Source organism: Hemitrygon akajei, chromosome 1 (genome assembly GCF_048418815.1).
Source record: "Hemitrygon akajei chromosome 1, sHemAka1.3, whole genome shotgun sequence".
NCBI lineage: Eukaryota > Metazoa > Chordata > Chondrichthyes > Myliobatiformes > Dasyatidae > Hemitrygon > Hemitrygon akajei.
This window is the reverse complement of record NC_133124.1, coordinates 66,051,819-66,195,997: the sequence shown is the minus strand read 5'-3', so window position 1 is coordinate 66,195,997 and position 144,179 is coordinate 66,051,819. Positions and strand designations below refer to the sequence as shown.

At 39.6% G+C, this 144,179-nt stretch overlaps 1 protein-coding gene across 13 annotated transcripts; it reads left to right on the top strand.

Annotated features, from left to right (window-relative positions):
- Nucleotides 1–36,895: 36,895 nt before the first annotated feature.
- Nucleotides 36,896–127,054, top strand: runx1t1 (RUNX1 partner transcriptional co-repressor 1). 13 transcript variants are annotated; one of them, XM_073044650.1, is made up of 12 exons: nt 36,896–37,208; nt 55,403–55,486; nt 63,029–63,166; nt 63,908–64,149; nt 89,433–89,522; nt 98,448–98,629; nt 99,243–99,493; nt 99,858–99,943; nt 100,307–100,505; nt 101,115–101,180; nt 109,172–109,383; nt 124,145–127,054. In XM_073044650.1, exons 3-12 carry the CDS (start codon nt 63,052–63,054, stop codon nt 124,418–124,420), a joined length of 1,719 nt encoding a protein of 572 aa, XP_072900751.1. In that variant the 5' UTR covers nt 36,896–37,208; nt 55,403–55,486; nt 63,029–63,051; the 3' UTR covers nt 124,421–127,054. The 13 variants fall into 13 exon arrangements, with proteins under 13 accessions (XP_072900751.1, XP_072900766.1, XP_072900733.1 ...); XM_073044632.1 differs by lacking the exon at nt 36,896–37,208 and adding an exon at nt 37,436–38,233 and having other exon boundaries at nt 100,307–100,442; XM_073044640.1 differs by lacking the exon at nt 36,896–37,208 and adding an exon at nt 37,440–38,233 and having other exon boundaries at nt 100,307–100,442; nt 109,190–109,383.
- Nucleotides 127,055–144,179: the final 17,125 nt, after the last annotated feature.

Here is a 144,179-nt window from a genome sequence, read left to right as displayed (position 1 = left end):
AGATCGTTGGGTGTATTTAAGGCAGAGATTGATAGGTTCTCAATTGGACACGGCATCAAAGGTTATGGGGAGAAGACCAAGAAATGGAGTTGAGGAGGAGGAGAAAAAAAGGAACATCCATGATTGAATGGCTGAATAGACTCAATGTGCCAGATGGCCTAATTCTGCTTCAATGTCTTATAGTCTTATCGTCTTATTACTTGCTCTATGCCGTTTGGGAATACGAGTTTACCTGCTACCCTCAATGTACCATCCTTGCCTTGAATGCATTTGACTGAGGGTTTATGACTAAGGGCCCCAAGTACTCACTTTAGATAACTAGAACATTGCAATGGCAGAACAATTTCCTATGGTCTAATAGTCTTATGAAAAGTCAAGGTAGGTGTGAAGAAGGGATTATTGGTGAAAAGGAGGGTGGAGGTTGTCCTGGCACAGTGCTGTGAGTGGTGAGATTTTAACTGAAAATGAACAACTTGGAGCCAATCCCCAGCACTGGACTCCACAGGCTGTAGTTTTTTTATTTTGTTGAAACAGATATTTTGCATGATTAGCTCATACGTTCTGCATGTTTGAATGAAGGCTATGGAAGAAATGTGCAGTTATCGACCTCACATATAAAATGACACTTCCCGTTCTCTGGCACCGCTATATCTTGGTGCATCAGACACAAATAAAACCTAAAGCAAAATCATGGAAAATCACAGTCCCTTATTTCAATTTAAAAATGCTTTGTTTTGTTATTCTAGCACATGTACATTTTGAGCACTAGAACAAAATTTATAGGAAATTGCCTTGTTAGACTCCTGTCCTTTGGGTAAAATATTGCACAGAAAATCTTTGTTTCCTATTCAGTGACTATCAAGGTTACAGGCACCTTCTTTCTTACCTCCCTCAATAACTTAGGCTAGAACCCATCAGGACCTCACAACCTAATCTCCTTAACATAATTTAAAAGACCCAATACCTCTTCTTGATATTAACATGCACTAAAATATCAGCATCTCCTTCCCTGAACTCAATATCATGCAGGCCCTTCTCCTTGGTGAATATAGATGTCAAGTACTCATTTACTACTTCATCAGCTTCTTCTGGCTCCAGGTGTAAATTCTCTCCTTTGTCCTTGAGTAGTTCTGCCTTTTCCCAAGCTACCCTTTTGTTTTTAAACTATGTATGAAGGGCTTTCAGATTTTCTTTAATCCTACTCACCAAGGACAATGGACGGCCTGTTATATCCTTTTTGTTTAGGTTCTCTCCTGTCACAATCAAAAGAAAATGTGCAGATGCTGGAAATCCAAGCAACGCACAGAAAGTGCTGGAGGAACTCGATAGGCCAGGCGGCATCTATGGTGAAGAATGCAATCTACATTTTATGGGTATTGCTGAGGTTCTTTCCTGCTTCCTTTATAGCCTTGTTTGATTTCATTCCTAAACATTGCAAATGCTTCCTCTTTTCAACTACATTTACAACATCTCTCATCATACAAGTTTGCCGAAATTTTGTGTTGCTACCTCACAAGAACATGCTTTGTTGAATTGTGAAGGGTCTTGTCCAAAACTGTCAACTATTCATTACTGAATTCTGATTAACTGGCTTTTGTGCAACTTCCACATGTCAAGTGTTAACGTAGCCAGTGACAGCTGTTCCCAATCCACTCTCCCGAATAGCTGTCTAATGCCGCTGTAATTAGACTTACCCAATTTAGCATTTTACCAAGGTCCAGTCTCATCCTTATCCAGAACTCCTTTAAAACTTGCATAGTTATAATTACTGTTCCCAAAATGGTCTCTCACTAGAATTCCAATTACATCAACAGGCTTATTTCTTATTTCCTTGGTTAGACTATTCGTTTCAAGAAACCTTCCTGAATGCACCTAGCAGGTTCATTGAAGCCTCTGACATGAAGTGGGAGTTGGGGGAGGCCCAGTCAATGTCGGGGAAATTAAAGTCACCCACTACAAAATCCCTGTTGGATTAACACGTTTCCATGATCTGCTTACGTATTTGCTCTTTTCTCTACCATTGGCTGTTGGATGGTTTATAGTCTAAGCATATCATAGTGATTGCTCCTTGCTTATTCCTGATATTACCCTATATGGCCTCACTGACTGAGGCCTCCAGGATGTTCTCTCAAAGTGTAGTTGTGATAGTCTCCCTGATAAGTGCAACTCTCCCACACCCTTTATCATGTTAGAAACATCTAAACCCTGGAACACTGAGCTGCCAGTATTTCCCTCTTTCAATCAAATCTCTATAATGGCTATAGTATCATTGTTTGATGTATTAATGCAGGTTCTAAGTTCATCTGCCATGTATTATCTCACATAGAAATAAATAAACTGCACACCATCAGTCTCATTTTCATTAACCTGACCTTGCCCATTCTTCCTTTCAGATTAAATGATTTAAATGACCTTCTCCTCAATCCCTCCACCTGCTGACCCACCACTCTGCTCCCCACTTCATTGCCATATTACTATAACCCTTCTTATTAACACTAGCAAATTGCCTGTGGGGATATTTGTACTCCTCCTGGTTGGATACAACGTAGAGGTTGCAACAGCCCTGGAGGAGAACCTAATGGTCCAAGTGTATGAAGTGCCCCCTCTTGCACCAGCTTGTTAGCCATGTATTCAACACTTGGCACAGGATGTAATCCAGATATTATATCCAGAAAACATCATATAAATTCATGAAGGAACACATTCCAAAGTAATTGAACTGTTGCAACATTTTCCAGCAGCATTAGACTATCAACTATCAATATTAGCATTAGGAGTGGACTAATGGCTATTAATATTGACTCTATTTCAATTTTTGTTTGGAAATATGATAAAACAATTAAAGCAAAAAAAAATTGTGAAGCAATAGCAGAACTTTACTCTGGGGCTAAATTTTTATTATTACCTTCCTCCTCAAGCACACTGAATTGGAGGATGGAAGTTTTTAAGTACATAAACTGGATATTGTTTTGCGAGTTGTGCTTGTTGGTCACTTTATGCAAGTTGCATATGTGTGATAATGCCTCTGAGTTTAAAACAAGGAAACGTCTTCCAGCTGCCAACACCTGAAGCCAAGAGAGCGGCATGGAAGATACAAACACTTATCAGTCTTTGCTTACATTACCTTGTATAGAAAATATAAAACATGATAATATGCCTCGCAAAAATCTGTTAACATTCTTCTCTTAAACAAATGAAATTTCTTAATAGCAAAGTTTTATGGATGAAGTGCAATTTTTGTTGCAAAATGCAGCCGATTAATGATAAATCCTTTTCTGAAAGTTATTTCCAAAATGCAGGATAAACAACAAGGGAACAGGCCCTCTGACTCACAAACCCATGCCAATCTTTATCCACCCATGTACAATATTACTTTGAGTCTGGAACATGTACAAGATTTTTATCTTGCTGCACATCCTGGCTGAACTACCATCCAAATGGAAAAAGAGGGAAGAGATATCATCTTAAAATGACTGTCTTAAAGCTTGAACTGTTTCAATTGGACCTGCAAAATCGCTGTTGAATTATCATTTCTTTGGGATTTGGTTTTCATTTCATTACAAATTAAAACTGATTTGTAAAAGAAATCATTCGTGCCATCTCAGCAGGAAATTCCTTGTCTCTGCACCACCCCAACCGAGTGTAAGAGCTGGTGTTTTCAGAAAAGTGGTCATTTGCTGCACGCCATACAGTACTATACAGGAGCTCTGGTTGTTAGTGCAAGCTGGAGAGGATGCATGCTCTTAGGATGCAGAGAAACAGGAGGAAGATGAAGTAATATGAGAGGAGTGGTGGACAGTACAGTCCTCATTAACTGGGATCTTCTCATCCTTGTTATTTCAGCTCTTCAACCACCTGTTATCTCGATACCAAAAGTGATCTCTCGTCAGTTTTACTAATGCAACCTGTTCTGCTGTACAGTTTGACATCTAGCACTAACTAGAGCCAATCCACACAAATGCGCACATCCTGGCCGTAGATGATCTACATCAAAAAAATGGCTAATAGCATCAAGAAATAATACTTACATTGGTCTGGGCAGAACCAAACAATTTAAACTTGTGTAAAACATCTTTGTGTAAATGTTTATGAACAATTATGTTCTCTACAATTATGTTCCTAACAGTCTTCGTAGCTTTATAAGAAGGTTGCTCAGATTTCCACATTCAAAGCTGATTTCTTCTGGGGTGGGTTGAAGTTTTCTATGCTTTGGAGCCAGTAGCACTCTGCTGAACTCACAAGGTGACAGGCAAAAGGGACTGGGGTGGTGGGAGTGGGATGACAATACAAAGTATAAGACATGGAAGTGTTTCATCGAACCACATGTCACTTTCAGCTCTCCCACAACTTACCTGCATTTTGATGTTGATCTGAGAAGCGTTGAGTGGTCTTGGTTGGGCATCATGGCATTCAAAATGTGCACAACTTCAGCGACAGACTGCACATAAATGATTCACACAACACACAGGTGGCCAGTCTTTCCACAGTCAAGACATTATTGTAAATACAAAAAATATCAAACCACTCGTCTTCAAAACAGGCTTCTCCCAGCTCTCTGCAAATACTCAGAATATGGCCGGGAGACTTGTCAACACATCTAAAATTCTTTGTTGCTGCTCAAGAAATATTCAAATGGTTAACAGCATTATTTGTGTCTAACTGAACAATTGATATTTTACATGAATATAGCTGACAAAGTCCACTTGAGTGTCTACTGGAAGACATAGAATTCTTTCACATATTGGCAAGATTTTTTTGCTCTCTTAAGGCTATAGGTTCACTCTGTCCAGGTATCTCCACTGCAGATGTGAAGTGCAAATTCCTGCAGACAAGAAAGAAAATAAGGAATTTATAAATGAGTGCAGTGAGCTGTACTGAAAGGGATAAATGGAGGATACGTACTAATGCAAATATGTGGTCGAATGTCAATAATGAATAGATTGATGGGGATGTTATTACATGGAGTGATATGTTAGTGCTGATGACACAGTCTTGTTGGAACAATTCATAACTTTATGTTGGTGAATATTCCAGTGTGCTATTTTTCCGGGTCTGATGAAGACATTATAGTATTTAGATGCGGGGAACTATATTATCACTGCTAATATCTGCTTTGGCTTTTAAGTGTCATTAGCAGGATTCTTCTAATCATTAGGAAATAAGATATGATTGTGCAGCATTCCAATCCCTAACATGACATTCACTGTGTCTTGGGAAGCAACTCAGAGTATCTGTGATCTTGCAGATGCAGCCAAAGTCTTGAATCTATTGGATGCCATGTTTGCAGTGTGCCCTTAAATAATGCAATTAAAACTGAATTGTCTGCTTTGTCACCACAATTTTCTAAGCGTAACTGATGGGTTATCAGGTGATGACGTCAATGCTTTGTCTGTATTAAAGCATCTCTGACAAACGCTCTGCAGGCTCTTTGGCTCTGCCAACTGTTGGCAGCCCCTTCCCCACCCCTAATGCATTGGTGGAATAGCATTCAGCCCAGACTGCTGCACAAACCAGGTTTTCCCAGAAACAGAAGCTTTATTAGCCATTCCCCTTTCAGTTCAGACTGGGAGAATTGGTTGATGTAAAGCAGAAGAGCACAAGCTTTTGGAATTGAGAGCAGGAGAAGGGAGGCAAGCAGCAACAATTCAGATGGTTTTCATTGGAAATTTCTCCTATCCTTGTTAAGATACTATATGTGAGACAGATGTACCGTAGATTCCGGATTTTAAGCCGCTACTTTTTTCCCACATTTTGAACAGCTTTGAACTTTGCGGCCTTTAATCCGGAGCGGCTAATACATGATTTTTTTCATGCCGCCTCGTAAACATTTTGCCTCATAACAGTAGACCAATAAAATTGATGAGTAGTTCACAGAGGTCCAATGAAATTGTACGATAAATCAAGCGCACTTTCACAATTAAATTATTGTAAATCAGTCATTCGTACTCACCCTCATCAACATGGAAAACACTCGAAGAAAAGCATTGTGCTGCCTTATAGCAGTTATTTAGTTTATAATATTTTCGCTTAGTAATTCATTTGTTAGTTAAAGTTAGAAGAGTTTTAACTATATTTGTTTTCTGTACTACATCGCGGGATGCTATGATGTCACACCCGGTTTCGCGGTGTCTTGTGGGAAAACGCCGGTTTGCGATAAACAGAAAGGAGGGGGGAGCGCATTACGCGAGCGGCTTTGGATCTGAGCGAACGCTGCTTTTAAGTTAAAGGCGATCAATAACTTTTCCTGGTAGGCTGCAGTATATATATTTTTTACCAGTCGTTAGGAGATATTGGAATGTTGTTCAGTAAAGAAGTATACGCAATGTATATTTAAAAGTAGCCGCGTTACGGGCACGGTTCGAAAAAAAGCATTTGCAATATGTATTTGTTTTTGTTACCATATGGATTTAATTAAAAGTTAAAAAATCCTCACGTGTAATATCTTTCTGTGTAAATATCTCATATTACAACGTGGGACACCTGCGGCCTAAAATCCGGTGCGGCCTAAAATCCGGTGCGGCCTAAAATCTGGTGCGGCCTTTACAATTAAAAAATTGATTTTATTTCTAAAATTAGAGCCAGCGGCTTTTAATCAGGTGCGCTCTGTAGTCCGGAATCTACGGTACTTCACTAAGAACATCCGCAATGACTCCTACCACTCCAGCCATTTGAGAGATACAGAGTAGATTTAGTCATGCAGGATAACTTTACCCATTGCTTTTCACTCATTATATTGGCCTCCTGCTGAACCCTCCAGTCATAGAATGGCAGTTAGCATTGGTTGTTATTTTGCATTTACTGAATGGGCAGGGGCTTCAACAGCCACCAGCCTCCCTGCACATTTTATAAGATTATCATTTCTCAACGTGCTCATTTTCAGAGCACCACAATGAAATGTCAACCAAGGCTTTTTGATGTTTTCACCACAACCTCTCACTCGGAAGTGAGAGTGTAAAGGAATTAACATTAGCCAACAGCAACACAAAAGTGAGAACATTTGGAACCAGCACATCTGTCTTTCTAGTGCTGACTGAGGACAAAGCGCAGAACTAATTCCCCTGACTCACCAGAGTACCTGCTTCCTCTGCCAGGATTGCCTATCATTCACTTCCCTTCCCTGCTCAGTTGACTTTTCCCCTTGTTGTTTCCTATGCCATTGTGATAGGCCCTTTAAGAGGGCAAAATCACGACACAGCTGAGCAGCACATTTGTGAGCTGCCTCACAATGTTTCTGGCTTGTATACCATGCTGGTTTTGATGTTATCTGTGTAGAATTTGTATCTTCTCTCTGTGACTGAGTGTGTTTTCTTAGCTGGAGGTTGGTAGGTTAAATTGCTCATCATGCATAGACAGGTGCTAGAAACTGAGGGTATATGAAGTAGAGTGAATCTATTGTGGGGAAAATGAATGGATGAATGGGAATGCTTGACAAACCAGCATTGTTTTGATGGACTGAATGTCCTCCTGCAAAGGAAGTCTGAAAGATACAGAAATCAGAAATTACAGTGATAAACTACGACATCATCCCTAGTCGTAATAATTACTTGCATTATGGTCCACCAGAAAAGAAACGTTTTAGATCGATGGGTTTACTATACACCATCAGGATAGATCTATGGAGTCTTTCAAAAGCAGAGGTGGAGGAGTATGCCTCATGATCAATTCTTCTTGGCACTCAAGAATTCTGCTCACCAGACCTGGAATATCTAGCAGTTAAGTGCCATCCTTTGAGCCTAGCACAGGAGTTCTCCAGGGTCATTTTGGTAGCAGGGTACATTCCACTTCAGGCCAATGTCAATCAGGCCTTAGATGATCTGAGCAATGGGATCAACATGCATGAAACAGCACATCCTAATGCCATTGTTTTGGGAGAGTTTAACCAGGCCAGTCTGAAAAAAATCACTAAGCAACTACCATCAATAGATCACTTGCAATGCCAGAGGAAACAACACACTAGACTATTGCTACAACACCATCAAGAATGGTGCTATTCCACGCCCTCACTTCAGAAAGTCTGATCACCTGGCTGTACTTCTGCTCCCTGAGTATAGGCAGAGACTGAAGACTGCAGCACCAATAGTGAGGACAAAGAAGGAAAAGACAAGGGAAGCACAGGAGCGTCTACAGTTCTGCTTTGAATCAGTGGACTAGATTGTATTCAGGCATTCACAATCCAACCTGGATGAGTATGCTCCAGTTGTTAACAACTTCATTAAAACCTGTGTGGATGAGTGTGTGTCTACGAAGACTTACTGTACATTCCCAAAACAAAAGCCATGGATGAACCAGGAGGTACGTCTTCTGCTGAAGGCTAGATCTGTGGCATTCAAGTCTGGTGACCCAGGCCTGTACCAAAACCAGGTATGATTTCCGGAGGGCTATTTCAAGGGCAAGGAGACAATTTTGAATGAGGTTGGAGGTGACATTAGATGCACAGCAATTCTGGTAGGGTTTGCAAGACATTTATTCCTACAAAGTGAAACCCAATAGCATGAATGGTAGCGATGCTTCACTACCAGATGAACTCAATGTCTTCTATGCATGCTTTGAAAGGGAGAACACAACTACAGCTGTGAAGATCCCTGCTGCACCTGATGACCCTGTGACCTCTGTCTCAGAGGACGATGTTAGGCTGTCTTTAAACAGAGTGAACCCTTGCAAGGCAGAAGGTCCTGATGGAGTACCTGGTAAGGCTCTGAAAACCTGTGCCAACCGACTAGCGGGTGTATTCAAGGACATTTTCAGCCTCTCACTGCTACAGGCAGAAATTCCCACTTACGTCAAAAAGGCAACAATTATTCCAGTGCCTAAGAAGAATAATGTGAGCTGCCTTAATGACTACCGCCCAGTAGCACTCACATTGACAGTGATGAGATGAAATGAAATGATTTGAGAGGTTGGTCATGACTAGATTGAACACCTGCCTCAGCAAGGACTTGGACCCACTGCAATTTGCCTATCAATAGGTCAATGGCAGATGCGATCTCAATGGCTCTCCATGTGGCTTTAGACCACCTGGACAACACAAACACCTATGTCAGGATGCTGTTCATCGACTATAGCTTTTAATACCATCATTCCCACAATCCTGATTGAGAAGTTGCAGAATCTGGGCCTCTGTACTTCCCACTGCAATTGGATCCTCGACTTCCTAACCAGAAGACCTCAATCTGTACAGATTGGTGATAGCACAGCCTCCTCACTGACAATCAACACTGCCACACCTCAGGGGTGTGCTTAGCCCACTGCTCTACTCTCTCTATACCCATGACTGTGTGGCTAGGCATAGCTGAACGCCATCTATAAATTTGTTGATGATACAACTATTGTTGGTAGGATCTCAGGTGGTGATGAGAGGGTGTACAGGAGTGAGATACACCAACTAGTGGAGTGGTGTCGCAGCAACAACCTTGCACTCAACATCAGTAAGATGAAAGAGCTGATTGTGGACTTCAGGAAGGGTAAGACAAAGGAACACATATCAATCCTCATAGAGGGATCAGAAGTGGAGAGAGTGAGCAGCTTTAAGTTCCTGGGTGTCATGGTCTCTGAGGATCTAACCTGGTCCCAACATATTGATGTAGTTATAAAGAAGGCAAGACAGCGGCTATACTCTATCAGGAGTTTGAAGAGATTTGGCATGTCAACAAATACATTCAAAAACTTCTATAGATGTACTGTGGAGAGCACTCTTACAGGCTACATCATTGTCTGGTACGGAGGGACTAGTGTACAGGACCGAAAGAAGCTGCAGAGAGTTGTAAATCTAGTCTGCTCCATCTTGAGTACTAGCTTACAAAGTACCCAGGACATCTTCAGGAAGCAGTGTCTCAGAAAGGCAGTGTCCATTATTAAGGATCACCAGCTCTCAGGGCATGTCCTTTTCTCATTGTTACCTTCAGGTAGGAAGTACAGAAGCCTGAAGGCACACACTCAGCAATTCAGGAACAGCTTCTTCCCCTCTGCCATCTGATTCCTCAATGGACTTTGAACCCTTGGACACTACCTCACTTTTTTAATATACGGTATTTCTGTTTCCTGCATGTTTTTAAAATCTATTCAATACAGTATACATATATTGTAATTGATCTACTTATTTACCTATCATTATTTTTTAATTTAATTTTTTTTCTCTTCTATACTATGTATTGCATTGAACTGCTGCTGCTAAGTTAAGAAATTTCTTGTCACGTGCCAGAGATAATAAATCTGATTCTGATTCTGAGCTATTGAGGCAAAATTTAAATCCATTGGCAACACAGACTGGGGAGATCAACAACCTATTTTCCATCTTCCATTTGTTCCTTTGCGGCTGAGTTTAGTGGCTGACAGGACCCTACTATATTATGGGTAAAGCAGATGGACTAATCACTTCAGCAGAGGTAACAAGCCATGGACTAGAATTTTTTATATCCTTAAAAAGATGTGCAAACTTGCACTTTTCAGGTAACTCCACTGCCACTTGCGCCCATTTTCCAATCATTTTCCAAACACAACAGTGCACAAGCATATTTAGCATACGGTGCATTGCTTTCCAAATGATTACACAGTAAACACTCATTAGTAAAGCAATATCGCAGGTAAGTGAAACCTTTATGATATCAAGACTACAGTTCTCAGACACTGGAGGACATTATGGCTAGAAGTCATTCACAAGCTTTGTGGCCTCATGACAGCAATATCTATTCAGCTGGACCACCAATACTTTTAAAGTTATTGACTGCAATATGCTGGCTAAAGTGGTGGAGAGGAGCAGGAAAACATTTTATCACAGGGATGCCGGGAGGCCTCACCACATAGAAATAAATTGGCACAGGGGATAGGGGGCTCAAAGGAGATAACAGCAGAACTGAGTGTTCAAGGGCAGGTTGAAAGAAATTTCTAAGTGTTCAAATTTGGTCCAGCCTAAAATGCAACATTGTAACATTGGCACTGCTGCAGCATTTAGAGACATACACTCAGTGGCCACTTTATTAGTTACACCTGTACACCCTCACTTATGCAAATAGCAGAATCAAATATCACTGTTATGATTGTACGCTCTAGTATCAATTGTTTGGTGACGATAAAAGTAAAGTAAAGTAAAAGTAAAAAAAATCTAATCAAGCAATTATGTGGTAACAACTCAATGCATAAAAGTATGTAGACATGGTCAAGAGATTCAGTTGTTATTCAAGCCAAATATCAGAATGGGGAGGAAATATGAGACTTTGACCGTTGAATGACTGTTGGTGGTTTGAGTATCTTAGAAACTGCTGATCTGGGATTTACATGCACAATATTTTCCGGAGTTTATAGAGAATAGTTCAAAAAACAAGATTCATTAAGTTATGGTTCTGCAGGTGAAAATGCCTTATTAATGAGAAAGGTCAGAGGAGATGGCCAGACTGGTTCAGGCTGATAACTTAAATAACCATGTGGTACAACAGTGTCAAGTCAAGTCAAGTCACCTTTTATTGTCATTTCGACCATAACTGCTGGTACAGTAGACAGTGAAAACAAGACAATGTTTTTACAGGACCATGGGTGCTACATGAAACAATACAAAAACTAGACTGAACTACGTAAAAAACAACACAGGGAAAAAAACTACACTAGACCAAGACTTACCCAGGACTGCATAAAGTGCACAAAACAGTGCAGGCATTACAATAAATAATAAACAAGACAATAGGCACAATAGAGAGCAGTAAGTTGGTGTCAGTCCAGGCTCTGGGTATTGAGGAGTCTGATAGCTTGGGGGAAGAAACTGTTACATAGTCTGGTTGTGAGCAGAAGAACATCTCCAAATGCAGGATATGTCGAACCTTGAAGTGAATGGGCTACAGCAGCAGATGATCACAAACATACACTCAGCAGTCACTTTATCAAGTACAGGAGTTTCTGAATAAAGCGGCCACTGAGTGTATTTATAGTCCTAATCTAACAGGCCATTCAGTTATACCATTAGAACTGAAAACAAATATAACCAGACCAACCACCCTGCATTGAATACAAACATCACAAAGTCAGTCTCAGTAAAATCACTAATGATTGTGGTTGTTGGCAATCATTCCTAAATGAGGACATCACTGCAGAAGTTCCTCAGAGCAGTTTAACCATTATTCTTTGCTCCTTCAGCGACTTGCCTTTCATCACAGATGAGGATATTTGCATCTAATATACAATTTTATCAACACTGAAGATACTGAGATTTATGAAGGCATCGATGTTCACCAGGTGATCCTAATCTGTTGTATTTGGGGCTTCTAAAGAATCTGGTACTGCTCTGACTTGCCTAAGTGTCATGAACAGAGAGAGTTGAGATTATACCATTTTAATGATATAATAATTTTACTAATTCAGATAACTAAAAGCTGATTCAAAGAGGAAATTTTAAGAGATCACCTTAAAAGGATAGAGAGAAATGGAGAGATGAAGCTGCTGAGAAAGGAAATTCAATTGGCATATCTGAAGTAAATCTCACTAATCATAGGGTAAATGAGACGCACAAGTGTTTTTTTTTAAATCGGAAGAAGCTACAAAGACAAGGAGAGGAAAGTAGTGAAAAGATGAGAACATGAAACAAGTGCAGAGGTAAACCAATCAGCCCCTTGAACCTGATTCACCATTCAATAAGATTACATTTGATCCAAACTTGCCCTCAACACAACTTTACCACTTACCCCACATACCTATTGTCTCCCTTCTGCTTCATGTGTTTGTCATTCTCCTCCTTTAATTCAATGACTCCACCTATAGAGCTCCCTGATGTAAAGAATTCCTGAAGGTCATAAACATCTGAGATAAGAAATTCTTCCTCTTAACACCAGAAGAACGAGACTTTCAAAATCAACAGATTGAGAGGCAATGTGGGTTGAGAAATAAAGAAAAGATGAACAGACATAGTAAATAGGTAATAGAGGTCTAGATTAATGCAATTTTCAGAGTGTGAAAGATACAAGACAAGAGGAGAATTATATTAATTGAGAAGTTATAGAACCTAAAGGTTCTAAACCTAAACCTAAACCTTTCTATCAACCAGATTATCTCAATTTCTGATATCTGGAGCTCAGAAAGCCTTAAACTGGAGATGTTTCGTCTTCAATGTTTGTCTGAATTCATACCTGCTGCTAAAAGTACACTTATCCTTCAGATGTTTTTTCACATTCACTGCCTGTATTACTATTCTTTCTATAAATGTATATCATTAGTGTTAAATCTCTCCTATTCTTTCTCACAAAAGAACCAACTAGTTCCCCTCCACCAACACACTCATCCATCTGGCAAACAATGCCTGCCTTTTCATTAGCTATGTAGCTATACATAATGCTATACATAATGGATGAATGAATCTTGACTATACTGCTTTCCTACATCTGCAAAAATGCCATCCCCATTTCTCAGTTCCTTCTTCTCCTTGCATTGTTTCTGAGGATGAAGCTTTCCTTTCCAGGACATCAGAGATATTCTCCTTCTTCAAAGAACTGAATTTCCCTTCCTCCACCATTGATGCTGCCTGCATCTCCATTTCCTGGACATCTGCACTCAATCCATCTTTCTGCCGTCTCAACAGGGATAGAGTTCCTCTTGTCCTAAACTACCACCCCAGGAGCCTCTGCATCCAACACATCACATGTTCTGCAACTTCTGCCATCTCCAAAGGGACTTTACCACCATATAACTTTACCTACATCCCACTCTTTGCTTTCCACGAGGATTGCTCCCTCTGTGATTTCCTAGTTCATTCATCTTCTCCCACCCCACTAATCTTCCTTCTTGTACTAGTCCCTGCAAATGGCCAAAGTGCTACAGCTGCCCATTCACCTCCTCCCTCACCTCCATTCAGGGCCCCAAAGAGACCTTCCGGGTGAGGTAACACTTCACCTGTGAATCTGTTGGGATGGTCTATTGCACCCAGTACTCCCGATGCAGCCTTCTCTACATTGGTGAGACCTTTCATAAATTGGGGAATTGCTTTGTTGAGCATCTCTGCTCCATTCACCCAAAGCAGAATTTCCTAATAGCTAATCATTTAAATTCCTATTCCTAGTCCTGTCCAACATGACAGGTTATGGCCTCCTCTTTTGCCATGATGAGGCCACTTTCAAGCTGGAGAAGAAATAGCTCACATTCCATCTGGGTAGCCTCCAACCTAATGACATGAACATTGATTTCTCTTTGGTATTTTTCCCCTACTCCCTTCCTCTTCTTCTATTCACCACTCTGGCCTCTTACCTCTTCTCATCTGCCTATCACATCCCCTTTGTGCCCTTCTTCTTCCATTTATCCCATATTCCATTCTCCTCTCCAATCGGATCCCTTCTCCCTTCATCTCCAGCCCTTTACCTTAACCATCCACCTTGTCTTCACCTATCACCTTTTATCTATCTTATTTCCCCTCCCTCCCATCTTTTATTCTGGCACCTTCCCTCATCCTTTCCAGTCCTGAAGAAGAGTCTCAGCATGAAGCATCAGATAGTTATCCATTGCCATAGATGATGCCTGACCTGCTGAGTTCCTCCATCACTTTGTGTGTGTTGTTTTAGATTTCAAACTTCTGCAGAACTTTTTATGTTTATAATCCTACATTAACCCTGTTTCATTTTTCTCACCACCACAACCCCACCACCCTTTCTCTAAATTCCATCTAGATTCTACCACTCAGTAACACACTTGTGCCAATCTACAGTGACCAATTAATCTGGCAACCAACACGTTCTTGGGATGTGGGCAGAAGCCAGCATAGCAAGAGGAAACTTGTGCAGTTTCAGACAGAATGTAGAAACTGCCCAGAGAGCAGCAGTAGAATGAATTTAACCCAGAACACTTGAGATTTGTGACAGCAGCTCTTCCAGTTTTCTACCTGCACCACACTAGCCTTTATCTGCTACTTACTCCCTCTATAATACACTACTTTCTTGTGAGCTCTACACATCCAATATGCAACTTCAATGAAAGTAGCACTGAAATCCAGCTCAAGTTTCAAAATAGAAAGTAAGATGGTACCAAGTTATATATTAGAGATTTGAGTGACAATTCAAGTCTAGGAGCTAAAATCTTCAATACACTTTGACCAATTGTAAGCTAATTTTGACAGTAAGAATCTATGGGGTGAATTTACTTACTACATTAGACTAACCACACATGCTGATTGTGAATAAAGGGATGATAATTTTGTGAGTTTGAGTTAATTGAATTGCGTTAACATTTGTCTGCACTCCTAAAATTTCTCCTGGGAATAAATATTTCTAATGTATTTTAACACTCAGACTGCATTAATGTTTTTTTTTTGCTTGCTAACTGCTTGTTAAGCAGCAATTAACATGGAATGTGCAAATTTGCTTACAATTTACGTAATTCCTACATTGCATTAATTTCTCATACTTATATCTGACATTAAAATATTGGAGAAAATTGGAAGATTTCCAGTGGTGCATAGAGGGAAATGTTATTTAAGTATTTTAATGAATTTGCAATATGGACACTGCATCATGTTTAACAATACAAGATGCTTTTATGGAGAGCTGCAAAGAAAGAAAACGAGGCACCACGGAGCAGGAAATCACAGACTGCAGAAGGGGAACTTGCATATCACTCAGTGGTGTGTGACTGATCAATGGATCCAAAGAACCTAACTCTTGAACTAACTTCACTTACTAGTAGGACATCTTCAGACACACCACCCCTGTCTGAAGTGAGTCCAACTGCATTGATGCCTCTGCGGTTTGTGCCAGACTAGAGTGCTGAATTGAGAGTATAGGACCAGTTTCCTCCTTTAGGACTCCTGATTTAAAAGACAACAGGATGAATGCATTGGATTTCATTACAAATAGTTACAATATGTCTGAATAATACAGAGAATAATTACATTATCTTTGCATATTTTCTGGCAATACATAATTCTTTTTCAAATGAGACTCAGTGTAATTGTTAGTGCCAAGGAAACCTAGGCCATATCAATGTTTTAGTTCTATTGACTTTCATTAGGAGCCTCTTATAGTAACAATGTGCCTTGGCTGAATGTAACCTCCAAAGTATATCAAGTATTTGGGAGCTGAGCAGAGAAAAGCAAAGGGTAGGTTCAACAATGTAAAATTGACAGACCTAACAGTATCACATCAAGGTAACACTGAGGTGGGAATTTTAGACTGGGGACTCTTCAGCAAACAGCTCTACTGTCAACAAATTTTCTTCATTGATACCATGTGTCTACCTTCAAAACTTTCAGTAAAATGTCTGAAGTGTCCTCCTTCCCTCTCATCTGCTTCACTTTCAGTAATTTGTTTTTGTCTTGTTGGCATATTCAATAAATCAATAACAGATTAATAACCATAATAGACTCAAGGAAAGACCGCACCAACACCGTTCATCCAGTGTGCAAAGGGAAACAAACTGTGCATCTACAAACAAGAAAGATATAAAAATAATAAAAGAATAAGCAAAAAATAACCAGGAACTTGAGATGAAGAGACCATGAAAGAGAGTCCATATGTTGCGGGAACATTTCAGTGATGGGGCAAGTGAAGTTAAGTGAAGTTATTCCCTTGGGTTCAAGAGCCCAAGGTTGAGGGGTAATAACTGTTCCTGAGCTTGGTGGTGTGAGTCCTGAGGCTTCTGTACCTTCGTTCCATCCTGATGATAGCTCACAAAAGAGAGCAGAACTTGGTGATGTGGGTGTCTGTTGATGGATGTGGCTTTCCTATGACAATGCTTTATGTAGATGTGCTGAATGGTGGATAGGGCTTTACCTGCATTGACTGGGCCGCATCCACTATTTTTTTGTAGGATTTTCCATTCAAGAGCATTGGTGTTTCCATACTGGGCTCTGATGCAGCCAGTCAATATACTCTCCACCACATATCAATAGATGTCATGCCGAATCTTTGCAAACTTCTAAGGAAGTAGAGGCTCTACCATGCTTTCTTTGTAATTGTTCTTACATGATGGGCCCAGGACAGGTCCTCTGAAATAACACCAAGGAATTTAAAGTTGCTGACCTCTGCACATCTGATCCTCCAGTGAAGAGGTTTCCTCCTCCTGTGTCTATAATAAGGTCCTTGGTCTTGCTGAGATTAAGTAAGAGATTGTTGTTATTGCACCATTCAGCCAGATTTTCAATCTCCCTTTCATTCCTCCCATTCATCGCCACCTTTGTTTCGGCCTACAACAGTGAAGTCTTCAGCAAACATGAATATGACATTGAAGCTGTGCTTAGCCATAAATGGAAAGTGAGTAGAGCAGGGGACTAAACACCGAGCTGTGGGGTGCACCTGTGCTGATGGAGGTTGTGGAGGAGATGTTGTTGTCCATCCTAACTGACTGGGGTCTGCAAATGAGGAAATCGAGGATCCAATTGTCCAAGGAGGTGTTGATGTGAAGGTCTGAAGCTATCCAAACAAATAATGCTGAATAACAATTTGCTTTGGCAGAAGTATTTATTAATCCGAAGTAACTATATATTACTCTGCAAAAGATTCATACGTTGCAATGCAAACTAATTGCTGAATCTAGGCGTAGATATTATCGCGGTCAAATGCAGTGTCTATATTGTTTATCTAGTTTTTCTTTCATATCAAACATATTTTTCCAACATGCATCAGTTCTCTTTGAGGGATCAGCAGTGGAAAGAGTGAGCAGTTTCAAGTTGCTGGGTGTAAGCATCTTGAAGGATCTGTCCTGGGCCCAATACATTGATACAATCACAAGGACAGCATGCCAGTGGCTCTACTTCATTGAGAGTTAAGGAGATTTGATATGTCACAAAATTCTCTTGGAAATTTTTAGAGATGTATGATGGAGAATATTCTGACTGTTTGCATCACCACTTGGTATGGAGATCCAACATGCAGGATTGAAAGAGGCTGCAGAGGGTTGTGGATTCACCTGTCTTCATCACAGACACAACCCTTCCTACTATCAACGAAATATTTGAGAGCTGTCGCCACAACACGGCAGTATTCCTCATTAAGGGCCCTCACCATTCAGGACATGCCTTCTTCTCATTACATCCACCAGTGAGGAGGTACAGGAGCCTGGAGATCTACACTCATTGCTTCTTCTCCACCACCATCAGATTTCTGAACAGTCCATGAACGCATGCACGCTATCTCATTAATCCTCTTTTGCAGTATTCATCAACTTTTGGTAATGTACAGAATTTTATGTCTAGCTCTATATTATTGCTACAAAGCAACCAACTTCACAGCATACTGTATGTCAATGACAATAAACTTGATTCTAAATTTTATCTGTTCCTTTAGTCAACTACACTGTGACAGCATTTACACCCAAAGGCAAGGCTTTATTCAAGTGAATTTAATATAAGAGGTGCAAAGGAACTCACTGCTTTGTTTTAAATAAATAACATTGTGCTCCAGAGTTGTTTGTATTTAGCATGATAGCCAATTAATCCTGAAACAATTTCAGCCATGGACATTAAAGAAGAAAATCCCATGTTAAGTGGCTGAATTGGTCTCTGCGCCGATTTAGGAAATAGTCTAACTGCAATCTTGACTAACAAAACAAATGGTTTAACAAGTTAGTTCCCAAAATTACTGACTGTACATTTACATTGTGCAATAAATACATTGGGAAAACCTTTGACTGAAGGATTGTTGGGGCAAATCAAGTTCACTGTTGCTGAAAATTCAAAAGACCCTGTTAGCTGCTTGAAGGTTAATTGTGTCCTAGACTTAAGAGGAGCGACTGTAAATCTGGGATGACCTGAATGACAGATGCCAACACATCTGCTCCATTGCTGATGCCATCTGGAGTCTGGTAATAGTATCTGAAGATATGGGGATTCCACAATAATATACTGGAGATCCATCTCCCTGATCCTAAAACCCACCAGACCAATTGGAGAATAAAATTCTGAAGTATTTGATTGGAGTTTCAAGACCTGAAGATTAGGAAGAAACAGATCAGTTATCTGTTTAATTGTTTCTAATTATTCATTTGAACTTCTAACTTTTAACAAATATAGAGGTTTGAATTTATATATGTTTGCTTTCTCAATTATTTAAAACATTTTCAATATGTATGTATATAAAGTTTCCCCACTTCGATAAAAGATGGATCTCTGTCCCTAGCTTTGTCTCCTGTCAAGAGCTGTCAGGCTGTCCTGGGAGGCCTCAGTGATTTACCAGCTGAGTCTTTGTTGATGCTGAAGCCATATTCCAGTTTACCCCTGGCTCTGGAAGCCCATAATGACTCCAGTCATAAGTAAAAATCAGAGCTTGAGTTGAGTCTGGGTGATAGGCTATCACAATTTGGCTCAATTCATAGATACCTGTAGTATTTATTACTTCTCTAGATCGTGCTGTAGTGGGTATTTAATATATTAAAGGTCTGATTTACAAAAGATAAATTACTATACATGAATTATGCAATCAAGCTCAACAGATAATCTACTGGTGATACCTAGTGGCTTAAGCAACATCTGCAGAAGGAAAGGAATTGTTGACACTTTGGGCCAAATTACTGGATATATTACTGAACAAAACCTCTTATAAAGCAATTTCTTTCTTTTCTTTTGGCAGTCCCATAGGTTTTAGGACTTCCATTCCAGTTCTCTGTATTCTGAGTTGACTGATTAGGCCAATATGTACTTAGATTGTCTCACAGTGGGAAGTGTAAGAGCAGCCTGACAGGTTGAGTCAGTGGGCAATTTGGGAGTCCGTGTGCTCCCTCCGCTGTTTACACCTGGCCTCTGTGTACCCTCAGTATATGGACTCATGGTTCTCAATGCCATCTCAAATGTCCTTTCTACATTCTGAGAGGTTTTTGATCAGGAATTTCCCTGAGTTAGTGAGAATGCTGCACTTTGAGAATATCTTCAAACAGTTTCTTCTGCCTGTCTAGTAATCCACTTCATTACAGAACTTGAAACAGAGTGTATTTCAGAAGTCTAGAGCTGGATATGTGAATGACATGGTCTGCCCATTGTGATACATGTGACATACACAAAATATGGTCTGTAACACACACACACACACACACACACACACACACACACACACACACACACACACACACACACACACACACACACACACACACACACACACACACACACACACACACACACACACACACACACCACCCCCTCATTGGAGCTGGCTGAGTTTAATTATAGCCTGAATGCTGGTGAGGTTGGTATGCTTATCCTTCCAGTGTATTTGGTGCAGCATTTCCTGAGCTTTGAAATGCCTGTAGTAGATAGTCTCTGAAGCAAACAGGAGGGTAGAGATCATTGCTACCTTGTGTATGCTGGGTTTGGGGCTCCTGATCTTTGAACAGTTCTTTCCTCAGATGGTCAGCAGCTGGGATGCTACACTGAAGGCAATAATGAATTTCATCATCAATATCTGTCTTGTAGGGGGAGGTTGCTCCTGAGACACAAGGTGTGGTCCACATTTGTCAGGGAGTTCTCACAGATTGTCAGAGGACAGTGTCGTGCAGTGGGGTAAAGCTAGTCAAGGACATATTTTGTTGCTTGATGACCTAGTTTCTTGTATCCTTCAGTGAATAAGTCAATGATGACTTCGAGCTCTCACTCTGAATGTGTATGTACTGTATGTACTGCACTTGGATGGGAGTTTGGGTGACATTTCTGAAGTTCAGGGACAATAGCTTGAACGGTTTCCTACTTGTTCTGTAAGTCAGCTCTACTCCGGGAAGCAACTTGATAGCAGGTGAGCTGCAAAAGTTTGACACGAAAGAGTGAGGAATGTGTTGGGTGAAGTTGCAGCCCTGTTTGAAATCAGTTGTTACTGGGTTTGGGTCTGTTGTGGGCATATTGGTTAAGATCATAGGCTGCAGGGAGCAGAATGAAGATGGAGCTAAATTTCTGAAGGCAGTCAAATTTGCTCCACGGTACCTCTTGAGTGACTCAGTCAAACATTACTAGGTCCATCTTCACTGCCACCTCAGGGTAACAAGTAGTCTACAAGGTTATATGCCAGTCAATAAACAACAAAGCTTCAGGAACAAATTATGCCCTGAAAATATGAAGAGAGAAACTACATTTACAACCTTATCTCCCACTTCTTGGAAGAGGAAAGCATATCAGAGAATTTGTTCAAGGATGGAGATAATTCTGGACAAGCTGCTGAGGGATACAACTGCTATCTCCACATGCAGTATTATTAATGTGATCTCCCACAAATGGCTCATCTCACGGGCCAAGGTGTTGCTCCCAAAACCACAGTATGGATTCCCTCCATTTGGAACACAATGGATGTGTGCTTCACCATGCAACAGCTCCAAGAGACATGCTGGCAGCAGAATGGCCTACTCTGTAGGGTCTTTCAGGACCTCACAATGGCATTCGGCTCCCTCAATCAACTAGTATTACTGACATCTAAAACAAAGCATTGAAACAAAAGTAATTTTATAACTTTCAAGGACAGTATAAATTGTCTTTTAATGTCTTTATTCAAGTTCTTCTTGAAATATCTCGCAAAAGCCTATGCACAGATTTAACATTGTATGCCCAAAGCAGAGGCCCAGACCTGAATTTGCATTATGCAATCTGAGTGCGTACAGTGCAATGTTTACTAGAATACATCAATGGAGTTCAGTCAACTGCACTGATGAAAAATAACCTTTCTTCCATCTAGCCTTATTTCAAATAATTTTGAACTAGCAAGAAAGCAGATTTCAAAAGCGTTATGGAATGCAAGATGAATGTTTCCCTGACAAAGAGGGTGCATTATTCAAAGAATATCCATGGCATTTTCATTTTAATAGAGATTGAGAAGAAAACCAACAGGTGTTCTAATTACACACCTGTGGCATTTTCTGTTACTTGTTTTTAGCTAAGTATTTTGAAAGAATGAAATCAGAGAAAGGATAAGTAATTAAATTTAGGTTTAGGTGGAATCTATGGAAGGTTATTTTTCAGGATGATAGTCTTCCATCCATTTTTTATGATATCTCAATTTTCAAAAATGAAGCTGAATTTTTATCCTTCAGCAAAATAGACAATGATGACTTGGAATTCTCCTTCTGACTGTGCATATCTGTACTGCAGAACAAAACACTTATAGGGCAAGAGAAGCAAACATTTACAGGGCAAGAACTCTGTCATGATAGCTGGCAGAAGCAGGTGACAGATCATTAAATGAGGCAGGAGACATTCTCCACTCCTATCCAGTCCCAATTACTGCAGTTACAGCAAAGCCACCGGTAGGTTGCTGGCCTTTTGACCTGGAGGGGATGGGTAAATGGGAAATATAAAAACAATGAGAAGAGGGCTAGGATATTGTGAATGAGAATGCAGATCACATTCTACAATGCGTGGAAAACAAGAAACTCAGAAGCCAAGAAATTATGGATCGTACCAAGGGTTCAGAGACACTGAAGTTTGTTGTTGAGCTGGGGATTTTTGTTTGGCACCAGCAGATTAATTGGTGGAAGGGAGAGTTGGCGGTTAAAATGGAAAGATTATATTCTTGTTAGAGGTTCAAAGCTGGCAAATAAAACTAGGTGTGATCACAGTTTTGAGGATTGAGCACAGACTGTGGCTGGCAGAGCTGCCTGGAGATTCAGACTGCCGGGGGTAGGGTGGCTCTGTTAGTAAAGAGAGGAAGAGTGCCTGACGGTGATGCACTGCACATCCAGCTTTAGGTTGCAGTTTATCTCGACAGCACAGTGATGGTGGGGGTCACCAGGTCAGGGTGGTTCAAGTTTCCTAGCGATGCTCCAAAAATAATATTTAGAAAATCATTGCACAGAGAAAGACATTGCCACAGTCACATCTGTTGTTATCATTGCCTCTGAGTCATAAAGTTAATAATGAGGAGAATGTTCAAGCTAGCTAAGACTTCCAATGCCCCAAGAATTGTCATTAACTTTGAAAATCCATATTCAATTGCATCGTTCCAAAACAGCCACATTCAGTACCGGTAGATTACCTCTTTATATTTTCTCCTGCTTGGTAGTATTACTGTAAGCCTTTTTACTGGAGGACCACCCCTTCAGCCCTGGTTACAGCCACTGCGAAACGTTAATCTATGGGTCACTACAGTCACTCCCACTGGCTGCAGTCACTCATATCAGCCAGCGGTGACCCACAGATGGAGCAACAAAAATAGGGCACAGTCTTAAATCCAATGCCTTTTCATGCCTGCTTTCCCAATACTTGTCTATGTTGATGTAACGTATCACCAATCTTCATTACAAAAACAATTACTGAAAGTATGGTCACAAATTAACACTACACTCATGGTTTGCCAAGGCATGTCCCTTATGTTCTGGCTCCCTCATGTCCAACAGTCCTGGATCCAGCCAGGGGGCAGGTGTTCCTTGTTCACTTTTCCTGCAATTAAATTGTTCATGGCTGACTGTGCCCTTTGCTTTGCCTGTGAGGATGAGAAGAATATGAGTCATAATGAATAACTTGAGCCCAATGTTTCCATTGGCAGCCTCGCCAGGTCTGCATAGTCACAGGTGTCACTAATTAGCAGCACCACCTGCGGCTTGTCCACCTGGGGGAGAACCCTGCCGACTCAGGCAGTGCCCTTACCTTTATTGCAATTAGTATTACAATTGTACAAGTCACTGGTGAAACCACACTTGAGGTGTTCCAGTTACCCAGCTTTATGAAGGATGTCGTTAAGCTGGAAAGGGTGTGGAAAAGATTTACGAGGATGTTACTGAGACTGGAGGATTGCTTCTACAAGGCATCTATTGCACAGTTACCCAAGAAGACCGTGGTGTCTTGCCTCAATGACCACTGCCCAATAGCGCTTACATCAACTCCATTTCAAAATGCTTCAGGAAGCAAATGAACTCCTGCCTCAGAGGTGATTTGTGTCTCCTTCAATTTGCCTACTGCCACAATAGTTCAACCACAGATGTGTTTTCCCTGGCTCTTCACTCTGTTCTGGACTATCTAGACAGCATGAACTCATACGTCAGACTTCTGTTCATTGACTACAGCTTAGTGTTCAACAGAATCATCCCAGCCAAATTAATTATCAAGCTTCAAGACCTGGGTCCTCTGTACTTTCCTTTGAGAATGGATACTCAACTTCCTCAGTGAGGATTGATAACAACTTCTCCTCGTTGACCATCAACACAAGTGCATAAGGTCTGTCTGCTTAGCCCCCTGCTCTACTCTATATACACATGTGAGTGTGTCATTAAGCACACAGTCATTTGCCATCTTAACATTCACTAAAGACACCGCTGGTGATGAATTAGAAGAATTAGAAGAATCACCGCTGGTGATGAATTAGCTCATGAGATAGAATACATGAATAGAATCCTGAGATTCCACACTGCCTGGTTCAAGATCAGCTACTTCTCTTCATTCATTTGATGTTCTAACCAACCCACACAATCCTAATGAGAGTTTAGCAACATGATAACCACTTTGATCATTTTGCACTAAGTGGAATCTTTAGTTACATTTGTGTTCCTCCTGATAAATTTATGCCTTCTCTTGTGATGCTGTGGGAAGTAATTTTTTCATTGCATCTGTGCACACATTTACTTGAGCATATGATGATAAACTCGACTCTGGTTTTCACTTTGACTCTGACACCTTGCCCCTCTCTCATTCTATCTGGTCAGCAATGGATTGCGCTGTTTTACACTCTCTCAGTATTTAAGGTGGTTACGAAGGTCCCGTACGTACTGTGTTATTTTATCCCTTAAGTTCTTAGTTACCCACCACTTGTACTGAATCCATAGGGAGTTGTTTTGCTTGCACTGTCATAAGGGCTAAGGCTGAACCTGTGGTTCAGGGTCACTCACAGTCTCATCTGGAATGCAGGCATTACATCAACTTATTTCCTTCCTGACTCTGCTTTAACCATAGCTAATGTATTTAAATTCAAAAGAACTGGTTTGTTCTTTCTGCTATTCAGGTTCTGGGGGTTGGAAAGTTCATGAAATCACTTTTAGATCCCCAGCTGGTTGCACATTTCCTTCATTACCTTTGCTGTGAAAGGTCCCTGATCTGAATCCGTTTTACTGGGATTTCCGACCTGGGGTGTGTTTCCTGAGCTACAATTCATGCTGCTGTGCCACTTGTCAAGAAAGCCTGCACCCAGCAGGTGAAGTGATCCATGATCAACAGTCTTACACTTTGGCAGGAGCCCCATGAAGTCCATTGGGATGTTTTTTCCAGAGCCTTCATGGATGATTGGCAAACCAAACCTTTAATCTCATTTGAACTGTGATGGACACATCGCCTGGAGAGCTTCACCATATCCCTGTCCATCTGCAGCAGCCAATAAGTCTGCTGGTGGGACAAGACCATGCCATGCCTTCCTTGATGCATTACCACGGGTATAGTTTTCACAATATCTGTCGAATACAAACCGAGAGTACAGCGACTCCTCTTTTCCCATCAGTCCAGCTACCCCCTCACACCCTCTTCCTTCATCTACTTCTCAGTATATTGGTTCACTTTAGTTGTTTCCTTCTCTACACTAATGATCTTGGTTGATTCATGTTCTTCCACTCTGCCCTCTTCATTTAGGATCTGTCCTTTCTTCCACTTTCTGCTCCTTACTCTTCAGATTTGCCTTCACTTCAACTACTGCTGACTCCCCAGGGCAGCCGTACCAGTTCTAATACTCCTAAAATATATTCCCATGCTGAACGCCTGCAGCTGTTGAATTTGCAAATCCTTATCATGCCCAAGATATTAGGTAATCATGCAATACCCCAAAAGTTCACCTATTATCTGTGTATATACTCACCTAACCTTGCAGTACTGGTGCCTCAGTCAGAATAGCAGCACTGCCATCTTGGCTAAGCTTATCATAAGACCATCAAGCATAGCAGCAGGATTAACCCATTCACCCCATTAAGCCTGTGCCATCATTTAATCATGGCTGATTTATAATCCCTCTCAACCCCAGTCTCCCACTTTCTCCCCATAACCTTTGATGTCCTTACTAATCAAGAACCTATCAACCTGTTCTTTAAAAATACCCATTAATTCTTCTAAACTCCAGTAAGTACAGGTCCAATAGTGATAAAACACTCTTCATACGTTCTACCATTCTTTCCTGGGATAACTCTGTGAACCTCCTCTGCACCCTCTCCAATGCCAACACATCCTTTCTTAGATAAAGGGTCCAAAGCAGCTCATAATGCTCCAAATGCAGTCTGACTAAAGCCTCAGCATTATTTCCTAGTCCTCTTGAAATGAATGCTAACATTGCATTTGCTTCCCTTGCTACCGACTCAACCTGCAAGTTAACTTTTAGAGAATCTTGAGAACTAATGACTCTATAGCCCATAATGTCATTCTGGCTCCAGTCTCTGCGAATTAGGGAAGTTGTCCCTATGTGTGCCACGCTGTGCACTCAGTGGAACAGTGGATCCATTGACTTCACTAAGTAATTTTTCTTAAGTTTATGATGCCTCCTGCCTCTCTGATGGGGGGGTCTTGAACTGAAACATTGACAATTCCTTTGCAGCTGCCAATCAACTCGCTGAGATCCTCCAGCAGGTTGTTTGCTGATCCACTTTGCAGCATTTGCAGTCACTAGTGTCTCCCCGAGTTTATCTTTTCCCAGAATAGATTATGTGTAGCAAAAGTACTGGGCTTTGAGGTTTACTCAAGAATGGATAATCCAGGGAGGAACAATCTAGACTTCCATAAAATGCTCAAGGAAGGTGTTAGCTAGCTCAACAGGACTTGAGAATGACAATGGGGTCCAATATTCTGTAACAGTGTCATGGGCAGAGGAGGTAAAAGGAGAGGAAAGAGAGGTCAGTAGTTGACTGCCGTACAGGTAGCCACTGTGAAGACACAAGGAGTTTATTTTATGTGGCACTGACAGGGCATTGTTGCACCCGACTTAAGAGAGCAAAGGAAATGGTTGAAAGCAATGCGGAAAGAGGGAGAAAGGTCTATTAGAGCAGCAAGTTTATGCTCTGCTCTGGTTTCTGTCGCTAAGGTGGGTAGAAACCAGAGCACAACATAAACCTCCTCCCCCATTATCACTCCCTCTGCCTCGTGGTAAAGGGTAAAAGCAGACTCCGGGTCAGAAAAATAGATGGTGACAGGCCCTTCATAGCACAGATGACCCACAGTTGTACACAATAGCATTGTTTAGTGCATTAGTATGGATAACTGTCACACACATCAATTACTGTAAAGGCTATTTACATAATGGGTATAGGAGGGAAAGTAGTGAGACCCAGATATTGAAGATTGGAGAATTCCACCTTCCAGTATATTCCTGGGTCTGCCCTAAAGATGAGGGTGCTATTCTGGGAAAAGATAAACTCGGGGAGACACTAGTAACTGCAAATGCTGTAAAGTGGATCAGCAAACAACCCTTACCTTAAAGCCATGTCCTCTCGTACTGAGCAGTGGTGCCCTGGGGAAGAGGCGCTGGCTGTCCACTCTGTCTATTCCTCTTAATATCTTGTACTTATCGCCTAATAGTGCTTACATCTAGAGCAATGAAGTGTTTTGAGAGGTTGGTGATGAAACATATCAACTCCTGCCTGAGAAGCAACTTGGATCCATTCCAATTTGTTTACCAAAGCAACAGGTCCACAGCAGATGCTACTTCATTGGCACTTCTCTCAACCCTAGAACATCTGGACAGTAAAGATGCATACATCGGGATGCTCTTTATCGACTACAGCTCAGCATTCAAAGCCATCATCCCCATAAAACTAATCAGTAAGCTCCAAAATCTTGGCCTCAATAATTCCTTGTTCATTGGATCCTCGATTTCTTCACAGGCAGACCCCAGTCAGTTCGGATTGTGAATAACGTCTCCTCCACAATCTCCATCAGCACAGGTGCACCACAAGGCTGAGTGCTTAGACCCTGCTCTACTCACTTTACACTTACAAATTGCATGGCAAAGCACAGCTCCAATGCCATTTTCAAGTTTGCTGACGACACCACTGTCGTAGGCCGAATCAAAGGTGGTGACAAAATCAGCATTTAGAAGGGAGACTGAAAATCTGGCTGAGTGGTACCACACAACAATTGCTTATTTAATGTCAGCAAGACCAAGGAGCTTTTTACTGACTTCAGGGGAAGTAAACCATGAGCCAGTCCTCATCAGAGAATCAGAGGTGGAGAAAGTCAGCAACTTTAAATTCCTCAGTGTTATTATTTTGGAGGGCCTGTCCACGACCCAACATGTAAGTTTGCAAGGTTTCGGCATGACATTTGAAACTTTGACGAACTTTTATAGATGTTTAGTGGAGAGTATATCAATTGGCTGCATCACACCCTGAAATGGAAACATCAATACCCTTGAACAGAAAATTCTACAAAAAGTAATGGATTCAGCGCAGTCCATCACAGGTAAAGCTCTCCATTGAGCACATTCACACAGAACACTGTTGTTGGAAAGCAGCATCTATCATCAGGGAAACTCACCACCCAGGACTTGCTCTCTTCTCACCGCAGCCAGTAGGAAGAAGGTACAGGAGCCTTAGGGCTCATACTACCATTTTTAGGAAGTTATTAGCCTTCAACCATCAGCTCTTGAAACAAAGGGGATAACTTCACTCAACTTCACTTGCCCATTACTGAAATGTTCTCATAACCTATGGACTCACTTTCAAAGGCTCTTCATCTCATGTTCTCAATATCTATTGCTTATTTTTAGTTATTATTACCATTATTTTTTTTCTTTATGTATTTGCAGTTTGCTTTTGCACACTAGTTGAATGCCCAAGTTGTTGTGATCTTCCATTGATTCTGATTTGGTTATTACTCTATGGAATTACTGAGAATGCCGGCAAGACCGTGAATCTCAAGGTTTTAAAATTTGAGCTTTAACCAAAGCATGCAACTCGATGGGGTGCATCAATCATTTTCTTTAACTTACTCCAAGTTTCTGTGTTCCCACTGATGACTAAGTGAGGGTAGCTCAGACAAAATGCACAATTCCTCCCCTGATGTGAGAGGTTTGTGGTTGTTTTCTGAGATTATCAGGATTCTGTGCCTGCTGTTTCTTTCGGTGCCATAACAACAGGTAGTGTGAACTAGAAGCTTTTCTGCTTGCTGGCACATTCCCTTTAGTTGACGTCCCAGGCTGGAGTTCCCCAAACTTACTTCATTATCTTTCTCTTTGGCCATTCCTGTGGTAGCTACCCAGAAAGCAGCCAGCTGTTTGGTCCTATCCCATTTATCTCCATGAAGACAATTGAAGCAAAAAAAAATGAAAGAGTACATACTTAAAATATGGGCGTATGTATCCCACCAAGCTCAGCTCTCCACTTTGTGCCACTGAACCAGTAAGACCTGCGTTATTTCCTACTGTGTGGAACGTTAAGTATTCCTGTACTGCTGCCCATTCTAGGCTTTGAGTGAAAGATTTCTCCTGTGCAGACAAACACACTTTTACAAGTGTTCTGCCTTCGGTGGCCTCCTGAACAAGTATACATGCAACAGTCCAGGCTCCAGGTTTCTTTGCATGCGTGCGCACGCGCACACACACACACACAATATCTATCTATCTATATATGATCTGAAGGTCGTTAGTTCGAGCCTCAGCTAAGGCAGCACGCTGTGTCCTTGAGCAAGGCATTTAACCACTCATTGCTCTGTGACGACACCGGTGCCAAGCTATATTGGCACTTGCCCTCCCTTGGACAACATCATTGGCATGGAGAGGGGAGACTTGCAGCATGCGCAACTGCAGGTCTTCCATACAACCTTGCCCAGGCCTCAGTCAACATCGAAATCGATGAACAGCTGAAGAAGATATATAGATAGATAGATAGATATAGGTATATGTTTATCTCTCCAGCTCTGTAATATTATAAATCTAATGTTATCAACCCAAAGCAACATGCACAAAATGCGAGAAGAGCTCAGCAAGTCAGGCAGCATCCATGGAAATGAACAAACTGGCAACATTTCAAGCCAGGACCCTTTTCTGGACTGGAATGGAAGGGGGAAGATGCCGGAATAAAGAGGTGGGGGTGGGGGGAAGGAAAGATGATAGAAGATGATAGGCAAAACAAGGCAGGTGAGAAAGATAAAGGGCTGAAGAAAAAGGAATTTGATAGGAGAGAAGAGTGGACCACAGGAGAAAGGGAAGGAGGAGGGACACTAAGTGGGGGGGGGGGGGCAATAGGCAGGTGAATAGAGGTAAGAGACCAGAGTGGGGAGTAGAAGAAGAGGGAAGGCAGAGGGAAATTTTTTGTACAAAAAGGGGAAATTTATATTCATGCCATCATGTTGGAGGCTACCCAGAATGAATATAAGGTGTTGCTCCTCCAACCTGAGGGTGGCCTCACTGGAGGAGGCCAGGAGCTGACATGTTAGAACAGGAATGGGAATGGGAATTAAAATATTTCACCATTGGGAAGCCCTGCTTTAGGCAGATAGAGCAGAGGGGCTCGAAGAAGCAACCCAAAACCCCCCAAAAAAATCCTGATATCAAGATTGAGTGGCTTGTCTTATGGAGAGTGCTGATGGCCCTGGGTCTGTATTCACTAGAATTCAGAAGAATGAAGGGTAACTTAATTGAAACCTATTGAATGGTGAAAAGTCTTGATTGAGTAGATGTGGAGAAGGCATTTCCTATGGTGAGAAAGTCTAATACCAGAGGACACAGCCTTAGAATAGATGGGCGTCCATTTAGAATGGGCATGAGGAGGAATTTCTTTAGCCAGAGGTGGAAAATTTGTGGAATTCTTTGCCACAAGCAGCGGTGAAGGCCAAGTGTTTATGTATATTTAAGGCAGGGGTTGATGGATTCTTGCCTGGTCAGGGTATGAGGGGATATGGGGAGAAGGCAGGAGATTAGGGCTGAGAGGGAAATGGATCAGCAATGATGAAACGGCTGTATTGACTCGATGGGCCAAATGGCCCAATTCTGCTCCTATATTTTATGTTCTTATGGCCTTAAGTACCGTATATGTAATTGCAAGGCACTTCACTTAAAAATACTCAGCCTCTGAGACCACTGGGCTTACTGTCCATTGGTGGGTTGAAAAGGTATTCCAGGTAAGACCACAAATTTCTGACCTTCTGACATGTGGTACACAGAGATCAGAGCTGTAAATGACATGTTCAACAAGCAGGCATGCAGGGCAAGACTGGAAGTAGGAACTCACTCTGTTTTTAACATCCTTTTAGTGCCCTCGTGCATACACAATACCAGATTTTATGTTCTTTTAAACAAGTACGAAAGTTATTTCCATACTACTGGAGAATGGCAGGTAGTTCAATATAATTACAGAAGTTACTATTGAACGCTACAAAATGGCATCTCACTACAAATCCAATACTCCTGCTTTCCTCAACTCTCTCAGTGATGTGAAAAGAATCAGGAATATGATGGGATTGAAAGAAGGGGAAACATAATTGCTTGAATTTTGAAGAAGTCCCTTGGACCCAATTTTCTCGAACTTCTTTCATACCAAATGTAGCTATACAATCCAGTTCTAATACTTTCTAAGAAAGGACACAGAAAGGTTCAGAAGACAGTGGAGAGACTTAAAGAGAGAGATGTGAAAGGAAAGGATAGGTAAAGAAGATCAATGCATAAAAGTATCAGAGAAATGATAAGGAAGGAATATACAGTATTCCAAATGTTGTATAATGCCATGGAAAATCAATATGTTAAGGTGTACCTCTTTCACTAGGCTTAATAAGCTAAATAACTTATTGATTCTAGATCTTATGCAGAAGACTTCCTATTATTTATCACCATTAATTTTACTGTTTATTTAACATTCAGATATTAATATTTTCTGATAAGATCAGATATCTTGCAATGATATTTTTTAAAACTTAAGAAGGATTCTACGGAAAGAACAGAACAGTAAGTTTAAAAATGATTTCATTGTTATTTTATAATTGGTTCCATAAGGTTGTTATAGCCAGGGGGTAGTACTGGGGATAAGCTCTCATGACCTATTAAGTGCTCCCAACAGCATGAATCTCAAATACAGTAGCCTCTTTCAACCAAGTTCCTGACCTTCATGTGTGGTTTAGTTACTTTGGGCAGAGGGGGACTCATCAGCTGTGGTTGGCAGCTCATCGAGGAGATCTCAAACCTTCACTTCCTTGTGACTATACTAACTTCGGAAGTAAACCCCAAGGAAAAACCTGGAGCTCGTGTTCCTAAGGCAGGCCTACTTTGAGTTTCGTGCAACGCTGCTGGTACCAAACTGCACCTGCCTCTGCCATTCCTTTTGATGCACCAGTTGCGTGGAGGGGTGGATCCTGCCACAGGGGCAACAAGTTGCTTTCCTTATTGCGTTGCCCTGGCTTGCGTAACATGTAGTCAGCTGGGATGCAACAATCTCGGAAATTTCCAGATAGAGTTTAATGTTCATTATCTCGAGCCAAACCAAACATTTTATATTATTGAAAAAAAATTGACACAAATGCTTTTCATGATTGAATCATCGTGGCAGTCATCTGCTTGGTTCACCAATAAAAAATGTTACGTGACTAAGATAGCATGAGATCAGTAATGTTGTTGATCTGAGACTGTCCAACAGCTGGTGCACCTCAGCACAACCAGACCTAATTTCTCAGGCAGCATTCTAAGGAAGCAAGTTGCATCCTTTCATGCCTGTCAAATGTGAAACTTGCCAGATCGAATTCCCAACCAGAAGTGTCATGTGAATTTCTAGAATGGCACAATTCATCACAAAATCGTTCTAATTGTGCTTCATTCTTTTATATATGCAAAACCCTTAAAAAAAAACAGCACTATACAATAGCATAGGAAACATCAAGGAAACATGCCTGAGTTTTCACAGAAGATGGACTTGCAAACAAAATAAATAATAAGGGTCTCTGGAGTATTCTAAGAACCCCACTGCACTATGTTAAAAACGGGACAAGTTTTTCTTGGCGATCTGTCCTGTATTTACCTCTTCATTTCTGTGCTAGATTTTAAATATTTTAAATGCAGTACTGTTGAAAGTATTCAGGATTGCGATTCAGCCTTGAAATGCATTCAGGGTAGGAGAGCTCAAGTACTCTATGAACACTTTAAAGTAGTACTTCAAAATACCCACCATATAAACTCTTCTGTAACAATCAACAAAGACTAGAAAAATAAATTAATATTTATGCTTCCTGATACCATTGGACATTGGGTGACAATAATATGTTCCATTCTTCTGTTTATAATAAATTAACAGAACAAACAGAGAAAGAACCTGAGATCTTCCTGTTCTGTGGTTACATTGGCAAGTAATCTGGTCACATTACCATTGTTACATGCAGTATTTTATAATATCTCTTATTTGCCAAAGGGACAAAGGTTCACTGTATTCTTGGCGTGGCAAGATCGGAAGTGCATTATGAATGTGCCTACAGTTTAACTCTATCTTATTCTACAACAGAAAACTCATTCTCGAATATTAGCCAATTCTCCAAACCTTTAAGTTTTCTAACATTTCACAGGTCTTTGGTTGATTGAAACATTTTTCTTGATCAGAAATATATTCAATTACATAATTAGAATATCATGTTTACCTGATTCATAAAATAACTATTATATAGCATTTCTCATTTATTTAAAAATGTATTTTTATTCTTTTATGAGATATGTGTTTCAACTAAGCAAGCATAGGATGTATAAACCTTAATTGATCTTGAGAAAGTAGTTGTGAGCTCATAACAAGAGCAAAAAAAAAGAAAATAGAAATAGGAGTAGGCCACAAAGCTCACCACCTACTTCACCATTCAACATAATCATTACTCCAGGATTTCTTCTCCTCCCTGAGTCGGGTCCCCAATGGTCCTCAATTCTCTTATCTTTCAAAAAATATATTGATTTCCATTTTAAATATCTCCAAAGGGCCAGACCCCACAATCCTCCAGGGTACATAACTCAAGATTCACTATCTTCTGTAAGAAGGTGATATATACCTCAACTTCAGTTGATCACCCTCTAAACTTTGTAATTGGCAATTCTTTTGGTGAATGTACTTCCACAGTTCTGTTAGTAAGGAATACAATTTAAGGACCAAACAACCATGAAGGATTGTCAATCTACTTTCAGATCAAGGTTAAGTGTGTTTTAGAACTACTTGTGAGATTTTAACCTGGAGCAGTAAGGGATAGGAACCAGGGAAGCAAGGCAACTAGTGGAGGCTTTGAGGAGAAGGTCAATGCTATGAAAAGCAAGTCTAGAAGGCAGGATGGTCAGATTCATGAACATGATGTGTATTTATTTTAATGCAATGAGTATAATGGGGAAGGCAGATGAACTTAGACCCTGGGTTGTTATCTAGAATTATGCTGCTGTGATCATTACAGACTCTTAGTTGGGAGAGGAACAGGACTGGCAGCTCAATGCTCTTGTGTTTCGATGTTTTAAACAAGATAAAGAGGTAGGTAAGAGATAGATGAATTCCATTACTAATCAGGAAGAGTGTTACAGCTGCATTCAGAGGGGATATACTGGAGGGCTCATCCACTGATGCAATAGGTATAGAGCTCAAAATAGGAAAGATGCAAACACTCTGATGGGCTAATATGACAGGCCTCCCAATAGCCACCAGGAGGTAAAGGAACAGATATATAAACAGATTATACAAAGATATAAATCCAACAGAGTTGTTCAAGTGTGTGACTTTAACATCCCCAGTCTTGACTGGAATTTCCTTGGTGCACAAGACTTAGATGGGGCAGAATTTCTTCAGTGCATTCAAAAGCATTTCTGGAAACAGTATATAGGTCACCGATCTAAAGGAGGAACTATACTGGACATGGTTTTGGGAAATGGGCTTGGCCAAGAGACTGGCCATTTAGTCAAAGAACATTTTGGGAATAGAGATCACAGTTTCTTAAGTTTCAAGATAGATATGAATATGAATAAATCTGGACCTAGTAGGAAGGTCTTAGGAAAGGGCAAATAATGACATTTTGAGGCAGAAGCCAGAGGGAGTTAATTGGTAGTTGCTGTTATTACCAAGTCAACATCTGGCATGTGGAAGTTATTAAAAGACCAGCTGATCAGAGCTCAGGACTGGCATGTTTTAGTAAAGAGGAAGGACGAGGAAAGCAAAGAAAGGAAACTTAGGATGACAAAGTTATGAATTTGGTCAAAAAGAAAAAGGAAGCAAATGGAGATGTGTTTCAGTTGAAAGGGGTAATTTTAAAGGAGATACAAAGGGCAAGATTTTACACAGAGAGTGGTGGGTGCCTGAAATTTGCTGCCTGGGGTGGAGGAAGAGGCAGATACATTAGAGACTTTTAAGGGACATTCAGATAAGCAAACGAATGTAAGGAGAATGGAGGCATATGGATACTGTATAGGCAGAAGACATTAGTTTAGTAAGCCATTTGATTTCTAATTTAATTGGCTTGACACAACATTGTGGCCTGAAGGGCCTGTTCCTGTCATGTAGTGTTCTATGTTCTATGTCCTGTGTTCCTATGTAAAGTTTATGAAGTTAAAATCAGACATGGCCTTTGAAGAATATAGTGATAACAGGAAAGAGATCAAGCAGAGGTATAGGAAGTACAACATAGGCCATAAAATGTCCTTAGCAAGGAGGATTGCAAAAAATCCCAATGCATTTTATATTCACATTAAAAGCAAGGGGATAACTAGGGAGAAGTGGGAAGGGGGGATAAAGGTGAAAAATATATTTAGAGTCAGAGGATGTGGGCGAGATACTCATGAGTATTTTGCATTCGTATTCAACAAGGAGAAAGATATGGGAAATGTTGAAATTAGTGTGGGCATACTAAATGCTTGGGCATTTTGAGATCAAGAAGGAGGCGATGCTGGGCCTTTTAGGGTCCTGCCATTCACTGTGATACTACTAGGTGTATTTGACTTTCCAAAATGCCACAGCTTACACATCCACATTAAACTCCATCTGCCATTCCTTGGCCCACTTACTCAGCTGATCAAGATTCCCTTGTAGTTTTTGATAACCTTCCTCATTGTCCACTATACAGCCTATTTTAGTGTCACCTGCAAATTTACTAACCATACCTTCTTTTACAAATTGTTAACATACAGTACTGTGCAAAGTCTTAGCCCCGTATATATAGCTAGGGTGCCTAAGACTTCCGCACATTCCTGTAGTGATTTTACATATTGGACTGTACTGCTCTGTGAAAAGAAAACAAGTTTCATAACATATGTGAGTGATGATAAATCTGATTCTGATATGGGTATCTATTGTGAACTGAGAGTGGGAAGGGGACAGCGAGAGGTTGGGAAAAGGGGAAGCACCAGAAGGACATTCTGTAATGACCAATAAACCAATTGTTTGGAATCAAATGACCTTGCCTGGTGTCTCACAGCTGGGCGTGTATACAACCCTGCCACTCCCCACCCCAGCATTCCTTCTCAGCAACCTGCCCCAAACCCCTCCCACGGTACTCCACCCTCATCATTCCCAACATCCTTTGCTCCAGCTAGATCTACAAACATGCTCTCTGCTGATAAATACAGTACTGTGGAATGGTCTTAGGCACCCTAGCTATAGATATGTGCCTAAAACTTTTGCACAGTACTGTAGATGACAAACAACAATGGGCCCAGCACCAAATCTTGAGGCACATCATTAGTCATAGTCCCTCCAGTCTGAGAAACAACCTTCCACCAGCACCTTGTGCTTTTTACCATCAGACCAAATGTAGATCCAATAAGCCTGCCCTTCCCGGATTCCATGCCATCCAACTTCCCAGTGCAACCTGCCATGTGGAACCTTATCAAAGGTTAAAGTCGTCTGAAATCAATAAGAGAATGTAATGTGAATTATGTGATATTTCTTATTGTGCATCTTTAGTCCAATGTCTACCATCACAGGAGAGGACACTTCCGTTTAAATTTTCTTTACTACTGACGTGTATCAGCAACAGCAGATACATTGTAAAGACTCGGCATGACACAGGGAGAATTGTACTTATAGGGCTCTAAGCCAAAGGCAGTCTGCAGTTCAGCTGAACTGCTGCTCCTTATATTGTGGTGTAGATGGACCAGAGTTGGCAGCAACGGGTGTTATTCTCCTGTTGTTTTGGGGAACGTGCTGCTGTTGTTTGGAGCAGGTGGCAGAGCCCAGCAGGTGGGGACCGAACGCCTGGATCTGCGAGGGCAGCGGCTTCCCCTGACAGGCGGGGCGAGCGGTGCATCCTGAGTACAGACACAGCCGGCGCTAACGGCAAAAGCAGGCTCTCTCCCACCCCCGCTCCCCACCGCCCTTCCAGTTCAACAATTAACCAGTGCCAGCTTTCACACTGAATTCTTCTTGAAGAAATTCCTCGTCTGGCCCACATAGTTGAGGTACTGTGTAAATAACGTGCATATTTTACCTATAATGATATTTTAAGTAGAGGTGAAAAAATCACGTGTTAAAATCGTACATTTGTATTTTGCATGCAAAAAATCAGAGCGGAAAATGCAGCATCGGCGCAGCTGTGTTTCGTATCGTTTAGCTAGTTGAATGTTATGAAAAAAAAACTAACAGACTGGAAATAAGCCAGCAGAAGGGGGATTATGATGCAGATCTCAGAGTAGCTGGATTCTGGAAGTCCCGTTTTAATAGCAGATCGCGATAAGACACAGGGAGGAAAGCCAGGAGCTCTCGCTGGAGCAGATGGCAGAGAAGGAAAGTGCTTGAGCCGAGCCCGAATGCAGCAACAGCAGCAGCCCTTCCCTCTGTTCCCGGCAGCCGGGCTTGGGAAAGCATCACCAGGGATCAAGGCGCACAAACACAGCTCTCAGGCAGAGGGGAGGGAGAGAGAGAGCGAGCAGGAGACACTCCACCAGTTTATTGTTAACATATTCTTGACCTCCTGACCTCCTTCACGACACAGATGTCTGCTCTACCTCTTTCAACTCCCCCTGGCTAAACCCCACCCACCCCGCACCTGGGGAGTGAGGAACCAGTTTCAGAGCCAGGCTGCTTTGCGGACAGGACTCCTCTAGCTGCTAACGAGACTATCTGCCGGCTGTGCACATCTATGGAGGGCGGCTGCCTGGAGTTTGTCTTCTGATCTGACATCGTCACGGTCGATGCTGCCGGGGCTGTTAGCATCAAAAGGAAGCAACACGTTTATATTTGTTCTAAAGCAAACAGCTTCCCCCACTTTCCTTTTCCCTAAAGTTGGCAATAGTCCTTCTTGCTGGGGAGATCTGAAGTTTTCAGCTTTTTCTTCAGTTGGCGCTGAGTTTTACTTGTGGACGGATCTGCTTGGTTACAGGAAGAAACTTACATTCTTTCCTCATTGTATATTTCGTGGCGGAGGTCTGGAAGTTCTGTAATTTAATAAATATACGAATGGTTGGAATCTCTGGATCTTATCAACGTAAGTATGGCTCTTAACAATTGTCCGAATAGTACTTCTCTCTTTCTTTAGCTTCAGTTTAGTTCTCGGAGCATTCAAGCTGCAAGTTACGAGTCCAGACCGTACTATCGTGGTATTTTGATTTTCTGTAGCGTGACATTTATCTGTTTTTTTTTGAGTCAAATTGTACAAGTCTGGTTTAAAGCATGTCTTTATTCTTTGTGGAATCGAACTGTAAACGTTATTTGAAGAAAGGGATCAAAATGAAAAAAAAGATTACCATGATCTGATCTACATTAAATCTAATTCAATGGAAAGTTGTCAGACTGGACAGAGTTGTGCACTTTTAGGTTAATTATATCTCTTAAATCAGCCATCATCCTTCTGTCAAAACAAATGTCTAGTCCTTGAATTTCAGAATTCAGAAATTTCACCAGAGGTTTGCATAATATGTAAAGAACGTCAATTAACTTGTTTGATCTTTGTGGGATTTGATTATTAACTGGTCTTTAAAGTTCTTGTCGTTAGACTTTTGTTGGATCTATTTTCAGCACCTAATCCTATTATCTAGGAAGCATTACATCTGCCTTTGTTTTGGGCTACAGTTATGCAATATAGTAATAAGGGACTGGGGCAAGGGGGAATGGCTCCACCTGGAGAATGAGTTGCAGGGCAGTTAGTTCTTCCTACCCTTTCCTGTCAAATCGTATTTTCCCCTTTTACAAGAGATGCATTCTAAATGCAGAGTATTCAATGCAAAGCCCAATTCATTAAGATTCTTAGTGACTGCTTTAGTTGTGAGCAGCTCAAACTGAAAGAAAGTTAGCATCTGCAATTTTGCATTTGAAAACATGAGTTGTCACAATTGTCAGTTTCATCTTTTGATTTACTTTGATGATTTTCCCAATGCTGTTCATTAATGGAGATCTTTTGGTTGTTAAATGGAAGGTTAATATATTGTTTTGAGCTTTGGATTTCAATTATAAGCTTGGTCTTTGTTTTGTGGGAACTTGTCATGTGCTGTGATCAAGATGCCTTATCAGTTAAATAAAAGGTGACTTAGAACATGCTTGTTTGGGGAGGCCAGTTCTCATGATTACTATCAGAAGATGGAAATGGATATCAATTTATGTTTATAGTTTGGTAACCTGTGATCAAATAAATGAGAATGTTATTCTTAATGGATATTAAATATGCTTAGCTGCTACTTATACTTCAATAGAAACTGCCTGGAGTTTATCTAGAGAAGGGGAACACATATTTTTGAAATTCCAACTAGTTTAATTCAATTACCATTGCAGGACTCTTCAATATTTATTTTGATCTATTTTAATTTTCAGATTAGTTTCTTTAGTTTAAATTTGCCTCTATATTATATAGGAGAACATGCTTAACACTTTAGTTTACAATAGACGTTTTACGGAAAATCATTTTGAGGACATTGAACCAATAAGTCTTCCCACCTGTTGCATCCACAATAATTTCAGTGAAGTTTATTTCTGTTTCTCTGGATGAGTAGTTAATCGATACTGACAGAAACAGGAAAATTCCACAGACTTAACTTTTTTTGGAATGCTTTGTTTCCTCAGCAGGTTTAAAGGGTGCATATTGTTTAAAACTGGTCCTTATTACGGCAGTTATTCCAACAGGGTGAAGAATTTCACTCTTCAGAGAGGCATAACACATTATCATAACATAGCAATTAGTTATTCAGCTTCATATAAAAAGTAAAAACAGATAAATGCTAAATTATCATCATTGGTATGTTACTAATCTTTCATCCTGTAAAAATTGTTGCAATCTACATCTACCATTGCAGAAGATTATGACTTTTATCTTGTATATACTAAATTTATGAAAAATGATTTTATAAAATAAATCATAATATTGTGTAGCAGATATTGCTGGGTAAAAGATTATATTAAAATGTTTCTTCTTCATTTTTAGAGAGAAATTAGTATTTTTTTCCTGCATTATATTTCAGAATATTGACAAAATTTCAGTTTGTTGGAGCTAAAAATGTGCTCTATAACATTGATAGAATTTTAATGTTTATAAATACTGCATGTTACGAGCCAGTTCAGAGAACAATAATACAATTGGTTCTCAAATTTACTGCAGGAAGCAGAAGGAACAGCATCCCCTAGTGAGAATATAGTGCTGGAAATATTCTTCACAACAAAGCAATATAACATTTGATCCAGAGTTATATTTGTTGAAATACTGTTTGACATTTATCACATTTTAAAATCATATCTGTTCAACAGTCCTTCAATCTGTGAAGCAGATCTAGAGTGCTTTAATTTATGCAAGCCCAAGAAGTTATCCAAGAACACAGGGGTAAAAATGCACTTTGTTTAAGTGTAACGATATTAGTGATTCTAAATTATAACACATATAATTTTTTAAAATTTCAATGAATTGGGGATGTGTGTGTATAATTACGAAGGCACTAAAGTACATTTTAATATTGATTTTATTATCAGTGCTCCTAACTTTATTATTAATGTGGTTAGGTCTGAATACAGGGATTATTTAATTGGAAAAGCATCAATTTAATTTGTTATGGGTAATTGTTTTGCTAAGTGTTGAGTGGGGTTACTTGCATGGTGTTTGAATAGAACAAGGCTCTGTCCAACTTCAGTGGTGGTGGTAAGTGCAGAGGGCTTGCATCTGTCAATCCACACTAATTATAGATTAAGGCTAAAGAAATGAAATATAAGCAGTGGCTGTCGGTGATTACTTTAGCTGTCCTAGAAATCGAGTATTTGTGAACTGCAAGCATTTAGAAAACAAAATATTGACTGTATGATCATTTTATTATTTCCATTAATAGTCATTCCATCTTGTAATTATTGTTCTTGGCCATGCATCCGAACCTTATTATTAAAACTGGATTATAACTCGAAAAATGAAGGCAGTAATTTGTCTGGTGAAAAATTGTTCTCACAAGGTCACTTTTGTAAGTTAAATGTTATTTTAGTTTGTCATGCCCATAGTCATATCAATGAGGCTTCCATGTTATTGGATTAGTTGTGGATTTGTGACAGAGCCTTTTTATCTACCATATTCATAGTGGTGCCAAGCTTTTCATCAGCTTCTTTTTTATATAACAGTTCTGCTTTTCCACTCACATCGTGGCAAGGTGCTCTCACAATTTGAACAGTTTTCCACCGGGTGACAGGTGTCCTGCCAGGCTGCAGTTGGCCATGAGTCCATTTTCTATAATCCTCAGTCCGTGTTTTCCCTTTGAGTTGCCAATTAACTTCTTACACACCCTCTGTTTATTTTCCTGGATCCATCTGGGCTGAGCTGATATTGTAATCACTCTAATGCACATTGCCTTTCCTTCACACACAATGTGCCATCATGACGAGCCTTTTATTTTAGATAAGCCGAGGAAGTGTGTTTAATGAATACAAACCCGTTGTGCTGGTGTGCACTCTGCCAGAAGGTAATCTCCATGAATAGGTGCTTTCAGTGTTTGGAGGAGATGCATAAGTCGATAAGGCTAAGAGTGAAGATGTAACCTGTTATCTGCTGCTCCTCTTGCTGGCAGTGAATTTACATTTAAAGATTAACAGTGAAGAAAAGCTGCCTTTTGACAAGGTTAGGTATCATTCCTGGTCTTGACAGTATCTGACATCACCTAAACCATTTCTGCAGGACTTCTAAAGGTGAGATTACCAGAGTCGTTATCTTTAATTGGGTTCAGCATTCCATCTCGGACTGCTTTCTGTAGTGTAAAACTAAGTACTGGGAGATGATAATGGAGAACAAAGGATTATTTATTGATGTGGCTTTATAACCATTAGAATACTAAAGAATATGGTCAGGGTAATGACTTGATTTGCTATTTCATTATGTGTAAATTGTCTGAAAATAGTCTTGCCTCTCACAGAAAAACCAATAAAGCTCTTGAAATGAAGAGGCAAAAAGCCTTTGTCTTATTTTGATGGGATACATTTGATAGCACTCGCTCTCTTGTGTTGTAAAGCTGTAGAGACTGGTGTGAGCTTGTTTAAATATAGGTAATATTGCTCAGATAGCATAAAACATGTAAAAATGGTTACATCTGGATGTATTTCAAATCAGCAACAGAATGAATTTTTAAAAAATTTATGATTTGTTTTTTGCACGGTGTGAGTATTTTGTTTTGAGGTATAATTGCAACTCGTCAATAGACTGAGACAATGGAAATCATTATTTACTTCTGGGCATATTGGCATTTTATGTCCGTGACTGGCTCAGTGTGTGGTGGGATATTTTAGGATCTCACTGGTTACTGTATACAAATATTGCTGTAACTGACCTTTATGTCCTTAGACAACCCAGTTGATGTTTGCAGATTCCTCCTAGGGGGTTATTATTTAAACAGGGGTATTACATTACATAAGATGCAAATACATGGCCTTGTAACAATTTAAACCTTCTTGAATCAATTCTTATATCATTCAGTAAAAGAGGGAAATTTAAAGCCTACTGTAATGCTGGTCGGTCTAAATCATCTGCCTTCTAATTGTGGGTATGCGGATGACTTTTAAGAATATTCAAGACTATTATTTTCATGAAATTGTTGAGCTTCTGTTTGATCAGCAGGTGCTGCTAAGATGAAAGCCATGCACAAATTATTTCAAGGGTAAAAAGTGTCGATTGAAAATGAATGTGATAAAAGAAAGAGCAATCCGTTTTCTGTTTTCAATTTGTGCAAAGTTTGAAGAGGTATTCTGCTAAACTGCCACATCTGTTCCATTTTGGAAATTGCAGTACAAGCTCCTATAAATAAAGTGCTTTTTATTGGTCTAAATAGCTTGAGTTTACAAAATGGACAAAAATATTTCCTGTGGAATCTTGATAGTAATTTGGCTCTGCATGACATTTTCTTTTTAGTAATTATTGATAATTATGGGAGTGATTATAAAGATGGTAGCAGCATTTTTGCTAAAGAAAGATGGAAGATAATACTACTGCTAGAAATGTTGTATTTAATTATGAAAATCAAGTCTGAACATAAGTACCTAGATTAACTATGCATTTTGTTTGGGTTTTTGAGTGGTGTATTCATGTTCCAGCTTTTGTAATGGATTCCATTCTTGATTTATGGAAGTACTGGAGCGGCATGTGTCTTATGACATTCACCTACTGTATCTTCACTCAGTTTTATTGAATTGCATGACTTAGTGCGAACAATACTGAGACAAAAAGCATCTGACTCTGAAATCTAATTTCCTCAACAAGCATTATAGCTGCTTCTTTCTCCTCTGGGGTTTGCAAATAAAGAACAAAATTTTAACTTGCACCTTTCAAATATCATGTAATTTTTGTAATATCACATAATTTTCCAGCTTTATTAAGAATTTTAGTACCTTTACATTGCACGTTTAATCATATGTCTAATCAGAAAGATAAGGCAAAATTCTTTGATTTGGAATAAGAGAGAAACATTTATGAGGTTTTACAATGAATGGTGGTAAAGGGGGATAAAAAATGTTAATAATGTAATCAGGCGATACATTAGTTAAAAAATACACCCTAAAAAATAACCCAACCCCAGTAGGCACTAGACCACTTGCTGACATATTGCGTTTCAGTTTGAGGCTGAGTTCATTATTTGCATTAGTAATGCAATTATTAAATAAAATCTCAACATGATAATGTAATTGTACAGGTAAATTAAAATAACTTGTAAAAATATTCTGAAAGGAGGAGGGTTTGGTGAGATATAGCGGAGTAGAGCAATATAAAGAAAAACTGTATAATATTTTAGTGTTTAATTGTTGTAGAGTTGCCTGGAGGCATTTTAAAACTTGGTTTGCTACATTGCCTTCATGCTCAGACGCTCAGCAGATGAAATCAGAAAATCATGTTTGCAGCTGGGCAATTACAATGGTACCCAAGATCTGTGACTATTGAGCATGAACGCAGATGCCTTCAAAGTTATATTTTCTTGCATGTGGAGGTTGTTGGCATGAAACAGATGCCTTCATTTTTTTTGAGAAGTCAGCCTGTGGATATAATTGGTTCTCTCTTCCCATCCTCCAGGGAGAGTCTCTCACAGATGAAATCAGATGAGAAAAAAATTTGCACAAAGCAAACGTATTCATGGTTTAACCGCCCGGTGCTGCAGACAGTCAGTGACTAGATTCCCTCATATTTATGGAATAAAAAGTAACAATGTCGACATTTTTTTCAATTTTATTACTGTAATAAAAAATCAATTTGGCATTACTGTAGCTAATATGTATTTGCATCTGAACTAAATTATATATACAATAGTGTGGATGATTTTAAAATCCTTTTCTGGCAAAGCAAAGCTTTTACAAAATGAGTACATTTTAGCATATGGTTGGAATCAATCAGAAAATATCTTGTGCGTGCAACTGATTACATTACCATCTGCCATAAAAAGTCTTCAGTTGGCATCTTTTTTTACATAATGTCAGTAACACAGGAATCATTTTATTTTAAAAAAACAATGATTGGCTCCTTCATAGTAAAGGAAACTTGGGCTTGAATTCAGATAAACATATGGTCTTCATCAGTTCATAAGCTGGTAAGAAAATTGATGCTGCTGCTGTATTTTGGAATGGCGATGTTTTAATTTCCTCCATTTTCAGACCAATATTTTGTTAATGTTATGACTTGTGTTTTTAAATTTATGTGCTAAGTTCTACAAGTTGATCATTTCAATGGAAAATCAGCATTTCCCACTTTTTTGTTGATCATATTTATTTGGTAAAGCTTTGGCATTGGCGTTTAATTCCTTTGGTTATGATAGTTTGGCACCTGGTCCATTTGTGCTGTTTTTAATTTGCGAAAGTGTTTTCACTTGAATGAGTTTGCCAATCTGTTTGTTTATTGTGCTCTGGACCACCACATAAGCATAGTGACTGGATATCAGAGAGATGGCAGCATCATTGCAACAATTGAATATAATATATACATTTTAGAATTTGTAACTATAAAGTGGTAATTTATTCTCTCTTGAATGTTTTCTGATGATACCTTGAGTGGTACTGAAAATACATCTCTGCAAGAGGTACTTCATTTATTCAGGGCCATTAAAATCACAGAACTGTTAGCGCACAACCCATTTCACATAGTGTTGATGCATTGAAATCTTTTACACCATCCCTCCTTTTTGTTCCATTTCCATAATGTTTTATATCCCCATTCATATATATTTTTCTTCCAAAACCAATTTACGTGATGTTACATCATCTACCTTATTAGTGACTTCTGGAATTAACCCTCTACCTGAGGAAAGAGAGTTGTGTAACGTGTCTTTCTTACTGTGATAATTATCATTCTCTGACTTTTGGTAACAAAAAGGGATAGTTAAGTATAAATAACATCTTTAATGTTCCGAGGCTGTTGCAAAATGCATTGAACTGATGCAATTTTATTGTGTACACAAGGACATAAAATTGCGGCATATGGCAAAGCCCTATTAATGTAAAATGATTAGATGTTAAGGTAATAGCCTAGAAATTTGAAGCATTAGCACTTATTTTCAAGCACGAATCACACACAAATATGATTTAATATATATAAGGTGGTGTCAGTGATCACTTCTGGGTGAAATTGCACACTTCAGGATATTGGCCCAGAGGCAATGTACAACTCATATCAGTATGGCCAGTATTTTCCTAGCATTAATCTTGCAGGTAATGATGTCATATGCTAAATAAATATTACATACTTTTCCCTTGTCAACATAAGTAGGGGCTTTTGGGTGCAACCAACAAACTTTCTTAGAAAACTCATAACAAACTAACAGTACGTTGTACTGAGAACATTTGGACATTTTGACATTCTTTCCACAATGGATCTATCTGCCAGCCCCAAACCTCAACACTGGTTGTTCCATCACAAACTGAAGATTTTTGTATTCTGTACATCAAAGCCACGTCAGTAACATTCCATTCTTTGAAGCGATTTGAATGGGGCAGGCCATCAGGGAAGTGTGTGCCGGCTTTCCCTTGCATTTTCCTTCATATCTAGACTGACCTTTTAAGCAGCTGCTCGTGGTTGCCTGCAGAAAAGTTTCTTTGAGATCTGCATTCTTCTCAGTGATCATCATGGCAAAGGCACATTAAGTTAGGAGCTTCACACTCAAAATGCTGGAGGAATTCAGCAGGTCAGGCAGCATCTATGGAGGGAAATAAACGGCTGATGTTTCGGCCCAAGACCCTTTATCAGGACCACTTCTTATGCTGTTCCTGTCAGGACTATGCAGGACCTATTTTAGCACATAATTCCATAGAAATATGATTATGTAGTGATGTTTTAAACATTTTTGCCAAGGATCCTATTGGAAATATACTGTAATTTTAGTACACAAAAAAGGGGTGAGAACTTAATTTCCATCACAGCTGTTGGTAACTGAAGGAAGTTGGCTATAAATATAAGTCCATTCCCTTTCTTACTCTAGTTGAAATAGTACATGGGATCTTATATGATCACCTGAGTAAGCAGAAAGGTTGCATGTGAATGACAGTCTCGTAGATCCACGCTTCCATAACTTTGGAGTATTGGTTTAGTTTATAATGAGGCTTAAATTTACAAATCTCTGATTCGTAGGCAAGCTTCCATGAAATGAGACTAGGTGACACTTAATAATTTGTTACCTGTCAGAGATAACCTTCTGATATTTACTCTTAAGTTTTGATAACTAGTGGAAAAAATCTTTCATTGTTTGCCAATTCAGTCTGCTTCATAATTCTGTGTTGCCTGATGTTCAGTGCAGTAGAGTGGTCTGTTTTTATATGGCAGTTACATGACAAAAATAGAGGAAAAGGGTTCCCAAGTATTTTAAATGTAATCCCTTCAATTCTATGAAAACTGAAAGTTACTTTCATTTATTTAGGTAGTAATTTAGGTGACCTTTTAAGTACATCATGCAGTTTTTTTTATTTGTATGCAGCTTTCATCCTTGTTAGTGGTGTAAGGGGCTGGTTGTTAATTAGCCTCTTGGTTTATGGATTTTCTTAATCATTTGTAATTTGACATTTTTAGATATAGTTTGTTTACCTTGACTTTATAGCTGGGCATATTTTTTGGAGTTACTTTAGAATTTTTTTTTACAAATTTAATGCAAGCTGTGTGTGTTTTGACAGGACGGGTTAGTATTCCATCGGTGCCGTAACAGTAAGATAAATGTATGATAGCAAGGAAGGACTGCACTATCAGGGATGTCTTTTTTGGATGAAACATTAAACTGAGACTCTTTATGCACTGTCAGGTGATGGGAAGGATCCCAGGGCACTATTTTGAAGAAGAGCAGAGGTGTTATCCCTGATGTTTTGGCTAATACTTATCCTTTAATCAACATCATTAAAGCAGATTATCTGGCTGTTAACAAATTAGTGTTTATGGGATTTTGCTGTGTAGGAATTGATGCTATGTTTTCTACATTACAGCAGTGTGTTGAGTTCACAGGTACTTCATAAGGCTTTTTGGAAACATTCCAAAGTGGTGAAAGGTATTTTCCAATTGCAGACTCTTCTCGTGCTCATAGGTGGCATTATTGCTGGTTTTTACTTTAAATATGCTTTTGCAAATGTTGTTTGCTATCTTGTGCTTGTATACCTGCCTCTACTTACAGATATACGGTTGGTATTTGAACTTGTGTTTAAAAACTTAATCCTGCAAATTGTCAATCTGAAAGTGACTGTAGTTGTAAACTACTCACATGTATTGGTAGCATTGACAAATTGTTCATAAACACATGCTTTTGCACACTGATCTTGAAACATTTCAGTCTGGCAAAGCTTCTAAAGTTATTAGTTTCTTTTGTATTATTACATGTAAAATCTAAATAATGCTGTTTTTATTACCAATGGAAGTGAAAATTAAATGAGATTTCTCCCTGTTTGTAAAATCAGAAAGGGCTCCTAATTATGAGAGGGAGGGTGCAGCTTATTATCTGGTTCTCATTTAAGCCTTTTGTCGGGGTAAAGATTGATAACCAGGCTAGAGGCCAAAGTCATCTATAGTTTGAAAAAGACGGAGGAAATTAGGCGAGGACTAGCAGAAAGGAGTCTGGTCAAACCTGCAAAACAATTGGAATTCATCAAGTAGAATAGGAAGGCCAGTGAAATAGAGAAAGGAACTTTCATTTGAATAGAAGATTGGGGAGGTAGCCAAAAATGCGACTTTGTATCTTCAGCTGCTATTTCTGACTTGGGGCATTGTCTCCCTGGAGCTCTTATCTCAAATTCCTGGATTTGAACTTCTTACTTCCTAAAACTGAACAAAACAAAGTGCAGCAAAATAAAAGCAGATGCTGCTGCGAATAACAGCATGCTTTTTCTGCAGTTTCTCCTTAATCAGTCCACGTTCTGGAAACATAAATGTATAAGAAACCAGCCTTCGATATGTTCTCAAAAAAAAGTTCACCTTATAACCACACAATCTCTAAATCTTCCCCTGTGTTTTGTTTTAACAAATATAAAGTTTTTTTTTAATAATCAGATTACCAACATAAATTTAGGGTTACGATTCAAAGAAAGAAAGGAATAATGTTGAAAGGAGTTTTTTCATTGAACTTCTTAGATTGGAGTACTTTATTGCAGCTGGCTAATGAGGCAGGGAATACAGCACTATTTAAAAACACATTGGATACATATCTGAAAAAAACATTAAAGGATATAGATGACAGAGATGCAAGTGGGAAGTTGGTGTTGGAATCAACACAGTCCTGATGAGATTAACAGTTACCTGCATGTACTTTCCAGTTACACCAGTTAATAATCACTGGGTCCTGTAAAAAAAAAGCTACATTTCTGAAGCATGCCAAGGCATCCTGAGGAAGATGCTGTGCATTTATTGCCTTATCTGCCTGCAACTCACTTTGAACACAATTTGCTCCCAGCAGCTCCATAATCTTATCCAGAACTATTGTCAAACAGCTTTGTGGAGATTGAAAAACTCAATGAACCAAGCTTTAAAGAACCATCAAACCACATCTCCTTGTTGGACATCGAGGCACAAAATTCAGGCTGGCATAATTGAAGCAGCATGGAGCTGCTTTCCATTGAAGCAGACTCAGTCTAAATCACTATCATATGGCCACTATCATAATCAAGGTGAATGAGACATGCCTGTAATTGTGCACTAAAGAAATCCACCTGAATATCATGGGAGAAATTTAGCTGTTTGCAAAAGTAGTGGCAGAGAGCAAGTGGGGTTGATCAGTTCCCCCTAGTGCTTTACAGTTCTGAGATCCTTCTAAGTACCTTATTGGAGCTTCTACTGGTTTTCATTTGGGGAAAATTCAGTAGATTTTGGAAGATGCAAGTACTGAAGTAATTCGTGGAGACAGGATCACCCTTTCATGTAGGAAATGTGCTGCGTTCTCAGTCTCACAGTGTATTGGTTGGAGTGTCCAAGACTTGGATATCTACCCTGTTTTGATAATGTTGAGCTCCCCGTAACAGTTAATGCACACTCTTTCTGTGCTCTAGAGATCTTGGCCTCTGCTGCCTTCATAAATATAGCCAGTAGCAAAACTGGTTTAACTTTTTCTTCAAATGTTAGTTGCTGAAGCTTTATATTTGTCATTAATTACTGGTAAGGCAAACCTATCTAAAACACTGAATGCAAACTTATACATGTTGCTGTGGGTGTTACCTTACCTGTGACTTTGCCTATAATTTTTCCACAGGAAGATATTTTTGGACAGAAGGAGGACTTGATCAGATCAGAGCTGACCATCAGTGGGCTCTGCTACACCGATCTGTCAAAACTATTTTAATCAGTGATGGAGGAGGGGCAGATTTCTACAGTACATTACACTGGAGTTACTCATTTGTACTAATTTTATTCAGTGGTGTTTGGTAAATTTGTACAAGCTGTTGTATAGCCCAGAGGAATGTGGTATTTGTAGTTCTTTTGAATTTTTAACCCTCCATTGGGTACTATTTGTGTCACATGAACACAAAAAATTGATTAATCTGCTTCATTGAGAAGGGTCATGTTTAAAAAGTGAAGACTTGATATTTGTAAATGTATTTAATGAATAGACATCAGTTCATTCAGGAGTTCAATATGTATATATTGGACATTTTTGGTAATATAACAAATAGTGTTATTTGTCACATGTACATCAAGACATCAAAATGCACAGTGAAGTGCATCTTTGCATCAACGACCAACACAGTCCAAAGATGTGTTGGGGGCAGCCTGCAAGTATCGCTGTGTTTCCAGTGCCAACAAGGCATGCCCTCAACTTACTGACACTAACCTGTTCATCTTTGGAATCTGGGAGGAAACCAAAGCACAAGGAGAAGAGCCAGACAGTCATAGGGCAAATGTATAAATTCCTTACAGACAATGGTAGGCATTGAACTCCTCAAACATTGGCGCTGGTGAGCTGCCAAACTAATCTGAGTACGTGTTGAAAGCAGCCCTCAAGAAATCCATGTTTCTAGCATATCCAAAGTTTACTAACCCTTACTAACCCATTCGTCTTTGGAATGGGGGAGGAAACTGAAACATCCAGAGGAAATCCATGCGTTCACAGGGAAAATACACAAACTGCTTACAGGAAGCACGGGAATTGTTCCCTGATTGCTTGTGCTGTAAAGTATTATGCAAACAACTATGGTACCCAATCCAGTCTATTGGAGAAGAATAAAATAAGATTGATTGTTTAATATGATATGAAGTCCGGCAATTCACTGAAGTGTGGTGGACTTCTTAATTTTTAGAGTTGCGTGTTAAGATAAAACTTCAGTGTTTTAATCCTATTGCTCCTACTTGTTTCAGGAGTATTCCCTGTTCTCCATCATTAATGTCTGTAACGTAGCTGCCCTGTTTTACACCTCTGCTGTTTGCCTTCATTCTAGTCCTCCCTTTCAGAAAATTGTCAGAATATTTTAAAACTATAAGTTACTTATTAAAGATATATGATAATGTTCCTGACTCTTCTATAAAATATATTTTCTAAGATCTTTTCCATGTACAGTTTCACCATATTAACAGTATCTGAATTTACAAAGCATATCCTTTTGTTTTTACTACATATATATGTTATGCTGTGGGTTTGGCATTGCAAAGACTTTTTTGACATAAGACCATGCTGGTTGCATTGTACAAATTAATGATTGTAGTCTGAAAATACTTTAATCATCATGTCAATAAATAATAACCAGTCAATAAATAACTCAGATTCAAGCTTCCTTTGTAAAGGCTGGGAAAACTTCATAAAATACTTATCATATGCATCTGATTTATGAATGCTTTGAAAGAAAAAAAATGTCTCTGAGATCAGAGTCTCTAACCAGATGGCTTTGAGACACTGGTGTTTCTATCATGTTTCCTTTTAGAAATATCTAAGTAGATGTTGTAAAACACCTTTTACTTGTAGAATATGGTAACATTTCAGACTGGATAATGTTATTTTTGTGCATTTTGTGGTTTAGCCCAAACTGTATGGGTGGTTCAGGAAAAAAAGACTGTTTTCTGTTGATGCTCCGCGTGTTCGAGCGGAAGCAGATCAGAGTTTCTGCGGAGCCTTAAGCATGGGTCAGACTCATACACAGCGTTCCTGCTTCCGTATTTAACAACCTGAGGAGCAAAACATCCAGTGGCAACTGTGTGAAAATTCAGTATCTTGAGCCACAGTTTGTTGCTCTAACATCCTGCAAGCCAGTCCTGTCCATTCACAAACGTCAAGGCTGGTTCCTGACAGCATGCTATCTCTGCCTAGCCTGGGTTCCTTTCATTCAGGATTCATTGTGTTAGAGAGGGTTTGGTCAGGAATCCGGGTTCCTGCCAGTACTACTCTCTCCCAGCCCCTTAAGCACTGACAGATGCCTGCTGTTGTGTTCAAAGGAATTGGCTCTTTGCTCATTCTATTCCTCTTTGCATCGGAGGTTAGAATTTACACCATCTTCAGCAATTATGGCAACATATAAAAGGCCACAAAATCTGTGCTAAGTTTATTTCAATCAATGTAGATATTGAATCTGAAGAATTTAATCACGAGATAAATATTGGTCAGGGACAAGGAAGGAAAGCACTTTGTTATAAATATGCTGTCAGTATTTTATTGAATTTGAATTGTTTATATATGTATATATTCATATGTTCATGTTTCATTAAATGAATAAAAGCATTCTCAACCTACATAGAACTAAGGAGTAGAAAATACGGTTACCTGTGTAAAATAAGCCCAAATGTTTTACAGATAATGAGCCTCCTGGTAGTTTTGTGAGTGGTTCTGTAGCACTCTGAACAGCTGATCCCAGCATTCTCTTCACCTGCTGTGCTGTATGACCAGCTCCACCTAGTGGTTTATTTGGTTGCTGTTGGGTTTGGGGGTGGGGGGGGGGGTGTCTCTTTGCAGTGTTCCTTATGACATGCCGTGGTACTTTTTTAAAAAAAAATATTGCTTGAAATACCACAGAAGTCATCTTTCTTATAAGTTTTAGGCAATTAAATTGTCACTTGTAATCTTTGGATCTGTCTGAACAGTTAACTGATTGATGAATATTTCTATACCTGTGTGGAGTAAGTGGTCCTTGAAAAATCTCTAGTTGTTGCATAAATATGAACACAGAAAGATGGGACATTATAAACTTGTATCCTTGTGCAAGGCTTTTATACCACACAGTTAATTAGTGACAATTTCAGCCAAGTGTAAACAGAGATAAAACATGAATCAATTCACAGAATGAGGGAAGACCTTGACATTATATGTGCAGTATGGTATGGGGGTAACATTCAGAGAGTGGTCCAGATGGTAACCAACATAGTAAGCCTTACATTTTTTTTATCTCCAGCACAGAGGAAAGAAAGTTAATTGAAGCATAAGCTCTCACCCTTGCATTTCAGCAGAGCTAACTCATCATCAGTCAGATAATAAAGGGTTGAAGCAAGGGAGGGTGGGGGAAAAGCAGTGAAATGATTGTGCATGTAGAGAAACACTTCAGCTGTGGTACTGTAGAAGCACAGGAAAGTGAACTCTTTTGGCCTGTTTATGAAGAAGTGCAAGAGTTGTTCCTCCCTGACAGATTTCACATGGGTGGGTCAGCCTTGCCAGCAGGAGGCTTTAAGAAACCACTAATAGCTTCCAGCTGTGTGGAAAATCAGACCCTTTAGAGTCAAAAATGGGAGATTTGAATTTCAAAGCATGCTAATGCCTTCATTTCTGTTCACTACCATTTGGCCATAAAAGATTATTTTCTAATATGTCAGCCCAATTGATGACCAGTGGTCCGAGAATGAAAGGGAAACAAGCAAGCGAGGAAATTTGTACATTGGTGAGTCCGCCCTCCAAGCTGGTGTGGCATTTTGTAGAAAGACCTACCATAAGATGAGGGGATCTTAATAACCATTCATCAATTGATCATTGGCTCATCATTGAGTGCTACGTTATTCAGTTTATCAAGTCTTGCACAAAAGTCAGAAAAGGCTTCATTGAACTTTGTTAAAGCAAAACTCTGAGAGTAAAATGCTTTATTTGAATTCATTTTGCCTTTTTTATTATTATTCTTTTTCCTCTTTTGTTAATGCAGTCTAACTTAAATGAGTCCTTTTATTTGGTGGCTTGAATATATGAAACTATTAATTCCTCTATGAAAGCCCAACAAGAAACAGGAGCAGATGGGGTAGAAAGCTATTTGGTTGGGAGTATTACTTTCAATTTCTGTCTATGAGGTGTCAGTTCTTTTGAATTAACTCACTTAATATCTACTGTGGAGGCACAAATTTAGTGTATATGTTGTCAATTTATAGTTCAGGAGACTTGTAGAAAAAAAATCTTGGTGCAGGTAGTATATAGCTGATCTCAAAGTCAATTTAGTGTTCCATAGCACTGTGGCAGAAATTTTGTTTAAAAATTTAAAGTTGTTAAAGTCTTTACCTTTTTAAAAAATCTCTGTGTGTTTAATGTGTGCCTGTCTGATCTCCATTCTTTGCATATTTTGGTGATCATTTCATCCTGAAATATGTATTTAAAAACTAGTTCTTGTTTAAGTTTTTTTTAAAGTAATTCCAGGTTCATTTGTATGTAAGTTTTGTGGTGATATTATTTAATTATCATATGGAGTGACTGCAGGCAAAGTTTTTCTCAAGCGATGACAATAGTTGTTTTACTTTTAGCTTTCCTTATTTGAAGTTAAATTGATGTTGAGAAAAGTAATACCAAATACTAAAAAGATACTAAACTTTCAGATTTCAACTGAATCCATAACTCTTAATGCTGCAGACTTTATTGTGCTCTTTGGAGTTGCTTTGAATTAAATCTCATCACCTGGTTTGACCTCGGCATTATTTCAGACTGTTGCTCTATTTTTGGGTGTTGACGAATTTATGCGCAGATTTATGACAACAGATGATGGGTTTTTTTCTTACTACTAATATCAAGAGTAGTTAAAGTGCACTGAATTGCACTGATTGCAAATTACAGCCGCTTGGATTAAGCTGAAGTGGGGGATGCTGCCACATGTGTTGCACCTTTCCTGTAATTAAATAACCTAGAGATAAAGGCCTGATGCAGCTGACAGTTCCAGAAAACACCAGAGGAGTATCCAATGCATAAGCATTCTTGTCTTGTCATTCCTTTCACTGATAAACCACTAGGTGAGAATCCCTAAGGAATTGGTCCATGTTAATGTGGATCAATCTGAAGCCACAATTACTGTTTTGGGGATATGGACCTGGCATTTAGAAGAGGTGCTGCAAGATGAGAGACAAAAAAAATTAAAAATGCTTATTGTGTAATCCTGTTGTTTGTTAAAGAAGAGCTGACAATAATTGCTGTTCATAAGCCTTTGAGGTGATCCTGACTACACTGGATTCCCCCCCCCCCCCCCCTTTTAAGAGCTGCATTACATTAGGAAACAGCTTATTGGCTGCAGTACTGCTGTGAGTGTTTGTTAACTGACATCAGTTGTCAGAGAGCCATAGATTGATCCATATGTGAACAGAGCATATTCATCGCTCTCAAAAAAAGGTCAGTTTTTCCTGTGTTCCCACATGGATTTCATCAGCGGTTTAAGGCGGCTACAGGGAAAAAATGCATTTGCATTGACAGAAGCTGAATGCTGGTGGAATCTATATTCAGACACATGTGAATCATATGCTGTAAAGAAGGCAGAAGAAATACTACATGCATTATAGGGGAAGGATTGTAAGGAGTGGGGACAAACAAATCAAAGATTTATATTTCCGTTTTTTTAGAGAACGGCACAGATTATCTGAAGTCTTCACAAGAAAATACCCTTGTGGCTGACGTCTTCCCTGCCCTCCTCTGCGTTGGACCTGGTAAGAAAGATACAGTAAAAGAAATCAGATGAGGGTCTCGGGCAGAGATAATTTGTGCATACATCCATGTCATTGTTCTGCCTGAAGAGACTAGGCTTGGTGCAAGGCCACATGTGCTCCTGCCATCATTCACATTTCTGCTCCAAGTACAATTCGGAGTGTCAGCTCTCCATCTGTCTATGCCTGGCAAAAGCACGCACCCAGTTTCCTGCCTCTAGGTAGGGTGCCGCAGCCAGCCTTATGGCTGTCAGTTTTCTCTGATCATTCCAGAGCAGGGAGGCAGTAGGTCTACTGACTCTAGTTCTGTATTCCTTTTTTTTCCCTGCAGAAGAGTGTAGAGGTATGTTGCTCATTCACTGATGCCAGGTGAGTGGTGTGAAGTGACCTATTCACTGACTGCTAGTAACATTGACAGGATATTTGCTTTAGAAATTGTCAACCTAGAAGTGAAATTATAATCATTTATTGCCTTGATGATAGATCTTGTTTTGAATGCAACATGTCACATTTTATTAGCTATATGTTGTGTGTGAATTGTTAAGCCATGTGGCTGATGGTGTTATATTGTCTTAAGATAAAATATGTATCAAGAGAAACTGAAAGTGCACAGCTGTTTGTTTACAGATTATTTGATTAGAAGTCCAGAAGTGGCTGCTGTTTAAAGGAGACTACTCTTCACAGATGGTGTTTTGAAACTGTATCTGCTTGTCTATTCTGCTATGTGTAGGTATTGCCAGTTGTTGAAGAATATTTTTCTTGGGGGATTTAGGAAATTTCTGACCATCATACTGAGCTATTAATTCTCATGCCTTCGCATAGGATGCTGCTTGTTTCCAACACATTTATGTTAATGCATTTCAGGCTACGATCTCTCCCCCTGAGTAGTTGCTATGGGTTGTATTGTTTTCACAGTGATATGTAAAAGCTGGTGTGCTGTGCTGTACTGTCAGTCTTTGTAATGTACATAATCTGCTAATAACAGATGTGTGTAACCACAGCATGTGTGGGATTTAATCTTTTTGAGCATATCTGACACTTGACTATTTTTGATATCCATTTATACAGTATGGTAAGATCGTCTCCACAAATTTCCCTCTACAACTGTTATCAAATTTCTGTCTCATTGAGAAAAAGCTATGTGTAACTGTAGCTTTTATTTTTTAAAAAGGTACAATTAGGTAACTGTAGCTTTTATTTTTTAAAAAGGTACAATTAGGTCCATAAACTTTATCTATACAACTTCTAATTTGGGAAAAATCTTCTACTTTGGTGTATTTTCTGAAGTTTAATTACATTGACCGCTTTCAACTCTAAAGTTGATGATGTGCTGAGAGCTTTTATCCTCGGTTATTTGGAATAATACAATTATTTTTTTATTTAAAGTGATCCTTTGGCCAGTAAACATACAAGCTGAATGCCATGATTTGACTTCAAAATAAGCAACAGTATCCTGATGGGGTCTGTTTCCACATCTCATTGTTTAAAAGCAAAACCTGGTCAACAACATCAGTGTTGGAGAATATTTTTTTTAAAGTTAAGGGGCTAGCTATAAAACACAAGAAAACTTATGTAAACATAATTACAGTGAATAGGGCAAAGGGGCTAACATAATTATTTAAATAAATAAAATTGTTCACTGCCTTTATTTCTTCAGGATTTCCATTTAGTCACATCTTTCTATCATGCTTGTGTTTCTTCCAACACTTTAAGGGGGAAATAAAAGCTTCTTAAGTGAAATTTTTGTTAGTGTAAGCAAATATTTGTGTTAATCTTTAGTGTTTAAATTGTTCTTGTGTAAATTACAAACATATATTTCAGTACATAATGAAAAAAAGTGTGCCTTTGGATGTGGTTTGCCCATGAATATCTATGTAATAAACTGTGTGTCCTATCAGGCTGTTGTATACAAGGGAGTGTTTGTGAGGGAGGCTACTATAGTGTACAGTTTCACAAAGCAAATCTTGTGAACCCTGTACAGTACTTCGAAAGAACAGATGCAGGCTTATAAATACGGCACCCTTAATGCATCTGGCATTGCTCAGGGTCATTTCCGTGAAAGACCATCAGTGATCATGGTCATTGTAGTACAAAATGATACTGTTCTATTAGAAATGGCCTGGCATTAGGTCAGACCACCCTCTTAACTTCTGCCGTCCAGATGTGGCCACAGCTCTTTTTCTTTATATTTCAAAATTGGTTCTGTTTTCGAAATCTGGTTCTACTTAGGACATCTCCATCCCGGGGCGCATTTCATAAATTGTCCACATATTTTTCTTAGCAGAGAACTTAACTGGCTGTAATTTTTAACACATGGCTATGTCATGTGATATTTTCAAAATACTTGCAGACAGCACTGAGCTGGTCCCAGTAGAAATAAACAGCCATTCTGCCGCCAGTCCTTTTTTTTTTGAATAAGTAAGAGACTTGCCTGCATTTTATTTGCAGAAGAAACATTATTTTAACACAGATTTCTATGGTACTGTTAGAAATACTTCAAATAAACAGTATATTGGTTTATAGATTTTTAATTAATTTTTCAATAAATACTTTCCACAGTCTGCAAATGTACATTTAAAGTTGTGGAGAATTCCTGGTACATGCTGTACTTTGACAAATATGAACAAAGGAGCAGATCGTGCTTTGTCTATAAGGTGTCAATCTGTTTTCTAGTGGGCACGTCTGAATTTTCAGTAGTTTTGAAATATGACGTCCTTATTTTTCTTTTCCGTTATTTCTGTGAAAATACTTTTGTCTAAAATTAGTTAAGGTTTATTCTGAGAGCTCAGAGGTTGAATTAAGTTCTCCCTATGGCTTAAGGATAAGGTTTTCTGCATTTCTTCAACAGAGTGTTTAAATAATACCAGTCACTCGAAAAACAAAATAAAACATTAGCTTTTTTATTTATAGTAGGCTGACTAATCTAATGAGCCAAATGATTTTCATATTGTGGTCCCAGAGACCTCGTATGCTGTGGCAGTTGTGCTCCGGCAGCATCTTAAAGAGTGGCTGACCACAAGCATCATGAGGGTCACATATGGCATCTTTAGGTAAGCAGTATCTCACAAAGGGCAAAGGGTTTACCATATTTAATATCTAGTTTTGGACAATCTGTCCACGTTCTGTAATTAGTTATTTTTTTAAATATAAAAGATAACCATTAAAGGAGTAGTTTTGTTTTATTTATTGCTTTTACATAAAGTATGTATGCAAATACATGCACAAAGTATGTATGTATTTTTGCTTTCTGCCTAAGTATTGCTTTGTGGTTCAAAACATTTCATTTTTTTGTTAAACAATACTGGTCTTGCATTGCTGTACATAGAATATTTCAAGCCAACTAAATATACTTGCCTAAAACAAAGTAAATCAAAGGGTTAATGGACTGAATGCTATATCCAATCTGTAAAACACAGCTTGAGTATTGCATCAAAATTTAGGGCTCTACATTTCTGCATTATAATGGATTTCTTTAAAATCTTATATGGAATTTTTTTTTTAGAAGGGCGTACCTTTTGTTTTATTTTTCCAAAAAAATACAGTTAGCAGAATAGACTTAGGAGAGGAATTCTTCCAGCTTTTTGCTTTTCAATGCTGGAATTAAATTTAAAAAGCCTTTGACCTTGTCTTTTAAAAAAATATCTGAGCAGGCTTTTGTGCTTCAGCAATTGGTAGCTCTCCCACAGGCACTGTGCAGATAGCCTGCTGAAGTCCCATAGCCCTCACCTTATTTAATATAATGGAATAACACTGCTTTTGGAACCACCTAGTACAGATGAGGCAGCCCCTGGGATATGTACTTCAGGGATTGAGGAACCGAATGCTAAGAAATGTGTAAATCTTAGGGGACAATGAGGGGATTGCAGGAAAAAAAAACAGTACAGGGACACTAATACATCTTCTTGACAAGCAGAGGTTTGATGGGACATGTACGGCATACTGTTCCATCTGGTGCTTATGATTGCATGGCATATTAGCATGCTGCAAGTTCATAATGTATTCAAGGCAAGGAACCATCCTCTGCATACCAAGTGAGCTCTCCTTCCCAAGACTGCCTTTGAATCTTGATGATCGTGTCTTGCATGTTCCACCTGTGTTCTACAGGACAAGATTCTTTTCTAACACATCACAAGAGACGTGCACCCTATGCATCTGCTGCACTGGAGGATCTGCTTATTTATGTAAACATACAGGTTGGATTGTAATCAGACTTACCAGTGTCCTATTAGAATCGTAAACCAATTCTCCTAACCAACCTCTAATTACAGGGATAATTACTATCAAACAGCATGAGTTAAGGGGATGGGGTCACAAGTGCAGACATTTTCAGCATTGGTTACAGAGCCATCATCCCAAGCTTTTTGGCTCACAGCAAGGTTTACACTGCTCTACACCCAGTCATTTAGAGAGGAGGCCCAGAAGTATCACAGTGCATAGTGTTTGGCATAACGTGACATATTGGCTTTAAATTTCAGCATAAGCTTCGGTTGTGTTTGAGGATATTTCCAGTTATCCCCCTTGGTAGGTGATAACGGTTCTAAACATGACTGTTCAATTCAGTCTGGCGACTTTGTAATTAAGATGTACTATTTTTTTTGCTGAAGTAGTCCATAGCACATTAAATCCAGAAAAAATTTGTGGGAGTGAGGGTGGGTAATCTAAAATATTTCAGCGAATGTTTGTGAGATTCCTTGAATTCTTCAACATTTTATTCAAAATCTGCTTTTGGAGATACGATGCATATAGTACTTTATGCACTTGAGTACCATGTGTAATCCCTGAAAAGCCAGCCCCACCAAGTCAGCCCTTTGTATAAAAGAGCACCTTGTTTAAACCAGACTGAATAATTAATATAGGCTGTGTGCAGTGAAGGATTTCCAATTGCTCTATATACATTGAGGATTTTCACATACTGGAAGACTGTTGGGATAAAGGAATTTGGCACACATTCATCTGTGAACATAGATAATATTTTTCAAAGCTGCAGGAAGCATGATTTACATAGTTTGCTACTGTCTTTTAATTGTCTTTAACCAACTTGAACATGAAGTTGGTCAGTACTTGCCATCTCTGAAGATTAAAAAGATTGCACGTTTTTGCTCATCAGCCCTTTGTTTCTATTTAGGTTTGGCCATAATGCTTTAAAACACTACTGTAGCAAGTGAATCCATTCTTTGAAATAAAATAATCACTTCCATTGAATAAATTTGTTTCAGTTTCTGGGGGAATGAAAGGGGAACAAAGCAAACATTCCCATAATTATGCTTTTAAATTAGAAATAATGTATTTTTGCAGAAAGATCTGATATGTTCAATTGAAAAGATCCTTTTGTGAATTTCCATTGTAGCTTTGCTTTGTAAAGAAAAGTTAATCATTCAGAATGATTGTGCTACCTAGAATAAATGAAGCTTATTTACAAAGGCTTGAGACATACTTTCTGAGTTTACATCAAGTCACTAACTTTACTAGAAGCTTGCTTTTTTTGGGTATGGATTAGGACTGGCCCATTATTTCAGCATTATCTCCATCATGAATTGATTGTGTTAAACAGCACTGAATGAGTTGCAGATGGTGGCAATACATTTAATTTGCAGGACCTCTTGGTTCTGGCTCCATCTGATCCAGGGCAGGTTGGCTGTACAAGAAACCTGGCTGACACCAAACTGTCAGTACAGTAGAAGCGTGTGTCTGCTGGGTTGGGGAGGCAGTTTTAATCCTCAGCAGAGCTGTGCTGCAGATGGAGATGCTTGGGTGACTATTTTGGATAGCTTTCAGATTTCATAAGGAAGTTCTGTATTAGGACTAATTGTGTGTGTTAAAGTGCAGAGATACATAGAAGTAACATGATTTCAGATTTATAATTACAGTTTATGCTTCAGTACTTGTAGAATGCTGTGATATTTAAGCGTGAGGAATATGAGTCTCTTGTATGAGTAACAGATTAATTCCACAGGCTTCTTTCCCTTGTGTTTTGGAGCTGGTTATCTGGACAGTCTTTAACAGTACACCATGAGTGTTAGCAGAATGGAAACCAGATGGGCTTGCAGTTCCCACTGTTATCTTCCAACCAGCCCTGGCAAGCTCGCTACCTCAGCATGTCAGGAATATTTTCCTTTTATTTAGGAGAGACTGAATTCACTGCTCTGTCTAGAGTAACATGTGGTTGTTAGTTTTGGGTTTAAGGACTGAAAAATATTTGTAACATAGTGATTTTGAACACTTGAGGTAGTAAGGTGAATACACAGGATGCTCTGTTAGAGGGTGACTGGGTACAAACTTAATTATTCATCTTTGAATATTCTGAAACTGTAAGTGAACCAATAAGAACAAAACCTTCTTGGATATATAAGTGACAAAACACAGGAGACCCATTTCACTTTTCATTCCATGATCCTAATTTTCTGAAAGAACTGTTGTAATTACAAGTAAATGGTAGCATTTGGTGGTGGTGGAATGTTTGCATGGGTTTATTTTCTCAAAGGATGCTCAGTTAAAAATGATCTTTAAACCAACATAATATATAGCCTAGTTAGTGCCTGTTGAATATTTGTGTAAATGCACTATTTTAAACTTTGCTTGGTTTCTAATATTGTGGAGGTTTGTATTTAAATATTTAATCACAATATTTAAAACGGGGGTTTGAAGCAAATGGGAAATTAATCATCATACTGAGGAAAAATAAGAAAAGGTAGAAAAAGGCAGTATACTTTCATTTCAGAGTATCTATGATATCTAAATATTTGTTCAGAAGCAAGAACTCAAAGAATGAGGGAGGCTGTGAAATATCTCGTATCAGCTGATTAAAAGTGAAACACGATAATCAGCTTTTAAAATTTGACACAGGTAAAAAGTGCAGCACGTTGAAATGGTTGATAATATTGTGCAAGAATTAATTGTAGTTTATTGTTAATGAAGATGTAGAATAATGACCCATGAACATCTATGATAGTCTACTGAATATATTATGCAACATTTTTCAAACTTTAAATTGTGGTCCATTATTTGTTAAAATTTTACATTGTATGTTTGCATTTTATTTAGTATAATATTGCAACTATAATTTTCCTTGTGTACCTCTTTACTTATCATGAGTCATAACTTTTAAAACTGCAAAGTATACGGTTAAATACCATTCAGTGCCCTCTCAGCCAAAGCAATATAAAGTTGGAGGGTGTTACCACAGGAATGTTGTATTTTGTTCAAATTGCCAGAGCTTTACATGTGTGTAGCATAAGTCTATCAAGTTTCTCAAGAGTTTTGATTCATCTTTACTTTTGGTAATATTAGACACTAATCCAGGAAGAGTTTATTGAAATGGAATGAAGTTCCATGTAAGGAAGTATCTATGTATCTTTAAGCTAGGAAAAGAAGCATATCCTCCATGTTAGTAATGAGCTGACGACATCTGTGATATGCCTCCATTTTGCATATTGATCAAACTGCTATTTTGTCCAGGGGTTGCGGAGGACTAGAATGACAATATACAACAGTTTCTTGAGCCAGAGATAACAAAGAATAATACCGGTGCTCTTTTGCCTCTGACAGATCACAGTGAGAAGCCCTCCACGATGCCAGACTCCCCTGCAGATGTAAAAACACAATCCAGGTTGACACCTCCAACAATGCCACCTCCTCCAAACAACCAAGGAGCACCTCGAACTAGCTCATTTACACCAACAACATGTAATGATAAATATTAATATTCATATTTTATATTGGTCTTTATTATTCTTGTTCAGTTTTACATATATTTTCAGAAAGTATGCAAGTTAGATGGGGATAAGAAAGAACAGAATGTATGAGGGGAAACCGGATGAGTGACTGGTAGATCAAATGAAAAGACGAGGTGCAAGGAATGTGCTATAATTTTAAGTTAAGTAATGTAATGCTGTAAGTTAGTCCGAAAGTCAAAACTCTTTGAATTAACTTCTGATATGCTTTTGGGATTGAATGTATCTATTTATTTGTTTTAGTCCCTGTTGTGCTTTAACCCTGACCGTCTCAGTGGAGCTGTTCTGGCAGGTGCTTTGATAAATATAACCTTCGTACTTGGCCTAGTATTGGAACTGTACACCTGTTTTACTTTAGACTGACAATGCTATTTTCAGATGTTTCCATACTGGACGTATCCTCCCAAGCAAAAGCAAAGTAGAATTCAGCCTGGGCTTATTCAGTGCTGTGTAGCATATGTAAGAAGTAGAATTCTTGTTCTGGAAACTTTTTTTACATACGTAACTGAGACATGCTACAAAAAAAACAGTTGTTATTGGCCTGCTTGACATATGGTGGGAGAAAGTTTCCTTGTCATTGTTTGCAAGGTTATTGCTTTTATAACATGGTGTCTTGTACTTATTAATTGAATGGAGTAATCTATTCTCAAGACAGAGGGTAATTTTTTCTTAAATTTCCTACTTTTTTTTTCAGTAACAAATGGCAACAGTCACTCACCTACTGCATTGAATGGTGCACCGTCTCCTCCAAACGGCTTCAGTAATGGAACCTCTTCTTCTGCCTCTTCCACGCTGGCAAACCAGCAGCTGCCACCAGCCTGTGGTGCTCGACAGCTCAGCAAGCTGAAGAGGTTTCTAACAACCTTGCAGCAATTTGGCAATGATATTTCACCAGAAATTGGCGAGAGAGTGCGAACCTTGGTGCTAGGATTAGTGGTAAGTATGGAATGTGAAGCTGTTTTCAGTGAGATGCCATGCACTTCGGTGTGTGTGTGTGTGTACAATGTCAGATCTTTTGTTACTGTACTGGCATTGACATTTCATACAAAGTTACTTTATATTTGATCAAGTTGTACAGTTCCAGTCCAATCCTAGCAAGGCTTTAACACTGAAGCGCTGTATCATAAATGCAAAGAAGAAGGAGAATATGTAGCTCATGGTGTAAGGGATGTTAGATTCAGTACACCATTAGTTAAGTTTATTTATAGAAAAAGTCAGTAATCAGACTAAGAATCTGAAATCACGAGGTTTGATTTATTTTTCACTTTGGTATTATTGTAGACAATTAACAAACCACAGGTACCCTCCTGTGATTTTTTTTTTCCCTTTATTGCTCGTCCTGCAACTTCCCTTTCCTGAAGTTAGCAGTGGTGAAATTGATAGTGCAATATGAATGATAGCTAATCAGCAGTTTAGCACACAGACAGAAAATAAAAATTAGAGTAAGTGTAAAATGAGCCACTGCTCCTTTATCATCATTTACAAGATCAATGTCACACTCTGTGATTCGTCCTAGTCATATAGATTTGTGTAGCCATTAGTAGCTTTCCTATACCACAACCTTAATCCTTGCATTCAGTGGAGATGCTGCTTTGTCAGTTTAATCATATTGTCTGAAATCCCACAAAGATCATTTCCATGATTTCGAATAGAAACTATTTTAACTGGTGGGAGAGCTGGACACAGACTTAAGGCTGATGAAAGGACCAAAGGGAGTATGAGATTTTATTTGTTATTCACTAAGGCATTGTAGTCAGTGTCTTAGTAGAAACAGGTTCAAAAATAACTTTGAAGAATTACAGAACTACACTGATGTTACTCTTAAGTATTGGAGCATGGGTCAAAGAGTGGTGGCGTGGCTAGAGACAGGGGTACTAATGTAGGAATGATAAGCAGGCCATGGCAGGACTGGCTGGGACATGCACATCTAAAAGCAATAAAGCTAGAGGTTAGAAAAATAAAATCTGAAACTATTGGCCTTGTATTTGAGTACACACAGTACTTGAAACAAAATGGGAGAATTGAGAGTGCAAATAGAGATAAATTTGATCCAATAGCCTTTGAATGAAGTAGAATTGGGACCTGAATGTTGAAGGATATGCTTATACAGGAATATTAGGAAATGGGAAGATCTAAGAATGGTTCTGTTAATAAATGATGGTCTTGGCACCGCAGAGGGTTAACCTACGTTCAGAAAACCAGGATATGGAAAAACGAGAACTCATTTGTTGGACTATGGTACAGATCCCCTAACAATATCCACACAGTAGTTTACAGTCTAGTGGGAACTTATAAGAATATTATGGCAACACTGTAAGGGTATTTTATCACATAGACTGTCTGGACTAGAAAAATGGGATGTCAAAAATAGCTTGGATGAAGACTTCATGGTATTGAGGAGAACAGGTTATACTATATCTGACACTGTGCAATGAGATGAGACATTTAATGACCTCATTATAAAGATGCCCCTATGTGACACCAGTCATAATATGGTGATTAAATTTTACATTCAGCTTGAGAGAAGGAGAAATAGGTCCAAACCTAGCATTTTGACTTAAATAAAGTGATTATGAGGGTATGATATTGGACTTAGCTAAAACAAACTAGGAACTTAGTTCAAAGAACTAGTCAGTGGAGATGCAGTATCAAACATTTAAAGGAATATTCCAGAATACACAGCACAGCTACATTTCAATAAGAAACAAACATTCTGACCCACCATCCATTGTTAACTAAAAAACTTAGAAATGTTCTTAAACTTTGGTTAGTTGGCCTCTATCTGTCTTGAAGGACAATGAGTGGTGATCATCATCACAAGCCTGGGTGGAAAGGATGGAGATCCTAAGATGCCCAGTTGTCAAGATCCCTGTCTCAGCCTCACCAGTGTTGTCCAAAGGAAAGCTTATGAAGCAATATGTTTGGCACCAGCTTGGCTCCGGGAGCTGCCGGAAGGAGGTTCAATGATGTCCAGCGGCCTTAGGGCTCCACTCCCGATTTGCTGTCTGGGTTTACTCCTGTGGCCTTCATCTCGCCCAAGGTTGCCCACAAGGCAGTGGGGCTACTTAGCCATAGCTGGGGATCTGATTCATAGCACCAGGGCGTGCCCACACACCAGTGGGCCTGTGCACTACGTGTGCAGGGTGCAGATCTTCTCCCCATCCTCTGTAGTTCAGCCTGAGTCCAAAAGGAATTCAGTTTCTGTGTGTCACCAGCAAGAAGGCACTACATGAGGCTTGCTGTTGGAGAGGCTATGTATTGGCAGCTAGCCAGTGGTGGGTGGCAGCTGAAAGTGAGAGCAGCAAGCACTGCCACTCTTAAACTTTAATAACAGCATATACCGTCAGTGGCTACTTTATTAAGTACACCTGCTTGTTAATGCAAATATATAATCAACATTCAAATGGCAGAAACTCAACACATAAAATTCTGGAGATGTGGTCAAGAGGTTGTGTCGTTGTTCAGTATCAAACATTAGAATGGGGAAGAGATGTGATCTAATAGACTTTGAATGATTGTTGGTGCCAGATGGGGTTGTTTTAAGTATCTGCTGAGATTTTCACACAAAATAGTCTCTATAGTTTACAGAAAATGCTGTGAGAAACAAAAAAAATGCAGCGAGCAGCAGTTCTGTGGTGAAAATGTCTTGTTAATGAGAGAGGTTGGAGGAGATTGGCCAGACAGGAAGGTGACAGTAACTCTGATAACCATGTGTTGCAATAGTTGTGTGCAGAAGGTCATCTCTGAATGCACAATATGTCAAAGTGAATGGCCCTAGAAGTCGATGGGCTTCAGCAGCAGAACGCCATGAACATACACTCAGTGGCCACTTTATTAGATACAGGAGGTACCTAATAAAGTGGCCACTGAGTGTATTTGTCTGCCTACAGGCAGCAGGACAGAAAATTGGATAGAAAAAACAAAGACAAAACAACTAAAAAATTTAATGGGAAAGGAAAAATAATCAAATGATGGAAAGCTAGTCAGAAGTATAAGAACAATAAAAGTTTGAATAGCAGTCAATATTTAAAAATAGGAGTGTTAACAAAGTGACCGTTAATTACACAGAATTGAGCCTTAGGAATTAATAATGTGATATAAGGGGATAACAAGTATTCTGCTTATATCTTTGCTTTGGGAGACACAATTATGATGCCATAAATATCAGGAATTGCAAAGGAGAGAGGGGCTAATGGAAAATTTCATTCACTGGAGAACGGTTACAGAGCAAATAGCTGAAGGTGCAGACGGACAATTCCCTGGGTTCTGATGAGCTTCCACTTCAAAGAGAGACTGGTTGATCAGTTTATTTTTCCAAAATTAGCTGGATTCAGGAAGGTGCAATTAGATTAGAAAGTCACAAATGTAACTCCTCTAGTCAAAAGGGAAGGGTGTAACAGTCCTGATAGTTTGCCATTATGGAAGCGTTGCATTATTGAGCAAATGGAAAACTCAAGGTAATCAGAGAAAGTCACTTTGGTGTTATGAAAGGAAACTCGTGTTTGAACAGTCTGACAGGAATCAAAGTGGGCATAATTGGCTATATTTCGGGTGGCAAGCTGTAACAAATAAATTGGTTTACTATTTACACAAACTGTTTTGCGTGCCATTCATACAGTTCATTTCATTATAATAGTGCGTTGAGATAGTACGGGGAAAAGCAATAACCGAATGCAGCATAAAGTGTTACAATTACAGGTTAGGCAGATAATAAGGTGCAAGGCCACAATGAGGTAGATTTATGAGGTCAGGAATTCATCTGATTGTTATAAGACTATTGAATGGTCTCTTAGTACAGTGGGATACAAGATATCCTTGAGCCAGGTGGTATCTGCTTTTAGGCTTTTTGTACCTTCTGCCTGATGGGAGGGAGAAGAGGAGAGAATATCCAGGATAATGTGGTCTTAATTTATGTTGTCTGCTTTACTGCACGATGCCCGTGACTGTGCAGTTCCTTGTGGTCGTGGGCAGAGCAATTGCCATACCAAATCATGGTGCATCTAGATAGGATGCTTTCTATGGTGCAGTAGTAAAAATAGGTGAGGGTCAAAGGGGATATGCCAAATTCCTTTAACCTCTTGAAAAAGTAAAGGCACCAGTGAGGCTTCTTGGCCATGGAGTTCACCATGGTTGGACCAGGAGATGCAAATGGTATTCTGCAGGTACCAGTGCTGGAACCTCAATGTTGGTTGGATGAAAGTTAAATTTGCTAATAAGGTAAAATGGCTAAAACAGTAAATTATCAAGAGAAATGGGTAGGTTAAATAAGTGGGCAAAGGTCTGGCAAAAGAGCATAACGTTGGGAAAATAATAATTATGCATTATTGTAGAACAGCTAAAAAATGAAGCATATTATATAAAAATTGAAACATTCAAGCCACAGAGAACCAGAAAATGTGAGTGTCCTGGTGTACAATTTATAAATACCTAGTATATAGGTCTAGGAAAGATAACTGAACGTTCTTGTTTGTTGCTGGAGATACTGAACATGCAGATAGTGAATTAATGTTTCACTTGTATAAAGCATTTGGAAACCACATTTGGAGTACTGTGTATGATATTGGTTTCCTCATTTAAGAATGGCTGTTAATGTGTTGAAAATGATTCAGAGAAGGTTTGCAACTACTACCTAGAAAGGTTATGGAAGCAGTCTTTGAATAACTTTGATGGTCTTGACAAGCAAGGAAATGAAAAGTGCAGGAAAAAATGCAGAGCTGAGTTTACAACTTTTCATCTGTGATTGTATTGAATGGCGGAGCAATCTCGAGGAGCTGCGTAGCCTGCTCCTGTTCCTAACGTGTATTCATATGTAAGAACATGGCAGAGGAAGAAAGAAGCAGCATTTGAAACCACTGGCATGCTGAATGGTGTAACTGCCTTCTGTTTGCATTGTCATTTCCAGGAAGTCTAGGTAATCAAGTAATTTTCTCACTATTTACCAGGGACATGGAAGTGGGTGTAATCGCCTGCTGTGCTTCTCTTTGTGTTGAGCTAACTTGCTCCATACTAGCACACAGCATGCTGAGCATTAAACATTGCACCATTAAGACCGCTTAACACTTTAAGTAGGATACTAATCTACCATGTTATGATCTTGCCCCTCATTGTTTACCTGCACTGCACACTCTGTAGCTTTTGCACTTCATTCTGCATCGCTATTGTTTTACATTGTTCTGCCTCAATACACTAAATAATGATCTGATCTGAGTGAACAGTATGCAAGACAAGCTTTTCACTGTATCTTGGTATATGTGACAATAAGAAACCAATGCTATTTCATAGAGTCTTAGAACAGCTACAGCACAGAAACAGACTCTTCTGCCCATCTAGTCTGTGCTGGACTATTAATCTGCCCGTTTCCATCGACCTACACCTGAACCATAGCTCTCCATAGCCCTCCCATCCACGTACCTATCCAAATTTTCCTTAAATTGTGAAATCAAACTCACATCCTCCGCTTCTGGCAGATGGTTCCACACTTGCATCACCTTCCGAGTGAAGAAAATCCCCCTCATGTTCTGCTCTAACATTTCACCTTTCACCCTTAACCCATGACCTCCAATTCTAGTTTCACCCAGTCTCAGTGGAAATAGCTTGCTTGCATTTACCCTACCTATACCTCTCATAATTTTGTATTCCTCTATCAAATTTTCCAGCTGGTCTATATCTCAGTCCTCAATCTTCTACAGAATAAAGTTCAACCTTATTTAATCTTTTCATATAACTCAGGTCCTCAAGTCCTGGCACCATTCTTGAAAACTTTCTCTGTACTCTTTTAACCTTATTTACGACACGTTTGTAGGTAGGAACAAAACTGCACACTATACTCCAAATTAAGCCTCACCAATTCAACTTCAATATAACATCCCAACTCCTGTACACAGTACTCTGATTTTTGAAGGCCAATGTGTCAAAAGCTTTGTGACCCTATCTATTTGTGATGCCACTTTCAAGGAATTATGGACCTGTATTCCCAGATCCTTTCTGTGCTACCATACTTCTTGGTGCCCTACTGCTTACTGTATTAGTCCTACCCAGGTTTGTCCTCCAAAAGAGCAACATCTCACACTTGTCTACATTAAGTTCCACCTGCCCTTTTTCACCTCTTTTTTCCAGCTGGTCTAGATCTCACTGCAAGCTTTGATAGTCTTTCCCACTCTCTGCTGCACCCCAATCTTGGTGTCATCTGCAAATTAGCTAATCAAGTTTACTACATTATCTTCCAGATAGTTCACCACGAATCCCTGCAGCACACCAGCAGTCACAGGCCTCCAGTCAGAGAGGCAATCATCTACCAGCAATCTCTGGCTTCTCCTGCAAAGCCAGTGTCTAATCCAATTAAGCCAAGTGACTGAACCTTCTTGACCGTCTTCCACGCAGGACCTTGTCAAAGGCCTTGCTAAAGTCTATGTAGATAACATCCACTGCCTTTCTGCCTTCAACTTCCTGGTAACTTCCTCAAAAAACTCTATAAGATTAGTTAGACACACCACTCTCAAAGCCATGTTGGCCATTGCTAATAGGTCCCAGTCTATCCAATAACTTATACATCTGGTTCCTTAGAATATCTTCCAATAACTTAAGCCCTACTAATGTCAGGCTCACCAGTCTGGAATTTCCTGGTTTATTCTTACACCTGTTCTTAAACAGTGGAGCACCATTAACCGTCCTCCAATCCTCTGGCATCTCACCCATGGCTAAGGATGTTTTAAATGTCTGTGCTAGGGCCGCTGCAATTTCAGCAGTTCCCTCCCACAGGATCAGGGTAACACCTTGTCAGGCCCTGGGGATTTGTCCACCCCTAATTTACCTCAAGACAGCCAACACCTCCTCTGTAATCTAAGGTCCATGACCTCACTGCTCTTTTGCCTCATATCTATAGACTCTGTCTGTCTACTAAGTAAATACAGATGCAAAAATCCGTTTAACATCTCTTCCATCTCTTTTGTCTCCAGGCATAGATTGCCACAAAATTTTTACAGAGGACCAATTTTGTCCCTTGCTATCATTTTGCTCTTAGTGTATCTGTAGGAGCCCTTGGGATTCTCCTTCACCTTGTCTTCCAGGAAACCTTCATGTCGTCTTTTATCCCTCTTGATTTCCTTCTTAAGTTTTCCCTTACATTTTTTATAATTCTCAAGTACCTTATTTGCTCCTTTCTGCCTATACTGGCTATGCATCTCCTTTTTTCTTAACCAAAGCCTCAAAATCTCTCAATAAGCCAAGGTTGCCTAAATCTGTTACCCTTGTCTTTTATTCTGATAGGACATGCAAACTCTCTACTCTCAAAATTTCACTTTTGAAGGTGTCCCACTTATCATGCACACTTTTGTCAGAAAACAACCTGTCCCAATCCGCATTTGGTAGATCCTTTCTGATACCATCAAAATTGGCCTTTCTCTAATTTAGAATCTCAACCTGAGGACCAGACTAATCCTTCTCCATAATTACCTTGAAACTACCGGCATTATAATCACTAGATGCAAAATGCCCCCCTTCACAAACTTCTGTCACCTGTCCTGTCTCAATCTCTTATAGGAAATTTAGTACCACACTCACTCTATGTACTGATTGGTTACATTTGACAAACTCAGTCCCATCCAAAGAGTGTGCTTAACTTTCATAGTACGCACCTGGTACTTACTTATTTGATAAACTGTGTGAGGTAGAATGTTATGTTGCCATATTTACAAGAGTGTGGCCTGGATTAATCCAATTAAACCTGCAGTGCACAGTTGATAACTGCTCCAGGGCTTGGTTGAAAGATTTGAACCATTGGTGTTGGATTGGTTGATGACAGCTTGGGCATTAATTTCGGCATGTCTTGATGGTTTTCTTGATGTAGGGGACAGAAATATTTGCCCAGGTTACCCACTTCACATACACATGCTGAAAATGTGTGCAGTCGTTGAACAAATTTTCCCGTTAAGCACAATAGCTGAATAGCGTATTATTCTGGCTCACAGGATGATTAATCAATTTAGTTTTAATTACTGGCAGATTCATGGAACCATACCCCAGCATGTTAGTATCTTCTGAGAAAGAGGAATAAGAAGAGAAATTTGAAGAAGAAAAGTGATTTGTGATGAACTTAATTAGTGTATGCATATTGAAGAGCAAGCTCATGAGAATTCATAGCTGTAAAAAGTCTTTTGCACTCTTAATGGCCATTATCCAGAGAGAGCAATTGGCTTGTGTTAACTTCATATTTCAAGCCCAGACTATCTAAACCATTGCCCACGCGGCTCTTGTACCCTGGTGAATCATCCAGCTGCAAACTGTTCATCGTGTTGCTTCATTTCCAAATCCACGTGTAATTTCTCATATAATAATCTAACCATTACTCTTTAAAACACCTATGAGGAAAAAACTCCAAGAATGACAGTTCCAGAGCTGAAGCATCTAATGCCGTAGGACTTTTTTATATATATATATCTGTTGTAATTCAAAGAGTTGATTTGTTCCTAATTGAAAGAGTGGGAGTTATAGTACCACGAATTTAATTTCACATCAATTTATGAAGATAGTAGATTTGTTTGGTTTAATTTTAATAGGCTTATTGAGTGACCAAAGCAGTGCTAATTTAAGTACTTTTTGAATGGGCACAGTGTAGTAATTGTTTACCAAGGGGTTTGATAATAACAGACTGTGTGCTTCACTAATAATTTTTAGCTCCATAGAGGAAATTTTCTTCTTCGCTACTTTAATCAATCAGAGTGAATTGCCGGAGAGGGTAGGGACACAAATTTCGGCATTTTATTTACAGTAACCCACACAGATTACTGGGCATCACCTTAGATTTGAATCCTGATTGGTACAAGGATGAATAGAATGGGTGCTTGGACATTTCCAATTTCATTTCTGTTTGACACCTGATAAAATTAGTGCCTTGGAACCCCCGGAGAACCTTTGGCAATCATGTTGTTCTTAAATCCTTATTAACATTTTCCGTCCCTCATGTCAGGACCGTTTAAAGGCTTAAGAATTTTGCCGTTTGGCAGCAGCCCATAATTATATGCTGACAGCAGCCAGGGATACATCTGTGCTCTGATTTTCTCCCAGATGTTTGGATGGGCTGGTATCCCTAATCATAGTACACCAAGCCTGGGAAATCTTTGTGCATGCAACTTCATAAGCAGGAAATCCATGACTGTACATAGTATTCCCTAGTAATGTTGGAGGTAATTCGAAACACAGCAGGAAGATACATTGGCATGATCTGGAGGCTTTCCACTTTGAGGGCATTTTGGCTTTCAGTTATAGCAGACTCCCGTTAATTGGGCCATTGGTTAATTAAAGCAGCTGCTTATTTGGGATAACTTAAAGAACAATAAATAATTGAGAATATTGCTGGGATTTCCTTCATATATTTGGGACACTATGCCACTTAATTGGGGTAGGGGACTGTTGCCCAACAGATCCTAATTAGAGGTCAGTCACGCACACTTGTATTTGGAGCAAAAAGATTTCAAATAGCGTCATTTGTGTGTGTTTGTATTCAAAAAGCAGTGATTTTTGTGACAGATAGCTGGTGAGAAATAAGCAGTAAGACAGTTCAGAACTGTTTTGTTCACTGCAGTTTCAAACGTTCAGGCTTGGAGATGCCAGAAACATCAGGGAGTGAAAATGAAATGATTTCATGACTTCAACAAGTCAGGAACTAAGAAGAATTTGAATATATCGACAATCACCATGAATGTTATGATGAAATGAAGATTTAGAGGATGCCATCATCAGTAGCATTGTATGAACTGCACTCAGTTGGTGTCTGCACTGATTTTGTTCATCGTGTACTCTGATAACTATTAGGAACTAATACACAGCTCTATAGTATTGTAGTATTATTGGTAGTGTTCTAATTTGTTCTGTATTTCATTCAAAAACATAATTTGTTTCTCCATTTTTAATACCTTTTAAACTGGTTTCCTGGAACCTTCCACTAAATGGGCGGCCATTTAATTGGGCCAAAATGCACTGTTCCTGATTTGCCCCAATTAATCAGAATCCACTGTATTTTAAAAACTTCTGTTCAGATACAGTTGGATATTGCAAGCAAATACCTTATTCTGGTTGCCATTCACATAAACAAAATTGAATAGAAGTAGAGTATGCAAAAAAAGCTACAACAATTTAGCCAATATGATATTTTTGCGGTGCAATCATTTAATGATTTATCGGGTTATCGGGCTCCTGGAATGGTTGCAGCACTGAATTAGCTCTGTGGCTGTCAGGGACTCTGCAGTGCATGTTCTGTGTGTTATTTGTTTAATTTTATTGTTTGCACAATTTGTTCTTTTTTCACACATTGGGTGTTCGGTAGTCTTTGTGTAGGGGTTTTTCTAATGGGCTCTATTGTGTTTCTTTGGTAGCTGTCTGCAAGAGGACAAATCTCAAGGTTGTATGCATTCTTTAAAAAACATACTTTGAACGTTGTGAGTGGTTAGTGGAAGGATGCAAAGAGCTTAATCTCTGGCCTCTGTTGATGTTGGTGTATTTTGTAGATGATACGTCCTTCAGAATTCCCCACTCTTTCTGAGTTAGCAACCTGCTCTTTTTTGAGGCTCTAGCCTGTTTTTGTTGTTGTTGCTGTATCTTCACTGAAACCTCTGCCATAGATCCATTTCCTGTTGCTATTCAGCTGATTTTGAGATGAAAGGAAGATGAGCACTTTCCTTGGGACACTGTGGTAGATTAGTGGTTAAAGTGACGTTATTATAGCTTGGAGCATTCCACAGCTTGGGGTTCAATTTCAATGCTGTCTGTAAGGAGTTTGTATGTTCTCTGAATATCTGGGTTTCCTTCGGCTGCTCTGGTTTCCTCTCATGGTCCAAAGACGTACCAGTTAGTAAGTTAATAAGCCATTGTAAATTATCCTGTGATTGGGAGGTGTTAAATAGGTGGGTTGCTGGGTAGTGCAGCTGTTTAGGCTGGAAGGGCCGGTTCTGATCATAATCTCTAAAATATTGGGGGAGAAAGGCAAATACTGATTGAAGTTGTTCAAGGAGCTGAATATTTGTTAAGTCTCAAATATAATCCAATTTCGTATCGTCGCCAGTCGACCAGGAAGATCCCAGTATAAGTTGGTTGTATTAAATTATAAAAAAGTGAGTAGCAGGAATTTTGCACAGAGAAAAAAGAAATATTGTTATACTCACTAAAACATTTTGTTTTAATTAGAAATTCACTCTATAGCATTAGTCGTAACACAAAGTCTCATATGGAAATGTCAAACTGCAATCTAGTTTCTGCAGTAAAAGAGGCATAACAATTTTGATCTGTGATGCCAAGTTGAGAGGGTATCAGGTAGCATTGTTTTCCTGATGGTTACTTTTAACATTGCCCCTCTCCACAACTCCCCCATAAATCCCACAGTCAGGTCTGTTTACTCCTACCTGTGTTACGAAGTGTGTTGTTTTACAGCAGCAGTACAGTACAAGACATGAAAATATACTACTGGTTATCAAAGTAAACAAATTAGACAAAAGAGGAATAATGAGATAGTTTTCATGGTGGAGGGGAAGAAGCTGTTCTTAAGTTCGTTAAGTGTGTGTCTTCAGCTCCTGTACCTCCCACCCCTCCCCCTAAGCCCCCAAGGCTGGTTGTATGAAGTGGGCATGACCCAGATGATGAGGGTCCTTGATAGGTACTGCCACCTTAAGACACCACATTTTGAAGATGCCCTCTGATGGGGACATTTATGTTCATGTCAGAGCTGGCCAAGTCTACAACCCACTGCAAAATCTTTTTATATTTATATAAAGAAAATTAAATCAATAATTCAATGCTTAATCTAGTAAAATACACAAGAAAGTGCAAGAATGGGTTCTTACAAATTTTTAAAGAATACATTTGGAGATTCGTCTTGTTCACTATATCCATCTTATTCATGATTTATGACAGAATATTTGGCCAAAACGTGTACCTTTCTAAGGACTAGCTAAATCTAGGGAGAGAAAGGTAGAGAGTCAAATGGCATAAAAAAGGTTCTCCTGGCAATTTGGTAGTTGGTCATAAAAGGTGAAACAAAACGTTAGAGCTAAGCAGGATGCCAAATTGGATAGATAGACAAAGGAACACACACAAACTGCTGGAGAAACTCAGCAGGCCAAGCAGCATCTATGGGGAAAAAAAGTACAATCAACTTTTCAGGCTGAGACTCTTTGCCAGCACCCAAATGTCTTGGCCCGAAACGTTGACTGTACCTTTTTTTCCATAAGTGCTGCCTGGCCTGCTGAGTTCCTCCAGCATTTTGTGTGTGTGTGTTATTTGGATTTCCAGCATCTGCAGATTTTCTCTTGTTTGTGGATGGACAAAGGTATGAATTTGTGCCAGGATGTTACATTAATGTTTTGAACAATGTTGAACTTGTGGAGAAGAATGGGAAAGATCACTCAGGCTGGATCCTGATGTGATGGAGGTGTGGCTGGGGATCTTAGAAGTAGACAGAAAGAAATTGAGCTAGAGCTTCGTGGTATTACACTATTGGCAGAAGGCATTCTTACTGAAGGCAATGGAAATAAGGTTTGAAAGTGATTTTTGAGTCAGACATGCCACCAAGGCTGCAAACAGATTGGTTTAATTTGATTGAATGATAGTAGTGTTTATTCATGATCCTGACCTATCTCTTGAGCAATACCCTCCCATAAAACTGAGCTCATCCAAGCTCTCATTTCTCAGGATCTATTTTGTTCCAAGTCTCGTTTGATCGTAACACTTGTTCTTGATTACCTCCTTGGGCTCTTGGTGACAAGAACTTGAATTGTTGTTGACTTGCTTTCAGGTTTTGTTCTTCTCCGCTTCCTAGTCTGCTCTCTGATCATAAACTACCATAGTATTTGAATTTCTACAATTCTGGGCCTCTGGTCATCACTGATTGATTGTAATCATTTGCCAATAGCAGAAGAAAAGTGGAAAACCAATGATACAAAATGAGTCCATTCAGCCCATTATAGCCATGCCAGGTGAAAAAGAGCTACTGAACATAGTTAGTTACTGGTGTATTTCCTGAAGACTGGAAAGTGGCTAACATCCTTCCATTGTTAAAGGTTACAAGGACAAACCAAGTAACTACAAGTTGTTCATCCTGACATCAGTAGTGGGAAGATGCTGGGAGGATTTCTGAGGGACAGGATCCACCATCAATTAGAAACTCAGTCCTGATTAGGAAGAGTCAGCATGGCTTTCTGCGTGGAAAGTCATATTTGACAAACCTTTCTCAAGCTTTTTGAAGAGGTAACCAAAAAAGTAGATAAGGGTAAGGGTGTGGATGTTATCTCTTTGGATTTTAGCAAAGCCTTCAACACAGTCCCATGTGGTGGACTGGTCTGAAAGATTATATCCTGTGGAATGCAGAGGGAGCAGGTTAGGTAGATTCAGAGTTGGTTCTGAGATAGTGGCGGAAAGTCATTTTTCACAGTGGAGTCTGGTGACTAGAGATGTGCCGCGTGAGTCAGTGTTAGCACCTTTGTTCTTCGTTATTCATACAATTAATTTGCATTCAAATGCACAATTGTTGATCATTAAGTTGTGGATGATGTGAAGTTAGGGGTTGGTGATGATTGTGAAGAAGGTTATTCTAGATTACTAGGAGATCTGGTCAGTTAGGGAAGATGGCTGAGGAGTGGCAAATGGATTTCGATAGAGATAAGTGTAAGGTGATAATTTTGTAAAGTCAAATCAGTGTGGGTTTTATACAATGAATGGTAGTGCACAAGGGAATATAATGGAACAGAGGAGCCTAAGAGTACAGGTGTATAGTTCATTGCAACTTGCATCACAAGTTGACAGGGTGGTGAAAACTCATGTGGCCTTTTATTAATTAGGGCATTGAGTATAGGGGTTGGGGCATTATGTTGCAGATGTACAAGTTACTTGTGAGGCCACACTTTGAGTACTGTGTACAATTTTGATCACTGTTATAGGAACATGTGGAAAGAATGCGGAAAAGATTTACAAGGATATTGCCAAGACTAAAGAGTCTGAATTTTAGGGAGAGGATAGCCAGTCTAGGTCTTCATTACTAGGCCTGTTGGAGAAAGAGGGGTGACCTCAGAGAATTTTATAAAAATTACGAAGGGCCTAGATTAAGTGGATGGTAGCAGTCTTCTCCCCAGGATAGGGGAGTCCAAAAATAGGAGGCATAGATTTACGGTGAGAGGGGAAAGATTTAAAAGGGACTTGAGAGGCAACTTTTTCAAGCAGTGGGTGGTGAATATATGGAATATGCTTCTAGATGAAGCTGTCAAGGCAGGTACAGTAGTATCACTTGGATAGGTACACAGAGGGGAAAGGCTTAAAGGAATGTAGGCCAAACACATCAAATTGGGACTAACTGTGTCGTCAACAGGATTGGCATGAAATTGTTGGGCCAAAGGGGCTATATCCATGCCAATTTGTTCTATTGTCTCTCTATGATATGAACCTATTGATACTCCGGTGCTTTTGACCAATAACCTCCCATTTGTTGTATAATCTGTTGTCTTGTTACACTTTTCCAAATCCATTACTTCATATTTTAAATAGATTTGTTATCAATGTGGATATATTTGACCATATACAACCCTGAGATTCATTTTCATGCAGGTATTCACAACATATACAAAGCAGCACAATTCAATCAATGAAAAACCACACAACAACAAGATGAACAAACATTTAATGGGGAGGGCTTTGCCCGTGATGGACTGGGCTCTGGATTAAGTGCCGTTTGCCATTTTCTACAAATGTATCTCCGAAAGTTGGAAGTTCTTTCTCCTCCTTATCAACTACACAGCTAATCTTTATATCAGCTAACCTCTGAAATTTTCTTTCTATATATTGTTGTCTTCTGCCAAGATGGTCCTTGTGACAATATCTGTGGTCAAGACAAAGAGATGATCTGCTTCAGCAGGAGAAAATAGAAAGGTGGTGAGGATTTGTAAGATAAGATCATAAATCTATAAGACACTGGAGCAGAATTAGTCCATTTGGCCCATTAAGTCTGCTCCACCAGTCCATTGTAGCAGATTTATTATCCTCCTCTGCCTTCTCCCCATAACCTTTGATGCCCTTACTAATCAAGAAGCAGTCAAACTCTATATATACTGAATGACTTGGTTCCACAGCCATCCGTGGCAATGAATTCCACAGATTCACTGCTCTCTGGCTAAAGAAATTCCTTTTCATCTCTGTTCTAAAGGGATGTACCCCTATTCTGAGGCTGTGCCCTCTGGTCCTAGACTGCTCCACTATTGGAAACATCCTCTCAACATCCACTCTATCTAGACCTTGCAATATTCAGTAGCTTTCAGTGAGATCATCCTCATTCTTCTAAGCTCCAGCGAGTACAGGCCCAGAGCCATCAAATACTCCTCATACATTAACCCTGGAATCATTCCTGGAATCATTCCTGTGAGCTATTGTGTATTTAACATTTCAGTAATATTGTAAATGTTTTGTTTGATTAACCATTCTTTGTTTACATAATGTATTGCGGGCTATATGTAAAAGTACGTAAATGGCATACATCATCACCCCACTACGTCATAAGTAGTTAAAACTTGCTTAAAGTTAAAACAAAACTGAGAAGTACCAGCATTATCCCCTGTGCTCCCATGTTTTTCCTTGAATTAGTTTTATGTTTTGGACTTGCAAAACATAACAGTGGTGACAAAGTATTTTTAAAATGAACCCAAGACAACTATCTAGTGAAACACAGTGAAACATTTACATTTTATAAAAAAAAAAGCAGTGTGCTTTCTTCAGAAGAGGAGAAGACAGTTGAGTTAAAAATAAAGTCAGAAAATATATGAATTTGTGGGTTCATAAACAGTATGTACTGGGAGATTAAGAGTAATGCATTTTTAAAAAAAGCAGACATGGCTAGCTATGTTGGACAGATAGATGCATTTGATTGCACAAAAAATAACTTTCTGCCGCATATGGAAGAAACTGAGCAGTATTTTGAAGCAGAAGAAACAGCCATTGAGAAGTGAGTGCCAGTTTTGCTGAGTGCATCAATGGAAGAGCATACAATGTGCTTAGAAGTGGGGCTTCTCCAACCAAGCTAGCCAAAATGAGCTTTGCTGATAATGTGAAAGTAATGCAGGACGATTTAGAACTGAAACCATTGTTGACTGCAGAATGCGTTAGGTTTTATAGGCTGAGTCAATAGGAATGGAGTCCATTTCAGCGTACGTGGCTGAACTGAAGATATTGTCTGAAAATGATCAGTTTGGTTATGGGCTTAATGATACACTAAGAGATCATTTAGTTTGTGGAATTTTACAAGAAAGCATTCAAAGTAGCTCCTAACTGAAACACAACTCTTATATAAAAGAGCAGTTAAAATCACAGTATCAATGGAAATGGGAGACAGAGGTGCAATTGAGTTGCAGTCAAGAATGAAAGTGAGCATGATCAAAATTTCAATGTCTAAACAGAAACCCGCCTGACCAAGCAATTTCTGCTACCATTGTGGCAGGGGCTCACATACATCAGACCAATGCAGATTTAAAGGTGAAACTTGCGGAAAATGAAACAAAGTAGGACATGTACAAAAAGCATGTTGGGCTGACGAACATAAGTGAACTGCACAGGGAAGAGCAATTTAAGTTGCAGTTTCAAAAAGAGCACTAATCTGAATGCTGGTGATGAAAAATCTGAAAGTGATGAGAGTGGTACAGGACTGGGTAGCCTTGAGGTTTATAATGTGAAAACTAAGAATAGACCAGCAATAGAGCTCGCATCAGAAATGAATGGCAAATTAATTAAAATGGGATTGAATACTGGCACGGCTGTTTAAATTATTCTCAAAATGAGTTTGGCATTTCCAAAATAATGAACTGAAGCCTGCAGCTATCCAACTAAGAAGTTTATTGGAGAAGAAATAACTCCTGTGGAAATGACATTTGTAGTACTGAAATACCACAAACAACAAGCTACAGTGGGCTTGTATGTGGTTAAAAACAGGAGGGCCAGCGTTGTGGGATCACGATTGGCTGAGATGATAACTTCTGGATCTCCTGATTGGAGATCTATCCAAAATTTGCATGTTACATGCCATGCAGTAGTTAATTGAAAGGTACTGGATGATGCCACAGTAGTGTTCAAGGATGGCATTGGAAAACTCCGACATACTCAAGGTAAAATAGTGCTAAATGAAAATGTAACTACAAGTTTTCCAAAGTCTTTCTGGTTTCTTATATCATCTGTGTTGAAGTAGCCATTGAACTAGATTGCATGGAGTCTGAGCGAGTTCTTTGCCAGGTTGACTGAAGTCCACGGGCAACACCAGTGGTCTCAGTAGCCAAGAAGAATGTGTCTGTCAGGATCTGTTAGGGGATATTAAGGTCAACATCATCCCAGTGCTGAAAGCAGCTGTTGATCAATACCCTGGCCAGGATGTAGGATATATTTACAAACCTCTCTGAGGGAAAACACTTCAGCAAATTGGACTTAGCTGAAGCCTACCTTGGAGATGGAAGAAGAATCCAATGTGTTTCTCACCACAAACACTCAAAGGGCTATATGAAGTAGCAGCTACACCTGCACTCTAGCAGAAAGTTATGGACCCGGTTCTGCAAGGATGCCCAGGCACTCAGTGTTACCTGGAGGACATTATTGTTACCAGTCAGGGTAAAAAGGAACATCTCAAATCTCAAGACAGTTTTAAAAAGATTAGAAAATAATGAGCTTGAAGTATGCATTCTTTAACCAAGCATCTCTTGCTGTGTTCACAGTATTGGCACACAAGGATTACAGAGATGTGCTGAGAAAGTTCAAACAATGGTGAATGATCCAAGGGCAAAGGACATGTCCCAGTTGTGGTTCTTTTTAGGATTTGTCAATTATTATAACAGGTCCCTGCCAAACCTGGCTCCATCCCTTGAGCACATGACTACAGATTAGAAAGAAATGGCAATGGACAAAACAGTGTGAGGTGGCCTTCTAAAAGACAAAGGAAATGATGATGTCAGCCAGTATACTCACACATTATGGTTTATGATCTACTTGCCTGTGACATCTCGTCTTATTGTATAGGTGAAAGTTATGAGTGAAGTGAATGCCACTTGGCCTTGTTCCTTTATGGCTGCAGAGAAAAATTACACACAGATTGACAGAGAGACCGTGAGTCTGGTTTGGGGTGTACAGTAAAACATTTCAACCATTTCCTGTATCAAAGGTTCAAAGGTTGAATTTAATGTTAGAGAAATATATACAATATACATCCTGAAATGCTTTTTCTTTGAAAACATCCACGAAAGCAGTGAAGTGCCCCAGAGAATAAACGACAGTTAAACGTGAGAACCCCAAAGTGCCCCCCCCAGCAACCCCCTCCTGCACATAAGCAGCAGCAAGCAACAATTCCCCCTCCCTCCATCAGCATCGGTACCATCACCAAGCCCAAGCATGTGCTAAGCAATAGCAAAGATGCAGACCAAAGTTACCCCAAAGGCTTTGCCTTTCATCCAACATTCGACACCCCACAGGTTCTGTCTCTCTCTGGCAAAGGAGAGGGAGGTGTCCCCCATTTTCACAGCAAGCGGGAGACATAACACCAACCCGCTGGTTTACGATGTTAAAAGCCTGCTTTGTCGCTTTTTTCGAGCTCTGTGTCCAAAGATTGCAAAGACCTCAGGTATTCGGGCCCACAGTGGAAGAATTTCCGGTCTTCCGGCCTCCTGCTTGTGACACTGACCCTCGGTCTGCCCGTCTCCAGAGCCCCAAGATCTTAGGCTTCCGAACACGATCGAGACTCTCAGGCTGAACCCTTGGCATGTCGAATAACGGCCAGTCGTGGAACCCCCGAGAACAGGTCCCATTCACACAAAGAACTGAAGTTAGCACGTTACTCTGGGTCAGGGTCTTCAAAAGAACCCTGAAAGGAAAAAATAAAGATGTTAAAGGTAGAAGTAAAGCTGTTTTCGAAGATGCAAGCAAAGGAGTCACCATTATCCCTTGTAAGCTCTGCCTTCTAGTATGGGAGAGAGTTTACCCCATTACTGACCACCAACCACTAGTGACCGTTTTAATCCACAGAAGGATGTTACACTAACAGCAGCAGCACAAATGCAGAGGTGGGCTCTGTTTCTTCCAGGGTACATCACAAAATCAAATTCAAGAGGAAAATTCATCATGGAAATGCTGATAAATTGTTCGGTTTACCCTTGGGAGAGGAAATGTCTGAAAACCTTACAAAAGAGGACACATCACTTGACATATTCTCCCTAATGCAAATCAGAAGTCTCCCTGGTACAGCAGGGATGATCCAAAGGGAAACCAGAAACAATCCGACTCTGTCTCAGGTCTACGTGGCCACTCAAAATGGCTGTAAAGTGCAGCAGGAACTCTAGTGCCAGGGTGAACTTACCCTTGATAGTGGTTGCATTTTGTGGTTGTACCATTCAAGCTGAGAGCTGAAGGGAGGAGCTACACGCTGGTCATCTAATTGTGGTGAAAATGAAAATGGTTCCAAGCTTTGTCTGGTGGCCTGGGATAGACCAGCAGATCAGGCAGCTTGCCAAGCAGTCTTCAGGATGTCCACACACCCAGTAGGGCCTCTTCATCCCTGAGAATGGCCTGCATTGCCCTGGCAGAAGATTCATGTGGATTTTGCCTGACCATTCATGGGCACAGATTTTTTTGGTAGTCGTAGATGCCACTACAAAGTGGCCAGACTGGTGTTCCAGAACACTTAGTCAGTGACAACAGAGCAGTTTGTTGTGGAACAGTTTCAGTCATTCTCGAAAAATGAATGGAATAAGACAGACATTACATCTGCTACATGCCTATCTGCTACAAATGGCTTTGTGGAAAGGTTTACCCAGAGTCTACAGAACACACTGCACTGACACTGAATCAGAAGCTTTGCAATGACCTCCTTGCATATCACAATGCAGCACACTCCACGAACAGCAACTCACCAGCTATGCTGTTCCTGGGTCATCCTTTGCACTCACGATTGGATCTCCTCAAACCCAATCTCAGAAGGAGTATGCAGGACAAACAGCCGAGACAATATGAGAGCTCCTCAAATAAGGAGGCTTGATGTTTCACTCCTGGACAAATAGTCCTGTGAGGGACTACAGAGATGATTAAAAAATGGGTCCTTGGAAGGATTAAGGACAGTACTGGACAATTCTCCTACCCAGTGGAGATTGCATCTGATGTCATCTAGAGATAGTACATCGATCAGTTAAAGAGTGCAGAGTCAATTGTTACAGAAGAGAGGAGCCCAGACTGTCAAGGCCTCTTCCTGCAGTCCCAGAGTCAACACCTACCACCACCATGGAGGAGGCGCTAGAACCTGAGATTGTTTCACAGCCACAAGTCGCTCCCGCCAAGCAGAGTGATTCCCCCTGTCAGGAAACGTGTTATCCCACAAGAATAAGAAATCCCCCACGGTGATTAAATTTTTAGGCCTGAGTGAGACAATTTAAAATATATGATAGATGACTAGAGAGCAATATGTTGCATGCTATATTGAGTTAGAGTTGAAAGGTAAGATGAGGAGCCCAAAACTGTTCACAATACTCAAGGTGAGGCCTCACCAGTGCCTTAGAAAGCCTTAGCTTCACATCCTTGCTCTTGTATTCTAGACCTCTTGAAATGAATGCTAACATTGCATTTGCCTTCCTCACCACCCACTCTACCTGCAAGTAAACCTTTAGAGTCCCAGGTCCCTTTGCGTCTCAGATTTTTGGATTTTCTCCCCGCTTAGAAAATAGTCTTCACATTTATTTCTGCTACCAAAATGCATGACCATGCATTTTCCAACATTGTATTTCCTTTGCCGCTTTATTGCCCATTCTCCTAATCTGTCCTCTGCAGCCTACCTGTTTCCCCAGCACTACCTGCCCCTCCACTTTTATATCAAATTTGGCAATAAAGCTATCTATTCCATCAACCAAATCATTGATATACATCAAAAAAATCTAATCGAATACCACTAGTCACTGGCACCCAACCAGAAAAGGATCCCTTTATTCTCACTCGCTGCCTTCTACCAATCAGCCAGTGCTCTAACCATGTTAGTATTTTCCTGTAATACCTTGCGCTCTTAACTTGGTGAGCAGCCTCATGTATGGCATCTTGTCAAAGGCTTTCTGAAAGTCCAAATATACAACATCCACTGCATCCTTTTTATCTATCCTACCTGTAATATCTTCAAAGAATTTCAGCAGGTTCATCAAGCAAGATTTTCCCTTCTGGAAACCTTGCTGGCTTTATCCCATCTTATCCTGTGTCACCAGTATTCCATAACCTTATCCTTAATAATTGACTCCAGCATCTTCCCAACCACTGAAGTCAGGCTAACTCATCTACAATTTCCTTTCTGCTGCCTTCCTCCTTTCTTAGAGTGTGGACTGACATTTCCAATTTTCAAGTCCTCTGGCACCATGCCAGAATCCAATGATATTTGAAAGATCATTGCTAAAGCCTCCACAATCTCTAACACTACCTCTTTCAGAACCCTGGGGTGCAGTTTATCAGCTTGATATAATTGCTATCACTAAAGAGGTAGTGCCAAGCAAACCTGTGGGCCTAAAGATAGATAAGTCCCCTGGTCCTGGTGAAATGCATCCCAGGACATTGAAAGAAATAACAGAGGTTATAGTTGAGGCATTGATGATAATTTACCAAAATTCTCTGGGCTCTGGGCAGGTCCTAGCAGATTGGAAGAAGGTGCATTTTATGCCACTGTAGAAAAAAGGATGTAGACAAAAGGCAGGTGCCTATAGGCCAATTAGTTTAACCTCTGTAGTTGAGAAAATGCTTGAAGCTATCATTAAAGAAGAACTAGCGAGGCATGTGGAAAGAAATGTACCTACCATGCAGACGTAGCATGGATTCAGCAAAGGCAAGTCCTGTTTGACAAACTTGAGGATATAACAAGCACAGTGGTTAGATAAGGATGCATAGAGTTGGGGATAATGCATTAGCATGGTTAGAAGATTGGTTAACCAACAGAAAGTAGAGAGTTGGATGTTTCTCTGGTTGGCAGTCAGTGGTGAGTGGTGTGCCGCAGGGGTTGGCACTGGGCCCACAACTGTCCACGATATATATTAGCAATCTGGAAGAGGGAACTGAGTGTAGTGTATCTAAGTTTGTTGATGATACATAATTGAGTGGAAAAGCAAATTGTGTAGACGATACGGAGAGTCTTCAGAGAGATAAATGTTAAGTGAGTGGGCAAGGATCTGGTAGATGGAGTACAATGTTGGAAAATGCGAGGCCATCCACTTTGGAAGGGAAATGGAAGACCAGATTCAAAATGATAAAAGGTTGCATCATGCTGCTGTGCAGAAGGACTTGGGATTGTCTGTGCATGAATTGGAAAAGATTGGTTTACAGGTGCTATCAAGAAGGCAAATGGAATGTTGGCCTTCATTGCAAGAGGGATTGAATTTAAGCATAGGGAGGTTTTGCTGCAAATCTGTAGGGTACTGGTGAGGCCTTGTCTGGAGCACTGGTCTGGTCTCATTACTTGAGGAAGGATATACTGGCTTTGGAGGCAGTGTAGAGGAGTTCACCAGATTGATTCTAGAGATGAGGTGGTTCGACTATGAGGTGAGATCTTATAAAAACATATAAAAGTATCAAAGGGATAGATAAGACCGAGGCAGGAAAGTTGTTTCCACTGGTTGGTGAGATTAGAACTAGGGGACATAACCTCAAGAGTGGGGGAGTAGATTTAGGATGGAGATGAAGAGGAACTGCTTTTCCAAAGAGTGGTGAATCTGTGGTATTCTCTGCCTGATGAAGTAGTGGAGGCAACCTCAGTAAGTATATTTATAACAAGATTGGATTGATTTTTGCATAGCAGGGGAATTAAGGGTTATGGGGAAAAGGCAGGTAGGTGGAGATGAGTCCATGGTCAGATCAGCCACGATCTTATTGAATGGCAGAGCAGTCTCAAAAGGCCAGATGGCCTACTCCTGCTCCTATTTCTTATGTTCTTATGTCCGGGTGACAAATGTACACTTAGGTCTTTCAGTTTTTTGAACACCTCCCTTGTAATAGTAACTGCATTTACTTCTTTTCCTTCACACATTACAACATCTGGCACCCTGCTAGTGTCTTCCACAGTGAAGACAGATGCAAAATATTCGTTTAGTTCATCTGCCATCTCCTTGTTCCCCGTAAGCAGGGAGGAGTGTTAATATTTCAGTAATATATGAGTAATACATTGGTGAACTTTTCATACCAACCCTAAACTCAGAAGTGACATGTGAGATATTACTGGTGCATATTTTAACGTGGCTTAACAGACTAGAGGTCAGTTTGATTTCCTTAGAGTCAAGAATGAGAAGTAACAGTCTTGAAATAAGGCATCAGCCATTTTGGGCAAAGGAGGAGTTTTGTTTTTCCTTTATTCCTTCTGAATATTTGGAGCTTCCACCAGGCGGGCTGTGAATTCTCAGTTGTTGAGTTAAAGAAGCAATTACTTTGAAATCGGGAAATCAGTGTGGCCATGGGCTTAGTGTGGGAAAGTGGCATTGAGGTGAAGAAAATGATAGAGCTTTTGGAAGAAGAATAACAAAGTGGCACTGCCAGTAATGCATAAAGCTCCAGTGATCTGGTTTTGATTCTGTCTGTGTCGAGTTGGCACATTTCCCCTGTCTGCTCCAGATTCCTCTTGCATGCTGGTTTGTAGGCTAATTGGTTGCTATAAATGATCCCTGATGTGGTTGATGGGAGGGGCATGACACTGGACTTGTATGAGAGCAGACAAGTAGGAAAGTTCTGAGGGCCAGAATGGGTCAAAGAAGCTCCTCTGTAGTAAGGGTGATACAAGCAAGTCCTATAGAGCCACAATGAACCTTCTGTGTCTTACTCATTTCATCACATGCCCTAATATCTCCAAATAAATTCTGTTTGTAAATGCTTTTATGAAGCACTTATGATATTTTGTCATATTTAATGTTGTTATTCCTAAAGCAGCATCAAATTTTATAGGGGTTGGTTATTTGGTAGATGGAAATGTTTTCTTTCGTTTAATAGAGTACCTTTAACTGCTAGAATCCACAGATCTCTTTGAAACATCCTCCCAGAGATTTTTGCAGCCTCCTACAAGCATTATCAATATGCATTGCCTCGTGTTAGATATGTGTATTTTGGTGTCCAGAGACTGCCAATGTCCTGTATGAGGAATGTTCCACGTTTAGTATTTGATCAGTTGCTGATTAAATTGTCTTAATGTATTTTGAAAGTTTTCATTATTATTGTTGTTCCTTTATGGAGCATGCAAGGTAAATTTCTGACTACGTAGTTGTCTTAGCATCAGGACCTCCCAAACAAAGAATGAAATACTTATACATGTACATGAAGTATCATCATGAATTCAACTGACAAAAACAATGGAACATCTAGAAATTGTGTGAATTAATTTGTTAATCTATTTTCAATTATAAAGCAACACATAACTATGAATGTATTATTCTAAGTATCAATGCAATCGTGAATTTGATTATTCATTTGTAACCATGGATGAGTGCTGAAAAAAAACCCATTGAATTTCAAAGAATAAATTCTTTAATTCCTTTTCATTTTCTAGAAAAAACTAACCTCTAAGATTTCTGCACTATTACTTTAGTATTCTGCTTTTGAATTAGATACAGTACTGGAAAACAAGTAATCACGCTTGTTTTAAGCATTTGCTAAAACATTCTTATCTGCAAACTTAACAAAGAATTTAAGTCTTTGTTTTAAACTAGATAGTACTTTGCCAAAGAAATTGGAAACAGCAGTTGAAAATAACTTAAGCAAGTATTCAAAGGCAGTATTAGTCTACACTGTTGATTTCAGGGTTGTGCTTTCTATAAAACAGTTTCATATTTTAAAATATAAGCAGGGCTGATGCAGGAATTTGTTTATTAGTAGTCAAAGGGTTAAGCTGTAAAGGCAGTGAACTTGCTAGTGAATTCAACTCTTCGACATTTGCACTCAAAGATCACCTCGGGCAGTATAGATGACATCAAGCCATGGAACTTATTACAAGGGATACTTTTGTTCATGAATGTCTCTAGTAAAGAAGTGAAAATGTGAGTACAAAGGACATATGACTTCAATGTCTAGAACTGCTTTTAGGGCTATGTTCAATGTATGTCATAAGGTCTTCATTCTGTCCTTTCATCCAAATACATGTCACGAATAGAATGGAGAAATGTGCTTTATTTGGGCCTGTGGTGGTGGTAGTGAAGATGTTATTTTCATGGTATTAAAAACTTATTTTACAGAATTCTACGTTGACAATTGAAGAGTTTCATTCCAAACTTCAAGAAGCTACAAATTTTCCTCTCCGACCTTTTGTTATACCATTTTTAAAGGTAATTGTGGCATTTTCTATATATCTGGTCCTGGAAACCACTGATGAGGTTCTGTGCCATAGTAAAGCCTGCAACTTCAAGAAATGTACCCATATTTTATGATGTCATATCAGGTTAAAGCACATTTAATACAGTGGATTGATTTTTAAAGTCCAAAGAATGTCTTGATTGCAAAAATGAGAGCAATATTTAATAAAGCAACTGGACGTAATTTTAAACACCAAGGATTCCAGTTGTTTGTAATTCATGTCAAAGTCAGCGTTCCTAATTCCTGGAAAAAAGATGAAATGGCTTTGCTGGATCAAAATCATGTTTGATGCTGAGGCTTTAAAACTTAATTTGACATTTTCCTTTAAAAGGATTGTAGGAAATAGCCCATATATTTTGTTTTGCATGTTTGCTGTGCCCCTATATTATATCGACAGGAACTGGATTTAAACTGTCATAAAATGTCAAGGATCAAGTGGACAGACCTTCCGACCCTCCATCAGCAAATGTTGGCCAATCTGAACAGATTGATACATATACATTGATACATATTTTAAAACATGGAAAGATTTTCAGTAATAGATTAAAATGGTTTCAGGCTTGGCACTCAGAAGCATGCTAAGGTGTAGGCATATTTTCTTAAGATACTTTTTTTTCAAGAACTATCATGTAAAATTAAAATGTACCAATGGGGGTTTGGTTTTACTGCAATCGTGCATTTGAAAATCTTTTTGAAGGCTTTGGGCTATTTTCTAAAAATATTTAATTTAATAAAAAGCACATAATGATTGCTTGCTTGTGGCCAAGCAGCTATAAGTGCTAAGTTTGAATTGCATCATGCAAATACCATTTCCTTTGTGAATATTACTATTTTTTTTACAGTGGAAACAGCTCCCCTCAGGGTCAGTTGGCGGTGAAAAAAGCCAAAAAGCATACAAGGACACTTCCAGAATCTTCGTTCTCTGCTCTGTGCCATATGGTTACAATATCATTTCATAGGGGAATGCTGGAATCAAAGATGCAACTTTTTTTCTAATTTTAGTGCCTTTCCTCAAAGGAGACATTAATGACAAAAACCATATGGTTGTGGGAACATGGACCTTAATAACTGCATTCAATCCCAGCTGTAACAATATGCATTAAAGTCTTGTTTTCATTAGGCTAATGTAAGCCACAGATTCTTGATTCTATTTCATGTTATGGAGAATCATTTACAGGAAAGATATTACACACCGTTGTAATTACTTTCTCTGGTGCTGGAACACTACCCTCCCCCACTATTTTGTTTTGTCACTTCCTTAGTTTGGTGAAGCATTGGAATTGAAATTAACTCTTTTTGTACTGAACTTGAATGGAAATTTATAATTTTAAAAAATACAAAAAAAGAGATTTTTCTGTAAACTTCAAATTTGCATGTGGCAAGGGTAGTGAACCTATGGAGCATGTGCTTAAGATGGCAGACACTAAAAATTTTGTCGGTATCCGGTATGCAGGCACCACCCCCCTCAATTCTTTAAACATCATCCAAAGTAATAAGGTACAAATTGATTATCTTTATAGCCAAATGAAACAGCAAATGATTTTTTTTTTACAACCTAAGAGCATTGAGATGTTTTTACAGGAAACATTATTCATTGCCTACAGCTCAGCATTCAACACAATCGTACTCTCAATTCTAATCAATAAGCTCCAAAACCTGGACTTCTGTACCTCCCTCTGCAACTGGATCCTTGACTTCCTCGCAGGGAGACCACGGTCTGTGTGAATCGGAAACAACATCTCCACTTCGCTGATAATCAACACTCCTATACTTCTAGGATGTGTGGTTAGCCCACTGCACTACCCTCTTTACACCCACTATTGTGTGGCTAGGCACTGCTCAAATGGCGTCTATAAACACAGCTGAATGAGTGAACAAGACCCTCAGTCCGTGGCTGGGGTTGACCATGGATATTGTATCCGAGCTGTCTACGTAATATACAAGCCGGTCGGTATGCAAGGCAGGGCAGTACAATTTGGAGAGCCAGCTGTTGCCCATGCAGCAGACTCTGCCTCACTACGCAGTCGATGAATCCAAAGGAGCGGAAGAGACCGATACAATTTGACACCAGCAACAGTACACGTGTTTCCAGTCGGCATTGAACTCAACATTGGACTGCCTTAGGCACTCCAGCTCTGGATTTTTCCCTTGGGGGTTCACTCCTGAAGCCTTCCTCACGAGTGGATATAATCACAAGGCAGTGGAAGTTCGAGGTCAAGAGCTTTCCTTCTAGATGAGCTGCCAACCACAGCCGACGAGTCCCGTCTGCCTGAAGCAACTGGTTTTAAGTTGCCAGTAACCACCCCCCCCCTCCCCCGCCAATAGAAACAGCTTAGTAACTAAGCCACACACAAAGGCCAGGAGCAGGAGCTGGACATGGTTGTCAGAGGCTATTTGAGACACACGCCATTGGGAGCATTTAATGACACAACTACCACTGGCAGAATTTCAGATGGGGAAGAGGTGCTGTACAGGAGCAGGATAGATCAGCTGGTTCAGTGGTGTTGCTGCAACAACCTTGCACTCAGTGTCGAAAGGAACAAGGAATTGATTGTGGACTGAAAAAATGGGAATTCAAGGGAACACACACCAGTCCTCATCGAGGGATCAGAAGTGGAAAGGGTGAGTATTTTCAAGCTCCTCAGTGTCAACATCTCTAAGGATCTATCCTGGGCCCAATGTATTGATACAATTAAAAGAAGGCACGACAGTGGTTATATTCCATTAGGAGTTTGAGGAGAACTAACATTTCAGCAAATTTCTACAGATGTACCTTGGAAAGCATTCTCACTGGTTGTATCACCATCTGGTATGGAGGGGCCTCTGCACAGGATTGAGAAAGGCTGCAGAAAGTTGTAAACTCGGCCAACTCTAGCCTCCCCAGCAGCCAAGACACATTCAAAAGGTGCCATCCATCATTAAGGACCAACATCACCCAGGGCATGCCCTTTTCTCGTTGCTATCATCGAGGAGGAGGTACAGGAGCCAGAAGGCACAAACCCACTGTTTCAGGAACAGCTTCTTCCCCTCCATCATCATCATTTGTGAATGGACAATGAATCCATTGACACCACTTTGGCATTTTTACCCTCTCTTTTTGTACCACTTATTTAATTTTATTTAAATATATATAATAAATTATAGTTATTATGTATTTCAGTGTACTGCTGCCATAAACTAACAAATTTCACAACATATGCCAGTGATATTAAATCTGATTCTGACTCTCACACTGGCTTGGTGCCAGCTAGATGGCTGCAAGAATACATGATAGGTTTTGAAATCCTTCCACACCTGGTGTGCACATAATTATCTGTATAGTAAATGGTTACAATAACAATGCTATTTAAAAATGATGTTATTTTTTAATTAACTTTTAAAAAGATTAATATTAATTTTTGACCAGGTTTTCTACAATACTTATTTCAATCTGTTTCTGTTATATGTTGTTATTAACAGTGAAACAATGAATACACACAAATGAGCAACAGGACTCATCCCTTTTCCATAGAGTCCATCATTATTTTTAATAATTTATTAATCAGTGATGGCCTCTGCTTAAAATTACCATCACACACGAGTGAATTTTTTTAGATTATTGCCATTTTGAGCGCACACTCACAAATGGGTTAGGATATGATAGATGTGTCTGATTTACAGTTTTCTATCTTTCAAGGTAGTAATTCAAATTTTGATTACACTCTACTAAACTTGAATAAATAGCCATAGCTTTTCTATAGATAATTAATGTACTATTAATCCATTGTGCAGGCTCTATTAAAAGTTTCTGTTTGTAAATTAAAGGTTCAGATATAGAGCACACAGATATATTCCTGATTTTATTTTCCCTTGGAATATGTTTCATATAAATCTAGTTGTTCCTTGTGTGCAACTTGAACAATTTATTTACTCTGCTGCTGGGTTTCAAATCACACAGCACTTCCATTATTTGAGCTACTTACATTTGTAATCTTGCCCAAAACAAAAACACCCTGATTATCCATCAACTCAGTTTTTACTGGCCAGGAATAATTCTGATACTAATGCAGCCCTCCACACTGCTATTGTCTCCAGTTTTATTTGCCGACTTCTGCCATTAACAGTCTTCATTCATAGGATTCCCTCAATGTCACTGGAAGCAGAATTTTCCATTGTGATTTACCTTGACCACCCTACTTCTTTAGATCCCTGAAATTGATTTAGTAGTCCCCATTTGCCTACTGTGCCATTTATTTTGATGGTTGTAGATTTAAAAGGTTCTATTACAGTGGCTTAGGTGAGTAAATGCAACACATTCTGTAGTTGGTACACTCCTGCCCACAATGCACCACTGATGGAGGGAACAAATGATTGGGGCAACAGGTAGGGTACAGACAGGCAAGCTGCTTTGTCCCAGACAACGTTGAACTTTGCAGCTTCACTAATGCACAATTCCATCATGCTGTAGACTTCTGTTTTGTTCCTTGAGATATCAAAAGCTGAGTCATCCCTGAGGATACCTAGTCCAGTGTAGAATGATGTACTCCTATAGCACAGTCCAGTTGAATTTCTTACTGAAAGCCTACAGGTATTATGTATTGCAATTGTCTGGGAAGAGAAAGCCATGAGTGGTCTTTGAGGTGGTGACTGCCTGACATTTTGAATGTTATTTACTATTCAGCAGTTTAAATGTTGACTTAATTTTGTTGCAAGTAGGGATGAACTTCATTGGTTGAAGAAATGTGAATACACTTGAACACTATGTAATCATTAGGCAAAAATTCCTACTTCCTGCCTTATGAGGCAAAAGAAGCCAATTGATGAAGCAGCTGAAGCTGATTAGGCCTTGAAACTTTTTATAGTAATTTCCCTAACCCGAGGCTGGGAAGGTTGACCTCGAACAACTGCTCCCTCTTTATTGTGGGGATCTGACTCCAGCAATTGGGTTGCCTTCTCCTTGATGGCCATTGACAAGATTTACAAGCTTCTTGATGCTGTATTCTGTCAAGTGCTGACCTGATATCAGGGATGGTCCCTTGGTCTTCACTCCTGGAACTGAGCTCTTTAACCTGGACCAAAGTTGAGAAAAAGGTTGAGGTGAAGTGGTCCGATGAAAACTTACAGAACCATGATGTGCATATTATTTGTGAGTAGGTGCCACTGTCATTGTAAGGTATATTAAAATTACTGCACCCGACTATACCGTACAGAATAAAGCTTTGTTATTCCAGTTAAGCTGTTTTATTAAACTTTCAAAACACTTTCCATTTATAAACTGCTAGATTATTATACACAGACTGTGTGTAGCCAAACATTTTGACCAAAGGTCTGAACTAATCATTTTATTTTGGCAATTGAAGAACTGTAATTCAGTTAAATAGTTAACATCAGTAATGGTGACTGTGAAATGACCTGATTGACATAAGAGTCCATCTGTATACTAATGTTCTTGAGTACGGAAATCTGCTGTTCTTACCATGTAAAGACTGCATGTGACTTTATTCTGCGGCAACGTGATTGACTCTTCACTGATTTCTGAGATAGTCAAACAAGACAAATAAGGAAGGGAAGTAAAACTATTGCCTTATAAGCATGCATCCCCTGCTTATAATGGAAATACAATGCAAATTTATCTTTTGAATTGCTTTGGATAGAATAAAGGAAGTTATAGAATTGATATGTAATCTAAGTCAGTGGGTCAAGGGGACATGGAGGGTTTAACTGAAAGCTGTAGTTTTTTTGTGGTAGATTGAAATGTTTTTTGTTGCTTGCTTCAAACTTCAGATGTGTTGTCTTCAACAGCAGAGATGACCATCTCTGGGTGGATAAAGTAGGGTAGGTGCTTTGTACACTTTTTATTTAGCTGGGAATGGAAAACTAGCAACTACCCTAACGAGAAGAAATATGCAGATTTAGTCACAGATTAGGAAGCATGTTTTTGAGGGCTTTAATTGTTCCAAAATTGAATTGTGAGATCAGCACAATTAATGACTTAAATTCCTGCTTGAAATCTATTCTTGAATAATTTCTTGTTATTGTTTCAGATGGATGTATGTGTGCAAGATGTTTAACATAGGAGCCATTCTCTTTATTGATTTTGTATAGCTTTCCTTTCAGCGGCTTTAGTACTTTTTAAATCTTTATTTTTCTAGGTTTGAGCTAACATTTTGGCATAGCACAGATATTTTTTCATTTCTATGTGGGAAAGGTGAATTTTTGGGGGGGAAAAAAGATGATAATTCATTCTAAAATGAGGCATTTACTTAACATTAGCTTTGTGACCTTGCTACACCTGAGCTCTGTCTTTTGTTTTGCATGCTTCGTTTTCATTTGATTTCTGCTTTATTCCCAATCCCATGAGAGTGTCTTTTTGTTAAGGTACTTGGGAGCGACTAGACAAATGGTCATTAGCTATGTGAGCCTAGGCACGGAAGGTTAGAATCTCTTTTGACCACAAAGCCTCACAGATTGCTCTGGCCCATCTGGCCTTCTGGTTAGCAATCATAAATCCTCGTGTTTATCTTTCTGCCCAACTCAGGAGTGTTGAACACTTCTGTAATTGCTTTTGCTCTGATCAGTTCACAAGATAATTACAGGTTAAAAAAAAAAGCTGATTTTAGTTCATCCATCCAGGAAAATCCTAAATTATCCCCCTTTTCAGCATTCAATTATTTCTTAAATGTTTCCAGTGCTTTTGTCTCTGCTGCTGGGAGTATGTGCCAGTGTTCATTGTGCTGGTGTTGTGTCAATCCTTAATTTTTCATATTGCTAGATCCTATTGTCCTCTTTCAGTGTATTTAATAATATTCTCCATTACATTTACAACACTTGAGATTCGCCTAAACGTCTATAATATCACTTTTCAGACAACTGCTTTTGAACTGAAAATCTTTAATTTCGCCAGTCTTTTCTTGTAATTCATGCTATTTGACACTAGAGATCAGCCCCACAGCTTTTCTGTACGCAGTCTGAAGCCACTGATTGCTTGTGTTGTGCTTTATTGAGGAAACTTGCACAATCTGATCAGGGTGCTATATGGTTTGCAAACAGTTTCTCTAGCTTGTATTTTACTGCTTTGTAATTTAACATTGCATTTGGCTGTTTTTGTTAACAGCTTCTGCTGAGCAACGGCGAATACTTGCTTGTGAATACTATGGTACTCTAACATGGGAGTAATCTATTTAACTCCATTCCCTGGATAATTCTGGAGATCCTTCCCTTCCACCATTAAATTTGATGCAGTTCATTTCCAATAGCCATCATCCACATAGCTGCAATTTCATCACTCTGTTTTCTCAGTCAATAAGCAACTACTCTACACTTCCTAAGTTTACTTTATGTTCAGCCTTTGAAATTGTACCCTTGTGTAGCAATATTTGAGGTGTAAGAGAAAGAGTGATCTATTGTACTCTGGGAAATACTGCACCAAATAAATCTAATCACCCTTATCGTTTTCCTCCGACTAAGCTAATTTGAATACAAGATGCCACTGCCCTTAAATGCCTTTCCTTTTTTCTTGCAGTTAAATCTATCGTATGGTGCTCTCACAGAGCAGGAATCATAGAATTATACAACACGGAAAAGGGCCCTTTGCCTCAACTCATCCGTGGTGACCGAAGTGTCTAACTGAGCTTATCCCACTTGCCTACACTGGGCCCATATCCCTAAATTGTTCCTTCTTATGTACTTGTCCAAACATCGTCTAACTGTCTCTCAAGCTATTGTTGGTTATCATTGCTTGGCACCTGTAACATGACAGTGCCACTGTTACGTACCATGTGGCAGCCCAACCCAAAGTGTTTCCATGCCTTGCTGTGAGATTTTATAAGCAGCTCTTAAAAAAAACTGGGGTGATTTGAATGTGTCTAAACACTGACAACTTCAAAAATCAATTTTGCGTTTGACCTAATGACTGAAGTAAATGGCTATTGAAGCGGGAGTAGAGGATTGAGGTGGTGACAGGTTCCCAGTAATGATGGTCTATGGCTAGTGATTAGATTCTGATTGGCTTGCACATGTTCCTGTGTTTCAAGTGCAAGTCCACCTATTTCTCCTACTTGCATTGACCTGTCATCCAAGTGATTGTATCAAGGTTATGATGTGTTGTGTGGTACATTAGTTTAGTGAATGTACTAAACATTAAATGCCTTGTGTTCAGGAATGTTGGTGGAAGAACCTGTGAAATTGGTGTGTAGAACTGCCTTGAAGAATATGTTTGAAATGGTTCTGATCCCTTTATTTTTACCGAAAGAACAATTCTTATTTCTATTCACATTGGTTGGTCAGAGCTTTGAGTCATTAGGCAATTCAGAGGGATGAAGGCTAACAGGTCATTAACTTGCAGAGGAAAACAAATTATATTTCTAAATTTAAGTAGAAATTTGATTTATTTTAAATTACTAAGGACAACAGGATTTTCCTTCTGTGTCATAAATTGTTTCAATTGGTAAGTTATAATATACAGTGTTTATGGAACAAATAGTGAATGGGCTGATAACACTGAAATGTAAATTCATGACTCCTGATTGGTGCTGCATGCAACTTCATATGAATGCTGTCTCCATGGCAACCACCTTGCCAGTTCAGCTCTGGTTGAATGCTTACTTTTATGCTGCATATTGCTAAATGGACAACACTGCACCTTACTATGCCCATGACTACACCCCCAACGTAGAATTAAAGCTAAATGCAATGTGTTTTATAGTGTGATGCCATGATAATCTATAATGACTAACATTCCATCACTGGAAAAAAAAGTCAAAATTGTACTTTCCAAGGGCAGCTAATGATTCATTCTGTTGTCAAGCGACTTTTGTTATTTGCTTAATCGTTCATCTGTAAGGTTAGCAGGGTGTAGCATCTTTCCCTGTGTGGCCGTGCTGACAGAGATGTTGTTTGCTGTGCCACTCTTCTTGCAGGCCAACCTGCCCCTGCTCCAGAGGGAGCTACTTCACTGCGCGCGCTTGGCCAAGCAGAACCCAGCACAGTACCTCGCACAGCATGAGCAGCTGCTGCTGGATGCCAGCACCACCTCACCCGTCGACTCCTCCGAGCTGCTGCTTGATGTTAATGAAAATGGGAAAAGGCGAACTCCAGACAGGTGAGACAAATGGTTGCAATTTATCAATGGAACCGTTTCTTCCTGAGCCAAAATGTATCTGCACAGATGCATCATGGGAGCAAATTCAAGCAGACAAATGATCGCTGACTTGTGCTTTTTCTTTAAATCGCAACAGCTTGTTGTCAACTGTGAAAATTAATTCTGAGTGAGGAAGGATTTTTTTCTTCTTGTTGAATTAATTAATGAACCCATGGAACTGTGTTTAATCCTGTCTAATCTTTGTATGATGGCATGAGATGAGTAACCAAGAAAGTGCTGGTTCAAGGGAAACTGACAGTCTTGCTGGTGCTTTTTTCTGCATATGGTCAGCTATGGATGAATAGCTGCAATGAGGTTCTAAGTTCATTAAAAGAGCTCATTAAAGAGATCATTCTGTTTCTGCACTAACACAGGGACGTGTCAGTCAATGTACCTATCTGAATTTGATATGTGTAAATATGGTCGCTATTTGTAATAGGATTTGGCAATACTGGTGCAGGCAAGCATAATGCTAATGAGGGAAGCTTTGTTAGTTTATCGTATGAGTACCACTTCGTAGTAGCTTTACGCCTTGAACGTTGATATATATTTGATCATCTTGCCCACTTTGTAGAACCAAAGAGAATGGCTACGATCGCGAGCCTTTGCACTCAGAGCAGCCCAGCAAGCGGCCCTGCACTATAAGTCCCAACCAACGGTTTAGTCCAAATAATGGGTTATCCTACCAGCCCAACGGCCTGCCTCACCCAACACCACCCCCACCTCAGCACTACCGTCTGGATGATATGGCCATGGCTCACCATTACAGGGATTCATACAGACATCCCAACCATAGAGACCTCAGGGACAGGAACAGACCTCTCGGTGAGTATCAATCTTGGTCCTTTGTCACCACATGTAAAAATCTATAAAATAACCATTCCATTTACTTGATTTATTGTCTGTTGAACTGCCAAAGGCACCATAATGTACTAAAAGGAAGAGTCGTGTTGAGATGATGTATGCTTATTATTACCAGAGAGCATTGCGTGTGCAATGGACCAAAGCTTGCCTATGGACATTGTGGTAAAGCCGGTGTGTTTGTTGAAGGATGGCTGTGTCACTTTTATGTCAGTGATGGGTATTAGAGGGATGGCAATAAGCTACTTGATGGATAATTAAAAAAACAATGGCATGTTTTCCAGCAGAATAGCTTTGGAAGTCTGAAATTATGTTCCACTGTTGGCAGGGATGCATGGCACCCGTCAAGAAGAAGTGATTGATCATAGACTAACGGATAGGGAATGGGCAGAGGAGTGGAAACACCTTGATCATGTAAGAAAATTGATGAATTTACTGAAAAGCTAACCTAAAGTACAATTGTTTTTACTTGCTTCAAAAAATAGTTTATGTTTGCTCTGAATAATTAGAAATATAAATTATGTTTTAGAGTTGGATATAGCAAATTTCTGGTCAGTGTTAATACTAGCTTCAAGTAAATGCATAAAAATATTTTCATTTCTAATGACGAAAGTATGAATCCTTTTTCATTTTTAACTCTACAGCTTGATTGAAATTTTATTTGAATTTGGAAAGGTGGTAGTTTGTAATTATTCCAGAATTTTTTGTCCATGGATTTGCATGTGAACGTCCAGAATCAGGTTTAGCAGCTCACTAATGCATCCGGTATTATTCCAGCTTTTAAACTGTATCATGGATATGGTAGAGAAGACTAGGCGTTCACTTACAGTCCTTCGGCGATGTCAAGAAGCTGATCGCGAGGAGCTTAATTATTGGATCAGACGATACAGCGATGCGGAGGATATAAAAAAAGGTAGCAGCAACAGCAGCCATGCCAGACAACAGAGTCCTGTGAATACAGATCCTGCCCAACTAGGTAACAGTTTTGGGTCCCGTAACCTACTCTTTAATGTAAGTTTATACTGGCGCCATCACACTGTAAATCGAGTGCAGACTTCACAGTAATGTAAATAGGGCTGAAATTTCAAAGTGTATACACCGCCATCCACAATTGGTATACCTAAATTGCTTATCTATCTAAGTGGTGATGTATTAGTTCCAGAAAACAGCTGGAAATATCTTTGGACTTCAGATAGCCAATGTCTGGTCTCCCAGCACCCCCGTCAACAGTCCAACCAACATGTGTCAGTTGATAGATTAATACATTGGCAGTCAGATGAGTTGCTGCACACATTGTGTCCCAGCTCCCTCTGAGCCTGACAAATGCAATTAATGTTGGCTGGAGAAATAGTACCATGTAGGATGCTATTGCTGTGCACTTGTATAATTGTGTCAGCGTGTGTGAATCCATGTCATTACTTACAGATGCTCTGTGTTCTGACAATGGAATGACATGGAGAAAAATGCACGCCATGGCCCAAACTTAATTTGTCCAGTAAAACTTGCAACTAAAGAGTCAACTGCTGTAAAGATGTACAAAGTTACCCTGAACTAGACGTGCTCACAATGTTTTTCTCCTATGCAGATTCCCATCGCGAGTTCCTCCACAGACCATCTGGTCATTTGCCAGAAGAAATATGGAAAAAAGCTGGTAAATATTATAATGGAAAGGGGTTGAGGGAGTGTTGGTTGCAAGGGATGTGTGCATGCGTATGAGCATCATTGTTATGGTAAAGTGAATTTTATTTTTAGCCTTTGTTAAATTAAACTTCACCTTGAACATTGCATCATTATGACTTGAATTGTCAGTATGAGGTAAATCTAATCTAATTGTTCATATAGACAAAATTCTGTTGTTCTGTTTGTATTTATTTTGACATACGGCATGGTTAACAGTCCCTTTGGGTTCATCAAGCCCGCACCATCCAGTTACCCCCATGTAACAAATGAACCTACTAACCTCTGCGTCTTTGGAATGTGGGAGGAAAGCAGAGTGCCCAGAGGGAACTAGCACAGTCTTGGGGCAAGCATACAGTCTCCAGCGGCAGAATTGATAATAACGTAACGCTAACCGTTTCACTGCTGTGCTACCCCTTTTGTCCGTGTCTTCACGACATACTTGCAATTTGAAAACTGTTTGGAAGAGCTTAGTAAAACTCAACTTGAACCTGATAGCCCGAACCCTATAAAAACCTTAGGATAGTTAATTTTACTATGTCCTATACAACCCAGTCATTAGCATAAATATAACAATCTTATATGATTTTTTTGAGGAATATTGTTGAAGAGCTGATGAGACATGCCATGATGATAGGCAAATTATCTTATTCTGAATTGAATTCTCAAGCTAGACCAGCATGGCACTTATCCCAGATATCTCATCAGAGTTTCTGTTTGACCCAACCACAATATGGGTCCTGCAAAATTTGTGTTAGGTGGACAGTTTCTTCCTCTGAGCCTGAAATCTCATTTCTGAGCATTCAGTTTCATAAATAGAACAAATTTATTTTATTAGAAGCTTTCTTTTAGCATTTTGGCATTCTTTTTATTAGAAGAGAAGTATATTCCATGCAATTTTCCCCACATAAAATTACTCCATTTTAGGTCTTGCCTTCAGTGTGCTTTCTGATCAACAGACGCTATTGCTTTTGATCTAAATGCAAGAACAAAAAACACACACACACACAAATGCTGGAAACCCTTTTGGTAAAAATGAGCAACCCTGTTGGAGAAAAATCACCTTAGCATCCAGAAAGCCATATCACTGTATTGCAGAGAGACCAAGGTATGGATTCTGTCAGTGGCTGGTGTATAAAATTAAGATTTCTTATCAAGTCATTACCTTGTTTCAATGTACTGGGCCTTGAGAGGTGAAAGAACAGTATCTTTATTTGTCATTAACTGCAGACCAATGCTTCTCATCTAGCTCTCTAGTATTCAAAAACATTGATTTCTGTGAGCTTATGAGGGACTGTTTTCCTATTGCAGTTTAAGCTTGTTATGATGTGCTCGATTATATTGTGATTTTAGGTGTACTTGCATTTTGTTTTATTCCATTGTAATATAGAGGGAGAAATCTGTGGTCTGCTATCCATGGATGCATTATGTCATTGGGATTTCTAGCTTTATGAATACTCTACAGAATTGTTGTCTGTAATTTGTCTCCCTTTGAGAGTCGGTGTGTAGAACTGTACCCAGTGAGAGTCAGCGTCTGTTAGATCCATACCCCAGTGAGATCAGACTGTAGCTCTGTCATCTAGCAAGAGTTAGTGTGCTGAACTACCCCCAGGAAGAGCCAGTGAGTGTGGGATATGAGCCCCAGGGAGAGTAGGTGTGCATGGAACCTGTCCTTCGGGGAAAATGGCTGTGTGCATCTTGTCTCCTGCTAAATGTAGATAGCTGGGATTTTAGGCTGCAACACTCTTGATGTTTCCCCTGTGTTCAACTGCACTCCATTTAATCTGTGAAGGTGGGAAGGTAATAATATTCCCAGGAGAATGTAGCAGACCTTTTCTTGTGAAAGTCTCCTTCACAGTGGCATTTCTCAGGAGAAATGGGAGGGATTGGCAATCCAACCTTAGGGATCTGTTTAAATGTAAACTACAGCAAAGCAGATTGAGAGAATGGGGTGCACATTGGGGGAATCTGCTCAAACTGAGTATTTGAATATCAATGAGGTTGTATTCTGTTGGGTTAGGACACTGGGACATGAAACCAGAACATGGAAACTAAGATGTAGATCTTCAAAGAAAGAGAGGATTTAAAAATAGGTAATTGTTAATTATGCTTAAAATGTGTGTTCAAATTATCACCCAATATTTGCATTATATCAAGGTTGCATGGTACATAATGAACAGTATTTCACAAATTCTGTGTACATTTTCCTGAACGATGGTCACAAGTGCTTGGTAATGAGCTAAACCTTGCAAAATGTACTATTAGCTTGGGCACTGTTAGCCCATCAGATAGTGTGTTATATTAAGATTTCCTAGGTTATGAGATGTTCCAACTAACCTTGAATTTCCTTGTCTTGGTGAAAAGATTAAGGTATTGATTATGGATTAAGGCAGATGGGAGAGAGTAAACAGCATCATGCACAGATATTCGATCAGAAGGTATAGGAGCAAAATTAAGCCATTCAGCCCATCGAGTCTGCTCTGATATTAAACCAAGTCTTAATTTTTTTCCCCAATCCCATTCACCCTTAAGCCGTTCATCAACTGAGAATGTATCAGTTTCTGCCTTAAGTACATCCAGTGACTTGCCCTCTACAGTCCTCTGTGCAAATTCCTCAGATTCACCACCATCTGGCTGAAGAAATTCCTCCTCATTTCTCTCTTAAAAGGATGCCCCTATGTTCTGAGTTTGTACCCTCAGATCCTGGAATCTCCAACTAATAGGAACATCCTCTTCACATCAACTCTAATCAGGCCGTTCAATATCTGGTATGTTTTGATGAAGACTCTCCCCATTCTTCTGAATTCCACTGAATGAAGGCTTAGAGCCATCAAACGTTCCTTATACATTGAGTCTTTCACTCGCAATATCATTCTTGTCAATTTGCCTTGGACCTCTGGGGCCAGTACACATTTTCTTAGATACAGGACCCAGTTTGCTCTCAATATTCCAAAAATGGACTGGACTGGCCAATGCCTTGTAAAACCTCAGCAGTTAATGCTTGCTATTGTAGTGCTCTCAAAATGATTGCTATCATGGCATTTGTCTTCCTTACACAAACTCAACCTGCAAGTTAACCATTAACCAGATTATTAACATAGAAAGTGAAAAATTGTGGTCCAAAAACTGATGCCTGTGGAACTCCATTAGTCACCAGCTGAAAAGCTCACTTTATAGCACTATCTTCTGCCAGTCATCCAGTCTTCTGTCTATGTTAGTACCTTGCCTTTAACACCACAAACTTGTGTTTAGCTGCTTTGTGTGTGACGTCTTATCAAAGACCTGCTGAAAATCCAAGTAAAAATATCCACTGACTCCTCTCTGTATAAACTGTTTGTTAGCTTCCTCAAAGACTTCTAGCAGGGTTGTCAGGCAAGATCTCTCCTTAATAAAACCACTGAATTATCTCTTTCTTTTTAAAATCATTTACTTTCAACTACTCCTAAATCTCATAATTAATAATGGACTCTAAAATCTTAGCAATTACTGAGGTCAGGCTGTCTGGCTTATGATGTCCTCTTGTGTGCCTCCCACCTTGAATAGGGGTGTTATATTAGTGATTTCCCAGTTCTCTGGAAACATTCCAGACCGATTCTTGAAAGACAACTACTAATGCTTCCAACATCTTTTCAGCTACATTTTTCAGAAGTCTGAAGTGTTGTCCATCTGAACTAGGTAACTTAACCCCCTATGGGCTGCCTTCTCCTCAGTGATGGCTACTACGCCACCTCTGACCCCTAACTCTCTTGAAGTGCCTCTATTCAGCTAAAGGTACGTCATGAAAAAAAGGTTTCTATACAGAATCACAATGAGTCTATGCAGATTCATTAGAGTCAGGATGCAGTTCAGGCACAATCAAGCTCAACTTGGTGGTCCAGGTAATTCATATTACAACATTTGAATGAGGGGACTTCACATTTGGTTCAATTAGCCATCTTGAAGATTAATGTTAAGCCTAACATAGATCCTTGGTAATAATCTTGGATCAGTTTTATGATCATAGTTTTACTGAAATAGTCATGTTTTTTACATTTATATCTATCTGGTATTTGTGAAGGATCATCAGATATGACTGGTGTTATAATTTGCAGTCTCAAGCATTGCTGCTCTGCTTGAGTGACCGGATTTATTAATTACTGAAATCATGCCTGGTTCTCCATTCACTATACTCTCCATAAATACTCAGCTTCACACGAGGAAAGGCTTTTCTATTGCATAGGTCTTTCATCACATAGTTTAAATATTCTCAGACCGAGCTGAGATGTGAATTAAGGGCTGTGTGCATGAATCCCAATTCCTACAGAAACAAGTATAACTGTGATCCTACTCACAGATCTTTACATGTAACACCTTCAGATGAATCTCTTCTCACAGTAGCAGTTGCTTTCTCCTGCATGATTTTGGATATAGCAATTGAAGTAATTTTAACAGGAAAATTTCACAAGGTCCGCAGTATTCTTTACTTTTGTGAGCTCTGATAGCCTTCCAACTTCTACAGGGTAAAGTTGGTTTCCCCAAGATTTGCCGTTGATTCTGAAATCTTTTGATATGACATCTCAGCATATAAAAAGACTGGCCGCTAGACTGCCCTGATAAAATACCTCTACCTGTATCAATAGACAAAATATTCTTCTGCTCCTTTCTGATTCTGTTAGTGTAGAATTGGTGAAAAATCCGGAATTCGACAGAAGCTAGTATCACTGTTGGATTTGGGATTCCGACACTAATCCTGATTGTCAGATGGGCCATTTCAAGGTTTTACCAGATGAATTGGCTCTTTTTTGCTGTAGTGCTCAATTTCATTTGTCAGAGAAAATTATCTGGAGCACTCATCTTAGCCTCTTTTATTTCCACCACTTCCTATCTAGGTTGAGCTAATTCCAATTACCTTTTGTATTGTGTTATTCTGCACAAATTTCTCAGTGCTGCTGCTTTTAGACACAACTGAGGATGTGGTTGTTTGCAAGGTCTGTCATTCAGTGGAGCAAGAGAAAATTATCTCAGTGCCTCTTTATGAGGGGGATTAAAAAAAAAGCCTTACCAATATCCCAGTATCATGTTTCAAAGTTGTACTTACTACTGAACTACATGCACAAAATGCTGAAGGAACTCAGCAAGTCGAGCAGCATTTATAGAGGGGAATAAACAGTTCATGTTTCAGGTTTGAGGTGAAAATTTTGGCCCTTAACTTTGACTGCTTATTCCCTTCTGTAGATGCTGCCAGAGTTGTTGAGTTCCGTGTGTGTGTGTGTGTGTGTGTGTGTGTGTGTGTGTGTGTGTGTGTGTGTGTGTGTGTGTGTGTGTGTGTGTGTGTGTGTGTGTGTGTGTGTGTGTGTGTGTGTGTGTGTGTGTGTGTGTGTGTGTGTGTGTGTGTGTTTCAAGATTTGTTGTGTTTATGTATGTCATTTTTTATGTAGAGCTGAACAAAAACGATGAAATAAACCTTCCAAAATGAAGCTAGACAATTATCATTTCTCGACCTGTGAGATTAATAAAATATAAACTGTCATAAATTATATATTTAATTTATCGCCCAGTTATCTACATCTGCATTTCTCCAATGACTCATTGAGTATTATCACCATCTGGCATAGCACCGAGCCTTTTCAGATCAGAAAGGCCCTTTTTCTATAGTTGGTCTCTGCTTGGTTAGCTGGTAACTATTTTGAACAGCTTGCCATCACTAGCAAATGACATGTGTCAATTTTAAATGTAGTTCAAGAGAACTTACATTGCCTTGTGAATTGCTGCTTTTTAGACAGAGGGATGGTACCAAATGTAGAATTGGGAAAGGGAGCATAAAATGCTTAAAAACACTGTATGTTAATTTTAAAAGTAATTATCCTGTATTTGTGCAACAGCAGATGTTTTTACTGTTGGTAGAGGACTAGTTTGGTATGTATCCTAGTCTGCCCTTTCTCATTGTAATTTTATGCAAAATAATGACGTAAAGGTAGCCATATAATCAGACTTTTCTGCATTCACTTTTATTTATATTACTTCCTGAGACAGTAGATAGTTTTAATCTTTTTTAGTGTGACAGTTAATGTGCATACATTGAATAGTCCTTATTTACAGTGTAAATCAATTGAATGAGGGATTGAAATTTATTTTTTTTTGTGAAACATTAAACCTTAAACTGTTGGAGAGAGGCATGTGGCTATTTTTTTTAAAAATGAGGCTTTTGTCTATCTGAAGGAATTGTAGTTCTAGTGTTTTAACGGAAAGTTAAATGCTTATTTGTAATTTGCAGGAATTATTCAAGCACATTACTGACATCCCACCAAATCTCTTTACTAATCCCATGTGCTAGCTAGGCTCAAAAAGAAATGCATAATTTTAATATAAATTGCCTGATTTGCATAGACAATTAGTCAAGCTACTCTTCTGATCGTAAGCAAAATTGTTTTCTGGTTTTGCCATTGAGTGAAAATTTCACTTCACCTTGGATATTTACCATAAAACTAACAGATTAGCAAAATCTAGATTTTTTTTAGAAAATAATATTTATGTCACTCCATACTTGTAAGATGTGCTGTTTATATGTGGTGATTTGTGTTGAAAAGTGGACAAAAATATCCATATCCACAATAATGTAAGTGCACATATTATCTGTGTATAAAATTGAAGTATCTTCAAAAATAATATCAACATATAGTATCATTTTGTAAAGAGCTGAAAGATGGGGTCAGTGTAAATATGAATGAGTAATACATCTGGTGAATGTATATAAAAAGTGTGAATTTTAGGAAGTAATACGAACGTATTACAGAAAGTTTGTTTTGACAAATGCAACACTACAGTGTAACCTGTGCTGAAATGATTATCAAATTTGGTACTACTATAATCATACGTATTTTGCAAATTCTCAGAAAATAATGTTGCTTGCAGATGTGAAGTACAAGACCTAGATAACATTCAGGCATAGTTTGATGCACGGCCAGTAACTTGCATATTATCAATATGCCTGGAAATGGCAATCATCAATCACGAGTAATTCTACCCACCTATGCTTGACACTCCATTGCCGAGAGTCCCCATCAGAAGCTCACTCAGACTAGTCACACAAATGCTGTGACATCTCAGAACCTTTCCATTATTGTCAAAGCACCAATCAGGAGCAGGACGGAAGAGTCTCTACTTTCCTGGATAAGTGCAGCTCTATCCACACACAATCTTAAAACAACCCAGGACAAAATGGCTTTCCTTGGTTGCTACCTGCTCCTGCCTGACGTGTCCAATCTGCAAAGTATATTGCAGTTACCTGCCGGAGCACCTCTGAGAGTGTCAGCCCAGCACAAAGACCCACAAATGCATCAAATGCTTGAGAACATGACCAATTCCAGCCTTCCTTTCGGCCCTGTATTAAACCCCTTTGAAAATGTTTCACTGTCGACTCCAAATCTTATAACTTCTAACCAAACTGAACTGGGCAAGTACCTTAACCAGAAGGTCGTCGATGATTCAAGACAGTGGTTTACCACCGCTTTCTCAAAGGGCAATTAGAAATGGCACTTGAATGCTGACCTACTCAATGCTGCCCACATCTTTTAAGAATGAGCTAATGAATAAGTAAGTATCTAGCCCTAAATATTTTACTATTTCTTACAGCAGAAATCTATGTACTTACATTAGTCAAGTAATTCGCACATTTTTATTAAGTCAATGAAATGGTACAAAATTATAAAGCAGATAGTGAATCACTTCCATGAAACATAGCATAATCATCTCTAATAGTGTTAATTTGTGCAATAATCCAGCCTAATAATTAGGTCCTATTAAATATTGCATTCATCATTGTCACTTAGCTTTTGTAAGTGAGGAAATTATAATGGATAAAAACAATTGTGCAGGACTATGCTATACTTGTAATTATACCAGTTAATTTTAATGAAAGATATTTATTGAGTGACTCCTTGTTATTTTGGGCATAACTCTATTGGACAGAATGTTTGAACTTATTAGACATTCCATGTTTTACAGAAGAGGCAGTGAATGAAGTGAAGCGCCAGGCAATGTCTGAGCTGCAGAAAGCTGTGTCAGAAGCAGAGAGGAAGGCCCATGACATGATTGCTACAGAGAGAGCCAAAATGGAGCGCACAGTAGCAGATGCGAAAAGACAAGCTGCAGAAGATGCACTCGCAATTATTAACCAGCAGGAGGATTCCAGTGAGGTAGAATCTCCCGTTATTTCCAATTCTTGGTTGCAAAATCTAATTAGATGTGACGCTGTTTTGAGTACATTAGGGTGCATAAGAACTCTGATTTCAATATATTCTAGTTGTAAGTGCTTTGGGAAAATGATGGATGATCTTAAATCAGTACAGGACAATTTGGAATGGAGGCATTGAGCTCTATAAGGCCATAGTATATAGTAGCAGAATTAGGCCATTCAGCCCTTTGTGAAATGAGCAGCAGCAGAAGATGGACAGGGCAGGGATATAGAATGCAAAGTTGGGCATTCCTTTTCCCTTGCCTAATTGAGGAGCAGTAGTCTAATAATTCAGAACAGTCAAACTTCCAATGTGCAGATGTGGGATCTACAATGGAGATCCAAGCCAGTGTTTTGCTTTCTTGTTGATTATTTTTGTATTGACAGATTGATTATTTGAAATATAACAATCTTCTGCTTTTTACTTCTTCACAAATGAACCAAAGCAGTAAGATTTCCTATTTAACTGAGCCAGAACATTAGGATGCGCTATAGTTTGGGGAAAGTTTAAGAAGGGATACAACTATCATGTGTGAAAGTTCTTGAAGTGACGCAGGCTGAAGGGGGACTTGATTAAGGTGTACCATCTTATGACGGTCATAGATAGGGTAGAAAGTAAGAAATTTCCCAACGGAAGCCGTTTCTAAAATTGGGGGGTACAGGTTTAAATTATGTGGTAAGAGTTTTGCAGAGACTGAGGAAAAACTTTTTTCGAAGTAGGAGGTGGAATCTGGAACACACTGCTTGGGGAGGTGTTGGAGGCAGAGACTTTCAAGTCAAGTTGAGTTTATTGTCAAATGCACAAGTACAGTGAGGTACAATGGTAACATTTGCAGTAGCACTGCAAGCACACTATAATGCACAAGCATTAAGCAGCGAAGAACAAGACTGTGGAAAACCGGTACAAAATCAAAATTAGAAGCAAGTCCATTGTAGTGCAAGAGATGACCTGTAGTGCTCCTTTACTGAGGTAAGCTTAGAATCTGGTTGCATGAAAATAGCCTTTAGTGGGACTTAAACTTCTGTACCTCATGCCTGACAGTAATAGCAAGAAGATGGTATGACACAGATGGTGGGCCTCATTGATGATGGTTACTATTTTTTTGAGTAACACCTCATGCAGATGCTTTTGACAGAGAGTGTTGTGCCTGTGATGGATGGGCTTTGTCCATTACTCTCTACAGCTTCTTGTGTTCATGTGCATTGAAATTGCCATGATGAAATCAGTCAGGACACTTTCTGCAGTACGAAGTAGCTGGGAGATTCAATAGGACAGAAGGTTCTAGACCAAGTGCTGGAAAATGGGATTAATGTGTTCTTGATGGTCAACATAGACGTGGTGGATCAAAAAGCCTGTTTCTCTTTCATTTGATTCAATGACTTTTGCCTCTTTGAAAATGATTTTGTGTAACATGAGGTGCTGCTCTGTAAACCTGAGTGTGGCCTCATTGTGGCAATACAGTAGGCCATGGACTGATATCTCAGAATGGGAATGGAAAGAAGAATTGAAATGTGTTGACGTAGAGGAGACTGCACCAGCTTCATGGGATGACCCCAAGAGATTTGAGGGTGAAATGTCACCTTATCTATTTGGGGCCCCGAATGGTGGTCTGGGGGGAGGTGTAAGGGCAGTGTAGCACTTGTCCCACTTGCAAGGATAAGTGCCAGGAGGGACATTAGTGGGGAGAGACATGTGGACAAGAAAGTCGTGATATATGGTAGTGATAATAAACTTGATTCAGATTGTATTGAAACTAGCAGAAAAATACAAATATCGCTGGAATAATGGATGCATTTTAACCAAAGGTGTTTTTTTTTAAGACATTATTTTAAATTTCGTTTCAGTAATAATACACGTAGTTGTACTCTGAAGTAATTTCTGTAAATAATGGAAACATAAACTAGCGAGTTCAGTTGAAATAGTTGTATTTTAAGAAAAATGTTGGTAACCACTGCTAAAATCATCCTTTCAGTGTGTTTTGAAGCTAAGATGTTGAAAAGCCAGCCATCAGCAACAGCAGGGTGCCCAGTAGCTGTTATAGACAGTGCAGGGTCATTAGGTGCTTAGTGAAAATTAACAATCAGAGTTGTGACTCTCTAATGCTAATGAAGGTTTCTTGTCATGCCTGGAGAATAGTTATCTTCCTAACATTAGCATTTAATGTGTAGCATATCATTCTTTAGCAGAAGACCTTTAAAATATCAGCTGCCGAAGCATAGGAGTGAAGAAAATTGTTATGTAATGTAGCAACTTGAATCATAATTATTATAACTGAGTATATACACAATGCATGCACGTAAGGTGGGTACAAAATTGAAACAGTAAACTGTTTTAAGATGCTTTGAATTATTACATTGGGCTATATTTTCAGAGGTTCAGATTCCAGACTTTAATTTGTGTCTGTTCAGACTGAGTACAAAACAGCTTTTCCACTTAGGAAAAGTAATGGATGTGAAAGTATTGATATAAATGCACACCATCAATGTGTGACAAGGAAAATGGGAATTTTATGGGATGGAACATTTAATCTTGTGTCCTTGCCATTAATCTGGCAGTGACACGTGAGGGTATGCGTTTAAGGTGAAGGTGTTAGGTTCAGAGGGGCCATGTGAGCCAAGTTTTTATTTACACAGACTGGTGGGTGTCTGGATTGCACTACCAGGCTGGTAGTGGAGACAAATATAATACGGGCATTCAGGAGGTGCTCAAGTAGACATGTGGATATGCAGAAAATGGAGAGAGAGATGGATATTATGTAAGCAGAAAGAGATTAGTTTATTACGCATTTTATTGTGATACACTCAATAAAAATAATTAATCAATAATTAACCTGGCACAACATTGTCAGTCAGAGGGTCTCTTCCTGTGCTGTATGCTTCTTTGTTGTACAATGTTAGGTATTTCAAAGTGCCTCATTTCTGGAGGACATCTCTGTTGCCACTTCCTGTCAGCCATTCTTTACTGCTGTATAGTATCAAGAAGAAACGACTCTGCCTGTTTTTTTTGCACAGTTTGGACAAAGACTGCAAAATATTCTAGAAACTCAGTCCTCCAAGTGGCTTAAAATCTTGCCAGTCAATTTAGGAAGGATGTTTATTCTGGCTCAGAATCAGAATCAGCTTTATTGTCGCTGACATATGCCATGAAATTTGTTGTTTTGTGGCAGAAGCTTTTTTTTGTTTTATACTGTTGCCACTAGAAGAATTCATCTAATTTGCAGTTGTAGGTAGTACGCATCTCCTGTAGTAAGAATGCTTAAGGAACCAACCTATTGATATAAATTACAAAGTAGGCATCATGGCAAACAGAAGTGCATAAATTTATGTCGTTGGAGCTCTACTCACCCGTTACAGATGGCTTATCCACTGACATGTAATAATTATAGAGGCTAGGGTGACTTCCATAGATTCATGAAAGATTACAACTCTGTAAAAGAGCATCTGGCCTATTGTGACTCTTTGAAAGGGTTGCCATGCTCAGTTCTACACCCCACCTTTTTCCCTGTGATAGCTGCTGTTGGTACCATACACTCAGGATGACTCAACTATGACAGCACCTCTACCTCCACTGCCTGACTGCAATTTAAGCTGACAATCTACAATTGAAATCAGACCCATAACACCATAATTGAACTAAAACTAATGTATAGAAAATAATGTCATATTCTCTTTGATTTTATGGAAATAAAAATAACTAATATGATCTTCATGGCCAAATTGATTGTTAGTTGTAAGATTGTGCTGTTTGACAAAGTCTTGTAAACACTCAGTTGCGTAACTGAAATGTTTTATGTTTGTTCTAACAAAATCCCCTTTTATGGATGTGGATGGTCCGAGTGTTGATTGAGAACATATCTACTGAAATAGTCTTTATCCATAGCACAGACTTCTGAGATATACCCAGGATGCATCTCCTAAAGGCCAGGCACTATCCACAACCAAGCTGCAAGCTTGATATATTTCAAAATAGGAGAAAAGTTTTCATGAAGGAAGAATTCCTATCTACATTAATTGGCATCTTAAGAGGGGCATTTTGGATAAGAGAGAGGATTATATACTATATATCTTAAATTAAATAAGCAGCGAAAAATAACCTTTTTAGATAGTAGTGAGGTAGTGTTCATGGGTTCAATGTCCATTCCGAAATTAGATGGCAGAGGGGAAGAAGCTGTTCCTGAATCACTGAGAGTGTGCTTTCAGGCTTCTGTACGTCCTTCCTGATGGTAGCAATGAGAACAAGGCATGAATTGAACATTTGAGACACTCCCAAGGGGAATTTTGTGTTTTATATTAGGAGTTGTAAAATGTTTCAGCAGGGTTGCAAAACATAACTCCTTTCCAGCATCCATTTCTGGCATGTATCCGTCTGAAAGTTGAGTTAACTGCAGTCACAAATCTTCGGGTATTCTTCCTTGGTCAAAAGTGGTAAATGCTTCTGTGCCATTTCTGAAATCTTTTTTCCTTTGACAGAGTCTGGAAAAGATTGTTAGTCACTCATCTTCTCCCAATATTGACTAGTGATGTCCGGCAAAAGTCTGTGTTTGAGCTACAACAGGTACAGTAGTGAGCAAGGGCTGTTACCACGACAGCAGTGCTTAAGGGCAATATCCTTGGAGGAAGGTCCAATGGTCTTCAGGCGTAGAACGTAGGAGCAAGAAGGGGAGCATCACTCTAGTAGGGCTGGATTACAAGCCCCTTATCATCAGTGAGAATTTGAAGAGAAGCTGTGTAGAAGATCATACTCGAGAAGGTGCCATACTGCATCTCTTTGTTCACAAGGCAGGGAAGGTAACTGAGACAGCAGTCAGGGAGCAATTTCGTACTTGTGACCATAATTCTATTAGTTTTAAGACAGTGATGGAAAAGGATAGGACAGGTTCGTGGGTTAGTGTCCAAACCTGGAGCAGGGGGATTTGGGATATAGCAGAGGTTGGTTGAGGCAGCTTGTTTAAAGGAAAAATTAATGCTTGAGTCCTGAAGAAGGGTCTCAGCCCAAAATGTCAACCACTTGTTCATTTTCATAGATGCTGCCTGACCAGCTGGGTTCATCCAGCATTTTGAGTGTGTGTATTGCTTTGAATGATTGACAATTTGGAGGATTTTAAGAATGTGAAATCTAGAGTCCAGGGGCAGCATGTTTCTAATCACAAGGGATTCTTCAGATGTTGGAAATCTTGAACAACACACACAAAATGCAGATGAATTCAGCAAGTCATGCAGCATCTATGGAGGGGAATTAAGCAGTCAACATTTCAGGCCGACAACCTTCGTCAGGACTAACAGAATGTTGCTGTTGACAGCTTGTCTCTGCTAGGGTAAAGGATAAACTTGGCAAGTTTGGGGAACCTTGGCTGACAAAAGATATTGAGGCTGCGGCCAAGAGAAAAAAGAAGGAAGCATACATTGCATTTAGGAAGTTGGGCTGGCTGAATCACCTGATGTCTATAAAAAGATTAAGAATGCCCTCAAATTGGAAATTGGAGGGAGGGAAAGACAGGATGTGAGAGCGATCTGGTAGATAAAGTTAAGGAAAACCCCAAGAGGTTCTATAGATGTACTGATTTAAGAGTAAAATGCTGGAAAAGGATAGAGTAGGTTCTCTTGGAGATCAGTAGGGCCGCCTACTGTATGCCGAACCACAGAATGGGTGGGATTTTTACGAAGGTTTCTGCTGTGTTTACTGAGGAGAAACTCAGAGGCTTCTGAGATGAGGGAAAGAAACAGAGATGTATTGTAGAAGTTATAGTGCATTAATGTGGATAAATCCTTAGGGTCTGACCAAGAGTATCCTCAGACCTTGTAAGAGTACAGAGAAGAAATTGCAGAGGTCTTGCAGAGATAATTGCTTCATTATTGGCCACTGGTGATGTTCCTTAAGACAGTAAGTTGGCTCACATCATTCCATTGTTAAGGAAGGGTAGCAAGGACAAGCCAAGGAACTACAGGCCAGTCTGCGTGATATCAGTGGTAAGAAAGATACTGGAGGGATCAAGGGAGAAGATTTACCAGCATTTGGATAGACATATGATTATGGAGGTTCAGCATGGTTTTGTGTGTGGGAAATCAGTTCTGGCGAATCCCCTGCAGTAGATGAGTGCAGAGCAGTGGTTGCTGTCTGTTTGGACTTTATCAAGACCTTTGACAAGGTCCTGCATTACAAGTTTGTCTGGAAGGTTAGGTCCCATGGAATCCAGGAAGAGCTAGTTAGGTGGGTTACAAACTGGCTCAGCTGTAGTTTTCAAAGGGTTGGCTTTGAAGGGTGTTCCTCAGAATGGAGACTGGTGACTCGTGGTGCGCTGCAGGGGTCAGTTGTGGCATGATTGTTGGCCATTGGTCATCTTAATGATTTGTACATGAAGGCACGAGGCTTGATCAACAAGTTTTCAGATGACACAAAACTAGGAGGTGTTGATAGTGAAGAAGGTTACCATAAATTACAGTGGGACCTCATTCAGTTAGGGAAGTGGCTGAGGAGTGAAATTGGATTTCAAGACAAGTAAGTGTGAGGTGATGTATTTGGAAAGTCAAACTGGAGTAGGACTTCCACTGTGAATGGTAGGACATTCATGAGTGTAATGGAACAGAGGCATTAATGAGTACACATACATAATTAGTAGAAAACATCGTCATGGGTAGACAGAGTGGTGAAAAGGTCATTGGTCTTCATCAGTCAGGGCATCGAGTACTGGAGTAGCGACATTATCTTGTGGTTGTACAAGTTATTGGTGAGTTGTTGGTACTGTGTACATTTTAGGTCACCCTGTTATAGTAAAGTCATAGTTAATGTAGGGAGAGTGCAGAAATAACTTAGGAGGATTTTGCCTGAGTTATAGGGGGAGGTTGGCGAGGGTTGGTCATTATTTCTTAGAACGTAGGAGAATGATATTTTTAAAATGAATTTCCAGAAGTGTTGAAGATTAAGAAAGTTGGAGATAAGATGGACAGTATGAGTCTTTTCTCTGGGGGGGGGGGAGAGGGTTCCAAAATTAGGGGGCATAGATTTCAGGTGATAGTAGATATATGGTGGTGTGGGGCTTGAAGTTGGGGGGGGGGGGGGGTGGTGTGGTAGGCCATACACAAAAAGTCAGGACTAACTAGCTGGATAACATGACTCATTGGGATGAAGGGTCAATATCCATGCACAAAATTCAAAGTAAATTTATTATCAAATACATACATGTCACCATGTATAATCCTAAGATTCATTTCCTTGGGGATCTACTCAGTAAATCGAAGAAACATAATGGAGTCCATGAAAGACCACACCCAACAGGACAGATAAACAACTAATTTGCAGAAGACAGCAAACTATGCAAATACAAAAGAAAAAAAAAGCAAATATCAAGAACATGAGATGAAGAGTCTTCAGGGCGGAGTGCTTCAGAAAGGCAGAGTCCATTATTAAGGACCTCCAGCACCCAGGGCATGCCCTTCTCTCACAGTTACCTTCAGGTAGGAGGTACAGAAGCCTGAAGGCACACACTCAGTGATTCAGGAACAGCTTCTTCCCCTCTGCCATCCGATTCCTAAGTGAACACTGAATCTTGGACAAACACGAGGAAATCTGCAGATGCTGGTAAACATTTTGATGATAGAGGAGGCCATGGATAGACATATCAGAATGGGAATGGGACGTGGAATTAAAATGTGTGGCCGCGGCTGGGTAGCCTCCAACCTGATGGCATGAACATTGACTTCTCTAACTTCCGTTAATGCCCCTTCTCCCCTTCTTACCCCATCCCTGACATATTTAGTTGTTTGCCTGTTCTCCATCTCCCTCTGGTGTTTCCCCCCCCCCCTTCTTTCTCTTGAGGCCTCCCGTCCCATGATCCTTTCCCTTCTCCAGCTCTGTATCAATTTCGCCAATCACCTTTCCAGCTCTTAGCTTCATCCCACCCCCTCCGGTCTACTCCTATCATTTCGCATTTCCCCCTCCCCCACTACTTTCAAATTACTATCTTTCCTTTCGGTTAGTCCTGACGAAGGGTCTCGGCCCGAAAAGTCGACAGCGCTTCTCCCTATAGATGCTGCCTGGCCTGCTGTGTTCTACCAGCATTTTGTGACTGGATCTTGGACACTACCTCGCCTTTTTTTTAAGATGCAGTATTTCCCAGGGCTGAAATGGTTGCCACAAGAGGACACAGGTTTAAAGTGCTTGGGAGTAGGTACAGAGGAGATGTCAGGGGTAAGTTTTTTACGCAGAGAGTGGTGAGTGCATGGAATGGGCTGTCGGCAATGGTGGTGGAGGTGGATACAATAGGGTCTTTTAAGAGACTTTTGGATAGGTACATGGAGCTTAGAAAAATAGAGGGCTATGAGTAACCCTAGTAATTTCTAAGGTAGGGACATGTTCGGCACAACTTTGTGGGCCGAAGGGCCTGTATTGTGCTGTAGGTTTTCTATGTTTCTATTTCTGTTTTGCATGTTTTTAAAATCAATTTAATATATGTAATTGATTTATTTGTTTATTATTATTTTTATTTTATTTATCATTTTTTTTTCTGCTAGATTCTGTATTGTATTGAACTGCTGCTGCTGCTAAGTTAACAAATTTCACTTCACATGCTGGTGATAATAAACCTGATTCTGATTCTGAAAGCGAGTACATAGGCGTGGGAACAGTTCAGTGATGGGACAAGTAAAGATGAATGAAGTTATCTCTTTTGTTTCAAGAGCCTGATAGTTGAAGGGTAATGTATGTTTCTGAACCTGGTGGTGTGAATCCTGAGGCTCTTGTACCATCTTCATGATGACAGCAGTGAGAAGATGTGTGGTGGGAGTGCTTGGTGATGGATGCTGCTTTCTTGTGACTGCATTCCGTGCAGATGTGCTTTACTAGTGATGGACTGGGCCATATCCACTACTTACTGTAGGATTTTCCATTCGGTGCTGCTCTGATGTGGCGGTTTTGTCGAAATCGTGTTCCCTTGGCCTTCAATACTAAACAATCAAATGTGTCCGTTCTATTTACTAAGGGAGTTCTCCTCTATAATCCTTACCGCAGTTTACATACCACTAGTGACTGACTATAATCAAGCTGTCATGATTCTGCATGATGCCATCTCCAAACAAGAAAAAGACCATCCTGATGCATTTTACATCATACTCAGGGACTTCAACCAGGCTTTCTTGAAGAAAGCCTTGCCCAATTACATAGAAACATAGAAAACCTACAGCACAATACAGGCCCTTCAGCCCACAAAGCTGTGCCGAGCATGTCCTTACCTTAGAACTACCTAGGCTTACTCATAGCCCTCTATTTTTCTAAGCTCCATGTATCCATCCAGGAGTCTCTTAAAAGTCTGTATTGTTTCTGCCTCCACCGCTGCGGCCGGCAGCCCATTCCACGCACTCAACACGCTGTTTAAAAAAAACTTACCCCGACATCCCCTCTGTACCTACTTCCAAGCACCTTAAAACTATGTCCTCTCATGCTAGCCATCTTCAGCCCTGGGGAAAAGCCTCTGACTATCCACACAATCAATGCTTCTCATCATCTTACATACCTCTATCAGGTCACATCTCATCTTCTGTTGCTCCAAGGTGAAAAGGCCGAGTTCACTTAACCTATTCTCATAAGGCATGCTCCCCAATCCAGGCAACATCCTTGTAAATGTGCTCTGCACCCTTTCTATGGTTTCCACGTCCTTCCTGTAGTGAGGCAACCAGAACTAAGCACAGTACTCCAAGTGGGGTCTGACCAGGGTCCTATATAGCTGCAACATTACCTCTTGGCTCCTAAACTCAATCCTATGATTGATGAAGACCAATGCTCCATATTGCTTCTTAACCACAGAGTCAACCTGCGTAGCAGCTTTCAGTGTCCATATAACCATATAACAATTACAGCACGGAAACAAGCTATCTCGGCCCTTCTAGTCCGTGCCGAACACTTACACTCACTTAGTCCCACTGACCCGCACTCAGCCCATAACCTTCCATTCCTTTCCTGTCCATATACCTATCCAATTTTACTTTAAATGACAATACCAAACCTGCCTCTACCACTTCTACTGGAAGCTCATTCCACACAGCTACCACTCTCTGGGTAAAGAAATTCCCCCTTGTGTTACCCCTAAACTTTTGCCCCCTAACTCTCAAATCATGTGCTCTTGTTTGTCCTATGGACTCGGACCCCAAGATCCCTCTGATTACAATCAGCGTATAACCTGTAGCACCAGAGGTCCCAACACACTAGACCGTTGTTACACTAAGATGACTGTTCCATGTTCTGAATGTATTTCAGTAAACAGGATCACTTGGCTGTGTTTCTTCTGCCTGCACACAGATAGAGGCTGAAGAGTAAAGCTCTGGAGATTGGGACAACAAAGGGGTGATCGTAGGAGGCAGGGGACCGGCTATGGGATTGCTTCAAGTTAAAGCTTTAGATGTTAAGCCGCATCTTCGTAATTGTACTTATGGGCTGTGCTCAGGACAGATCCTCTGAAAAGATAATACTGAGGCATTTATAGTTACTGACCCTCTCCACTTCTTATCCTGTATCCTGCATTGCTCTTTGACTGTAACTTGCCCTCATGGGTTATCGTCGACACGACCCGCAGTCTAGATTTACTATATGTGGTACCTGTCTGCCTGTGTTTAGTTTTTCTGGATGAGGAGGGATGGGCAAGCTTAGATCGGCTCACAAGTAGCCAGCAGGTTTTGGGCATTTTTCCTGAGTTCTTGCCCTAGAGTATCCTAGTGACTTGGAGGCTTTTATGAAGAATTTAACCATTTCTAAAAGTTAACTAAATAAAATATTATAAAATAAATGTGAATATGTTTCAAAAGAAGGTATTCTTTTAAATTCAAATAAAACGCAAATAATAATAAATGTATTGCACTCATCTCCATTTTCCCCACAGCTGGCATTCACTTAACAGCCTTCACTCACGTAGAGCTGATTCTATAATCAACTGAGAACTCCAATCTGCATTCATAAGCAGATACATCTATTTATAGCCCCTTTGGAAAATTTTATGAGGTGAATCTTGGTTGTTGATGGGCCACTGACATATCCACTACCTTCTATACAAGACCCTCACTATTTCCAACCACTGTCCAGGCAAAATAAAAATGCAAGGGCTTATACCAGATAAGAAGTTTTGATTCTCTGAGCCTTGCAACTTTTATTTAAATGTTGTTTTACAACTGCATATTTTTTTTTACAGAATTTTTAAGTTGAATTAGCCACATCTTAGCCTAAGAATATCAATGCGTATGAATCACAGACCAGTAGTACTTATAAATTAATTTTCAATAATTCTTGTAAAGATTGACAAGTCTATAGAACTGCATCATGGACCATATCTGGAATATAGAAGAGGTAGTTGCTGTCTTGAGGAAAATTATGGTGAAGAAGTCCCCAGGGTCTGACAAGGTGACAAGATGTCTCCTCCGACCTTGAGAGGCTAGTGCAGAAATTGCAGCAGCCCTGGCAGAAATATTTTAAATGCCTTTTGCGGCAGGTGAACTGCAGGACTGGAGGATATCTAATGTCATTCCATTGTTCAAGAGTAAGCTGCGTAATTATAAGCCAGTGAGCCTGATGTCAGTAGTGGGTAAATAATTGGATGGTATCCCAAAAGCAAGTATTTGGATAGACAGGGCCTGAATGGGGATAGGCAACATGTCTGTGTGTGTGGTAGGTTGTATCTAATCAATCTTATAAAGTTTTTCAAGCCGTTTACCATCAAAAGTTGATGAAGGAAAGGCAATTGACAATGTCTACTTGAATATTAGCAAGACCTTTGACAAAGTTCTACATAGAGACAGGTCAAGAAGGTATAATTACTTAGCATTCAGGATGAGGTAGCAAATTAGAGATGACATTGACTTCAGGTGAGAAGCCAAAGAGTGGTAATAGATGGTTGTCTACTCGACTGGTGGTTTGTGACTAGTAGCGTGCTGCAGGGATCAGTGCTGTGTCCATTGTTGTTCGTCATCTGTGTTACTGACCTGGATGATAAAATGTGGGAAGCAGGATCAGCAAATTTGCAGATGACACAAGTTTGGAGGTTAGTAGACAACAAGGAAGGTTATCAAAACTTGCAACGGGCTCTGTACTAGCTGGAAAATTAGCTTAAACAATGACAGGTGGAACCTAATGACAAGAGTGAACTGTTGCACTTGGGGAGGATACACCAGGGTAAGATGTACACAGTGGATGAGGAGTGCTGTGAAACAAATGGATCTGGGAAAACAGATCCATAATTCCTTGAAATATAGATGGGGTCATAAAGAGAGCTTGCAGCATATTGGCCTTCATAAATCATTTACTGAGTACTGGAACTGGGGTGTTATTTTGAAGTTGTATAAGACCAAATTTGAGTATTATGTAAAGTTCTGGTCGCCTACAGGAAAGTTATCAATAAGATTGAAAGAGTGCACAGAAAATTTACAAGGATATTGCCAGGACTTGAGGACCCGAGTTATAGGGAAAAGTTGAATAGGTTACAACTTTATCAAATGGTAAATACAAGCAGGCTTTTTCCACTTAGATTCGGTGAGACTAGAATTAGAGGTCATAGATTAAGGTGAAATTTGAAATATTTAAAGGGAACCTGAGGGGGGATATTTTCAGTCAGGGTGGTGCAAGTATGGAACGAGCTGCTAGTGGAAGTGGTGGATGAAGGTTCAATTGCAACATTTAAGATCAAGTTAGAGAAGTACTTTGAGAGGGGCATAGAGTGCTATGGTCCAGGTGTGGGTCAATGGGACCAGGAAGAGTAACAGTTTGGCATGGACTAGATGGGCCAATAAGCCTGCTTCTGTGCTGTAGTGCTCTGATTCTATGACACCATGACTTGATTTCTTAATTCCCATTCACATCTGCTTATTCTGTTTAAATTGAACTGCTACAGAGTAGGAAAGAAATCCTAGTAGAAGAGGTTGTTTTGTTCCAAACATTTGATCATTTCATACCACAAGTAACTTGTTTGGTGTGTCAAAACACAAAAATACAACTGCAAATGCTGTGGATCTGCTGTGTACATATTGTTTGGTGTGTATTCTTGATCGGTAACTCTGTACAGCAAAGGAACTGGCTCTGGGAGACAAACAATGCCTTAGCCATCATTATATAACTTGAAATGGCTTGATTGAATCTGAAAGAGCTCTCCCATTATAAATGGTGAGGGAAAGAATTGAATTCTGTTGTGTACCTAGAACTGCAGACATCTGTTTAGAACAAAAATGGATTTTGGCCTGATTTGTGCAGTTATGAAGTAGGCAGTGGGTTATATTGTTTTAGTATGGGTTCATCTTGAAGTCAAAAATATTCTTCATATAAAATTTAGCTGTATGCATTACTTTTCATAATGTATCTAAAATTCCGACATTTAAAGGGTTACTATAATTGGTTCTTCCTGTGTTAATAGCTTTACCGTACATCTGCATTTCATCTGACAGAAACTGATATGGTAGCAATTAATTCAAGTATTCACGCAGTTATAGACTACTATCATCAGCGTATTTCAGAAGTGTGTGTGCACAAGTCTGTGTCTGAAATAGATAGGTTCCCTTACAGAATTCGTCAGTGCTTTCAAGTGTTTAAATACCTGTGAACTGCGGTTTTGGGTTAGTCAGCTGATTAAATAACTGTAAAATAATTATTTAACATTGTTCTGTTACAGTTGACTAGTACTCAGTTGAATATTTTTAAAAAAGCCTCAACCTCACCTCTTATGAGTTTAATCTCTACTGCAAATGATATTAAATCTAAATAGGAATTTAATGGTCTCACTTCCCAGTGAAAGAACCAGTATCCAGTAGACTTGTTATTTAAAGGAGCTTGCTTAGACCCTTTCTTTGGCATATAATTGACTTGATTCTAAAATGGGATTTCTAGCCCAATATGAAACACAGGAAATAATGATATCAGATGTATTATTTTTAAGAGGGATGCACACTATTGAAATGAGCTACCAAGATGTAGTTGAACAGATTTCTATTGACTTCATTACTTCACGCTGCCTTTCCTAGTTTACAGGCAATAGTTGATTTTCTCAAGTCAAGTCATTTATTGTTATTTAACTATGTACATGTATATAATGTATATAGAAACGAGACAAGGTTCCTCCGAACCAGGGTGTAAAGCACAGTAGTGCACAAAACACACAATAACTTATGAAGGCAAGGATAAAATCTACAGATGAATCACACATAAATTAAAGTGTGTAGCACTGATTGTAAGGTATGGAACAGATTAGTCAGTGACACTTCGAAGGTGAAGTTGAAGGTGAAGTTTCTGAGGGAAGAAATTGTTTCTCATCCTGACCGTTCTTGTTTTTATGTATCACAGTCTCCTGCCTGATGGTAGAAAGTCAAAGAGGATACTGGATGGATGGGTGGGACCCCTAATAATACTAAGGGCCCTGCATATGCAGCGCTCCTGATGAATGGTCCCGGTGGATGGTAGGGAGACCCCTGTTATCCTCTCGGCCTTTCTTACGGTTCTTTGTAGGGATTTCAGGTCGGAAGCTCGACTGCTCCCATACCAGATAGAGCTGAAGCTTGTCAGAATGCTCTCAAAGGTGCTTCTGTAAAATGCAGTTAAGATGGGTGGGTGAGGGAGGAAACCTTGCTTGCCTCAATTTCCTTTGGTAGTGTGCCCTCTTGTTCAGGGAAGTGATATTCTGGTGTGACGGTTAGTATCCATTGATTTGATTTTGACTTGTCACCAGCTTCTCTTGTGTTAATGTTACTTTGTTTAATTTCCCCCACAGAGTTGTTGGAACTGTGGACGCAAGGCCAGTGAGACCTGCAGTGGCTGCAATACAGCACGATACTGTGGTTCGTTTTGCCAGCATAAGGACTGGGAAAAGCACCATCATGTGTGTGGTCAAACTCTTCAGGCCCAACAGCAAAGTGAGGTGGCCACAGGCAGCTCATCTGCAACGCCCAGCAGTGGGGCAGGAAGCCCAGTTGACACACCACCAGCAACCACTTCCAGGTCAACCACTCCGGCCACCCCATCCACAATAGAAACGACCCCTCGCTAAAAATACAAATTGCTCAATCACACAAAAATGAAAAGGAGATACAAAAGACTCTTATACTATCAAAGGAGAAACTAATCTGGAGTAGTAGTGAGTTACAAAGGCCAGTAACGGGTCACACCTACTTACTATGAAAAAACAAAGATATTATTTGTTCATCTTTTTTCTTGTTTGTAAACTGCAGAGAAGGCAGAGAGCATTGCAAAAGTAGATTTGACCTCTTCCCTCGTTATTTTTCCAGTAGCTGGGATTAAAACTAGGTAACCTCATAAACAGATGCTTTATCAGACAACAGACCAAGGGATTGCTAATTACTGTACAAAGCAAAAATGCTAATATTAAAGGACACATTGTTCTTTTCTACAATAATGAAAAATAAATCTCTTGCAAAACCCTCAAGGGCACATGCGTTGGCTACAGCATAGACATTTTAACAAGAAGATGAATGGCGTTCATGGGTTACCGACTGAACTCTGAAGACCTGCAACAAAATGTGCAGCTGTGCAGCAGATTCGAAGGAAGCACAGATGTTCATCCTTCCCTCCAAAAAAAAACAATATCCAGGTCAACAGAATGAAGAATTGAATCTGTTTTTTGCAGTGGGATGTATGAATACAACAACAAAGAAAATGCTATAATAAGAGGCTTTCAATCCTAATGAGAAACAGCCTGCATTGGATTTGCATTTTTTGGCAGACACTGTCTACCAGCTGCCCTCAATAGAGCATTTCTACATTTTTACAAGGTTCCACATAGTAAGACAATCAGGTCTGTTCCTGCTCATTTTTTTTGATAATGTAATGGTGGCTACAGCACTGGCCCATTCTGTGTTTCCATCCATCTGTTCAGATTTGAAGTAGTTCTCTTGGTGTTAAAACACTTCTGTTCTGTGAGGTTCCCTATGGTGTTCTTGTAAATGTGTTGGACAAATGTGAAGATCCATTGTAGCTAACCATGCCCACATTTAGTCTATTATTCCTAGTTGGTGATAGACCTGTATCTTTCTATGCTGCCTTTATATCTGTATGTATTAGTGATATTTCTCTGGTAGTTCCCACAATGGAATTATTTTGTTGTCCTCAAATGAAAAAGAAAAAAAAAGCTATCTATCTGAGCTGCTATTTCACTCTGTTTAGGATTTATAAGACTTAGCATGCGTCACGGAATGCTAACATATTGGTGTTTTGTAAGAGGGATGTACATAAATGTACTTGCACTGTCACAATGACTCCCTAGGCATGCTTATTTGGGCAAACTCTTAATATGCTAGAGCCATTTCACAGAGTTAGCTATAGGTTAGAGTAGCTGTGAATTTCATTTCTTTAACAAACTGGTCACTTTTACAAGTGGCATTTTATATAATGAGATCATACAAGAGGACAGTGCATGCATATCACTGCGAGGTCATTAAGTATTGCTGATTTTAAAAAAACTTTTATCTTAAAAATACTCCAAATGCTGAGGTGTAGATTGACAGCTTTAACACTGCTGAATGCCAGGTATTAACAGTATTAAAAAAAAGGGAAGTCAGCCAAAGACTGATCCGACGGACCAAAATCAGAAAAAAAAAAGCACCAGTAATTGTTTCAAAGCAGTCAGCAGGTTAAACGATTTCAGCAAGTTTCAGTAAATTCATTGTATAATCCAAAAACCAGATGTCATACACGTATATATCGGATGCTGTGATGTATGTGAAAACAGCACTGTTTTATTAACACTAGTGTGTGAAAGGATTAGTGCATCACATTACTGATCTACTTACTTTAATTCAGGGCACCCTGTGTAAACCAATTCTCAGAGTTCTTCTCTTTTCTCCTGTTTTGCTACAGACTCCTCAGTGGCAAAGTTTCACTCTACCTCTGACAGCATGTATATTGCACCAGTAGCTAAACTAACTGGTATAGTCAAACCAAATGGGCACAAGAGAACCAGGAAACCAAAAGTAAGCTCATACAGCTGCAAACCATATCACTACTTGGTAACAATGCAGACCTCATACCTGAACTTTTGTTAGTTTCCTTTTAAGCTTGTCACTTATACAGAATATGTGAGAGTATAATTTGTAGGTATAAACGCATAAAAATGACTTCATTAATTACAGTTTAAAGGTTGGTTGCTGATAGGAACGGGGTGGGGGGTCCTCTCTGTTGTGAGACGTACTTGTGACAGGACCACCTGTCTTTGTCGTGTAGGTGCATGTCATGGAACAAAAATGGGGAAAAAAAAAAGCAAAGGCCAGTTAAATTATGCAAAGCATGCCTATGCCTGGAATACTTAAGAAAGGGACTCCATATTGTCTGGTTTCTAAAAGGACCGAAAATTGGAGAATTTGAAATGCAGATTTAAGTAAAATTTTGGTTCTGCAACTTTATTGTGAAAGTTGTTGTGCAATACTTAATTCAGACATGTACCACAATTTAACGGTAGACTAACTTTTTGGGGGGTGTCTAGACATCATGCTTTTGTCAGCATATTTCTGAGCTTTTAAGTCTACTATGTCTAAACTGTGGTTCCTTGATTATCTTTTATTTTCTTTAGTTGGACTGTATTGTATGGTCTGTCAACCTGTGAATCTTTAAAGTATGATTCAGGTATTGTTGTATTCCTTACTGTGTAATAAAAATTTTAATATCTGTATTCACTAAAGACTGTGCTTCTTTGCGAGGTCTTATGATACTAACCCACTGCGTATTTAGGTAAACTGCTCTCCTTGTTTTGACATGGTCCACTTGCAGGTAAGATACAAAACATCCATGGATTCTAAAGGTTTCTGCATATTAATTAGTATTCTAATAAATTTTGAAGTAGAAACGTAAGTCGCCAGAGATTTCTAGTGCAGGTTTTAATTAGAAATGAAAGTTTGAAGGAGAATCTTGTCCTTTTCAAGCTCTCCGTGCAGCCTTCAGAGGTTTGAATGTCACAACAATAATGACTCCCCTTTTGGGTCACATACATCAATAATTGCACTCTGTACTGACAGTGGTATATTTGCCACACAAATCTAAGATCCTGTCAGGAGGATTCTTGTTTCCTAAAGGGCTGGCTAACAATCCCTTAACATTTAAATTTTCTGTTACCTGCATTTCATTTGTAGTATAATTTATATCTTGTTTGAGGAACTGAAACTGTTAATTGTTTTAATTTGATATTGGCTAATGAACTCGAAGAAATTTATGTATTTGTTTATTATTTTAAAAAGTGTCTGATTAGCTTATCACCAGGGTAAGATTGCTTCAAAATTGCTTTCCAACTTACTTTACAATTCTCTTCAAAAATAATTGAATGAGTTTTCATAGGATATGGATATTAAAAAGTTATGCATTTTAACCATGTTTACATTATTAAGGTTTGTGTTAAAGTCCTTAATGTAAGCTAGGAAAGGTTGGTCATATGGATAGTCTAGAAACTATCCAGATCTCCCTTTTCACTCCCCTGCTTTTAGTCCCATTGGCATAGTGCTATCAAATGTTCCCCACTATTACCCATGAAAGCCAGTGTGTCACTTCTCCCTGGTATGTGGTGTACTCCTGATGTAATTTTCAATCCAGGCACTTTCTGAGTTAGAGAACATGACAGCACATCTCTTCTATGCTGAGCTATAAACTGCCTAGTCCCATCGACCTGCACCCAAACCATAGCTCTCCACAACCCTCCCCTCTATCAACTTTCTCTTAAATGTTGAAATCGAGCCCACATACACCACTTCCGATGGCAGCTAATTCCACACTATCTCCACCCTCTGAGTGTAGAAATTCCCCCTCGTGTTTCCCTTAAAACATTTCCCCTTAAATGCCTGACCTCTAGCTCTAGTCTCACCCACCCTCAGTGGAAAAAGCATGTTTGTATTTACTATGTCTTTACCCATTATAATTTTGTGTACCTCCATCAAATTTCCCCTCATTCTCCTATGCTCCTGGGCTTCAATTCAGGTCCTTACGTTTTGGCAACATCTTTGTAAATTTTCTTTACATTCTTTCGGTTTTATTGACATCTTTCTTGTAGATAGATGATCAGAACTGCATACAATACTCCACATTAGGCCTCAACAATGTTCTATACCACGTCGATATAACATCACAACTGTGGTACACATTACTTTGATTTACAAAGGCCAATATACCAAAAGCTTTCTTTACAACCCTATCTACTGGTGATTCCACTTTCAAAGAATTATTAATCTGTATTCTCAGATCCCTCTATTCCACCGCACTCCTCGGTGTCCTACTGCTCACCATGCAAGATCAACACTGGTTAGTCCTCCTGAAGTGCAACACCTCACACTTGTCTGCATTAAATTCCATCTGCCATTTTCCCAGCAGCTCCACATTCTGCTGCAAACTTTGGACTTCCTCGCTGTCCACCACAATCTCAATCCTGGTATCATCCACAAGTTTGCTGATCAAGTTTACTACATTATCATCCAGGTTGTTGATATAGATAACAAACAACAATGAAGCCAACACCAAACCCTTTGGCACACCACTAGACATAGGCCTCCAATCAGAGAGACAACCATCTACTACCAATCTGGCTTCTGGTATGAAGCCAATGTCAATTCAAATTTACTGCCTCATCCTGAATGCCAAGTGATTGAACATTCTTGATCAATCTCTCATGCTGTACCTTGTCAAAGGCCTTACGAAAATCCATGCAGACAACCTTCCTCATAGCCTCCTTGGAAAAACTCATAAGATTGGTTAGACATGACCCTACCATGCACAAAGCCATATGAATCATCCCTAATCAGAACCTATATATCAAAATACTTGTGTATCCAGTCCCTTAGAAAATATTCCAGCAACTTACCCACTACTAATGTCAGGCTCACTGGCCTATAATTTGCTGACTTTTTCATAGAGCCTTTTTGAAACACCAGAACAATATTAACTACCCTCCAATCCATCTGTACCTCACCCATGGCTAAGGAAGTTTGAAATATTTCTGCTAAGTCCCCTGCAATTTCTCTACTAGCCTTCCACAACATCTGATGGAACACCTTCTCAGGCCCTAAGGATTAACCCATCCAAACTGGCCTCAAGACAGCGAACACCTCCTTTGTATTCCATATTCCGTATACGGTGCATTACTTCACTGCTATTTTGCCTCACTTCTGTAGATTCTGTATCTATCTTCCAAGTAAATTCAAATGTAAAAGTACTTTTAAGATCTTGCCCCATCTGTTTCAGTTCCATGCATTGATGACCACTCTGTTCTTCCTGAGGACCAGTTTTATCCCTTGTTATCCTTTGTCCCTAATATATCTGCAGGAGACTTGAGATTCTCCTTCACCATATTTACTAGAACAAGCTCATGGCTTCTTTTAGCCCTCCTGATTTTCTCTTCTTTACTGTTCTCTGGCATTGCTTATACTCCACAAGTATCTTATTTGCTCTTTACTGTCTATACCCTGCTATGCACCTCCTCCTCCTCCTTAACCAGGACCTTAATAAAACCATAGAGATAGGAGCACAATTAGGCCATTCAGGCCATTGAATCTACTCCACCATTCCATCATGGCTGATTTATTATCCTTTTCAGCTCTATTCTCTTGCCTTCTCACAGTAACCTTTGACGCCCTGACTAATCTAGAACCCATCAACCTCCACTTTAAATATATTGGAAGACTCGGCCTCCTCAACCCTCCGTGGTAGTAGATTCCAGATTCACCACCCTCTGGCTAAAGAAATTCCTACCTATCACTATTCTAAAGGGACATCCTTCTGTTCTGAAGTAATACCATCTGGTCCTAGACTCTTGCACTTATGGAAACATCATCTCCATTTCCAATCTATCTAAGTATTTCAATATTCGACAGATTTCAATGAGATCATCCTTTATTCTTTTAAACTCCAGCAAATACAGGCCCAGAGCCATCAAGTGCTCCTCATAAGTCAACTCTTTCATTCGCAGAATCATTCATGTGAACATCCTCTGGACCCTCTCCGTTTTCAGCACATCTTTTCTTAGATTAGGGGCCCAAAACTGCTCACAATCCTCCAAGTGCAGTCTGGCCAATGTTTTATTAAGCCTCAGTGTTACATCCTTGTTCTTATATTTTAGTCATCTTGATATGAATGCTAACTTTGCATTTGCCTTCCTTACTACTAACCCATCCTGCCAGTTAATCTTTTGGGGAATCTTGCACAAGGACTCTCAAGTGGCTTTGAACCTCTGATTTTTGAATTCTCTCCCTGTTTTAAAAAAAAAAGTAGCTACGCCTTTATTTCTTCTACCAAAATGCATGACCAAATATTTTCCTACATTATAGTCCAGCTGTCAATTGTTTTCCCATTCGTCTAACCGATCTAGGGCCTTCTGCAGACTTTCTGCTTCATCAGTACTACCTGCTGCTCCACCCACCTTCATATCCTCTGCGAATTTGTCCACAAAGCTATCAATTCCATCGTCCAAATAATTGACATGTAATGTGAAAAGAAGCTGGGCCAATACTGACCCCTGTGGAGCACCAGTAGTCACCAGCGGCCAAGCAGAATAGGCTCTTTTTATTCCCACTCTTTTCCTCCTCCCATTAAACCAATCTTCCATCCATTATAGTATCTTTCTGTTAGAGCATGGGCACCTCTCTTGTTAAGCAGCCTCATATGTCGTAACCTGTCAAGGTCTTCTGAAAATCCAAGTAAACAACATCCAGTTACTCTCCTTTGCCTATCTTGCCTGTTATTTCCTCAGTTGCAAACAATTTGTCAGGCAAGGATTTCCCTTCTTTATCATGTGCTAAGGGACTGGATATACAAGTATTATCGTCTACTTTATCATGTGCCTTGAAATTTCGCAAAACCTCATCCTTAATAATAGACTCCAACATCTCCCAACCTCTGAAGTAAGGCTAACTTGCCTACAAGTTCCTTTCTTCTGCTTCCCTCCCTCTTTAAGAGTGGAGTGACATTTACCATTTTCCAGTTGTCTGGAACCATTCCAAAATATCATTCAGAACCCTGGGGAGAAGTCCATCTGTTCCAGGTGACTCACCTACCTTTGGGACTTTCAGCTTCCCAAACACCTTTTACTTAATAATAGCAACCACTCCCACTTCTGCCCCATGACGCTATTGAATTTCTGACATACTGCTAGTGTCATCCACAAGAAGACTGACACAAGATACTTACGTTTATCTGCCATTTCTTTGTCCCCATTACTGCTTCTCCAGTGTTATTTTACAGTGGCCTTAATATCCATTCTCATCTCTTTTGTGCTCTTTACACATCTCTTAAAAAAAATTTTTGGTACCTCTTTTATATTATTGGCTAGCTTATTTTACCTTTTCACTCAAGGCTTTTTTATTTGCCTTCTGTTGCTTTTTAAAAGAGTCGCAATCCTCAAACTCCCTATCAATTTTTGCTGTAATCTATGTCTTCTCTTTTGCTTTTATCCTGTCTTTGACTTCCCTTGACAGCCACAGTTGCCTCTTCTTCCCTTTAGAAAACTTCTTCATCTTTGGGTTGTATCTATCCTGTGCCTTCTGAATTGCCTCCAGAAACTCCATCACTAATGTTCTTACATTATCCTTGAGTGTCCCCTTCCAATCAACTTTGATCAGCTTCTCTATCACGCCTCTGTGATCCCCTTTACTTCACTGTAATACCGATATATCTGACTTTATCTGATCCCTCTTAAATAGCAGTGTGAATTCCATCATATTATGATCACTGCTTCCTAAGGGCTCATTTATCTTAAGCTCCTGAATCAAATCTAGCTCTTCACATAACACCCAATCCAGAATTGGCTTTCCTTTACTGAGCTCAGCCACAAGTTCCTCTAAAGAGCATTCTACAAATTCTACAAATTCCCTCTCTTGAGATCCAGCACCAACTTGATTTTTTCCCAATCACAACACAGCCCTTTTTACATGCCTTTTCTATCTCCCTTTGTATTATGTACCCATATCTTGGCTTGTATCTAACTTCCATTGGTGTCCTTTAACCCTTGCAGTTTCTTAACTCTATCTACAAGAATTCTATATTTTCCAACTCTATGTCACCTCTTTGTATGGATTTGATTTCATTTTTTACCAACAAAGCCACCCCACCCCTTCTGCCTTACCTGCCTGTTCTTTCAATGTCTCCGTATCCTTGGATGTTAAGCTCCCAACTATGATTTTCTTTCAGTCACGACTCAGTGATGTCAACAACATTATACGTGCCAATCTCTAACTGCACTACAAGATCATCTACCTTATTCCATATACTGCCTGCATTCAAATATAACACCTTCAGTCCTGTATTCATCACCCTTTTTTCAACTTTGCTGTGCATTTAATATTTCAGTATTATTTGAGTAATATAAATATATTGTTTGATTAAACATTATTGTTTAAATAATTCATTACAGGTTGTATGCAAAAATTTGTGAATGCCATGTGATATGTGCACACCTCACTTGAATTAAAAATGAAACCAAGACCCATTCTCTTGGGCTCCCATCTTTTTTTAATGTTTAATGTTTTGGAGTTGAAAAAAACAATAACAGTGGCGCAAACGAAATTTAAGATGAAGCCCAGAAGACTAAACTGCCTGTTGAAGTGCTGCAAGGCATTCGAGTTTTAAAAAAACTGCAGCATGTTTTCCTCTTATTCAGAGCAAAAAAGGTAAGATGATCGAGTAAGAAAGATGGAAAATGGAAGAATTAATGAGTTTATAACCAGTGAGTACCAGGTGATGATGACCATTAAAAAAAATGAGCAAAAATGATGTCTACACTTGAAGGATTAATGTGTTTGATTACATAATAATTAAATGGCTTTGCTTAGGGAGCAAATTGAGCAGAGTTTTGAAGTAAATGAAATAGCCAATCAGAGGAGAATGCCAATTTTGATGAGTGGATTGGATTTAAAGGAATACAGCTTGTTTAGAAATTTGACTGCTCCAACCAAACTAGCCAAAATGAGCTTTATTGATATTGTGAAAGCAATGCAGGAACATCTGGAACTGAATCACTGTTGATTTAAGCAGAATCAAAAGAGAGTCCAGTTCAGTATACATGCCTGAATTGCAGAAGTTGTCTAGGTAAAATTATTTCAGTGATGGGCTAAATGATGCATTGAGAGACCAGTTAGTTTGTGGAGTCTTACAGGAAAGCATTCAAAAATTGCTCCTAATAGAACAGTTGAAAAAGTTGTATCAATGGAAACAGCAGGCAGAGACAATTCAGTTGCAGTCGGGAAGGAAAGTGAGCACGAACAAAATTGCAACGTCTAAAGAGAAACTGGCCTGGTCAATCAAATTGTGTTACTGTTGTGACATGGTTTCACATGCGTCGAACCAATAGAGGTTTAAAGGTGAAACTTGCAGATCATACAACAAAGTAGGACATATACAAAGAGCATGTCAGGCAGACAGAAATAAATGACTGTACAGGGCAGAGAAAAAGATTAAAAAGTCAAAATGCAATTTCAAAAAAAAAAAACTAATCTGCATGTTGGTGAAAATTCTAAAAATGATGAGAGTGGCACAAGACTGAGGAGCCTTGAGGTTTACAATGTGAAATCTAAGAATAGAAAATCAATATGGCTTACACCAGAAGTGAACAGAAAATTGATTAAAATAGAATCAGAATCTGGCTCAGCTCTCTTTCATTCCACAAAATGAGGTGAGTGGCATTTCAAAGATACCCAACTAAGAATTTGTACTGGAGAAAAGATGACTCCTGTGAGATTAACATTTGAAATATTGTGAAATACAACAAACAATAAGCCACATTGGGTTTGTATGTGGTAAAATGGGGGGGGGGGGTTGGGGGTGGGTAGTGTTGTGGTGTTATGATTGGCTGAGATAACTACAATTTGATCAGAGACTCTTCAGCCAGTTACATGCCACATCCCCTGCAATAGAGTCAACTGAAACCAAATTAAGATTGGTACTGGATGATGCCGCAGCAGTGTTCAAGGATAGCATTGGAAAACTCAAACATATCATGGAAGAAATTGTGTTAAATGAAAATGCCACGTCCAAGTTTTACAAAGCCTATCCAGTTCCTTATACCATTCATGATAAAGTAGCCAATCAGCTTGATCGCATGGAGGCTGAAGTAATTCTTTCAAGGTTGAGTGAAGCCCATGGGCAAATGCCATTGGTCCCAGTAGCCAAGAAGAACAAGTCTGTCAGTACCCTCTGCCCAGGACAGAGGACATCTTTGCAAACCTTTCTGGAATAAAACACTGCAGCAATGTGGGCTTAGCTAAGGCTGACCTACAGATGGAGGTGGAAGGAGAGTTCAAAGTGTTTTTCATTACAAACACTCACAAAGGGATTTATCTCTTTGATAGGCTTATTTTTGGAATAGCTTCTGAACCTGCACTCTGGCAGAAAGCTTTGGACCAGATGCTGCAAGGCTGCCAGGCACTCAAAAGTTAACTAGATTACATAAATTTTACAGGTAAGGATGACAAGGAACATCTCTGAAATCTCAAGACAGCGCTAAAAAGATTAGAAAATTACTGGCTCAGATTATGATGCAACAAGTGTGAATTCTTTGAACCAAGCATTACTTACTGTGATCACACCATTGATGCACAAGATTTATACAAGTGTGCTGAGAAAAGATAAAGCAATGGTGCCCCAAGGCCAAAAGATGTTTCACTGTTGCAGTCCTCCTTAGGATTGGTCAATTACTAAAACAGATTCCTGCCAAACCTGGTGACTGTGTTCCACCCATTAAACCCATTATTGCAGATCGGGAAGAAATGGCGGGAGACACAGCAGCATGAGGTGGCTTTCAAGAAGGTAAAAGAAGTGGTGACATCAAGTTCTGTACTCACATTGTGATCCACATCGTCCTGTGAAGCTTCCCTGTGATACCTCACCTTATGGTATGGGTGCAGTCGTGTCACATGCTATGAGTGATGGAAGTGAATGCCTATGGCCTTTGAATCATGTTACCTTGCCACTACAGACAAAAATTACTGTCAGATTGACAGAGAGTCCTTGAGTCTAGTTTGGGGTGTAAAACATTTGAACTAATACTTGTATAGAAGTAAGTTTACCTCATTACTGATCATTAACCTCGCCTGTTCATTTTCATCCCTCAGAAGGGTGTTCCACTAACAACAGCACAAATGCAGAGATGGGCTCTGTTTCTTGGTGGATACAATTACAAGATCAAATTCAAGAGGAAAACTGATCATGGAAATACTGATGGATTGTCTTTGGAAATACCTGAAAAATTTACAATAGAGGGCACTCCTCTTGATGTATTCTTCCAAACACACATCAAAAGTCTCCCTGTTATGGCAGATGTGCTCGAAAGGGAACCCACAAGAGATCCTACTCTATCTCAGGTCTACATGGACATGCAAAATGGTTGGAATGTGCAGCAGAAGCTCCAGTTTCCCATTTTAACAACGTCGGGCTTGCCCTTGATGGAAGTTTCCTTCTGTTTTGCTTGAGAGATGTTGTTACCATCGAAGCTAAAGCATTGGAGGAGCTACATGATGGCCAGCTAGGCATAGTCAAAATGCAAGCATTGTCTCAAAGCTCTGTTTGGTGGCCTGGGATAGATCAGCAGATTGAGCAGCTTGCCATGCATTGTTTGAGATGCCAATGTGTTCAGAAGATACAAAGATCAGTGCATCTCCATCCATAGGAATGGCCTATATTGTCTAGGCAGAGGATTCATGTGGATTTTGTATTTCTTGATAGTAATGGATGTAGCTACAAAGAGGCTAGAAGTGTTCCCAAAAGCCTCCACTACAGCCTTGCAGACTGTTGATGTGTTGAGAAGCCTCTTCTCAAGGACTGGTGTTCCATAACACTTAGTTGGTGACAATGAACCACAGTATGTTGCAGAACAGTTTCAGTCATTGTTGAAAATGAATGGAATAAGATCTATTACATCTGTACCGTACCACCCAGCTACAAATAGCTTGGTGAAAAGTTTGTCCCAGAGACTAAAGGATGCACAAGCAATGTCAGCTGAACACACTACACTTACACTGAATCAGAGGTTCACCAATATCCTCCCTGAAGATGACAATGCAGCACATTGTAAAACCAACAATTTACCAGCTTAAGCCCTTTCCGGGTCATCCCTTGCTTTAAGCTTAGATCTCCTCAAACCCAATCTCAGAAAGAGTCTGCAGGATGAATAGCTGAGACAAACTGAGGGCTACTCAAACAAGGATGTTTGATGTTTCACTCCTGGACAAGCAGTCCTGACAAGGAACTACAGAGGTGATCAAAAGTGGCTACTTGCCAAGATTAAGGGACAGAACTGGACCACTCCCCTACACAGTGGAGATTGCATCTGATGCCATCTTGAGGCAACACATTTACCAGTAGAGGAGAGCAGAGTCTATTGTTGGAGAACAGAGGAGTCCAGAGCTGTCGGAACCACTTCCTGCAGTTCAGAGTCAACTCCTACAACCACCACAGAGGAGGCTCTAGGACCTGAGAGTGTATCACAACCACAAGTCTCATCTACCAAGCAGAGTGATCCAGCTCATTAGAAAAGGCATTATCCCACAAGAGTAAGAAAGCCTCCATAGTGATTAAACCTTAACCTGAATGGGTCAATTTAAAATTTACTAAGGAGTGAATGTCTATATAGTAGTTGAATTATATAGTATGCTGTGTACATAGTTGAAATACATTCTACATTGATCTGGAGTTTATGACTCAGCAAGGAGTAGTGTTTAATATATCCGTAATATTGTAAATATATTGATTAAGCATTTTCTTTAAATAATTCATTACATGGATGGCATGTAGTATCACACCACCATGTCATATGTATGTGTCTCGCTAAAGTAAAAAATGTTTTTGCTTTCAAATAGGTTTATACTTTGGCATTACAAAACATAACATTTTCCTCGCTCCTTTCCTACTGAGCCTGTGAGCCAGCCACAGTTCGTCAGACCTGGCTGCAGCTGCTGTGCCTGGTAAGTCATCCCCCAACAGTATCCAAAGGTTGTTGAGGGGAATGGCCACAGTAGAACTCTGCACTGACTGCTTCTTCCCTTTAGTTCTTAAGATGCTCACCCACCTTCTATCTAAAGCCTGTGACCACCTTAGTAAAAGTCTCCTCCCTATCATATTGAGCCTCCTGGATCATCCCGAGTTCATCCAGCTTCTACTCCGGTTCTTTGACCTTTTCAGTCAGGAGCTGCCGTTGAATGTACTTCCTGCAGATGTAGTCACCAGAAAAACTATCATGAGTCGGCCAGATTTGATTGGAAAAGAACACTGGCAGGGTTGTTGGCAGAGTAGCAATGGCTGGAATTTCTAATTCCACAGAAGTCAGGCTAACTGGTCTATAATTTCATTTCTTCTGCCTGCCTCTCTTCTTAAGAAATGGAGTGACATTTGCAATTTTCCAGTCCTCAGGAACCATTCCAAAATCTAGTGATTCTTGAAAGATCATTATTAATGCCTCCACAATCTCTTCAGCCACCTCCTTCAGAACCCTGGGGTGTAGTTCATCTGGTCCAGGTGACTTACCTACCTTTAGAATTTTCAGCTTCCCAAGCACCTTCTCCTTAGTAATAGCAATCACAATCACTTCTGCCCCTGACATTCTCGCATTTTGCTAGTGTCCCTCATTACTCCCTTCCCAACATCATTTTCCAGCTGTCCGATATCCACTCTCATCTCTCTTTTATTCTGTATATATCTGTGAAAAAAACATTTTGTATTCTCTTTTTTTATTATTGTCTACTTTACCTTCATGTTTCACTTTTTCTCTCTTTATGGCTTTTAAATTTCCTTCTGGTGGTTTTTAAAAAGCTTCCTGATCCCCTATCTTCCCTCTCACTTTTCCTTTATTATTTGCCCTCTCTTTTGCTTTTGTGCTGTTTTTGATTTTCCTTGTCAGCCACGATTGCCTCATCCACCCTTCAGAATACGTAATCTTTGGGGTGTACCTTTCCTGCGCCTTCCAGATTTCCTCTAGAAATACCAGCCATTGCTGATCTGCCACCATCCCTGCTAATGTCTCCTTCCAATCAACTTTGGCCAGCTCCTCTCTCGTACCTCTGTAATTCCCTTTAGTCAACAATTGTACTGATATGCCCGACTTGAACTTCTCTTCAACCAGTGGGGTGAATTCTATAATATCATGAACACTGCCTCCTTGGGATTCCTTTAGCTTAAGCCCAATCAAAAGAGAAATCTGTGTGATTCTCCAGGGGGCTCAACCACAAGCTGATCTAAAAAGCCACCTCATAGGCATTCTACAAATTCCCTCCTTTGGGATCCAGCATCAACCTGATTTTCCCAATCCTCAAACATATTGAAATTCCCCATGATTATCATAGCATTGCCCATTTTACATGCCTTTTCTACCCCCATTGTAGTTGGTAGCCCATATCCCGGCTGCTGTTCAGAGGCCTGTATATAAACCCCATCAAGGTCCTTCTACCCTTGCAGTTTCTTAACTCTACCCACAAGGACTCTACATCTTCAGATCTTATGTTACGTCTTTCTAAGGAATTGATTTCATTTTTTTTTAAACAACAGAGCCACCCCACCTCTTCTGCCACTGCCCTGTCTTTTCGATACAATGTGCATCCTTGGATGTTAAACACCCAACTACATTCTTTCAGCAACTACTCAGAAATGCCCACAATGTCAAACCTGCCAATCTTTAACTGTGGTACAAGATGATTCCATATACTGCATGCACTCAGGTATAACACCTTCAGTCCTGTATTCATCACCCGTTTTGTTTTTGACCTCCTGTTACGATTTAACTCATCCTCCAGACTTTATATTTGCCCTATCATCTGCCTGCCCTATCTCACAGTCTCACTACACATTGCATCTAGGTGTATGCCAACTGATCCATCCTCAGCCCTATTTCTCTAGTTCCTATTCCCCTGCTAAATTAGTTTAAACCCTTCCCAAAAGTTCTAGTAAACGTGCCGACAAGGATGTTAGTCTTCCTCAGGTTCAGATGTAATCTGTCCTTTTTGTACAGGTTGTACCTTTCCAGGAGAGATCACAATGATCCAGAAGTCTGAGGCCCTGCTTCTGCACTAATTCTTCAGCTGCACATTCATCTCTGTCAGTTAATCATGTCCTTATCCTCATTGGCGCATGGTACAGGCAGCAATTCTGAGATCCAGTTTATCAGCTTTCTGCCTAACCCCCTATATTCTCTCCTCGGGGCCTTTTCCTATCTATGTCATTGGTATCAATATGTATCATGACCTCTGGCCGTTCACTCCCCCCCCCCCCCCTTTTAGAATGCCATGGACCTGATCTGAGACATCCCTGACCCTGACACCTGGGAGGCAATGTACCATCCGGATGTCTCTCACATCCACAAAATCTGCTTTCTGCTTCTCTCCTAATGAAATTCCCTGTCACTACTGTACTCCTCTTCTCCCACCACCCCCCACCTTCCCCTGGTAGATCATAGCACACCACACCCCCCCCCCCCCACCAAACAGTATCCACAGCATTATACTTATCATTGAGGAGAATGGCTACAGGAGTACCCTGCACTGGCTGCTTCATCCCTTTCCTTCCCCTGACAGTCACCCAGGTACTTGCATCCTAGATAGGTGGCACAGAGGTCTCCTCCCCATAGCACCTATCTATCAGCTCATCATTCTCCCGTATGAGCTGAAGGTCATCCAGCTGCAGCTCCTGTTCTTTAAGAAGCTGTAGCTCAGTGCACTTTGTGCACATGTAGTTTTCAGGGGGACAACATGTCTCCCAGTGTTCCCACATCCCAAACGAAGAACATCCAACTACCTATGCCTGTGCTTTCCCAAGCCAAAGCCTGACCATTCTAATACTGACCTGTTCATACATGACCACTCTGCTTACACTTCCCTTTTTATCCCTGTGCTGATTGCAGCCCGCTGAAAAGACCCAAAAGCACCCAAGCTCTTTTTAAAACCCACGCTGCGTCACCAACGAATGACTGAACAGACTCTTTGCAGCCTCCCAAAAAGAAACTTTGCTTTTAATGTTACAGAAAATAACTTTGCTTTTAATGTTATGGAAAGAAATTATGCAATTGGCATATGGGGAAGAAAGCTAATTAGAAATAGAATTAAGGAGAAAAGCAGTTTACAAAGATTATTAGGCATTACACACTATGAACTGTCACAAGTTCCAGGTTTTCCAATGCATGTATTCATTAACTGGGTGGCAGGAATTGCATAGATTTTAGATCCATAGCTAGTTCCCCAGGGCAGAATCCTGCATGACATGGAAATGTTAAGATCTGGTAAAGCCCACAGGGTATAACTAAACTCACAGGTAGATATAGGATTAGCTGTTGGGATGCTAAACATGTCCATTGGACTACTGAACTGAGAAATGGTGTAAATTATTCAGCAGTGTTTGATTATGGTCATGAGTTGTCCATCTGACCAAGGAAAAACACACTTACACACAAGAAGGAGAATAAATCCTATGGTTGACCATAATCTCATCTCATGACAACATCAGTTAGCTTCATTCAGCCAAACAGAATGACACCAGAAAAACCTACAACCCAAAGCCAGATGCCTCAGAACTTGGACAGTACCTGATGTGGCTTTCTCTAATGATGAAATACTTCTCACTTTTCATTGGTGATAATAGAATATCCAAGTATAAAGGTCTGGGATCTGGTTTATTTGGATATGTTCACAGTGAATTTGCATAATTTTGAGCCTGAAATTGAATCCAATAGACATGATTCCAAAGTGATTAATATACATCATTAATCTTATCTGGAATATTTGCAGAATTTTGAAATCCATCAACACATTGCCAATATTGTGGCCTAAAACAAAAACAATGCAATTTTCACATTATCTACAATTTACCTACAGCCTGGTATAAAAATAATATATTCAGGCATTGCATTCAGCTTAATTTTGAACATTTCATTGTTGGAGAAGGGCTGCTGTCAGAAGAAATTTTATGCCAAAAAATTCAAGACCTGTATTCTGCTGCCTTTCAGCCAGAAACATCATAGTGGTGAGTCACTTTCTGACCCTGTGCTTTGCTGATGGCCTTGGCGTGAAATTGGGAAGGGAGTACAAAGCTCCTGAACTAAGGAACTGGATACACTTTGCATGTGGCCCCTGTACTTTACACCAGCTGTATAAACCTATGTATCCTTAAGCAAAACATGCTCATAACCTGTAATGAAACCACAGGCATATCCACAACTTGGCCTATTCATTGATGATAGGAAAGATATTGTTCTTTTAAGTACTTTTAATTTATATCAATTAACTGGTTTTATTTTCAAATTTATTTTTAATGTTTCAATTATTTATATCTATCTCATCTCAACTTATGTTAGATTTGTGAGGATCAGAGACTTTGAAACAACAAGCTGACAAATGGGCCATAAGGCCTGATCATAGGTGTCAGTTTAGGATCCTTCCTTTTGTGGTCTTGTCATAGTACAAGGGATGACAAGTGCAGCCAGTCCTGCAATACAATATTCCTATGAGCTGCTGAAGGCTGTGTGGCTCTGAGGGCAGATAGAAGACACAGGCTGGGTTGAGTGTGATTCAGCACATTGATTATTTTTAAATGGGCCAAGCTGTTGGAAATGACCAACTAGCTCTCTCACCCATCAACCAACATTTAAAATTGACCCCTTAAAATTGAAGCAAATGCATTAGATGGAAGTTTGTTGAAGGTCAAAAAAATAAGAAAGTGATTAATGGAAAGAAATTTAATGCCGAGAACAGCAAAGTTCTATATTTCAGTGGGAAGAAAATTGTAAACTGCACATAAACTTTGACCCTGTCTGAAACAGAACAATGTAGAGTGTGGTGTTATAACAATTTCCCAGTTTAATATACTGAGCTATTTCATAACATGCTGGCAGAGTGTTTGATACTTATATACTCGCTTTCTCTATGACTTGGTTTGGGCATGAGCTTATTTTGACAGCTGACTGTAATGTTGAAATGCTCTTAAATATTTGCAGCCCAAGGAAATGCTGAAATAATTCCTGGGCTTCATTCTTGGACAACCATCTCCAAATTGCCACATAATTTGGTTTTAAGTCTATTACCCCACCTGTTCTGGCAGCACTATTTGCTCAGGAATAGGATTTTTGAGTGTGGGCTGGCATTCAGTATCTTATAAGATTAACCACTATTTCTGTGAGCTGCTTTGAAATTTGACCAGTGCAGTATCATAATCAATCCTCACCTTTAAACCATACCCAAACACACGTGCAATGAACCAGAATGGCTAGAAGTGTGTGGTGGAAATGAGGAATTTAGAAATACTAGTGCACAGCTTGCTGTAAGTAGCTGCCTAAGTAGAAAAGGTGGTGAAGAATGAATTTGAGTATACTGTACTGGGCTTCATCAGTCAGGACGTTGTGTTTAGAAATATGTTGCAGTTGTGGATGAGGCTGCACGGAATCATAGAATACTATAGCACAGAAACAGGCCCTTCGGCCTATCTAGTCTGCACCATTAATCATTAATGGTTAATGAACCATTAACCATTAATCTACCTAGTTCCATCAACCCAGACCTATGCCATGGCCCTTCATGCTCCTTTCATCCATGTGCCTATCCACATTTCTCTTAAATGTTGAAATCGACCCCACATCTACCACTTGCTCTGGCAGCTCGTTCCACACTCTCAGTGAAAAAGTTCCCTCTCATATTTCCCTTAAACATTTCACCTTTCACCCTTAACCCATGTATTCTCCCCAACCTCAGTGGAAAAGCCTGCTTGCATTTACCATATCCACACCCCCCATAATTTTTTACATCTCTAACCATTCCTAAATTCCTAAACTATTCAACTTTTCCCTATGTCCTTGTAAATTTTCTCTGCACTCTTTCAATCTTATTTACATTTTGTGACCACACTGCATGAAATATTCCAAATTAGGTCTCAACGACTTAAAAAATTCAACATAGCATACTGCCTGTACGCAATACATTGATTTACAAAGGCCAATGTGCCAAAAGCTTTCTTTATGACCCTCCCTACCTGTGATGCCACCTTCAAGGAATTATAGACCTGTAATACCAGATCCCTCTGTTATACCGCTCAGTGCCCTGCCACTCAGTATGTAAGACCACCCTGGCTGGTCCTCCCAAAGTGCAACACCTCACACTAGTCTGTATTAAATTTCATCCACCATTTCTCAGGCCATTTTTCTAGCTGGTTCAAATTCTGCTGAAAACTTTGATAGTCTTTCTCATTATCTACTGCATCCCCAATCTTGGTAACATTTGCAAATTAGCTGATCCAATTTGCCACATAATCATCCTGATCATTGATGTGCAGTACCGTGTAAAAGTCTTAAGCACCCTAGATTTTTTAATGTGGTATCAAATGGTAAGCTATCCACTGAGTCCTGATCACAACATTATTGAGGTTATCTGTGATTACCTGGAGAGACAGAAGCAACTGAGAGAGCCAAAACCTGCAGAAGAACTGCAGTAAGTTCTCCAAGATGCTTGGAACAATCTACCAGCCCATTTTCTTATAAAACTGCACAACACTATACCTAAGAGAACTGATGCATTTTTAAAGGCAAAGGGTGGCACTCCAAATATTGATTTGATTTAGTTTTTACTGTTTACTCTTTATAGTAAGTTTTTGTGATTTAGAAACTTTTGATTTCATTATTTTTGAAAGCATCTTCACTTAACAGTTTTTTTACATGAGCTCAAGACTTTTGCACATTACTGTAGATGGCAAATAACAATGGATCCATTCCCTGTAGCAGATCAGTAGTCACTGGCCACCTATCAGAGGGACAACCATCTACAACCAATCTTGTGCTTCTTCCATTAAGGCAATGTCTAATCCAATTT

Coding starts and splice junctions, on each gene's coding strand:
- runx1t1 (XM_073044599.1), top strand. CDS start 38,206: ATGGTTGGAATCTCTGGATCTTATCAAC. Junction 64,150..89,432: donor CCTTGGTGCTAGGATTAGTG/GTAAGTATGGAA, acceptor CTTATTTTACAG/AATTCTACGTTGACAATTGA. Junction 100,506..101,114: donor TACAGATCCTGCCCAACTAG/GTAACAGTTTTG, acceptor TCTCCTATGCAG/ATTCCCATCGCGAGTTCCTC.